The 144,179-nt window shown below is 47.0% G+C and overlaps 3 protein-coding genes and 1 pseudogene across 4 annotated transcripts; 3 read left to right on the top strand and 1 right to left on the bottom strand.

Annotated features, from left to right (window-relative positions):
* The first annotated feature begins 36,569 nt into the window (after window positions 1-36,569).
* Window positions 36,570-37,468, top strand: LOC120847948 (annotated as a pseudogene).
* Window positions 37,469-46,363: 8,895 nt separating this feature from the next.
* Window positions 46,364-121,063, top strand: LOC8051260 (protein FAN). The gene is made up of 31 exons (XM_042291944.1): window positions 46,364-46,837; window positions 47,239-47,337; window positions 49,253-49,331; window positions 49,412-49,467; window positions 53,524-53,617; window positions 53,682-53,750; window positions 55,152-55,196; window positions 55,273-55,325; window positions 57,301-57,433; window positions 58,157-58,228; window positions 60,783-60,891; window positions 62,906-62,999; window positions 67,418-67,500; window positions 68,521-68,600; window positions 71,373-71,463; window positions 72,606-72,669; window positions 81,837-81,945; window positions 82,423-82,492; window positions 84,922-85,053; window positions 86,953-86,995; window positions 88,890-89,165; window positions 93,414-93,472; window positions 93,839-93,906; window positions 96,432-96,496; window positions 100,009-100,070; window positions 100,133-100,194; window positions 106,226-106,406; window positions 111,390-111,428; window positions 113,607-113,709; window positions 116,530-116,639; window positions 119,647-121,063. Exons 1-31 carry the CDS (start codon window positions 46,806-46,808, stop codon window positions 119,742-119,744), a joined length of 2,730 nt encoding a protein of 909 aa, XP_042147878.1. The 5' UTR covers window positions 46,364-46,805; the 3' UTR covers window positions 119,745-121,063.
* Window positions 120,533-126,540, bottom strand: LOC8034858 (transcription and mRNA export factor ENY2). The gene is made up of 4 exons (XM_029972789.4): window positions 126,272-126,540; window positions 126,085-126,165; window positions 125,879-126,024; window positions 120,533-121,328 (listed from the first exon to the last, which is right to left on the bottom strand). The coding sequence occupies exons 1-4, from the start codon at window positions 126,277-126,279 to the stop codon at window positions 121,252-121,254; spliced, it is 312 nt and encodes a 103-aa protein (XP_029828649.1). The 5' UTR covers window positions 126,280-126,540; the 3' UTR covers window positions 120,533-121,251.
* A 93-nt stretch (window positions 126,541-126,633) lies between these two features.
* LOC8034859 (ras-related protein Rab-30) lies at window positions 126,634-131,766 on the top strand. Of its 2 annotated transcripts, none has more exons than XM_029972788.4 (3): window positions 126,634-126,947; window positions 127,534-127,735; window positions 130,044-131,766. In XM_029972788.4, exons 2-3 carry the CDS (start codon window positions 127,556-127,558, stop codon window positions 130,476-130,478), a joined length of 615 nt encoding a protein of 204 aa, XP_029828648.1. In that variant the 5' UTR covers window positions 126,634-126,947; window positions 127,534-127,555; the 3' UTR covers window positions 130,479-131,766. The 2 variants fall into 2 exon arrangements, with proteins under 2 accessions (XP_029828648.1, XP_002410675.1); XM_002410630.5 differs by having other exon boundaries at window positions 126,654-126,947; window positions 127,554-127,735.
* Window positions 131,767-144,179: the final 12,413 nt, after the last annotated feature.

Here is a 144,179-nt window from a genome sequence, read left to right as displayed (position 1 = left end):
TTACGCCGACGGCGACGGCGACGGCGACGCCGCTCAAGCCGGAAACGGGCGCCTCAGAGCTGCGCTCTAAAAAAAATAACGTCGCTGAACTAAATGGTATGGGATTCCATTTCTGACACCAGCTAACTCAGTAGTCACTTTCCACGAAATGCAAGGAGGATATGACTCGGGTAGCGTCCGCTTTCCGAGCTTCGCGTAACTGTTCTACATGAATTGCAGCCAGCTATTGATCCCGACCCGTTGATCTTTCGGAAACTTGTGCACTCTGCCGCGCACAGTGCCACTTTCAGATGCAGGATATGTGAGGCAGCTTTTCACGCAACAGCTTGTGAGTATTCTTTTCGGAGCCGATCACGATAATTCATCACGGGCACTCACTACTGATTGCCAACACTTAAAGGGGTACTCCGGCGATTTTTTGAGCTACCTCAACTAGCTATATTTTCTGACTCCTCGACCTTTACCCTTTCCGGTATGCTATTTAGTATCGCGAAATTCATAATATTTATTGCGAAATCGGCAAATGAAAATGATGCAAAATCCAACATTCAAATATACCCGCACTTTTCAGTGCCGTGACGTAAGTGGTGGGCAGGCTTGCCAGTCGAGCGATCAGTCTATAAAATAGGATATGCCAATCATTTGTTCCGTGATGGAACACTGTAGTGCTGGAGCGCGGGGACTGGTGCGAGCTTCCAAAGCATTCATTTGACACCATGAAGCTGCTTCGGATCAGTTGGGAACAAATTCTACAGTCCAAAGAGTGAATCCCTGGACTGCCACTGACGTCAATTTTTCGTCGTTGCCAGTAGAGACTTTCAGTTTGAAAAACACGGTGAGGATCAAAATTGTAAATTCAATAACTTCGTGAAAAAAACCTATTTTGACCTAATATTTGGGATACTATTTTGGCGATGTTGTTTGGCGAGTTTAGCAAAATTTCAAGCAAATCGGGGACCATGAAGAAATCGCCGGAGTACCCTTTTAAATGTACAAAACAGCTCATCTTGAAGTACAGAACAGCGAGCGGAACAAACATAACTGCAAAGGAATCACACGGCGAACGGATCCCGCAACGCTTTTCATCTGCTACGTGCGGAGAAAAAAAAAAAAACCGCATGGTCGGGTGTAGCCACGTGACTTCCGCCACTCACTCTATCCTCTCCACTTCTCCATGCGGTGCCGGAGTTTCGGTTTCGGTTTCGAGCAGTTGCGTTTTTTCGCTTTAAAAAAAATACGTGACTCTGTAACAAAATATTAATTGGATAGTATTCCGACACCACAATAAATCGCCTGACAAAAAAAAAAAAAGGAAAAAAAATATTTGGGGGGTGCAGTGTCTCTTAAAATCACGGTTGCCAGTTATTTGAAGTTTTCTCTGAAATTGCAGGAAACGATTTTTCGCCCTCCAGAAATGTCACAAAAGTTCACGAGAGGGCAAAACAATATCACCTGAGCTTCCTAACACCGTATCTAAAGCTGAGGAAGTCGCATTTTTAAATTGTGACGATCGAGAGTTGCGTATGCTTTGCACTAAGCTCCAAGATGGCGCCGCCTACTAGCAGATCGGGGAACGGAGTGCCGATACTCTAAGCGTAGCTCATTTGGTGGCTCTAGTTCCACGCTGGATGACCTGGTCACGTGGCTGGTGCCAATACGGGTCACGCGGTCACATGGCAAGTGCCCCTACGCCCGCCTCACGGGGTCACGTGGCTGGCGCAACTGCGAGTCACGGGGTTATATGTTCACAGCTTGGTTCCACCAACACCACCTAGACTGACAGGCCTCTCCAGCAGCTCCTTTCCAAATCGGCGTGACGTCAACCGATCTGTCCGGGATCTCCGGTCATCTCGACGTCTCGAAGAAGTCGAGACGAGCCGCCGTGCAAGTTTCAAATCAAATCCGATCAAATCAAAATTCTTTATCTTTCTCTGTTTGGAGAGGAAAAACAGAAGAAAAAAACAACAGAACAGTTGCTTGACAGCTCTCTATCTCCCCTCAGCAGCCGCAGAGACAAGGCATATAAAATAGTTAACACACTAAAATAAACGGTATATGTAATTATTCGTTTGAAATAAAAAAAGGCAATGAAAATGACCACACGTCATGCACCCACACTAACATTGGAGGCTCAACAAAAAATAAAAGCAATTATTTGTTTATTATAGACAAAATTTTTATGTTTAATTCACTCGAACGATTTAAGAGACGGGGAAGAGTATTTCGCAACATCTGATTTCCATAAATTGTCCTGGAGTGTGGCAGTAACCACGTATCTGCGCTGCGTGTATAATAAATCGTTTCTCTAATTGCAAGCTGGGAAATAGACAGAAATGCCTTTTTTTTTGTGATGAAAAGACTTTTTATAGGTGACGCCTGTGCGCTCACGCTGTTCTATACTGTGCGCCCACGCTGTTGGCTCGTCGTCGAATACGTCGTCAAATACGTCGTCAAATTGGTCGATTACGCAGTCGTCAAAGAAAGAAGGTATTTAATATGTACACAGAGCTCAGAGCCTCCAGATTGTTGCGTATTTTGCGGGGGTTTGTCGTCTTTCATTTAGTGAGCTGTCCTGCTCAGCAGGATTCAAACACTAGTCCTAAAACAGTCAAGGAATCGGTGAACAAGTGTGTGCCTTTGAGTAAAACTCTACGAGTTAGGATTACATAAATATTAAATAGAAATAAACATTAAAGTAGTTGTCGAAAATAATTACCGTTTGCAAGTCCGACAAAACGAGGCCTTACTGAAACCGTTTCGTACTTATCCTGATCTCAAATTCCTATCCGTGCAGGTATCCAGGGGCCCACGTTTCTTGCACGTTTCTTTCACATCACAGTACCATCACAGCCCACACCGTCACGCACGGATAATCCCTGGTTCAGTCAGAAATAACTTAACTGAAAAATGAATTCGACGAAATGCACTACGCCATAGTTCTCTGCCGCCATTGCCGAACTACTGAAAAATTTAGATGTCAGGCGGCCGGGCACATAGCGTGACGTCATAGAAAGAGCGAAGAGGCCTGTCAGTTTAGGTGGTGTTGGGTCTACTATGGGTGACCTGGCCAAGTGACTGGTGCCGGGTCACGGGGTCACGTGACGCGCTACAGGCCACGCCAGGTCACGTGATGTCAAGTCACGTGACTCACGGTGCATATTTGTGGTGTCAAGCGACGTTACGATGTCAACAACGTTCATTATGCAAAAGGCATTGTAACGGAGGCCAAGTAAGGGATTTGCGTCGCGTACTGGAACGTCAAATGAGTTTTGTTGCAACGCGTCTCCATTTCCCCTCTTGTACAAGAACAAAGTAATTGTTTTTCAGGGTAAAGAAGAAAAAACACACAAGATAATTTAAATCATGATTTAAAACACTATTTAAATCTTGATTCTGGTCATATGGACATATCTTTCTACCTTTGTTTCGATCAAACTTTACCTAACAAAATGAAAATATAAAAAGTAAGATTTTGTTGTCACGCTAGAGGGTTTAAATAAGGTGAATACAAATCAGTGTTGAGTTTACCTTTCCTCTTTGCTCTCAGTAGCCAATAGCAGAATCACGCCAACTTTTCAGGCCCGCGACCCCTAAAATACCTGAACGCCGTCCGGCGACCCCCCCCCCCCCCCCCCCCTCCTTTGCTTTCTTACGTCGCCGCAATTCCCATTTTGCGCACCTCTAGCCTATAGTGTTGAACTTGAGAACTACATATTGGCACGTAGGCGAAGGAGAAGTTGATGGTGATAGAACCCAAGAAGGGTTTAATGAGCAGACTGCAGAGCAGGATCCAAAACAGGCGGCGGGCCGGTCCGGTCCATCTGCTCGCAGTTCTTCAAAATTACGCGGCACACCAGTGAGCGCCAGGCGCGAGTCCCATTCAGACCCGAAGTCACCGAGGCGCGATGTCATGCCCGAACAGACAAAGCACTTGTTAGCTGCGGCATTATCCCCCCTGCGGACATTTCTCGCATGAGCTCTGGCTTTTCGCTCGATTCGCAGTTCAACGCTGAGTTTCATCGCGTGAGTGATAGCATTCGACCCAGCTTGACCAGCCAAATCCGTGGATACTAGTTTCAACCAAGTGAGTGGGCATTTTCACTGATTTGTTGAGCGTTTCGTGGCCGGCCACGTGAGAGCCGTTCCAAACCCAACGCTGACTTCGCCAGACGCCATGCATCCGGGCGCCCTCCCGTTGTTTCCGAGCGAATGGAACGCCACGGAGCCGTGCTACATAGACCAAGACCGCGGCTCGCAAGCCATGGATGGGACCGTGGATGCACCGGCGACAATCGAGGCGACCGAGACGGACCCCGAACACACCATCGTCAATGACCAGGAGCCTGCGTGGCACGTTGCGCACTACCGCAAAGGCAAGCTTCGGCTTTTCCGACCTACGTCGCTGACGTCACCATCGAGGCAGGTAAAACCAGACACTCGAGCGTTGGAAAGTCCCAGAAATTGCCGACGACGAAGACGACACCATCGAAAAAAATTTATTCAACTCGCCCACTGCTCGCCCCGCTTCCGAGTGGAGGGTTCAAGATCATCGTGTGTCCAAGACTAGGTCTCAACCAAAGTTCCTGGAAACCACATCAGGTCATAGCATATTCGGCTGAGGTCATGAGCACGCTTGTAACCACCGTAGGACGCAAAATCAGGATCTAGATCAGCCAGAGCCAAAATATCTTGGCCATTTACACGGAACACGAAGAGGTAGCCCGAAAACTCGTGGGATACACGGCCTCACCCTGGAAGGAAAAAGATCACCCTACGTTCACCTACGTAGCCTCACCGGACTACTCCATCAAGGGTGTAGTGCACGACATAATAGAAAAATCGACCACGAACGAGCTCCTCGAATCCCTCGAGATCGACGGAGCTTTCGAAATCATCACGGCACGGATGCTCGGGGAATCTACCTCGGCACTCCTCACCTACCACGGCGGGAAAATCCCACGCTACGTAGTTTACCAGAGCTCACCGCAAAGATGCTTCCCATACAGACCCCCCCAGACACTTCTGCATCAAGTGTTCTGGCTACGGTCACCGCGCGGATGTCTGCCCCAACTTGGGCGTTCATGTGTGCGCTATCTGCACGACGCCAAACCCTGAACCGGAACACGAATCCGTACCTTTCTGCATGCACTGTGAAGGACCGCACCTGACCCGCGGCAGGGACTGTCCCGAAATATATGCTAAACCGGAACGAACGGAAACGCGACGTGTCTGAGGTAGCAGCCAACGCCGTGGAGGAAGCAGACGACAACAACCGCAAGGAAAAGCTGGTCGGTCGAGGTCCCGCTCGATTAGGCGACCCTCTCCGCAACCTATAACACCGCTTGCTCCTCCAGGGCGGCAAGAGCAGCACCACCACCAACGTATCCCAGAACGTAACGGATCAACACTCTAAAAAAAGTCTGTGCGTCTACTTTCACGCACAACACTCGGAGAACCAATCAGCGCAACTTACGGGGGCAGCTCAGCGAATGACGATGCCGAAACATCTGTTTAGACCAAAAAACGCAGACTGAGTTGTGACATTAAGCAATGCAAGCGTTACGTTTTGCATTGCTTAATGTCACAACTCAGACTGCGTTTTTTGGTCTAAACATATGTTTCGGCATGGTCATTCGCTGAGCTGCCTCCATAAGTTGCGCTGATTGGCTCTCCAAGTGTTGTGCGTGCAAGTAGACGCACAGACTTTTTTTAGAGTGAAGGTCGGGCAGCAGGCCGCCTCCGCCAAAGCAGACGCAACAGCTATCGCCAGCAACCCGGACCACGGGAGGAGAGCACCAAAATCACAGGTGAGCTGGACAGCGAAACTGAAAGGGCCTCGCTCTCTCCGCCAGAAATCCTATCGCCAACCCTCACTAAAATTAAAACCCTCACACAAACCATGCATGCAACCAATACAGTATACAGGAACAACCGCCGGAATGGGCAAAGTATTTTATACAAGAAGTCAGAGGCGCGCGCTTAATCAATTGGCCGAAAGAGTGGCAGCTCTTGAAACCACGGATACACAGAGCGGAGTAGGGAAACCCGCAACACAAACCCAACAGACACAGCTCCCATATGAAGAGCTAGCAAGAATGATAGTCTCACTGCAGACAGAAATCCGCGCACTGAGGGCCGACAATCAGGCACTACAGAAAGAGCTTCAGGCGCTCAGGCTAGAATCTCGAGAAACAAGCCCACATCGAAAACTGAGGCGGGCAACACCCGTATCACAGCCAGACCCCAACACATTGCTTTAAAAACAGCATCACATGACGGTAATTACGGTATCTCACCCACAGCACACAAATACAGCCCATAATGGCTGACCGAAGGAAAAAAGAAGGCATCCGTGTCTGGCAATAGAAATGAAGGGGGTTCCGCAGGAAGCCGGGTTCTTTTGCACAACTCATTTCCATTAGAGTCTCCCTGCCAGATGTTATAGTCCTGCAAGAAACGAATATTGACGAATCATTTCTGCAAGGCTTCCAAACAATCACAGAGAAAATCCACGTAAAGCCACACAAGCAGCGATACACAACGTGATGAAACAACACTAGATCGAAAACACAAACATAGAGCACGTTATTCTGGAATTTCTACCGAAGAAGCGCAACTCGTCGAGCTTCTACGTTCTAAACATATACAGTTCGCCGAAACAAAGCAAAGACGTATTCGACAGATTTTTGCAAAAACCCTAAAAATGGCAAACCAAAACCTCCTCATCGTAGGAGACTTTAATGCACATCACCCAGCGCGGGGACACGCGCAACCCAGCTCCAAATGATCCAAGCTCCACGATGCGATAGACCACTATCAGCTCACCGTTCTTACAAATCCCGAGCACCCCACACGACTGGGCAATAGAGTGACAAGGGACACGTTCCTTGACCTACCTCTGATAAAATTCACGAACGCAGACTGGACTAACCCAAACGAAACTCTAGGCAGCGACCACTTCATCGCAGGGGTCGAGGTTGCAGTTACTCCTCAGGCTAAATTCGTAAAAAAGCAGGCCATAACGTATCTGAACGCCTTCAGAAAAACAAGACAAGCAACCAGCCATGAAAATGGGAAAAAAATGACCGCGTCTCCACGTGGTGAATGATGTTGATTGGGGCGAAGTTCTGGTGGTGCTGATGGTACTGATTTTATTGTTCATATGTAGTGCTGATGGTTGTGATTTTTTTTTATTGCCCATAGGTAGTGCTGAGTTCCGGGTTGCGTTTCGACTTCAATATTACTGCTTTGTGGTCGGTGAAATGCAGAGCCAGTGGTTCTTCTAGCGGATCAGCTTGGATCCGCTAGAAGCCGTGGGAACGCATCTCCACCGCTTAAGTCAACGGTCCATGTCAGAGAGAGAATGTGCGGTATAGATCGTGGTTATATACGGATTTGAGCATTTGACCGCAGCGCCCTCTCGTCTATAAACGTTGAGCCAGTGCATGCAAAGCTTAACGCGATTATATACGCATTTGACCGCAGCGCCCTCTCCTGTATAGACGTTGAGCGGCTACATGCAACGTTTCATCCATGACAGAAACCCCAGCTCTTGAGTTACAACCATATCTCAGAACCCCCTACTCGTCCCGCAGTCGTGGCCGAGTGGTTAAGGCGATGGACTAGAAATCCATTGGGGTCTCCCCGCACATGTTTGAATCCTGCCGACTGCGCAAACATTTTTTTCTTTTTTGTGTGAGCACGGACGCCGGCTGGACGGACGAACAGGGCTAGACCCTAAGAAGCTTCGCCCCTAAAAGACACATCCAACTTTTAGCTGGACAAGCTACAGGCCGATGTAGACAAACACACCACAGACATTAGCATCCCCACTGAAACGCCCGCGGTAGAAAACCAGCTATTCAAGCTGTGGAAAGCCCGGAGTAGCCTCCTAAAACGGTGGAGGCAAAAGCGTTTCAACCGGAAACTCAAGCAAAGAGTTGCGCGACTCACGGCAGAAGCGGAGCAGTATGCTACACAGCTAGTGAGATCCAACTGGCACCACACTTGCGACAAGTTTTCGGGAAAGCTCAGAATGGCGAGGACCTGGTCCCTCATTCGTCACCTCCTTGATCCAACAAAGAGCAAGAGCCACACGTCGCAAACTCTTCAGAAAATTGTACACGACTTTACAGAAACCAACGATGGAAATACTGACACACCTCAAAAACAAATACATTGGCTAAGATCCCACAACGGAGTACTCCAACTGTGGTGGAATAGCTAATGAAAATCTCGATAGACCGATAACGACACTGGAGGTCGTAAGAGCAACGAGGGCCCTCACGAACACGTCACCAGGATGAGACAAGATACAGAACGGACTCTCTCGTAACTTGGACCCAGAATTGTACGCGGACCTCACCCGCCATCTAAACGAAGTCTGGGCATCTGGCTAATTTCCAGCTGAGTGGAGAAGTGCGTAAATAGTCCTGATACCCAAACCGGGGAAGCCACCAAGTCTGGACAACCTGCGGCCCATTTCCCTTACTTCCTGCCTAGGGAAGCTGATGAAACACGTCATCCTGAAGACTCCAGCCCTATCTAGAAGCTACCGGAGCGTATACCAACACCATGCTCGGCTTCACACCACACCTCTTGACTCAAGACGTATTCCTCTAGTTACACGAAGACATCGTCGACCGAGTCTCGCGTACCACCAGCCACGCTGTAAGGCCCAAGATATCGAAGGAGCCTTCGATAATGTGAGCAACAAACTGGACCTCAAGAACCTCAAATCAACCAATTGCGGAGGGGAAACGTACAACTACGTCAAAGACTATCTCTGCAACCGCACGGCCACCATCGGGGTCGAACTGATCTGTGCCGACATCATTCAAGTTCCAGATAAGGGCACGCCACCAGGCTCGGTGCTGTCCCCCATTCTCTTTAACTTGGCAAGGAGGAAGCTTCCCGAGCGACTCGACGCCATCCCACTCATCAAGCATTCACACTACGCGGACAAGCTGATGATCTGGACGACCTCCGGGTCGGACGGAGAAGAGCAGGACGCCCTACAAGAAGCCATACGAGTGAGGCAAGGGTACTTAAAGGAGGGAGGACTCCAGTGCGCACCGGAGAAGTCCGAACTTCTCTTCATCAATTCACGCAGGAAAAGAAAATCTTCGACGGATATCCAGCTCCATTTCGAGGACGGCAACGAAGTTCCCGTTGTAGAAAAGGTTCGAATCCTCGGCCTCCACCTCCAACAAAATGGCCTATCGACCCACACGATGCGACTCCTGCGCGACTCCGCAGATAAGGTCATGCGCATGATAAACCGGCACAATAGTCGGAAACATGGACTTAAGGAGGTCGACCTCATCGCATGACCCAAGGCCCTCATCCTCAGCCGCATCACGTATGCTTCACCGTGCCTCAAGCTCGCGAAAAAAGACACGGAGCAACTTAATATCATCATCAGGAAAGCACAAGCTGGCGCTGGGACTTCCCGCTACACGTTGACTAAGAAACTGCTTAGCCTAGGGGTCCACATCACGTACATGGAACTCGCAGAGGCGCAAACCAGAAACCAGCGGATACGACTCTCCACCACGTCAACAGGCAGGCACGTGATGACAACCTTCGATTTCGCCATCCCGAGAGAGATGAAGAGAACGACGCAGATTCCTGAGGAAATCCGCGAGAGGATCGAGGTCTACCCTATCCCACGCAACATGAATCCGACATTGCAAGCCGGTAGGAGGGCGGCGAGAGCCAAATTCCTCTCAAAAGAATTAGCGGGAAGCAATGCGTCAGATACACAGACGCGGCAACGCACCACATCGAAGCCATAGCGGCGGCATGCGTCGGTTGACCGTGCGGCGGACCCCTGTACACGGCCTCGCTACGGACGAATCTCCCGGTCGTGGCGGAGGAGCTGGCCATCGCACTAGCTCTCACCACCGCCACCCCAGACTCACTGTCGCTCACGATCCTGAAAGACTCTAAGGCAGCCCTACGACGCTACCCCGTCGGAAGAATCTCCCCTCAAGTGTTCCACGTGCTTGGAACTGTTGGATCAAATCTCCCAAGGGCTACGCTCGTCTGGACGCACGGTAACGCAAATGTGGAGGGAAATCGGCGTGCGCACGCTGCGGCTCGAGCTGGTATTCATTGAGCCACCCCTCCTGCAGAGGCCAGAGGCCGCCGTTCAACGAGTCGAATCCTCGACCTACAAGAAGAGGAGGCACAGCTCCTTGCCACTCCCATGCACCCCACGGGCCTTCTAGCATTCTACAGTGAATACAGAAAAGAGTATCCACCGCCTTACAAGACGCTGACTCGAGAGGAGGCCACAGCTTGGCGACAACTTTAGCCAAACAGATACACACAGTTAGCTTTATTGTAAAATAATCTTTCCTCAACAATACCCAGCTCAATGTTACTTTTGTGGAGATCACCCATTAATCACGTTGCGCGGGTCTGTCCCCTTCTACCACGTTGCGCGGGTCTGTCCCCTTAAACCCTTCCTTTGGCCCTCCACCCATCCCTCCGAACGCGAGGCCTCGGAAGTTTCGCTCGCAGCTCCTTCCCCAACGACCAGCACGCCCTGATCCGGCGGGCAAGAGCTGCAGCAGAAAGCACTGGAGCCCTGGACTGACGGCTCCACACCAACTTTCGCGCTTTCTTAAAGTAGCTCAATAAAGTTTGTACCACCACCACCCCTGTGGTGTCCTGAGGACACGAAGAAAGGGCTGACCAGTCCGTTCGAACGTTGAAAGAAGAAGTGTTTTAATGCGAGTCATGAGTTGCCAGATGAGGTTATGGCATATACAGTGTTGCCAACATAAAAGCAGAACACAACATCACCCCCCCCCCCCCCCTGAAAAACGAAACAACTAAGCGAAAGATAGCTAATTCATATGAAAGTCCGGCAGACGGGAGGGACGCCGTCGTTCTCTTGTCGACGGTCCTCTGCGACGTGGACGGACGTCCGTCCACGTCGTTCCTTGAGCCTGTGTAGGCGCCGCAGAAGCTTCCAACCAATGTCTACCAACAGGACCTTCAACTTGCACTATTTGAGCACGTTGGTGCTTTTTAAATATTTAGAAAGTGGAGACACATAAGGGACGATAGAGACAGGACAATTTTTCAACTTCAACAATATTTAATTTTCGCCTTCAAGCCCAAAGCCCGCCCGCCTGGATGTGCGGGATAACGGAATGAAAGGAAAGGCCGCTTCTGCCGGTGACCTTGTCACCTCGCCTAGTCTGTCGGCGTTCGGCTTCCATTGTGGGCCTCAGAAAGATAATCGCCTTCCTTGAGAGCGAAATGGAAGGGGTTTGGCAACCCCCTCACTTCCTCCAGCTCCTCTCCTTCCACCAAGATTTCCCTTTCCCGCATTCCCAAGGAGCGGGCGGGCTTTGGGATTGAAGGCGAAAATTAAATGTTGTTGAAGTTGAAAGATTGTCCTGTCTGTATCGTCCCTTATGTGTCTCCACTTTCTAAATATTTAAGGACTTTCATGTTGTGACATTTGTACGGGCGACGTCGAAACTTCCTGACGTTGTTCTTCAACAAAAAAGGTCCAATCGTAATTTGCATTGGCGTCGCCGAAGCTTCTAGGCGATGTTCCTCAACACAGTCTGCGCCTCCTGAAACTTGACATGGCGTTTCCAGAGCCTTCGCGATTCTCCCCAGCGAAGCATTCGCCTTGGTTGCCCGAGACGGTTCTCTTGGCAGACTGTTCTTGATCTCCAGGAACGGGTAGCAAGTGTAGCAACCGTTTACCTCTTTCCGTGACGCATTCCTTAGGCACAGCCACCAGCTTGGAGGCATTCCAGCTGCGTCCGTCTTCCAGGCGGATAGTGCCTGGACCCAACTGTTTCCGTATTTTCAGTGGTCGGGAATATGAAAGCTCACCCTTACTGCCACTTGTGGGTTTACGGACCCGTACGTAATATCTCTCCTTGAATCTTGGAGTTTTGGCACTTCTTTTCGCGTATGTATACTCCTTCGTCGAGCGCTGCTTGATTTGGACACGAGCTCGTCACTGTTCCACTGCCGTGGCTGGCTCCTGGAAGAAGTTTTTGACGGAAGCCCCATGATGTCAAGTCAGGTACTTGGTTGGCGACCGTGGAGGAGCTGAGCAGGCGACACTTATGTGGTCGTGTGTGGGGTAGACCGGTACACACCCAAGTAGTCCACGACAGCTTCTTTAAGCGATCGTCCCTCCAGAACTGAAACTTGAATGAAGTCCTTCAGGCTCCTGTTGAATCGTTCGACCAACCCATTGGCCTGCGGGTAGTATACCGACGAGACACAGTGTTTGATTCCTCTTTGGTTCAGGAAGTCTTCAAAGAGCCTCGACTTGAACTGTGGCCCGTTGTCTGTCACGAGTTCTTCCAGATAGCCCTCCCGACTGAACACGCCTCGCAAGAAATCTATCACCGCTTCTGACGTAACTGTATTTGCAAAACAAACTTCCGGCCAATTGGAATGATGGTCCACAAGGCTGATGACAAACTTAGAACCTGCGGTGGTCAGGTTCAGCGGGCCCACGATGTCCACAGCCAGCTTCTGCCAGGGCTTGTCCGGGAGAGTAACCGGACGTAATGGTGCCATGACCGGTTTTGGCACACTTGTCGGCCGATTGGCACACATGACAGCTACGCACGGCACACTCCACCTGCCTGTCCATCCGAAGCCACCAGAACTTGTCTCGAAGTCTTTGTTTGGTTTTCACGATGCCAGGGTGTGCCTCGTGCGCAAAAGAAACCAAGTGCGAGGTCAGCGAATCCGGCACAACAACTTTGTCTTCCCCGAAGACTATGCTATCCACCATGGACAATTCCTCCCTAAGCTGGAAGAAAGGCATCATCTCCTGAGTGAGCATCCTTTTTGCTGGCCATCCCTTCTCCAGGTACTTGGTCCCTAGCTGTAGGGTAGGATCCTTGGCCGTTGTGACTTGCATTTGATCCTTGGTGATGCAAGATGACACCAAAGACACAACTTCTTCCTCCATCTCTGGCTCTGCTTCTGCCACCAAAGGTATGGGACAGCGCATCTGCGACAGCATTGTAGCTGCTTCTTTCATAGACGATGTCAAAATTGTAGTAAAGGAGTCTCGCTGACCACCTTTCAATTCGTAGTGGCCTCCTGCCGGAACCTCTGGACGATAACAGACTCACCAGCGCCTGGTGATCCGTTCTAAGTAGGAACCTTCGGCACCATGGGGTAGATGTGCCAATGTTCACAAGCAAACAAACACGCCAGAGCCTCCTTTTCCCCAGCAGAGTACCTCCGCTCGGTAGAAGTCAGTGACCTGGATGCAAAGGCCAGTGTGTAGCTCTTCGCAGCTCGTTGCTGAAGGACAGTTCCAAGGTCAGTATCTGATGCGTCGGTGGTCACATCTACTGGAGGGTTAGTGTCGAGCATCTTCGTGACGGGACATGACGACAGAACCTCTGTGATCTTCTCAAAGCTTCTCTGCGATGCGTCATCCCCAGTGAATGCTTGGCTCTGACGCAGCAGTTTCCTGAGAGGCTCGACCACATCGAAATAGTGTGGGACAAAACGGGAGCAGTAGCCTGCGAGTCCCAGGAATGACCTCAACGCCGAGACGTCCCTCGGTACTGGTGTTTGAACGATGGTCTCCACCTTCGCATGCAGAAGAGCGAGGCCCTCCTTGCCCACCGCATGTCCGAGGAAAGAAAGCTGGTCCACGTCGAACACGCCCTTGTCATTCAGTTGGAGTTCAGCCTCGGAAATGCGCCTCAGGACACGTCTCAGGTTCTTGGTGCTCGCTGGTCGTCCTCCCCCAAACGATGACATCATTGGTGTAACAGAGAACTCCACTGCATCCTTTCAGGATGAGCGAATCATCTTTTGGAAGGCAGCCGGCGCTGATGCAAGTCCGAAACAGGCGCGCTTGAACCTAAATAGACCATCGTGGGTGACGAAAGTTGTTAACTCACGGCTGTCGGGCGTCAGTTCAACCTGGTGCTACGCAGGTGCCAAGTCGAGCTTTGAAAACCTGGTAGCACCCACCATCTGGTGCAGCAGCTCCTCAGTATTGGGAAGTGGGAACCCATCCACGATGATGGCATGGTTCGGTTCCCTCAGGTCGACGGACAACCGGATTGTGCCGTCCTTCTTCCGAACCACGACAATGGGTGAGGCCCACTCCGCCGCATCCACCTGCTCGATGATGTCGAGACGTCCTAATCGTTGCAACTCTTCAGACGCCTGTTCGCGCAACGTAATGGGCAATCTGCGTAGCTTCGCAGCGACTCGCTTCACCGATGCACGCACCTTGACTTGATGAACGAAGCCCTTGGCCAGGCCAAGCTCGCCCGAAAAAAAGATGCGAGAATACACCGCGTAGATTCACAGGTAGCAATATCACTGAGTGCGCGACCGTTTGTAGACAGCTGAGCATGTCTCCGCGGAGGTTTAGTTGCAAGTTCTGGATGGCATTCAGTCCAAGGAGTGACTTCCCACGCTGTACAACATGAAACAAAACACACGTGCGTGTGTGTTTGTAGGCCACGCCAGCTAAAAAACAGCCTTTAGCTGGGATGCACTTTTTGGAGTAATCCAGCAGCGTCACCATTGCGTCAGTCAGCGAGCGGCCAGCGAAGTGCTTGTGGAAGATATCTCCACTTAGAAGTGAAACAGACGAGCCGGTGTCGACCAGAAACCGTAATGTCACGCTGTCAACGTCGATGTCGACGTAGATCCCTTTCTCTCGCATGTTGTCAAAGTCCAGGTTCAAAATCGTGACAAAGTTCGTGGCCGCCGGCGATTCTTTCGCGTCGTGATTTTCCTGCTTACCTTCTTGCCTCCGCTTCATCTTGCACACCGCAGCAAGGTGCCCCCGCTTGCTGCAGTTGCGACATGTCTTGTCTCTGGCCGGGCATTTCTTCGCATTCGCGCGGTGCGCAGTCGAACCGCAACGGAAGCACGACGCAGTCAACGCCTTTCCGGTGCTCCCACTCGTCGGCTTGTCGACAACTTACTGAACAACGGGGTCTCCAGCAAGCTTCTTCTGCTCTCGCTGAGTCTGTTCGATGTGCCTGCCGAGGTCGATCCCGCGGTTTAGTGTCAGACTCGTTCCTTCGCAGAGCAGGCGGTCGCGTATCTGCTGCGACGCTGTCCCCTCCAAGAGCTGATCGCGTTATAGACTTGTCAGCTGCCTCTCCTAAATTGCAGTCCGACGACAACTCACGAAGGGCGGCGGCGTAGGCTTCGAAGGCTTCACCCGGGATTTGACGGCGCTGACGAAAACAATGTATTTCCATCAGTTCGTTCGTCGCGCAGTCGAGAAGTGGTTGTCCAGCACGGCCAGTGCTACGTCGAATACGTTATTTTTGTCATACCCTTCGGTGACTCCTTCCTTTTCTTTTTCTTTGATGACCGATGCCGGAGTAGTCGGTGCTATACTATTGTAGATCTGCTGTCCTTCCAGGCCCAGCGCATTGAGCAGAATAGCCTTCCTGCGTTTTGGCGCGAAGTCATCACAGCCAACGGCTTCCAAGTAGTTCAGGAAAGCTAACTTCCACTGCCGCCATGGCACGCAGGCTGGTCCCGGCGTAGCGAGGGACGGGGGTGGTGACGGACTGTAATTGAACATGGCGTCCGCTCACCGGCAGCAGGCAGTAGCAGGCCCGGAAGGGTTCCTGAACGGTCTTCACTCGACGCCATTACGTGGTGTCCTAAGGACACGAAGAAAGGGCTGACCAGTCCATTCGAACGTTGAACGAAAAAGTGTTTGTAATGCGAGTCATTGGTTGCCAGATGACGTTATGGTATATACAGTGTTGCCAATATACAAGCAGAACACAACCCCCTTTAAAGAAAGCCTCGAACCGATGTTTCAAAAATAAAGGTACGCGAGAGTAGACAGGCAAATATTTCCTTTCAAAGTCAATTTGGCACAATATGGTTTGATGCGAACGACTTGAACCCCACCTGGGTGCAAACGGCGTCGCCGTGATGGCGAGTTTTCACGGGGCATGACCTCGTAGGTGAATTGTCCAAGACGGCGGACGACCCTGTACGTGCCGAAGTAGAGACAGAGGAGTTTCTCGATACGACCTCGTTGGCCAATGGGGGTTCATTGCCAAACTTGGTCGCAAGGTTCGTACTGTGCATCATTCCGTCGAAGGTTGTAGCATCGGGCGTCACGTTGCAGCTGGCCTTGGACTTCGGATTCTCGCTAATTGGCGGGCCTCTTCTGCGCGTTGGAGGAACGCATCCACGTCGTCGGTGGGGACGTCGTCTTTAACGTATGGTAACTTGGCATCTAGCGTACTTGTTGCCGCTTTTCCGTACGCGAGACTGAATGGCGTCATTTCTGTCGTCTTTTGCGTTGCCGTGTTGTACCCGAAAGTTACATAAGGTAAAATGTCGTCCCACAATATACCTTCGACGTCCACGTACATTGACAGCATGTCTGCGCAAGTCCTGTTAAGGCGCTTAGCGAAGCCACTTGTTTGTGGGTGGTTGGCACTTGTCCGGCGATGGGCGGTTTGGCTGAATTGGCGAATGGCTTCCATGAGCTCGGCCGTGAAGACCGTTCCTCGATATCTGATGACGACGTCGGGAGCACCATGTCGCAGGAGGATCGCACGACGAAGAATCGTGTTACCTCCACAGAGGTGCCGCTGGGAAGGGCCTGTGTTTCAACGAAGCGGGTGAGGTATAGTCGGTGGCCACGACAATCCACTTGCTATCACGAGCAGAAGTAGGGAAACGACCGAGCAAATACATTCCTACTTGTTGGATGGGCCGCATGGGCGGCTCAATGGGCTTCAACGGTCCTGACGATCTTGATGACGGCGGTTTTCGGCGTTGGCATTCTCGACAAATGCGTACGTAGTGAGCGCAAGGCGTGACCAGCAGTAGAGCTCATGGATCCTTCCGAGGGTATGCGTAAATCTCAGATGTCCCGATGTTGGCTCGTAGCGCGCCACTTGGAGGATTTGGTCGCGGAGGGCTGAGGGGACCACAAATAGGTACTGTGCCTTGTTAGGGACAAAATTCTTCTTTACGAGCATGTCGCTTCGCAGACAAAATGCGGATACGCCACGCTTGAAGATTCTTGGAACTGTGGTGGTTTTGCCGTCAAGGTAGTCAATAAAGTAGTTTAGGTCTGGATCAGCTCGTTGTTGCTGAGCGAAGGTACTAGCACTGATCGCACTTAGGAAAGCGTCTTCCTCGTCCATGTTTTCGGGCGGTGGATCGAAAGATGTACGCGAAAAACAGTCGGCGTCGGAGTGCTTCCGTACCTACTTGTGTATGATCATGAAGTCAAACTCCTGCAGCCTCAAGCTCCAGCGTGCGAGGCGTCCGGAGGGGTCCTTTAAACTGGCGAGCCACCACAAAGAGTGGTGATCAGTGATTACCTTGAAGGCTTGCCATATAGATAGGGGCGAAATTTGGAAATCGCCCATGGCGAGGCATTCTGTTTCGGTCGTGGATTAGTTTATATCGGCCTTGGACAAAGAACCGCTGGCGTAGGCGATAGCTTATTCACGTCCGTTCTGGTGTTGAACAACAAGGGCGCCGAGGCCTACAGAGCTGGCGTCGGTATTTAATGCTGTTTCCGCGCTCTCGTCGTAGTGAGCCGGTAACGGGGGCGACTGTATACGCGCTGCTGAAGCTCCCGGTATGCTTCTGCTTGCTTTGGCTCCTAAGAAAACGGGACGTCATCGTGCGTCAAGCGAATGAGGGGATCGGCGGGTTAAGAAAATCTTTTCGCAAAACGTCTGTAATAAGCGCCAATGCCTAGAAACCTAGGAACGGCTTTTTTGTCGGCTGGCTGCGGGGAGCGCGCACTAGCTGCAGTTTTCTGGGGATCAGGATGAACTCCGCTTCCACTAAAGATGTGTCCAATAAATTTTAGTTTTTCGTAAACGAATCGGCACTTCTCAGTCTTAAGCTTTAGTCCCGAAGAATTAATTGCTTTGAGTACCAATTCCTGTCTCCGTAAGAGCTCATCGAAGTGCGTCAAGAACACGACAACTTCGTCGAGATATACGAGTCAGGTCTGGCATTTCAGCTCTGCCAACACAGTGTCCATAACTCTTTGAAACGTTGCTGGCGCTGAGCACAGGCCGAAGGGCACAACCTTAAACTCATACAGTCCGTCTGGGGTTATGGAAGCTGTCTTCTCCCGATCCCTTCGTACTTTACTTCAAGTACTTTTTAGGTTTACTTTACGCAACATTCTTAACAAGCAAACATTGTCTGCAAAATCAAGCTCAGGCAGTGCTTAACCTTAAAGTAGAAATGATACATCAGCATGACATCATTCACTAGAAAAGAAAAAGTACAAAACAATTAATCACACAGAAGCGGAACCAGTTATTAAAGCATTTATGTGAAAACACTAACCGCTTTATATTTGGCTGCCAGAATTTCGGCAACGAATCAAAACATTTTTGTACTTTCTTGTTCCTATAAAAAAATATAAAAGTAACCTAAAAGCAATTTGCTACTCTGTTGCAGTAGTTAGTAAATGTAATTTACTGAATTACTTTCCATTTGAGTAATTTCTGCTCTACTCAAATAATTCTGAGACAAATACTTAGCAACTTAAGTAACTTGCACATTAACGAATTAAAGCGTCTCTCAAAGCCCAACAGTGCTGCATCAACTATTGAAAACAATACACGCCGAAAATAGGCTCTCGCTTCATCTGGAAAGTCACCGGTGCTCCCTTTCTCGTACCTGGCGGGGCGCCGTCTGGATCTCGGTGGTTCCACTGCATGTACACTGCCATCCTCGGCAGCTTTGGCGACCTGTTCAACATTTCTTCAGACCCCAGATGGCGCAACTCGCGCTTGGCAGACCACCTGGAGCATTCCCTGAACTGTCGACGAACATCGTTGTAAGTATGTGTGTAGGTCCTCAAGCACTGAGAACACCCTCAAAGCAATTTTCAACAGAAGGCGCGTGTTTCCCGATTCCATGCCGCGTAGGATACCACCAATCTTAGCAGACTGCTCGCTCGGTCAGTGCTTCTTTCATCATTTTTTCTATAAAGCAATTATGGCTTCTTGGTCGTCCAGCGCGGCAGATATCGCTGGTCTTCTGCATCAGAAGCGCGTTGGGCATAGAGGTTTGATGTTTTTACCCTGCTTTCTTTCGCAAAATATCTGCTTGAACTTCCCAGAACGTGCTAAGAGCGCGCTATTTCCCAAACGTCCATGAGCGCATCTCGAAGTTTTGGAGAGCAGTTTGAGACGTCAGCAGCTACAAGGTTGGAACTGTGGGCCCCGCAGTGAAAGTAAATAGCAAGTGGGTTTTGCGATTTTATAATCGCTCATGTTGGCAGCCCCGTGGCAGGTCTTCGCCCGGCAACCAGAGAGTGAAAGCCCAACCATAGTCAAAAAATCCACTACGGCTTCTGTAATCGGGTACAAAGCCATAGAAAAACTTCAACTGGTCTGAGGTTTTCGTCCACATAGCGCACGCATATGCTCTCCTGCTCAACACCAGCCATATCCCGCGTGCCATCTACGATGATGTTGTAGTTTGTTGTTGGAATGGCGCTGCTCAGTGTTTTATGGACAGTCTTCCCAAAGCGACCAGTTATTTCGTTTTGATGCGTACTTCGTGTTTCGCTTCATCCAGGTGGTGAACTCTTCATTGTCTTCTTCGCTTGACATGAGATACTGGTAGAAGTTTCCTTATTTGTCTGAATGACCTCGAAATCGCAAACCCTGGCGCAGGAGGTACAATTAAACGCTTGAAAAATAATCTTTAGACAGCGCCTTGCCACTTCCTGCTGCTTTCCAGTCTGTGTGCTGATTTGGTCACGGACCGACGTTGATTAAAGGCTGCTGCGCTGGTAAACGCCGTACTTATGCCCTTCTAAATTTTTATGTTTGGATAATTTGTCTTTTGCCTTTTTCCAGTTTGTGAACCCAGCAACAGTGAATGGGTCTGGAACTTTCTGTCTTGATGGCTTCAAGAATTCCTGTTGTCTAGCTGCTGCACAGTAGTAGCAAAGGACCCCTGAAACTTCGGTAGTGGTGCCACGAAAATGTGCCAAACCAGCTCTTTTGAAATGTGAGTCATTTCGTCTTGTTTGCTTTCTGTCCACCTCCAGGATGTGTGACTATTCGAGGAGGGATGAGTTGAACATCTGGATGAGAAGGTGCATCTGGAAGCTGAATTCGTACCCGAGATGTTGGCAGTGCGTCTTGGCTAGTTGCAGAAGTCTTGCCATCTTCAGTGACGTCGCAATCAGCGGGGAATTGTCTCTGGGGTCAGGAAGACTGTACAACGACGAGATCGTCTTGACGCTGGGATGCTCCTCCTTCACTGGATGCCAACGTTCCCAGAAACTGGAAACACTGTACCTGCAGTAAAAAAAAAAAAAAAAAAAAAAAAAATATATATATATATATATATATATATATATATATATATATATATATATATATATATATATATATATATATATATATATATATATATATATATATATATATATATATATATATATATATATATATATATATATATATATTAGAAATGGTGCGCTCTAGAGGAATGTGTAACCGGAATACTAGAAACACACTCAGGGCCGGTTGCACCAACGTCGCTTAGCCGGGAACTTAAGCTTAGTTTCGGTTTCGTTCGGTTGCACCAAACTCACTTATCGCTAAACCTAGCACTAAACTACGCTTAACTTAAGCGCTCAACATTGGGCGCTTTGCTTCTGGTTGTTTCTTAATCCCGGATTAAAAACATGGCGGCTGGTTTGTCACGGTCGACGCCACTGATCTCAATGACAATTGCTGGATCGCGCTTGCCGCTCCCGCAAGTGAAGCCACCGGACGCAACCCCGCTGGGATACGATTTCCCGTTTTGCTAGCCTTTTGCTGCGGTTTTCCAGCGTGCTGTAGACACGTTTTCTACTCGTTCGTCGTCATTCGCCGAAGAAGGTTTTTGAAGACTCTGTATTGTTGAGACTTACCGTTGTGAACACGTGGAAAATTTTACGAAAGTGCAGTGTCGCAGGAAAAAGGCACAACGCGTCGAAAGGAAGGGCTGGCGGCGTGTTCAAAGCTTCCTTGGCACGCCGAAGTGCCGTGTCTCTGTGCCTTCGCGCGCTTGGATACCGACCAAGAACCGACGCCGTGTGAATGTGTTTAGCGAGTGCAATCTGCGTGAAGCCGTATCAAAAGGTACAACTCGTCGAAAACGTGTCGCCGGTGTCGCGGCGTGATCAGAGCTTCCTTGGCACGCCGAGTGATGCATCTTTGTGCCTTCGCACGCTTGGATACCGGTCAAGAATTGACGCCGCGCCAAAGTTCTGAACGCGTGTCGCGCGTAGATGCCTTTAGATCATTTATATATATCGGCCACGGAGTTCTGGATCGTCCAGCTGTTCCGGTGAGTTGCTATCAATAAAAGGGGAGATCTGTACGTGTTCTTACGTACTATATTAACCATGGCTATGTCCCAAATCTACTCTAATAGATTCCGTGGGAACACGAATAGGGCAACGTTGTGGAGCCAGGAGGGTTTTCGAAAGCAAAAGTACAAAACGGCGAGAATGAAAATCTTTGAAGCGCGGCCGATATGGTCGTGTGCAATCTGTTGACCAATTACAATTAGGCCAGCCGCGCTCAAACGTCAAGTGCAATTAAGTAGGTTGATAATAAGCCAGCACTGATCAGTGATGAGGAGCTGTTGTGCACGGTATTGTGTAAATCGTCTAAGGACGAAAAAAAGACGTACCTTCCCCCCATCTTCCGTCGCTAGTGGACGCTGGATTAAGCTCGTTCCTAAACCGCGAGGGGAAAAGACGCTGATCCAGAGGCACGAACAGCTTCACGCACATTGCACTCGCTAAACACATACACACGGCGTCGGTTTTTGGTCGGTATCCAAGCGTGCGAAGGCACAGAGACACGGCACTTCGGCGTGCCAAGGAAGCTTTGAACACGCCGCCAGCCCTTCCTTTCGACGCGTTGTGCCTTTTTCCTGCGACACTGCACTTTCGTAAAATTTTCCACGTGTTCACAACGGCAAGTCTCAACAATACAGAGTCTTCAAAAACCTTCTTCGGCGAATGACGACGAACGAGTAGAAAACGTGTCTACAGCACGCTGGAAAACCGCAGCAAAGGCTAGCAAAAACGGCAAATCGTATCCCAAGCGAGTGAAGTCCGGTGGCTTCACTTGCGCTGCAGCGAACAAGCGGGGAAGCGCGATCCAGCAATTGTCATAGAGATCAGTGGTCGACGCGGTGGACGAAATTGGTTGTGCAAAGTGTTTTAGGCTACATCAGCGTGAAAGTCTCGACAAAATGACTTTCGATTGTGACAAGGATGCAAAATATTGTCGCGTGAAGTGTTTATCGACCCCTGTTTTCAAGTTGGCTCTCCACTTTCAGGGCGTGTTAGCCCTAACCGAGAAACGTACGGAGCTGTGGGGCTCACGTCTGTATTGCCGCTGGTTCTTCTGTCAACGAACTTATTCGTATGTACTTACTGATTTTCGCATAGCTGTAACGTATTGTTATTTACCACCTTGTTTATTTACACTTGCAGCGCGTATCCTTCAATCTGATCAGCGCGTTGAATAGTGGCAGTACATGATCTCGGCGATCAGCTGATTGTCGACACCTCTGCCGTTTGCATTAGATTGCGGCGCTTTTAAGTAATAAAACAGCGAAAATTCAATTTCTTTCGTTTTCTGAGTTTTGAGACAATCTTCAGTGAATTTTCCTTATCTCGCGAGTAGAATCTTGGCTTCAGAAAACTGTATCGTTCCATAACTGTAACTTTTTTGGTGATCGCATTTTTTTTTTTTTTTTTTTGTATACTTTGTTTTATATCTTTCATTCGTTTCCCGAGAACGAGATACTGTTGTTTCCGAGTTGTGCTCTGTGATGGTGTTTTCCCTTTACTTTTGTCGTTTGTTGTCATTGTGACGATGGTTGAGACTATATACCGGAACACGTTTTCAATAAAATTCAGTTGAAAGTTGCGCCTTGTTGTGTCCTCCGTAACTTTTTTTGGTGATCGCGATTTTTTAGGAATATTTTGCTTTATATCTTTCATTCGTGGTGACGACAAATCGTAACGACTACTATGTTAGATTCGTTCATTGCTGTATCGGGGCAGGCTGGGGCAGGTGATGCGAAGAGACGACCGTTCTTATCAGCACGATGTAATGTACTAGTGGGAGATTTTTTTTTTTTTTTCTGAGCTCGGCAGTGTGAAATTGAAGTCCGTTTGAGGCTGCAGCGGATGTTCAACGACGGTACAGTGAAGTTCTGTCACCTTGCTGATAGCAACGAGTACCGTCGATGCAAAGACTCTTGACCTGACCTCTCGACGACTTCTATTCGAAGATTTCCGGGCATTTTCGCAGCTGCCGTGGCGAGTTCGTCACTGTTTTGAACTTCATCGGTCTCAGGCTTGACTTGGTTTTAGTAGTCATCTTACCTGCCTACTTATATCCATGATGTTTTGTCTTCAGCGATGTAGCGAGTAGAGTGTCCTTCTCGCGTTCGGTGAGATTTGGGGCCCCCGATGGCTCCTTCGCCTCAAAATGTGAGCACGAAAACTACTACCACTGTCAAAATATCCTGTTATCAACCGATATTAAACACACAATCAAAGATGTAAAGATCATTCGTTAACCATGTTGAATATACCTGAGACTGGGGTAGAAAAACATAAAAGTCGAAGAAACAGAAGGGGACAGGACGACGTCGTCCTGTCCCCTTCTGTTTCTACGACTTTTATGTTTTTCTACCCCAGTCTCAGGTATATTCAACATGGTTAACATCCACCAGCTCGCCTGCACCCTTACTATTGTATCTCAGATCATTCGTGTTTATTTGAAGCTTTGACTTCTGTTATTGAAAGTTAAACGAAAAAATGATTGAATTTGGAGGCCTTTAATCTGTTACTCACCGAAGAAATACAGCGAAAAGCTGACGCCGACGACGACTACTACGGCAGTTTTTCTTTTTTTTTTTTTCTTTTTTTTTTTTACATCACGTGATTCCTCTCCGCCAATCGTATTCGTCGCTCTTAGCGTTCCCTAGTTTGCTCTGTTTGTCCCTAGATTCCGTACGCAAATCCAGCGTTTAGCTAGGGGCGCGTCTGTAAAGCCGGCTGAACGTTGGTGCAACCGGAATTTAAACCCGTGCTTACCTAAGCTCGGTTTAGGGCGCTAAGCCGGCTTAGGAAAGCGCCGCTTTGGGTTAAGGTAAGCGGCGTTGGTGCAACCGGCCCTCAGTAATCTTACACACCTACATTCTCCCCCCTCAAACTTCGCTCTGAACGGCCTTTGTTACGCACTGGGGCTTTCGTGGGGCTTCCCAGTCCCAGTCCCAGCTCGAGAACGGACATTCACCAGGGACTATCCATACAAACGGGTTGACCCCATTTCCTAAAACTCTGCAATTTTTTTTTTTTTAATTTCTTGTAAGATGCAAATTTTATTTTTTGTCTATTTAGAAGAAGAAAAAAAAGTGTGCCCGGAGGAAGGGGGGAGGGGGGGGGGCGACTTGTGGAAGAATAGTAATGGCTACAAGTAATTTTTATTACTTGAAGAAGTAATCAGATTACTTCCTAAAAAATGCATTCAAATGATTCCAAAATTACTTCAAAGAGTAATCGATTACAGTGATGTCTCGTTAATATGGACACATCCGTTTCCCCAAAAAATCATCCCTAATGTGAGTTGTCTATAATAGCGGGACAAAAATGCATGTATTTTCTAAGTTTGTCACCGAAAATGGTGTCCATATAGCGGGGTATTCATATTAACGGGGTCCATATTAATGGGACATGACTGTATAAGTAATTTGATTACTTGTGCGCTTCGAGGTACAGTCGGCCGTAAAAGCGATTGACACAAGGGAGCGATGGCCTGGCCGGCGATAAGGCGACACGGGGCGCATCGATAGCGTAAGCACGCTGGGGTCGCGATTGCCGGATTCGTCCACTCTTGGAGGCACGGGGGACGTCGACACACCGGAGCCGTTCCCAAAGCGCGCTTTCAAAACAACACAGCCTGACTGCGCACATGTGTTCTGTTTTTGCTCGCTCGGTAAGAACAGCGCTATCCTTTTTTTCATCACATCACATCACACTGTGATCAAGTTCAGACTTTTTTTACAGCTTTCTATACTTTCTCTTATTGATTGTGTCGCGATTTGAAAGATTCGCGTTTTTATAAGGAAAATACTCCCGTCTTCCACGCACAAATTTGAAACAGCAAATAAAATAAATATCACTGCGAAGACTTTGTTTATTACAACGAAAAAAAGCGTCGTCTTACGCGTGACTCGTCACCCTCGAAAGCAGGCCGCACGTTAAAAAAAAAAAACATTGCTACAAACGATAATTATATCTTTCTCGAAGCACCCCTGCGATTCAAAAGTGGGAACGTTCCGGCCACTCTCGTTCCCCGTGTTATAGCGAAATATAGCGCCGCGCGTGGTGGTTTCATCGCACCAGCCACGAATCACTTGTGTCAATCTTCTTACGGCCGACTGTACTTGTACGGTTTCAGTTCATCCCGTGTCAGGTAGCTTGCTGAGCGTTTGGAAACCGCTTGCTGTCACGAACTAACAATGAGAAAATACGAAGAGTCTTGCGTTGCGTTCGACGTAACCCTTGCTCGGCGCTCGAGAACAAGCACCCCCCCCCCCCCCCTCTCCTCTTCCTTTTTCCTTTTTTTTTCCTTTTTTTTTTTTACCAAGCCTGTTGTGGACGTGCTGAGTAGTGGCACGGCACCGCTTTACTGAATACATATAGCGCAAATAGCGATCACTCTTACGCCCAAAAAGTAGAGCCACACATTTACTTAGCCACATGAACACTGTATAGTCACCTTTTGAAGCAGGGCAAGCTGCGCGACACGTAGCGCACAGCTAGTCGAACTGGAGCGAAATACGCACGCTAACGACAAAACACATAAGAGAAGATGACCTCGCTCACTCTCAGAAAAAGAAGGGTGTATTCTTACACCCTTTGTCTCATGTAATACACACCAAAACTTCAGTTCGACGTACAGCAGGTTGACGTCAATCTGACGGTACTAACTTTCACGAGAGACTTGATAGCCGTGGGGTACAACTTATTGAAATAGCTAATGTATGTGTTACTAAATAATTTTTTTTTTTGGGGGGGGGGGGGGGGGTTATTGCAAAACCTGTTTTTTTTTTTCTTTTTGTGGCCTTTGACACGTACTTTAACTATTTAATAAGTTATATCGCACCGTTGTTAAGCCCCTCGTAAAATTTGGGGCCATCTGTTTGACTGGCGCTGTACGTCGAATTGAAATTTCGGGGTGCATTATATGGGAGAAAAGAGTGTGTGGTGACACCTTTTTTTTTTTTTTTTTTAGAGTGGTGTTAGAGCTGCAATCATGGCTCCCGCGGCGGCCGATGCTAGCGCCCCTTGCAAAATCTGCAAACTAAAAGTTAGTTTGCAGATTTCGTTAGCTTTTCATGATTAGCTAGCCATTATTCACCTATCTAATAAATTAATAAGTGCAAGCCGATTGGACTTGTAGATATTAAGAAACAGATAGCGAAGGCAGCATGCGCTTAAAGGGCAACTCCGCTCAATTCCGAAAAATTTAGGCTTCCATGTGATTCACATTCACAAAGCACTACTAAACAACTCTACGTCTTCGGATTCGCGAAATGTGGAATATTATTTGTGTAATCCTAATTTAATCGTCAGCAGATACCGAAACCGAAACTTCGGTTGCGTCAGGCAACATCGGTCTCGGGTCGTCAAAGGCATGCGCGTCACGTCGAACCACGTGGTCTTGTGACGTTCGGGAGGGAGCGAGAAACAGGACACGCGACGCGGGCAGGTTTTTTTTTTTTTTTTTTTTTTTTTTTTTTTTTTTTTTATTATTGGACGCGGGAAGGTCGCTTCGCGTGGCGTGGACGGTGATGGCCTGGGTGAGAGGGGGAAGGGAAAAGACGAAAGAGAAGTGGAGCGGAGAAACAGACCGATAAGCGCGCAGGGCAGCGCAAAGTAGCGCATCTGTGTTACGGTGATCACGTGAACGCCCGGTCAGCCAACACCGGGAGGAGAAACTCATGACGTCATCGTTGCATTTCGCTCTGAGAAATAAAAACAAGCAAAACGTGAGAATGACGTACATGCCTCTGACGTAGTGGCTCAACGTTGGCCGCTCCAACTCCGTGGCATTGACTGCGCTGATGATTGCGCCTCGCGCCGCACGCTAGAGTTGGCAGATTTCGGCGACTTGGCTCGCTTGAAGGTTCGCTGGCCAGTTTATTAAATAAATAAACGGAATTAGATCGTAATATTTGACGTGCGGTCTTCCTATATGATACTGAAGAGGGCTACATAGTTTTCTAAATATCAAAAATGAAGCGGAGTTGCCCTTTAACTGTCACTCCCCTTTTTTAATTAAGGTAAAAGCCCCTGTGTGTTGCACCGGTGTCACCCGAAAAACAAACCTTAATCACTGATAAATCACATATAAAGCTCACCTTAATAATGTCTTTTGTGGCATCTTCCGAAGCAGATTGCTTGAAGCTTGGCAGAAAGAAGGAGCTCAGTGAACTTAGTCGCTCTTGCGGCATCTTCAGAGTCCAGTTAAATGTCACAATAAGCCAAAAAGGTGGCTCGGCTGGTATAATATGCATTGTTGGCGGCACTTCCGTGGATGCGTGCGGGTGCCATACGATCGATGAGGGTGAAAGAAGTTGTTCAAGCAGGAGGATAGGCGTCTTCGTATGAACGTCCGTGCTCAGAAGTTCCTCACAAAGGTGTAAGTAAAAATAGGGCCAACTTGTTTGATATGACTTGACTAAAACGGTGCCGGAGACCGTAACTTGAAACAGCACGGATGAATCCAAAGGCAGGAAAAGACGATCATCCGTGCGCCTCTCTTTGCAGCGGAAGCAGACGGAAGGGTGAACTATTGAGTACCACACTGCGGGTCGTCCGCACAACTAAAATAAGACCAAAAAAAAATACGTGAGCGCCTATAGCCGCGTTTACATGAGTGCGACTTAGTCGCATCGAATCCAGTTGTCGCATTCAATGCGGTCATGTAAATGGCATAATGCGCAAAGAAAGCGCATCGCATTCAAGCCGCCAGACAGAGGTGGATCGAGATGGCCAATGCGCATTCATTCAGCCCATGTAAACGGAGGTCGTATCGCATTTTGGAACGGGGAGGATTATGGGAAGGCGCTCGCTGCGGGAGCGAGTGTACAGCTGAGAGCATGGCGGCGGCCAACCTCGTCGGCGGCGCGGAAAGCGGTCCCGTATGGTCGCCGGCAATTTTTTTCCCGAGAACAAACGCGAGCTTTTATTGCCATCATAAGTAAGCGGAATATAGCGGAGCTGCTCTGTGAGGGTCCAAGCCTTGCGAAGTACGACTTGCCCGTCCGAAGGGGTCCCAAAGGCTTCGGCGCAAACACGAACGACACCGAGAGCTCCGAGCACTGTAGAGCACTGCATGGTAGCGCAGAACGAGCAGCTCCTACCTCGGTGGAGTTCCTGGCTGCGCAGGAGCCTCTCGGACTCGGGGTCCGGTTGGTCCGGTCGCGATCGGCGAGGTCTGGCGCGGCGAAGCGCGGAGGCTTCCTCAAAGCGTGCGCACACACGTCGCCTCTGGTCCAGACCCGGCGCCCCGGCCTGGAGCCCTAAACGCTTGGGTTTTGATGTTTCTTCCGTCTCGTAACTTCTTCCACAGCACCGAAGACAGCGGACACGATCTTTACGTTCACTGAATGCGTCGAAAGGCCTCGAAGCCTCCACGTGCGATGCTCCGGAAAACGTGGTGCGGCTAGTTCCGGAAGTGCATAAAGCGCGATCCAAACCAACGCTTTTTTTTTTGCGCCTGTAGGTCGTGCGGCTGCGGATGTGACGCATTTCGTGGCGTTTTTGCTGTTTCCGGGCGCGCTTTCTGAGTCAGAACCGTGCGCTTTGGTTTGGACGGGCGAAACTTCGGGCGAGCGCGCACGCAGGCACGAGCGCACAAGCAAGGTGCAACTGCGACAGACTGGCCGGCCAGACGGCGAGAGAAAGAGAGAGAGAGAGAGATTGCGTTGTCATGTTGGAAGAGAATAAAAGGAGGGGAGGAGAGGGCAGCCAGACGGCGAGAAACGCGGAGCCGGAACTAGCTTGCCCTCCAGCGATTGGCGGGGACACAGGAGCGCCCTACTACGTCACCGCGCGTTTTTGTGCGAGTTGAGAAAGAAGTTGAAATCGACCAACTTTCTTGTGCGCGCCCGGAAGGAGCGAAGAAGCGGCGCGACGTCACGAAAATACGTCACATCCGCAGCCGCACGACCTGCAGGCGCAAAAAGAAGCGTTGGTTTGGATCGCGCTTAACTTCGAGCTTTGACACGCCGTGGCGCCACTTTCGTGTAGGGCTTAATGCGCATTCATGTAAACGTTGCCGCGTCGGCTTCGTTCGAAGAACGAGTGGAGTCGATGCGCTGAAGTCGCTTTCATGTAAACGAGGCTTATGAGCATTTGGAAAGAGCGAGGTGGAACATTTGGAAAGCCTGTCTGTAGGCCAACACCCGCCGCCGTGCAGACACCTGGGATAGGTGAATCCTCTTTTAGCGGCTTAAGTCGAAACCCAACAGACCCTGGGGCGCCTTCGTTTTAATGCGAACGTATTAAAGGGGAACTCCGCCGATTTTTTATAGTCTTCGATTTGGCTGAAAATTGTCAGACCGCATCAATTACCCTTCCTCAACTAATAGCCGAAATATTTAATAAAAATAAAATTTTTCCTTGAAGGTATTGAATTTTCAAGTTAAGCCGGCCGCGAGGTATTCAGGAGGTCACTTTCTACCGGCAGCAATGAAAAATCTCTACTTTTCCCTATCCGTGTACGTCACCGAGGGGGCGGGCGGACGAGCGACCCGGCAGGCACGAAGCGGCTTTCTGGGCGCTAGCGATCTAGATTATTTTTTCACAGCTTCAAGCTTGAGGCTTCCTTTGCAATGGGTAGCAATCTGTGCTCTGTGGCAGATTGTAAGAACAGTGAAGGGAAAAGCTTCTTTCTAACCCTTGCATTCGTGAAAAAAAAAAAAAAGCGCTCCGGGTGAGGAATTTAATGGGCAACTCCGGTCCATACTTTCGATTTTGGGGTTATGACTGTTTTTAGTGCAGTCAGCGTCCCTGAATTGCAAGGTGTAATTCTTTTCTCGTTATTGTGCGTAGTTTTAAAGATATTGACGCTTGAAAGTTTTGTTTGGGGCGCGGCCAACAAAACCGAAACTAGCCACTCGAGGCCCCGGCAACACTGGAAATCAGCCGCTATGTGAACGTGACGTCAGGGTCGTTCTCGTTCGACGAGTACGCAGGCCGAGCGCCACCTACCTCTGTTGCGCTAGCCGTCTAAAGGTAGGAGGTAAGCTGATTTTGTGTTAATTCTGTATACGTGGTAGTTATCGAGCATATGTAGCAAGAGTTAGTGCGTATACCCAAAAGCTAGCGACTGGAAAGCCCGTGAACTCGTACGGTGCCGTACTCAGCGGCCACCGCCGTGCGTGCGCTATGCCGTACTCGTCGCTTGTATACCCAAAAGCTAGCGACTGGAAAACGAGTGAACTCATTCGGTGCCGCACTCGGCGGCTGTCGCCGTGTGTGTGGTCTTCCGTACTCGTCCCTAGGCCTAAATTGTCATCTGGGCTCCGTGGATGGTGCGGCGTTGCTTTACGCCCCGTTGCCAGTGACGCACAGTACTGGGGGCCCTCTCGCTTTCGCGCTGCGGGTCAGTCCCAGGCACGAAGGTTTGAGGCTCTCCGGCGCGGGCCGCGGCGCCCGAACACACGTGTCCTGGGCTGTACACGATTGTTTTTTCGTTCTTTCTTTTATCGTAAAAGCCGAAGTCCAAAGTCCACTCGTCGAACAGCGTTCACCCACACCTTCTCCAATTTCCGGTCCGTCGGACACTTGTGAAAAAGCACCTCCGTGTTGCGCAGCGGGTTGTTTGAGCAGCCCGCAGCGCTACAAGTTGCACTCGGCATCTTTCGAAAAACAGCTGGGCAGTCTTGGGCGCACCGAGTTGCTCGCTAAAACGAGTCTTAAAGTCCTCACAATAAAATAAACAAAAGGCTATACCGAAGCTACACGGGCTACAGATAAAAGCAACGGCTAAACACGCCAATCACAAGCCGAAGTAGCGGTGGTAGCGGCTCAAAGAAGCGCACTCCGCGCAACGTCTGGACCGGAGGAAAAAAAAAGAGAACGATACTGACGTCACGGCCCAATGTTGCTTTAGCGATCGGCAACCCGCTGGCCGCCCGCTAAGGAGCAGCGGCTCGCGGCGGGTGGCATTTTTGTTATCGGCATTAGTTGAGAATGCGGCGTCCTACGGACGTAATATTTTGGCTGGGGTCGTATTTTGTGTCACTACAGCGATACCAGTAATTTATTTCATTTTGAGTTTTGGCCGGAGTTGCCCTTTAAAGGTGTTTTTGTGCGAATGTGTGCCGAGAAATCTAATGTCGCATGAAACATTCTCGATTATGCTCGGAATAGTTTATAGAGCTACGGGCTTGACTACGCGGCTACTTTATATAGCCGCGTGCTGCGAGTTGAGTATCCTTGTACCAGCTGGAGAACATCTTCAAGAGCGGCAAGCGCTGACTCAAGCCGGCTGTAACCACTACAACATCCATCGAAAGAGGAACTCCAATAATATCGAGAGAAATAGTGCACATTGTAGCATTATAGTCGACATTTGGCGCAGTCACAATTGCTTCGGTATTTTTTTATTTATTTATTTATTCATTCATTCATGTATAGTATATTTGTTTTGGACATCGATTCTAGCTCGGGCTACTCTCGGAGATCCACTCACGCGGTCGATTTGTAGAAGACGAGAAGTGAAGTGTCTAAACAAAGTTCAAGTCTGAGTATAGACGTGACTTTCGACACATTGCTATCCATGTCTGGTATTACAGAGGTTTATGGAACAGGTGTTGAGCTTCATGAATATACACCAACTCATGTTTACAAACAAACCGGAGCGCCCCTAGCGGACGCCACCGGCGCCGCGCATGCGCGGTGGATGGTGGGCAAGAAGCCCGCCGTCGCCCGTAAATAAACCATTGAATTCCGTTGTTGACGGCGTCAATGGGAGTCCCCGTGCTCTTTTTCGCGTTGGAATTGTTGATTCTACGTCCTCCTAACAATGTCTGACTATTTGAGCGGCTTCAGCAAAACTAACGAGGCAAAACTTTGCGTGAATAATGTGACGTGCGCCGATTCATTTCACGTGGACGCCGCAGAATGGGCGCTAAAGCCTGACTCCCACGATGAGATTCTGCTGGCTGTCTTCAGACGCGACGTTGCTCGGACTGCAAAAGCGTGGACCGTAGCTGAGATGGTGGACGTCGATACTGAAAACCGCAAGTAGAATCGGGCATTACAAGTCGGTAATGGCCACTGGTAACAATAATGATAAACATCTTCTTGTATCTGTTCACACTTAGCCTACTTACCCCAACCAACCTTCAAAAGTGTTTTGAGGCCTGCACTTAGTTCTTATCGCAATTACCGGGTCAACGTTTGGTTTCCGGGCCGCTGTCGTTTGAACGAGATGACGACAAAAAGCAGCCAAGTTTGAAATAGCAGACGACAGTTCGAACGGATGCGTAATGGGGTACGGGCAAGAAGCACCGCGTCCCGCGTCAACAAACCACTCGAATCTCACGTTGTCGGCGTCTGTGTGAGTCTGCCTGCTCTTTTTCGCGTTGGCATTGTCGATTCTACGTCCTCATCGCAATGTCTTACCACTTTAATCGCTTAAGCGAAATTATCAAGGCTCGTTACGCCGCTAAACTTTCCGTAAATAATTTGACGTGCGGCGATTCATTCGCATGAACGCCGCAGAATGGACGCCAAAACCATGATGAGATTCTTCCAGCTATTTTCGGTAGCGACGTCGCTCGTGTTGCAAAAGTGTAGAAGGTAGCGGCGATGATCGACGTCGATACTGAAAATCGGAAGCGGGAACAACCAAGCGTAACAGGTCGGTGATGACCACCGGTACCAATGATCAACATCTTGTATCTACTTTTTACACCGAGCCTACTTAAGTCTTTTGAGGCCTGCAATTACTTCTTATTGCAATCACCGGGTCAAAGTTTGGTCTACGGGCCGCTTTTGTTTGAACGAGCAGACGACAAAAAGCAGACGTTTGAAAGAGCAGACGAAAGTTCGAACGATCAGGCGGCCGTGTGAATTTGAAGACGCACTGAACCCGTGGGTGGTTCGGACAACTTGGCGGTTTTCTCTCGTTTATGTTGGAACAAAGCATATACATCTGGCGACCACAAAATGTTGCCCGCGCACGCAATCGTAGTTCGACAGCGTCCGGTTTGCCCTTTTCACGGCTGCTATCCACGTTCTCGGACGATCGGAGGGGGCAAAAACATATGAAAACTGATCTTCAAACCTTTCCAGACTCTCTTGGTACAACCCCCGTCGCAGCATTTTGACGAGAAAGCAGGTTTTTTGTCTCGTTTCTTCCGAAAGAACACAGGAATGCATGTCTGGCACGGCGACTTCTGCCCACCGCCACAGACCGGAAGTGCGTCCGGCGCGCCACTACCGCGGCGTGACGTAGGAGAGTTGAGTTGGTGTATACGGTAGAGCCATTGCCTGGTTTGTCACAGGGTTGGCATGCAGTTTTCTCTCACAGAAGAGCTGATGAAAACGACTTTATTTTATTCTATTTCAGAGAAATGTGAGATAGGTCTGAAAAGTTTAGAAGCATGAAAATATTAATGTCGTTCAGGAGAGAAATGCAAATATACAGCTGATGGAGGCTGTGCAAAACCAAAACTTAATTTTAAAAAATCATATATAGAATTACACTACTCCTTATGTACACTCATGGATGACTGTTTGATGAGCGTGTTGCAATCTTAATTTCGTGTCATACAATAAAAAAAATTGTACAAGCTTTTTTTTTTTTTTGGAGGGGAGTATTTTTTGTTACATTACTTTGAAGTAAAAATTTTATGATGCATTTTTGTACTTTACGCAATATTTGAAGCAAATGCTCTTTATTTAAAGAGGAATAGTGCATTTGTGTATTTTATACGCCTTTCACTGGACGCTGGTGTATTGCTTGGTCGTTGCGGAGTTCTTTTAATTTTCATTTTAGCGCGATCTTCATGAACAGAAACCTGCCATCTGATCTACACGAATACGGTTCATTTCATTCTATACATTTTATTGTCTAAGAAAATCACAGTCTACATGTGTTAGGTCACAGCCCAGCACGTGCATGTTCATCGCTTTGGAAGGCAAGAAAAGTAGGCACCACAAGCACGAACGCTGAAAAAGACACAGACCAGAAGCGCTTTTCTGGAATGGTCTATAGATATTTTGCTAAGCCACCTAAGCACCAAGGAGCATATGCATGCTACAAGGGCAGTTACACATGCTGGCGTCTGCAACAGTAACTTTTCTAAAGAAATTTTAAAACAAAAGGCACGTTCCGTCAGGTATAAGACGAGGGTGTGGGGCACCTGTGTCCACATTTCGAGCATTCTCCGTGGTGCTGGGGTAATTTGTCAAAAAAATGTATTGCTCGACTCGTCGACATTTCTTTGTCAGCGTAACTGCCAGCTTCTGACGGAAGGAGAACGGATTTACTAGCGATTTCACGAAACTAGCGAGCCACGGGCTGGAGCGTACCGAATTGCAAAAACGATTTTCTCAAAATTCCAATTGCTTCCATTTTTTTTTTTTTTGCTTTTTTATAGTTTAGCACGTAGGTCAAGGTCCTACTTCGTACAAAGAGAGATTATTGTCAACTTCAAATAACACGGACGCCCAGGTTTTCTCGCAGTTAGACGCGAGAATGGCGGGCGCAAACGTTCCCGGTTGCCGGCCGCGCTCCTCGCTGCCCGCCGGTGATGTCATGTTTCGGTGGCGGGGAAAACTGGGGAAAAACTAGGGACAACAATGTTTCAGTTTCGGCAGCGAACAAAATAACACTTTTTTTAATTAACTACGGTGAATCTGGGGGAACGAGATAGCATTTCAGAATCAGAAAGCCATCCGCATTCAGGTGATGCCTTTGGATTTGGTGGTTAAAAAAAATCGGCGGAGTTCCCCTTTAACTGTCCCATGGAGAGTGCCGACGTCATTAGATTTGAAGCCGCGCCAAACGGCACCTAAACACTTTTCTCCAAGTGAAGCCGCGATCCCCCAACTTTGAAACTACTATCCGATCGGTGATCGTGGATCCGATCCGATCCACGATCCGCAGGCCCCGCCGTAACTGAGGTAATCCATTGGTTGACCCAAGGAGCGGTCAGGCTCCCGCAAAATTCGGTTTCTTAACCTACGCGCTACGATTTTGTGCAGCGTTGCCCGCAGATGGGGCTTTTTCTTCTTTTTTTTGTAAAATTTGCAAAGAGCAAACTTTTCTGAGGAAAAAGAAAAGAAAAAGAAGGGCTTAGCTCCTATGGAAACGCAGCGAAGCCACCGGTCTTCAAACAATACGGCGCTGCTTCGCACGGGAGACAAGAGATGGCGCAAGCGGTCGCGATGCCAACTGCCACCAACGAACGAGCATACGGCGCCGAGAGCCGGTGTCTTTAGCAGACGATTGTTTCGACTCAAAAGCGGCGCGCGTTCCGCAGGCGGCGACAGTCGCAGAAACAAAAACAGGCGCTGTAACAACAACGAACAGCAAAGCAGACGACATCAGTACCCCGAAAAAAAACAGTCAAAATATCCCGACAAAACATTTTTTAATCGATCATCTGTCCATTCAATATGTTTCATTAGTAAGGATGATAAAATAATTGGCAACTGATATCAGAAAAGCTCGCGCCGCTTTTGAGTCGAAATTATCGTCTGCTAAAGACGCCGGCTCTCGGCGCCGTCTGCTCGTTCACCAACACCTCTTTCCAAAATGAAGAAAAAAACGCTATGTTTACTACGTAAAAGATGGTCTCAGTTCATGCAGCCGTAGGCAGGAAACGTTGCCCCAATTAATTCACACCGCATGATAAGCGCAACAAACTCACACGAGATTTACCAGAAAATATCGGTGGTGACTTAAGTTTCCCTGAAATTCTGTATGACCGGTCGTTTGCAGGACCGAATCATCTACTTGGGCGGTGTGCGTCGCTGTGCAAACGCCAACAACACGAAGCATAAAAGAGTAAAGCTATACGCACTCCGGAGTGCACTTCGGACGGAAATGGCTATACGCACTCCGCTTTTCTCGTATAAAAAGAGCGGACACAACGAGTGTCCTAAGCGGTGCCATGGCATAGGGCCTCTTCCGGCCGCCGAAGCGTACGGACGTACTATCATGAGCTCCGGTGGAGCGGTATCAGCGGCCCAGCAGGGCCGCGGGAACAGGATTGCTGACGCAGCATCGCAGGAGTACGAAGTTATCTTGCCTACGCTGCCTACTGGCCCGTCTGTCCAAAATACGCTTTTTTTACACGCCGACGTGCGCGCCCGGCCCTACCGTCTGGAGCACTTCCGTGATGCCCTGTCCCTCGCGGCACTTCTTCCCGAGGTGCTCGCCTTAGGGGCATACCAGTATAACCACGTCTGGGCCGTGACCTTCAAGAGCGCCGAGGGGAAGAGGAAGTTGCAGGCAGCTGAGGGCTTCAAAGTCAAGGACGGCCGTTGCGTTGTGGTGGACCCCAGCAACCAGGAGACCCGGCTCAAGCTCCACTGGCTGCTGCATCACGTCCAAGACGACGAGGTGCGTGCGGCCTTGGCGCCCTACGGGAAGGTCACAGGGGTCACCAGGGATAAGTGGCGCGTCCCGGGCTGCACCGACATGGGCTCGACGACGCGTTCGGTCTCCATTAACCCGGCGTCACAGTGGAGGACCTCCCTCACCAGCTGCGCATCGCCGGCGGATTGGTGCTAGCGGTGGTTCCCGGCAGGGCGCCGCTGTGCCTCCGGTGTAAGGGCAAAGGCCACATCCGAAGAGAGTGCAGAGTGCCACGCTGCACGCTCTGCAAGCGGTTCGGCCATGGAGAGAGTCAGTGTGTCCGGACGTATGCCAGTGTCGCAGGGCCCGTGGGGGGCGACGATACCTCGGAGCACCTCATGGACGTGGTCGACGCCGAGGAAGCCGCAAGCGGGGAAGAAAACCAGCCGCCAACTCAGGCAACAATCCCCAAGCCATTGGAGGCCTGCGACGGCGGTCACGGCAAAGGTGTCAAGGCCACGTTGCCTGAGGAGCCGCCAACTCGTGATGAGCCGGACTCTAAGAACGTCCACGAGGCAGTGTCTTTTGAGACGCTGACTGCTGGAGGGGCGACCACCAAGGCCGCGGAAATAGCACGCGCCACCCCTCTAGTGCCCAAGCGGGTCCGACAACCGAGCGACAACGACGGCCAGGACTCTGGAGCTGTCCCTCCAGACGAGCCGTCCCCAAAGACGACTCTGTCGCGCAGGGGTGGCGTAAGAACCAAACCCAACATTCCGCCAGACCGGAGGTCGCCGGCGACGCCGTCATCGCAGTAGGGAAGGCCCGCGCTCTGTAGGGCATGCGGGTTTTAGAGGGACCACGACCTGGCTCCGCCGAGATGGCGTCAACCTCTGGCGATATGGACACCTCGGCCAGTCAATCCGTCCGGCCGTTGTTTCGAGACAGTTTGTCGTGTGGCGTCTCTCGACGATCCGAGGTGAGCACCGTGTGGCCCCCTTGCTCTCGCGCTGAGAGGGGCGTAAATCTTGACACAGCCCTACGCGTAGCTACGCTGAACGTTCGGGGCCTGGCGGCCAGACGCAGGCAGTATCAGGTTAGCCGCCTTTTTCTGGAGAACGACCTCGACGTAGTGGCTGTGCAAGAGACAAAAATTGAAAGCGAAGAGCAAACTGGCCGAATGGTGCAGCCCTTCAGAGCCCGTTACCACGTATGCGTATGCCGCTCTGCGGCTAGATCCGGAGGCTGCGTATTATTTTTGAGAAATTCCTTAGGAATTGTAGTAGAATCAGTAGTGGTGTGCACGACCGGCCGGTTGATTGTGTGTGATTTTTCTTTTTCGGGAAGGGAATGGAGGGTAATCTGTGTCTACGCGCCAAACAAGGAAAACGAACGTCGGATGTTCTTTGAGCGCGTTGCGTCCTATTTAAATTCAATGAAATTAGTGATTTTGTTGGGTGATTTCAATTGTGTGTGCGCTGCAGAGGACAGGGTTAGCCAGTTGCCGGTGCGTGACCAAAGTGCGTTGTTTTTGAATAATTTAGTACAAGAATGTAATTTAGAGGATGTAGGGTGGTTTCTGCCTACCGCTAATGCGCCCCAGTTTACGCATTTCCAACGAGGAAGTCACGCGAGGTTGGATAGGATTTATGTTTCAGGGGAGCTTGTCCCACTGTGTCAGAATTTTGAAGTTCAGCATGTATCTTTTAGCGACCACAGCTTGGTATTTTTTACGCTGGGAAGAAAACAAAATAAAACGCGCTTTAACTGGGATACTTGGAAATTTAACGACAAGCTTCTACAGGATGAGGAATTCGTGAATGGTGTTAAAGAAAGAATAGGTAGGCTGATTGAGGCTGGATCCGGAAGTATTGGTTCACGGTGGGACCGTTTTAAGAAAGAAGTTAAAAGCAGTGCGATTGAAAGATCGTGCATTTTGAAAAGTCGTGAAAGGCAAAAAGAAAAAGATTTACAATGTCAGCTTCATTTTTTGTTGGCTATAGAGAGCGCTCAGCCTGGAAAGTATACCAAAGAAATTCGCGAAGAGCCAACTTGAACTTATCGACATAAATAACTACCGTGGAGCGGTGATAAGGGCGCGGGCTAACAATTTGTGGGCGGGAGAAACACCGACTAAGCGTTCTCTGAGCGATGAAAAAAGATACGCCGCACGAAATGAAATAAGTGCCATCCAGTACGGCAAGGAAGTTACTCGAGAGGAAAAAATAATTGAACGCGCCTTCACTGAATATTACCGTGGTCTTTTAGGACGCAAGATAAGCGTAGAGGAGGGTTTTAAAGCAGAGTTTTTAACACTAATGCCTAAATTAGATGACGAGGTTAAGGCAAGCCTTGAAGTACCGATTAGTCTGCAGGAAATTAAAAGAGCTATTGATGACCTAAGTTCAGGAAAGTCTCCTGGACCCGACGGGTTGGGAGCAGCTTTTTATAAGGCCTTTAAAGACGGTATGGCGGAAGCTCTGCACCGAGTGATATTGGCCGCGTACGAGGTAAAAGAGACCCCGCTATCTTTTCGGAGAACCCATACCGTTTTGATCCCTAAAAGTGACGATCCCGCACAACTTTTGTCGGTAAAGTCTTACCGCCCAATAAGTTTGGCCAATGTCGATTACAAGATTTTTATGAAAGTTTTGGCAAGACGATTGCAAAGTGTCATAACAACTATTGTTGGGCCTCATCAGACATGCGGCATCAAAGGGCGCACGATCTTCACCAACATTCACGTCGCCAGAAGTATTTTAGAGTGCTGCGATGCTTTCGGAAGTCATGTGGCTATGCTACAGCTCGATTTGGAAAAGGCATTTGATCGGGTAGCTCATGACATCCTTTTCTCTACCTTGGAACACGTGAATGTTGGTGCAGTCATTTTAGAAGGGGTAAAAATGTCGTACGCAAAGTGTTGCACGAGCCTTATCATCAATAAGAAAGTGAGCGAAAGTTTTGAAGTCAAATCCTCGGTCAGGCAAGGGTGCCCATTATCCCCTTTGTTATTTGCAATTTATCTCGAACCCTTTTGTTTAAAGCTTATTTGTAATCAAAGAATACGTGGTTTTAGGCTGGCCGCAAGTGAGGTCAAGATTCTCTCGTACGCAGACGATATCGCTGTTTTTTGCGACGACTCTGAAAGTGTTAGCGAGGTTGTCCGTGATGCATCTTTGTTTTGCAAGTTAGCGGGAAGTGCCATAAATTGGAGCAAATGTGTAGGCTTGTGGCACGGCAACTGGGAAGCCACACCAAACTTTTATCAAAACATCCAGTTTAATGTTTCGCCGCCCAAGTATCTAGGCGTGCCCCTTGAACAATACCGAGACACTACCGAGTATTGAAGGGGGGAGATAGAGCAATTGCGAGCTAAAACTACAAACTGGGGAGGCCGAGAATTTTCAATGTTTGCACGTTCAACAATTTGTAACTTGTTCTTGGTGGCAAAAATTTGGTACCTACTTCAAGTGCTGTGGATGTCGCGAGTGAATGTTCAGAAGTTGCATAGGGTTTTCGTCGTTTTTGTGTGGGGTTCGGGATGGGAGCGCACCAGTCGCACAAATTTATTTCGTTCGGTGCAAAGTGGTGGTTTGGGTCTGGTTCATCTGTTTCTTCGGCAGGTTGTTACTCGATTTATTTTTCTTAGAGATCAGAAGAATGTTTTCCTACGGACTGTGTTGCAAGTCAGACTGAGTGATGCCTTACCCGAATTTATCATTACCACTAGAAACATGCAGTGTGGGCGAGTACACGGGTTTTTGTATGAAGTGGCTAAGGCATTTGATTTTTTAAAAGTGTGTTTTTCTATGGAATATTTAAGCGTTGTCGCGGGGAAGCGTCTGTATAAAGATTTGGTTGATACGGTGTTGCCGACGCCATTGTACCGTTCCTTATATAGTGAGGGTCCAGGTAAGGATGTCCTTAAAAGACTTAAAAGATCGCCGGTACGGCCATCCGTAAAAACTTTTTTTTTCCAACTACACAGCGGAACGCTTCCAGTAAAGCCCTGGCTTCAGGAGAAAGGCATTTTCGTTCCCTGGTCTGTTGACTGCCTATTGTGCAGACAACCAGAAACTGTCGAACATATCTTCTTAGACTGTTGGGATGCTATTTTTTTATGGGACATTCTACAACGTACTTTAAAAAAGAGCCTGCCATTAACTGCGTACGGGATTCGCTTCCTTCCAATAGACAATGTGGGGGGACTGCCTTACGACATGTTGATGCTGTTGGGCCTCCACAGTCTATGGCGGAGTAGAATGGATGTACGAAATGCTGAAGTGAAACCTCGTCAAGCCAGGGACTATTTTATAGAAAGTGTCATTCATTTAAAAGAGTTGTTTGGAATGCTCAGTGAACAGCCTGAATGGCTGCCTGTTCTGGAAAGGCTGGTTGTTATGAAAGAATTTTAAATCACGTACGCCTGCCGGGGACTGGCCGGCGTTATTCTTTTACCTGTCAGGTTTGTAAATGTGTGTAAATATGTGGCAATAAAGAAAAAAAAAAAAGTGCCATGGCATAGGGGTTAGGGTGCCCGCTTCATAGACAAGTGGACGCGGGTTCGATCCGCGGTGGGCCTACTTTTTTTTTTTTTTTTTCTCAAACATTTTGTTTTGTCGAGGCATTTGGCGATATTTACGACATTTCCTTTTTTGCGATGAACCGTAAAAAAAAAAAAAAAAAAAAAATCGAATGTTGTCGAGAAACTTTGCAGAACTAAATGGTATCGGACTCCCTTTCCGGAGGTGCGATCGGGGACAGCGGGGCTTGGATTGCCGGCTGGACGCCGCGAAGCGGCGTGTACTGGTTACGCTTTTTAATTAGCAGCCGATACTGTCGCCGCGAAGCGGCGTGAACGCAGGCGGGGGGCTGTGTTAACGAGCGCCCCAGTGATTCACGCGCCGTTCGAAAAGGGTGGCCCGAGCGGCATGATCTCTGGGAGGAGTGCGTATAGCCATTTCCGCGCGAAGCGCACTCCGGAGTGCGTATAGCTTTACTCAGCATAAAAACAGCAGGTCTAGGACAAAAATCCGGAGTCCACTGTTCAAATAAAACGACGCAATTTTGTTGAAAACGCCCGCAGCTTTTTACTCACGGTATGCGTCGAGAATCTTTCACATTCTGAAACGGAACGAAGGAAGATTTACTTTTAAAAGCGCTCGCTGTGTCCTCCCGGACCAACTGGACCGGATCAGCTGATGACGACGGGGCTGAACCCGTTGAATTTCAACCCCACAATAACCAATTTGCGCTTCGTGTTAGTATGGGCTTTTACCTCCAAGCACCGCACCACACACCACGAACGTTTCAACTCTTTGTCGCATCGCCGTGTTGCACCAAACAGAACGAGATCGGCGAAGCCAGCGGAGCGCTGTCATGAACCTTGGCTTGTGGTTACGCAGTCGTGGACCCTCTGACTTTCTTCGCTTTCAAAGCACACACGACGATTACGAATGATACTTTCCGTCTTCCGGGAACATCACAGGGGCACTTCTCCGGTCACGTCGTCGCTACATGTGCTCGCAAACCGCGTCGCTACATGTGCTCGCAAACCGCGTCAAACCGGCAATGGCCAGGCGGCGGCCAGTTTGCCCGTCGGGCCGTTGCGAGCGGCGGCGACCCCGATTTCAGCAGTCCCCGTGTGCACCTGCGTGCCATGTCCCTGGTTCTTTTATGCTGTTTCTTAAGACTATCGGAAGCTTTGATAGGTCCAAGTGTTGAGAGAAAATTCTAGAGTCGTCATTTGGACACCAGTTTGAGTGGTCTTCACTACTTGTGGCCGCCCGATCGGTCTGTGCTTCGCTCGTCTCCCATAAAGTGACACAACACAACGAGAAGGCAGCGAATGGGTTTATTGTACATCCCGGTTGCCCGGCTTCGAGAGCCGGCAGTTCGGACCCGCCGACCCTAGTTGTCGCCCGTCGTTCAGAGCTCACAGTCGGAGCCCGTGTCCCAGGCCTGCGGATCGCCCTTCCCACGCCAGTGCTGCGTAGGCTAGCTGTTCCGGTCTATCACAACCAGTCTCGCTGCGGAACCACTCCGGGATCGTCATGAAGGCCAGTATGGTCAGGGTTCGCCGCTTCCGCCGGTCCTGATCCGAACTTCGCTAGTGGAATGCTCCCGGGAATCTCAATGGGCCAGACCAGCCAGAACGGCTCTATTGTTCCTGCCCGGCCCCAGCCTCGGGCAGCACGCTCATCCTCTTTCCTCGCCGGCTGGCCCCCGATCGCGCCTCGCTCGGCCGTCCTCTCCTCCCGACGCCCACACACACTAGAATAAAATTTGGGTAATTAGAACCAAACTCTGCATGCTACAGAACCGTACGCACATTGCAAAGCCTGGTGTAAAATGGCGACAGGCAACGAAGTGTACAGTGCGCCTCAAACTTAACGCCGCCACGAGATGGTCCGGTTTCTTCACTGGATGGATGGATGAATACGGCTGAGCCCTTTGGATCGGGCGGTAGCTTACGCCACCTAGCCATTTTGTTTTACCATTTAAGCTTAGAATATTTAAATGTGAAATCTATATTCACTCCGCAGTGCAAAGAAAGTGAGGCTATGAAACCCCCTTGCCATCAGTGATTAAGAAAATACCTAGTTTTCTCTCGATTTCTGCCACCATTCACTTAATCTTTGCTTGGTAATCTCTACAGTCTTGAAATCCACTCTCCCTTCGCTGTCTCTAAAACCCAATGACTTTATTAAATCTATGTTGTCTTCGGTAGGCATAGGGTGAAGCCCTTTACAGTAGAGTATCAAGTGCTCAGCCGTCTCGTCCTCCTCTCCACAAGCAGTGCACACTGTATCAATTTCCTGGTACTTCACTCTGTATGTTCTGGTTCGCAGAACACCCGTTCTTGCCTCAAACAGCAATGAGCTTCCCCTAGAATTGTCATAAATGCTTTCTTTGGCAATAACTCTTTTGTTTAATCTATAGCTTTCCAGAGCAGTCTTTGTCTGCATTCCCTCTAGCCACCGATCTCTTTCTGTGGCCTTAACTTTCTTCTTAACTGAGACTTGCTCTTCCGTATCTTCGCTATAGCCCAAAAACCTTCCTCTTAATTTCCTAGTGCGCTGTCTCCACTTTGTGTCTACACTCCTCATGTATAAATAGCTGAAAACCTTTCGTGCCCATTGCTCCCCATCCATTAGCCTCAACCTATCCTCAAATTCTACCTTGCTCACCGCTTCCCTGCTCTCAAATGATGCCCATCCCATGTCTCCTTGTACTCCCTGGTTTGGCGTTTTGATCACTTTTTGAGCTATTCCTAAACCTAGCGGTCGAAATAGTTGGTTAAGATTTGTGTCGCCGATGAAAACCCACCCAGAGGAAGGTAATCGAGCAGCTGCAGCGATCAATTTATCTTTTAGTAGCATGCAATAGATCAATATTCGCGAAACTGAGCGGCGGCGTTAAGTTTGAGGGGCACTGTACGTGTAAGAGGGATATATTTACCGCTTCGCACGAGATTTTTCTAAAGAAAAACTTTAGCATTCCGCTTTTTGCACGCCGTCACTTTTGTTACCAGACTCATAAATTTGGTTGCTGAAACAAACAAAACTTTGTACTGCGAAAATCCACCTTTTGAAAACTCTCAGGTTTAGAAGGTTTTGGTTGCAACCACGCGTGCCGAACGGCATTAGGAGTGCCGGAACTGGCCGACGGGCCTTTCGCTTGAAGACCTGATCGCCCGATTCTCGACGTCACAGCGAAGCAACAATCGGCCCGATTGTTCCTATCGTATTTCCCTATAATGTGGCTGTCAAAGCGACTCGTAATACAACTTGTATAAATATGTCATTTTGCCGAGTAGTCTGCAAAATGAGTTCGTCCGACCAGTTTCCAAGCCTGCACATATATTTTCGTTCACTTCCCCACCCCCAACAGTTTCTGTAAAATTCACTTAATTGTTGCGTCGCACTGCAGTAATCCACTTCTGTCGCCGTGTCGCTTCCCAAGATCTCGAAGGGAAGCTGGGAAGCTGAGGATGCGGTGAAGTTCGACGCTTGAGTCACCTTCGCGACTGTGGCCGTCTTTCATGCAGCAGTAGCAACGTTTATTTTTTGGGGGAACTCTAGGAGTAGGCGAGATGTCGCAGACGTGAAGTTGGGACTCACTTTTACAAAAAACGGTTCCAAAAAAAGCTCACGCCGATCCGAAATAAACGTTCACACGTGGTTTCTGCATGCGCCCGCCCGCAGCCCCGCGTAGTCCTGGCCTACCCAGTTTCATTATTTTGCAGCCGCTAGATGGCGTAACGTGTAGCGCCAATCTGTTGAACGTGCGTTGTTGCTAGATTTTCTCCGACCAAACAAAAACAACGATAGCAAACCGGCTCTAGCTTCCAGCGTACATCGGCGTTGCGCCGTGGCCAGATTTTCTCCGTCAGCTCTAACTTAAAGATGACCTACAGATGCAGCAACACTGGTATCAAGTTTTAACATGGCGGCCCCCTCGTAGCGCCGTAAATTCTGAGGAGGGTGCATTGGAAGCAACAAGGTTGGAAGCAGCGGCACCTTCCCCCCCCCCCCCCCCCCCCCCCCCCCCCCCCCCCCCCTGCCCCGCTTCGAGCCCATTGCGCGATTGACCATTTACCGGTTCCGCGGAAGCGTTGTCAAGGCGGCGGTTGTCTCTGTTGTCACATGACCTACACACGGTAACCATGGTAACTGTCTAGGCTTGACAGCGCTAGAGCATATCTCGTAAGATGGCCGACGGTGGCTTCATTTTCGGTGCGGGGAAGCGCGATCCAGCAATTGTCACAGAGATCAGTGTACCCAACCATCAAAGAGAATGCAGGGATTGGTGTTCCACGCGCCGCATGTGCTGGCCTCAGAAGTAGTAACTTTTCTAAAGAAAATACCCAAAACAAATGGCATCTTGCATGCGCGTTTGTCAACGCTTTATTTTTTGTTATTTACTTCTAATCTTTTACACGGGGAAGGCGTGCGCGTGTGGCGCGTGGAACACATATCCCTGCATTCTCCTTGATGCTTGGATAATACTGCAATAGGTCTATTATGAAGATGTTCTTGTCTTCTCAGTGTCGTATTGCAATGATGAAAGTCATTTCTGAAGTATATTACACTCCGTTTTGCTTTGGTAGCAGACGACACGATAGATTTGCTGACCCCTGTTGCAGCGAGCGTCTTCATTGAATTGCGTCGGTAAACGAGCGACAAAAACAAGTGCATCGCCTTGGCCGCAGAGGCCTCCGCAATGTGCGTTTTGTTTTTTCTGTGAAGAACCCAGCTTAGTTCAGAGGGGTGAAGGTGCCGTAAAATCGAACCACGTCATGCAAATCAGTTACGACGACGACCTGAAGTGCAGGCCAGCATGAGAAACAAATCGTACGCCGTCGAGGTAAGTCGTTTATTATTATTATTGCGGCTTGTACTAAATACTAAATTGAAAAGCTAGTTCGAAAAAATGAAAAGCACACACCGGATTGCGGATGGACACAGGCATACTTCTCAACGCTGTTTTGCCAGAGCGATATCCCATAGCAAGTCGCAGGAAAGGTAAGACAGACGCAGACACGTTGCGAGCAGACGACGTTGCAAAGGAGCAGACGACGTTGCAAAGGAGCAGACGACGCTCAGCTAAGGGGTCGCGATTAGCCAATCAGGGCTCGGCGTTCTGACGTCACCGCTACTTCCTCTCTCATGCGCTGAAGACGAAAATGAGCCAACTTGCGAGGCGTATTCGAAAGACGAAGCCGACGAAGCTATAAAAGGACATAGATATCATACTAAAAGGAGGTTCAAAAACACGCGATGAAAATAGTTTACACAGCCTAGCTTCACTAGAGAATAGCCATAGAGAGAACAGCACCAAACGGATCATAACAATTCTCTAGATCAAGAGAGTTCAGTTCAGAACTCTGGCAACGCTGTCCAAAACGTCGAACTTTTCAAACTGTTTCCTGTTTCGCCGACTCGCCGACCAGTCGTACTTCGAATTTCGACAAAGTTCGCGACATTACCAACATTACTGCTGACGCTGCCGCCGCTGCTTCCACCACTGCCACTGCTGCTGCCGCCAGCTGAGTGTGTTTTCGGTGATGTGCGGTCCGTGCCGGTGCGACCGCGAGAACTGACTAGCGCGGTTTAACAGCGAGTCAACGAGTCTGTTTTCTTTAGAAAAACGATGGCGTTCATGGACTCTCCGAGTTCGGAAAGGTGGGCTCGAAATGGGGTTCTGTTTCGTTTTTTTCCCAACTTTCGTAACAAGCTCGAGCCGGTAACAGTCGTTGAACGCGAGTAGGTCTTTACCGGCTGTGATTCAAACGCACTCGCCAAAAGCCGCAAGCGAAAGGCGCAGCTCGGCAGATAATGTTTAGGTGTTTTCAAAGTGCACGTTCACAACTACAACTTGCAGTCTCGGATATGAGCACCCAGTTGAGGAATGTCGAGAAAAAAACAACAAACGAAGGAAGATATGTCTGGCTCGCGTCATATCGAGCTAGCGGCGTTCATTTCGCATCCTTGCGCAACGCTCGAGCCATCGCGTGTAATCCCGGATGATGTCCGGCGATACCTGCCCGCACCTGTTGTAAGCGGAGGCACGAATGACTGCGCAGGTTTTCACTGCTGCTCCTAGAACCCGGGGAGATCTACTTCAAAGACTACAGCGTCTACCTTTACCCTGACAACGTGTCCGAGGCCGAAGCTCGCAGGCGGTAAGGGAACTTCGCTTGTTTCTTGCAGGGTACAGGAAAGCGTGGGCGGTCTCCTCCCACAAAACTCTTTGCTCTTTCTGCTTCAGCAGAGCGAACGCTGGAAAGGAGGAAACCACCAATCCCGGCGAGCAGAGAGCATTGTGGGAGGAACTTTTCTTAGCCTGCCACAGACTATTAGCACCTCAACGTTTTGGTGGTGCCCTTCTTGTGGTTCATCTTCGTGACGTCGCCACCAGGATTTGACCAACATTGTTACATTATTTCAGTTACGGAACTGCTCATAGACGCTGCTTGCACGAGCAGTACCCCTCCCCCGTCTCACCATGGCTCGCCTCTCAACGTTCCTGCAGTGTATTCTATGAAAGAAGGATGTTTCGAAGCACCGTTTCTAGATGGCGTTCCACCATACTGTATGAAACACGTAGTTTTGAAACGAAAATCTAGATGGCGCTTCAAATGACGGGAGGTGGACTGAAGAGAGTGAGTGGCGGTACCCCCCTCTGCAGGAGTTCCACAACTGAGGTAATCTAGCAACATTGGATTTGACTTACCGTGACTTCACGAGCAGTGATCCTTGCTACTTAAAAGGGTACTCCGGCGATTTTTTCATGGTCGCTGATTTGCCTCAAAATTGGCACAACACGCCGATAGACATGGCTCTACGAGTTCCCCATGTTTTGAGTGAAAAGAAAAAAAAATTTGCGAAGTTATTGAATTTTCGAATTTCGTTTTCATCGTGTTTCTTAAACTGGGATCCCCTACTGGCAACATTGAAGTGCGACGACAGAAATGGTACAAAGTGGGCAGTAAGCCATGTTCCCAACTGATTACAAGACATTTGATGGTGGGAAAAGAATGTTTGGTAACTGATTCACTGAGAAGCACGCAAAAAACACTCGACATACTCTGTTTAAGACTACATGCACGACCTGAAAGCCATGTGTGACGTCGCACCGCTGAAGAGCGCGCGAAAATTTGAATGCTGGTTTCGGCATCATCTTCATTTACGGTTTTCTCAATTGCTATCTTGAATTTCGAGAAAATAAATAGCATACCATGACGACTGAAGTCCAGGTAGTCAGAAAATGCAATTTGTATAGGTAGCTCAAAAAATGGCCGGAGTACCCCTTTAAATGGACACTGACAACACCCAAAACCTTTTTTTTTTTTTTTTTTTTTTGTTAGGCTATCTATTTATTATGGTGTCAGAAGACTACCCAATCAATATTTTGCTACAGTGTCACGTATATTTTTAATAAAGTAAAAAAAAATGCAACTGCTCAAAACTGAACTGGGGAGGAAGAAGAAATATAGAGGAGGAGAAAGATGCCAGAAGTCGCGTGTCTATAACTTTTTTTTTTATCAACATATTTGCTGTTTTTTTAGAAGCCACTATTTTTTGTCCATTTCTTACATTGAGTGTGTGCCTTCGATGGGCCCATGACTTTGATTATCTTCGGTGGTTGTGTCTAAGCCATAGAAAACGGCACGTGACCACAGAGAACAGAGGGAGCGCGACTCAAACTGGCCAGTTCTCGATAGGCGGTTTTCGGGCAAAAGAAAACTAATTTCGAACTGCAAATTTTGCTCTAGGTAGTTGAGCTTTCATATGTCATGTACAAAAAAAAACCTTGACAAGCATAAATACTCTGTCAGTGTCCCTCTAAGCATCAGTTACAAATGGCAAGTTCGATGGTGTGTGTGTAAAAAGAACAGTGGAAGCTTAGAGTCATTGCACTCTTAAACCATCAATGTCAATTGACAGTCTAGCTTTCTTTTTATTTCCCTCAATGAAAGCAAAACTATCCATTAAAGACGGTGTAGTCAGCGTTCGACTAATAGTGGAAAGCTGACCGCCGTGATGCTTTTGGTCGCACATGTCACCAACGGGGCTGACGCGTTTCTGTTCCTCTAGCTGCCAGAAAGGAAGGCTGAAGATATGCTCAAAGTCGCTGCTCTTTGTTCCCGAGGATGTTAACCAACCTATCCTCAAGGTATGTCGTACGAGCTGTCCTGTCTATGTGTATTGCAACAAAAACTTCCGACCGCTTAAAAAAAACGAAAAATCTTGCAGTTTCCCCTGAACGAGTCAAGCATCGTGGAAAGATGGACGGGCCCGCTGATGTCCAAGTGAGTGAGCGCTCGTGTCTACGGGGAAGTGCTAGAGTCACTAAATACTCTTAGAGTATCGGCACTTCATTCATTGTTTGTCTCGTGAGTGCCACCATTTGGTACTTTGCATACAGCAAGCACAATTGGCGAACGTTACGATTAGAATATGCGACTTCCTGAGCTCGGGTGACATCATCTTGCTTCGTTGCGGATCATTTTTACGTACTGGAGAACTGAGAAAGCATCTCTTGTGATTTGAGGTAAAGCTTCAGACAACTGGCAGAAGGCATTCTAAACACAGAGATGGCCGATGCGTCATTACTTTCGAGTATAGCTTATTAAGTTGCTCTTTTGAAAGTTCTATTTGATTTAGAAGAATTACAGTTTTGGTACATGTTTGCCTGTGCAACCCATTTCGTTTTACGGTAAAGTATAATTAGTCTAGGATGCTGTCTGAAGTTCTTGCATTGGGAGTGTGCCATATTAACCTTACGTTCTGTCACATTCACTGTCAAGCTCTTGATGACACGCTGGTGGCACTAGGATTTTCAACAATACTGAATGTTCCCAGAGCTTTGCGCTCTATAAACATTTGCAGGTACGGCCTCAGGGCGACACAATCTCGATCGGTTGGGGTGTGCTTGGGCACGTCAAATCCGATTACTACGCCTTGCGCCGTGATCAGATTATGACGCGCCCAAGCACACCCCAAGCTATCAAGATGCCGGCGTCCTGAGGCTGTGCTTGCAAACGCCTATAAGCCGGTTTCTCTGCCAGGTTTGCCCGCACCGGTTAGATTTAATTGCATAAGGCCACCATGTTAGGCCAATTTCAAAGTATGGTTCTGTAGTTTGGGGAGTTTATTTAAAAGAGGACATTCATCGACTTTATTCAGGCCAAAGCGGTTAGACTTATTTCCAGTAGATACGATCAACACTTTTCACCTTCATTCACTATGCCAACATTGAGGCTAGAGTCTCTGTCTTTTAGGCGAACTGTCAAGCAGTTGAAGATGCTACATAGAATTGTTAAAAATCCATGAAATGCATGAAATACATTTCTTTTTCAGACATCATGCGCACTAGGCGATCCCATCCTTTAAACATTGTACCTTTTCAGTCTCATATTAATTGTTTTAAAGATTCCTTCTTTCCGTGCACGGTTGAGTTGTGGAACGGTATTAATGGATCTATGTGTATGGTTCAGTACGACGACTTTGTTTTAAAAATTGTGAAACTTGGTTTTGTTTGATGTGTGACTGCCAAATCATTATTCTGTATATGTTCATGTTTATTGTTTGCACTACTCATCTGTCTTTCACCTGTGTATTCCACTCCTGCAATGACTTCAATTGAGGTCGCAGTATGTTTAAATAAACATGCTGCGATTGATTTTGGCATTGCAACATAATTTCGAAATGAAGCTTGGAAGTTTCGATACACTAGAAGCAGAACCAGTCGATTTGTATGAATTGTTAAAACTACAGGTGTCATATAATAAAAAGAAAGCCTCACGCCGTGTTCTTAATAAATAAATGCTTGATTTGCACAACCTTAGAACTGCCGAGGATTACTTGAGCATAAAACATTAGTTCGGTCATCCACACTGGAATATGCTAGACCGTTTGGGACTCGCATATTTGGCTGTTTGTGGACGGAAATTGGAAATGGTACATAGAAAATCTCTTCAATTTATTTCTAATAAATTTGGACGGCATGACTCGCCATCATCATTAATGGAGTGAGCAGATTTAACATCCCTTAGACATCGCACAAGAATTGATTGATGGAAAACCTGTTATCGACCTTCATATCAATGCTGACAACTTGTCTAGCTTCCCCACTCTAGAACCAACACTAGAGCTTCAAATTCAAAAAGCATAAAAAAGCTTTCAGTGTTGCATTGATTGTTTTAAAAATATGTTTTCTCCTCATACCATATCACGTTGAAATAACATATCTCCCTGTATCACCGTTACCAATTCTGTTGGCAGTTTCCTACACCAGCTGGTCGCCTCATAGCATGTGTTTATTTCTACCAATGTTATTTTACTGCCTCTACTCCTCTCCTACTATGCCCTCGTTATTGGAGTAGTCGTATTATCTAATCAACAAATAAAAAATAAAGCCTAAGAGGACTAGTAACCTATCAGTGGTTTTTTATTGTGCTGCACTCCAGAATTAAAAATAAACTTCTGCGGTTAGGGATGAGGTAACGATAAGGGTGTCTATGTAAACTTTTATGTAAGCCAGCGCAGTGTAGTTTGATTGGTTTGGTAATGGCCAGCTTCCATGGGTTCGTGAAGGAGTGACCATTCGCTGAAGTTTGTGTGTGAACTTAGCAATTTAAGATTGCATTTAAATAACAGCCAGTGAAGTTGGCAAAAACTACGACTTAAAAAGGTACTCTGGCGTTTCATTCATGAGCTGAAAATTTTCTAAGACACCGCCCCCGGTTTGCCTGAAAATTTGCCGAATTGGTAACCCAAATATTATGCAAAGAACTTTTTTCTTGCAAAGTTATTGAATCTACAATTTTGGTCCTCACCATGTTTTTCAAGGTGAACTTATTCAAAGTGAACCCAACTGATTGCAAGCAGTTCCATGGTGTCAAATTAGGGTGGCCATATTTTCCGTTTTGGCCGGGACAGTCCCATTTTAGATGTTTGTTTCTACCATGCTGTCATTTTGTCTCAATACAGCCAGATGTCCCGTTTTTGTTGAAACTTGATGGCGAAATCAGTACCAGGCGAGGGGAAGAAATAAATGATCACTCGTGATAGTGTAATAGAATAAACAGTATACAAATGCTATCTCCATTAGAGTATGGTTTTTAGCTTTTTCAGTTGCTCCACTTGCCAATAAGTTTTGTTCACATAGACATCTTTACAGGGTACCTTTTCTATATTACACTATATTTGCCACGCTTATGTTTTGCAAATGGGTAAAAAAGGTGCTTGTGTACTCAACTACTCAGCGAAAAGCCCCAGAAAAATGTGTTTTATTGGTGAATTGAATAGTTGAGGAGCTTTTTTCTTTCTTCATTTTGCCCCCCCCCCCCCCCCCCTTTCCTTTCCTAAAAAGCTCTATGATCAGATTGACATGCAATCAAAGATTGCGACACGCCCACTTGTTTGCGATCCGGCATAGAAACTAGAGGGCGCCATGAGACGTGCCGCAGCCAATCGCCAGCGATTGCTTCCCGCGTGGCAAGAGGCCCGGCTAACAATGAACTGATTTTCGAATGTTTGTGACTTGCGCGCGGAAAGCGATCACTCACGATTCGCTCTCACACGTCTGATGGCACCCTTTGGTTTCTGCCCCGAATCGCAGAAGAAAGGTCGTGTGACAATCTTTGATCCTGTCTTCAATAGGGAAACGAGTAGTGTATCAATCTAATTTTTGAATTTTTTAAAAATGCTTGGAGCCTATACTATATTGATTTACGACCATAAATAGACAATCCCAGAAACCACTTTAGTCCCCCTTTAAAAAACATATGCAAAGGAAAAATCTTTTTTTTTTTTAAACAGCCTGGATTGACAGTCAAAATAATTTTACAATGAAAAAAAAAATATTTTAGAGCTATATTTATGGGGCGAAACGAATTTGTAGTTGGCGCCTGCGGGAACATTTGGAAAAAGGGCAACTAGCTCTCACGTGACTGGCCACTAGTCATGTGGTGCTTGTGCGTTTTCGGGAGCTTCCTGCGGGCTTTAAAAGTTATTAATCTTTGTTTTTTGTTGCACTTAAAATGAAGATTAATAAGTAACTTTAGAGCCCATAGGAAGCTCCCGAAAGAGTGCAACCACCACGTGACTAGTGGCTAGTCACGTGACAGCTTGTTGCCACTTTTTCGCGGGCTCCCGCAGGCACCAACTGTGAATTCTTTTAACAACGTAAATATAGCTTTAAAAAAATTTTTTTTGTAGTAAATTTATTTAATGACATACTTTTCCAGGCTGTTTCAAGAGCTTTTTTGTTTCCTTTGCATACGTTTTTCTAAGTTTTAAATATTGACAAGGTTCTACTGCACTGGAGGTGTCTTTAAGCTCTTGGTCCCGTGTCTTTGCAGGCTGTACAGCAAGAACAGCGTCATGAGCCTCAAGAACGACCAGGTGGTGGAGATGCTGGAAGGGAACTTCATCCGGCCTTACGTCTTCAAGAGGGTTCGTCCCATGGCAGACTCGGCTGCAGTCGGCCGTCCCTGACAGTCCCGCTTCCTTCCAACAGAAACGGGTCGCCTACCTGTTCTCCCTGACCTACGGCAGCATCGAGGAGTGCTGCAGGCACATATCCCAGGTCGGTGGACGTCGAAGATACGGGCATCTTGCTCAACTTGCCGGAATACGTAGTGAGGCAGAGTGGATGTGCAGAAACACAGTCTCTTGTTTCTGTGTTTACAAGGGGGTGTTCCCAAGCTAATGTTCGCAAGAATAACGCCGACTTGCCAACAGAGAAAGCCAGAAACACGATCTGCTGTGGCAGAAGCAGCAGGTGCTAAACAATGTTGCGCGTTTATTATCGAGCTCTACAACCATACGCCGTACCGACACTCGTGCGTATACATTCCGCTACGCTGTCAGGACAAGCAAGCCATCGTCGGTTTGCTTTTTCCTCGGCGTTGAGGGGGCGGTCAACAAAACTAAGCTACTCTATACTCGTGTACTAGTTGCGTGCAGTACAGGCGAAGGCAAGGCCAGGCGGGGGAGAGAAAAAGCAAGCACTAGGAAGGCTGGGGAGAAGGAGAGAATCCTCCCCTCCTCTCTAACGTTCCTAGTGCTCTCCCTTTTTCCCATCGCCCTCCGTTGCCCTCCTCTCCCGTCCTGCCATCCTAGTGCTCGCCCTTTCTCTCTTCAGCTGGCGCTGCATTCGCCTGCACTGTACACCAACTAGTGACATGGAGCATAGGGGAGGAAAGTAGTCAGTTGGGATACTAAACACAGAGGTAGATTTTAACGCCTGCCAGTACCCTTTGAAAGTTGATGCAAAAAAGCGCCAAAGTCGTGTTCGCGCCGACAGTGCCGCGCAGTGTATGTGTGCCCTCTCGCAGACAGATGTTTGTTAAAAGGAAGCTGAAGAGATTTTTGAAAAAAACAAATTAGAGGTGAATTCGAGAGTATTTTTATCCTGTGAACTGGAATATCAGGTTTCTTTTCCCCGCAGAGGTTATAACACAAAATCTTTCCTACCAATCGTTAAGTCATAAAATTATCTTTCAGCCGGCAAGTGCGTGTCGCTCACGTGGGCAGCGCAAAAGCAAGTGCAAGCTCGTCATGTATATTCCCCGGCACTGACACCAAACGTGATGTCTTTTTCTGACCTTTTTGAAAATAGCAGGAGTGCACGGGCATAGCCTTAATAGGCGCTGGAGATGCGCGATGGTGGTGATTCCGAAAACTCCTTTTATGACGTAATGCTCTGGGAAGGGGGGCTTCAGTGGTACTTTGAAAATGTTTTTTCTGCAGCCTCCGTGCACCAAATAGAAAAATAATCTCGATATTTGTGATCCGGGAGGCCAAATGAAGACGATTGAAGTGTTTTTACTCAAATAGCAGGATCTTCAGCTTCCCTTTAAACTGCAGAGATTGCACAGAACAATTTGTCAGCAGTGATTTGGCTCGGCCTTTGGTGTAAAATTAGAGGAAGTTTTGCATCGTCTCCCATTGCTTTGCTGAAGAAGCAAACTCGCACCCTTTTCAGCTGACGAGGGCCTCTACGTTGTCTGCTGCCGAACATGACGTCATGGTGAGTGAGGACGGCCGAGGTGTGGCCCTTTCCGGATCAGTGCCCGCAGCTCTGCTTCAATTTCTGTCTTCCCCAGGTGGCAGCCATGGTCCTCTCCTGGCAGTCTAGAATCACCTTTGACAGAAGTTGGTGAGCGACTGCTTGATCTTGCACGTGACTGAAATCGGAAATCAAAGATTAGTTTAAATGCGTCGCATTTATAAGGAGCTTTTAGAGCTTTTGTGTCTGCATCTGGGTGTAGCCTCGACAATTGCACAGTGTCGCGTAACTTTCTGATGTTATGTAACATTACAATGTCACGTGACAATGACATCACGGTGTTATTAGACGCAACCTCATGTGACACTGTGACAGGTGCCACCATTATGTGTCGTAACGTCGCGTCATCAGATGATCTAATGTCACATTTCGACGTCACATGTTCAAGTGACATAATGTTACGTGTCACGTAAGGTCATACGCTTTCGTAATAGTCATATGACACAATGACATCACGTGACATGTGACAACAGTTGACATTGTGACATCAATGAAACTGTAATGCCAGGTGATACCATGGTGTCTGAGTACCTACAAATGCTATGCTTTTAGGGTGCTCTCGGGATATACCGTATTTACTCGCACAATGAACGCACTCGCGTAATGAACGCACCCCCCCAAGTCGGCTCAAAATTTCGACTTTTTTTTCCACTCGCGTAATAAACGCAGCCCCAACTCCGATGTCAAAATTTTGACCCCCTCCCCCCACGCGTGCGAAATGAACGCACTTTTCTATCCTTATGCAGCGAGGTCGCGAAGGCATGGGCAGCGTGGGCGAACAAAACGCCTTTCAAAAGGCGTTAAAAAATTCGAGAAGATCCGACGGAAGCAAGAAAAAAGAACATGGAGAGGAGTTTTTTTTTTTTTTTTTGCACAGCGCAGTTTGAACTTTGGGTTCCCGCGCCGCCGCGCGCAAGGAGGTAAGAAAGAGAAGCGCTCTAAGCCAACGAAACAGCTTGCGAAAGGCGGCAAAAAGAAAGAAAAAACCCGCAGAACTGAGAGAAAACAAAAACAGAGGAGCTTTTTTTTTTCTTTTTTTTTTTTGTTGCACAGCGCAGTTTGGTTACGGGGGGTCGCGCGCCGCGCGCAAGGAGGTAAGAAAGAGGAGCGGAGAAGCCCTCTAAGCAAACGAAACAGCTTGCGAAAGGCGGCAAAAAAAAAAAAAAAAAAGAGAAACACGGAACAGAAAAAAAGGAGCTTCTTTTTTTTTTTTTCTTTTTTTTTTGCACAACGCAGTTTGGTTACGGGGATCGCGCGCCGCGCGCAAGGAGATAAGAAAGATAAGCGGAGAACCCTCACCTAAGCAAACAAAACAGCTTGCCAAAGGCGGCAAAAAAAAAACAACAAGAAACTAAGAGAAAAACAAAACAAAGAGCAGCTCTTTTTTGTTTTGTTTTTTTGCACAGCTTAGTTTGGTTACCGGGTCGGGCGCCGCGCTCAGAGATAAGAAGTTACTTCGATTTTTAAGGATAAAAGGTCGGTTCATTATGCGAGTAAATACTGACGCAAAAATTTTACTTCCCGTAATGAACGCCCCCCCTAACTTTGCATCGATTTTTCGGAAAAAAAGTGCGTTCATTCTGCGAGTAAATACGGTAGTATTAGAAAGATGGACAATTTTTTCGTTATATGTTTTCTCAACGAAGAAGTGTGGAAAATTTGGGAACCTCGCACATGTGAAAGGTAATTTCATACACAGAACAGATGCAGTTGTTTGTGTTAGTACCGAGTACCAAGTAGTACCGAGCTGCGCCGATTCCATCCGTGAGCGGGAATTGGGTCCGATCGTGCGTTTCGAGGAAGGACCTGTGAGGTGCAACTAGCATTCAGTTTAAAATTGAGAAGCCTTAGCATTAATTAAATATTTCCTCAACTACAGCAGCCTTTCATTCCCTGTTCAACCATTTCTGGAAAGATTCGCAGTCATTAGATTTCATGATAAACAGCTGTGCCTCGGTGAATGTAAGCGCAACGCATATGTCGACAAGCGAATGCGTCGACGAGCGAGTAACCGTTGCCCGTGTAACCTCAGTTGTGTGCCTCGATGCACGTCCATTTGCGACAGCCTGGAGGACCTGACGGAGGAGATTGTGCTCGAGACGAAGGCGAGCAAGATCACGCCCCTGGTGACCAACCCGGGCCTGGTGCTGCTCACCTCCCTCAGGCTCTACTTCCAGCCGTTCAACAACGTCGAGCCGGTGAGAGGTCCGCTTGATCGTTGGACGTTTCCCCCTGCAGATGCCAGGTGCTCCGCGGCTCCAACCTCCGTGTGTCCAGCTTAGACGAACGAGCTCTGCCAGTGCCGTGTGATGCCCATGGTGTCGACGGCGCTGCCAACAGTGCCGTTATAACGCATAGTCCCTCGATGTCCGCTCCATGACATCATAAAAGTGCCCTGCCGTCGCAGCTTCACTGGCAGATGTGGCACACGCCTGTTCTGCTGCAGGTCGCGCTCCAGCTTGGCGATTCACGGAAGCTGCGGCAGCCGGGAGTTTAGGTGCTGCGATAACGGCGACACTTGCATTCGCTCGCGCTTTTTGCCGAGGCTTCTAGCACCAACTGGCAGGACTGCAACATCCCACAGAACACCCTGGCTTTTGCGACATCGTTTGTTGCCACTTCGGCACCACTTTTGGTGTACGGACAGGATGGGACGTTAAACACACCAGTCGAAGATGCATTCCCGGCGTTATAGTGTTGAGGGCTTTTTGTTTACTACCTCTACTCCTCTCACTTTATGTAATATGTTCGATGTAAATGTTATTAAGGCCATTGAACTTGGACTTCCTGTTTTACATTCTTTTGAGTAATTTAGAAGGAAGCTCAAATCTAAGCTTCTTTTGACTCTTGTTTCTTGCATGTGTGGGTGCGAATGTTTCAGGGAAGTGTTTTGTCATGCGAGTTCTTTGCCCAATGTGCAGTGGCCCCACCTGAAGATCAACCTGTGCGAGGTGCAGCGGGTGATCCGACGGAGGTTCCTGCTCAGGCCAGTGGTGAGTGGTTTGTCCGCTGCATCCGTAAACCCCAAGCTGACAAAACAGCGGAAGCCGCGTACTTGCTGCACAAATTGAGCATTGACCTCCCACTCGAGCAAAACCTCAAAATGAAAACGTATAAATGGCGACATTTCTTTTTCTTCAGAAATTATAACAACGGAACAAAGCGCCGAAACCAGAAAACTTGTTACGTACTGACGGATACTATTAGTGCAGTGCAAACCCCGAGGCAGGATCTTCAAGCGCCAATACGTTTGGTGGAGACGAGTTTTGTGGGCTCATATGAGTTAGTGGTGTTTGCCTGCTTCTCAGCTGTGTATGAACACGGCCCCTCGATACGAAACTCGCAAGTGCAGCCCACCAAATGTGCCGCAAACGGCAAGACGTGTCTAGTACCCCGGGCGACCACCACGGTGCCACCGGTCGATGACAGCAGCGTTCAATCTCTGGCACTAGTTAGTTTATTCCGTGGTATCTCTCCGCTGATAATTATCTCTCTGTTGCTGCTCAGCAATGTGCATCCCCGGAATTGCTTGAAGCGCCCACGACTTCTAACGCCCTGAGAGAAAAACACGGCCAGTAGTGTTAACTGTGCAGTCTCGCCTTTGCCTATGTGCGACAGTTCGACGAGGCAAGTCCTACTTTGTTTTTGATTGAGCGGCCGTGGCATGAGAGAGGGAGACATCTTGAATCTCAGATTAATGGCTAATCTAGTTTCAGCTCAAAAGCAGTTCAAATGAACAGCTGCACAATTAAACTGCAGCATCTCGGTTTAGCAAATGTGTTTTCTGTTTCTATACCTTGTGGCCTTGCTATTTGTTTTCTACTTGTATTTTACATTTTAAATTCCTTGCCTATGTATAATACCTACTTCCATAGGGAGGTCCTTGAGCTAAAAAAAGTGACATTATATTTCATTTTATAGCACGGAACAAGTACCAAGAATTAACAGTGATGAATTCCACGATTTATTTAATAGGGTTGTAACTCGTGATGTATTCAGCGAGTGGAGTAATTTTGCTTACAATTTTAGAAGCAGCACGTTTAGCTGCTCTGTAATACCCTCTAATTTCTGAGTTACGTTAATAGATAAAATATGGTACAGTTGTGGTGTACTTTTTAACGAGCAATACCAAAAGCTCGAAAGCAGTTCACATGAAAAGGTCCAAAAAGCTGCCAACTAGCAGATATTTTTTGAGCCCCCTCGTCAAAATCATACCTTTCATGCTAAAATAAAATCTCTCTAAAAAAAAAAAAATTTTTTTTTAATTTGGTTTTTTGGACTTGTTTAAATCGAAATGAACTTGGTTTTGTGGAATGGTAAACTGGAAACAAAATCTAAAAAAAACTAACCCCCCGAAAATCTTGAAACAAATCCAGCATCATAGTTTTTACGGTTCCCATAACCGCGACTGATGCGTCTTGGCTGGTTCGCACATTTGCAATTAAGTGGGACCTAGCGCGTTGCAATCGCGCGTCACTGTTCACGACGAGAGAATGCACCGACGTCACCTGTCGGGCAGTCCTGGAACGCTTCTGACCCGCATATGTGTTTTTAAAAAATCTTTTTACGCATCATGCTTTTACTGCTAGCTTGAAATAATTCCGGCAGCGTTACACGCAACCATTCCCCAAAGATGGTGCGTACATTCAATCTTGCAAGTGCCACAAAACCTTCAGACTAAGTCTACGAAGATCGAAAGTGTCCCAGATCCACCCGATAGATGGCACCACCATGTTTTCCCACCGCAAGCAGCGAGAAACGGCGGCGACGGATTTGCTCGTGCTCAGAAACAAATGTGGGATACGGCCTTCGCTGTTCTTTGTTTCATTGTAAATTCTAGCGCGGTTACAAGCTCAAACACCGACACACGCACTAAAAGCACGAATCGCTGGGCATTTGCCGCACTCGATTAACTCGGCAGACGATAGAAGACGTAGGCAAAAACGACAAACGTTATGACGTTACGCTTTTAACGTCATTCGGTCGGTCCCGTCAACTCATAGTGTCAACTGCACTCTGATGAAGCGAAGTACTATACCTAATAATGTATTTTTTTCGTTTTGTAAAATTTTTGGCTTTTGCATTGCTGTTGGGTTGAGGCTGCATGACGCTTGCAGTCCCCGAGACGGGTCTCCGAGCGGAGCGTTTACTGCATCCTCAAAAGCAGTTCCTCAATTTCCACCTGGTGACTTCGTAGAGGTGTCGTGCCCCGCGATTCTTGTGATGGCACGGCAGCGGAGTTGAACAAGGCAGACGCCCGCCCCGCTGTAGGTCGCTGTGCAGACATACGTTCCACGGAACCAATGAAACCGTCGCAGATAGGAGACTGAATGTAATGGGATGTCACGACGACTGCGACACTTTTTTCGCTGGCATTTCTACGACCGGTCGCCGGGACTGCGACATCCGACAGCAGGATGCACCGGCTCCTGCGGTGCAATTTGTTTCCGGGACCATTTTCGTTTGCGCAGTTGGGCTAGGATGGTGGACGCATTGGTCGAGGGCGCATTCTAGGCACCCTGGCGACGTTGTGTCTCCTCGTTGCAGGGTCTGGAGTTGTACTGTTCGGAGAGCGCCCTGCTCAAGCACCTGTTCCTCTCCTTCAAGACGAGGGAAGACAGGGACCGGGTGTACGACCTACTCATGAGGCAGCCAGGTGGGCATTCTGTTTGGGGAATTCGCTTGGATGAAAGGGAGCCTAAAAAAAAAAAAAACTAAACTTGGAAAAAAAAAAAAAAAGAAATTGTAAGTTTGTGTGTAGACAGCGTAAGGTCGGTCTGCCTTTGAGGTGTAGTGCACTGGCTTACACTGTGGATGACAAATTTAGCCATTGCAGTACCACTACTAACCTAGAATGTACATTTTGAAACCCCTGGAGGTTCGAAAAAAAAATGCTTTGGATAACGATTGCAGATAAGTACTTATTTTCTACCAAAAGTTAGCAAAAACAAAAAAAGAAACTTTCAGCCTTTCCACTCTGGTGAAGAAGGAAGACCAGCGAAGCTGTACTATGGTGGGAATGAAGTATGATGACCGGCTGCTAATCGGCAAGCCAGAGTGGAAAGGCTTGAAAGGTTGCCGCCATTGCTCATAGATGGCGGTAGCTGTCCAGAGTTTGGTGTCATCATTTGTTGCCAGGACGGACGCAATACTGGGGAAATTAGCCCTTAAAAGATGCGCTGGAAAAAAGAGATCACAATGTCGCATCTGTCAAAGCATCCGCCGGCTGGCTTCGACAAATTTGATGCACTCACATTTTGCAGCAGTCGTCCACATTGATTTACGTAGAACATAGAAGGGAGCAAATAATCCCTAAATTACGCGGTTTATGTGTACGAAATTGTAGCGCCTCCGGGTTTGTTCCGTTAGACCTACGAAGCTTCTCGGGGTAGCGCATAGAGCCGTCCACGCACAGACTTGCCCAATCGAGCGTATAACATCGTGTACACCAACACAAAAATACAGAGGCACCATACTGAGCGGCGAGAACAGCAAACGACTCATGGCAGATTCAAATCACAGAAATAAGCGTCGCACACACACTGCGACTTCCCGATGGGGTGCTTGTGCGGAGGCTAGCTGGGCAGCGCTCGATCAGCTCAACTCAACGCGCTAGCAGCGCTAGTGTGCATGCGCACCGGCTGGTTCCGCCGCTAGGAGGCAGGCATGTCTTGTTTTTACAGCAGAGCTGTCTATGGCTAGGTTCTAGCAGATCGTCTCCGGCGACAGACCGGGCGTAGACCAAAGCTTTTCAAACGCCCAGCTATATGCCCCATTTATACTCCTCTCCACCGCCGCCGCCTCTTTCCCGAGTCTTGTATCCTCCTCGCCACTCACGGCATCTCTCTCCCCCCTGACATTGCGCAATGCTGCAAGCTCTTCAGCAGTCACCTGTGCGGTGCACTATAAAGCCTGCGCCGTGATTGGCGTAGCCGCGCTATAATAAAAATGTCTCTTCAATCAGCCAATAATCAACTTATAATAATCAGATTCTACATAGCAAATCCCCAATATAGCTAAACCCCAACATAGCAGATCCCACCAGAGCGCCAGCTTTGCTGGAGTTCCATCTTCATGGGGTAAAAGGGTTTTCAATTTTTTTTTTTCTTTGTCTTTGTTTTGTTCATTTACAAATTTTTTTCCTATTTTCCATTTTTTTCGCTCAATAAAAATGTTTTTTTTTAAAGAATAATGATGGTTTACGGAGCGATACCTGTTATTTAGCCTGCATTCAAAAGAAATTTGACGGCTCTTGCCTATTGCCAATCGCAAAATGCTTACCGGCGATGTCACTGTCCGCACGTTTTCAACACGCTTTGTCGCCACCGGACCTTGAGCTGTTTTTGCCCGATCAAATAAAAAATATGATGCACTAATATTTCGTGGCTCCTGCTTGTTCCCCGAGTAGCCCGAACCACTAATGAGGTAATAACATAAATCTGCCAGAAGCTCAAATGTCATTAGGGCCCCTTTAAAATGGCCATCAAAACTTCCCGAATTGCTTGTTTAGAGTGATACTCATCCTTATAAAATCTGCTTGAAGTAGATTTCTGTGCCCCCTATAGCTTGTGATGCTGCAGTACTAATAGGCACACCTTGCTTCATGGCAACGTCTGGATCCAGGATGTGACAAAGTGGTCCTTTCGTAAACTATATGTTTCTTCCCGCAGCACTGCAGCTGGACGACAAGGGGCAGGAGAACATGACCCTGATGTGGCAGAATGGCCTCGTCTCCAACTATGATTACCTGCTCTACATCAACAGGTCTGCAGCTTTGTAACTATTATAGTGTCTGGCTTGCACCTTGTTTGTCACTAGAAGTGGCGGGTGAAAATACTATATGGACACACAAAACCACTAAGCTACCGTATTTATTTGAAAATATGTCTATCTTTTTAGGAACAATGCCTGCGGGTGTATTTCTCTGCAGTGCTCAAGAATAGCCAGTCGTTGCGATTTACGAAAGAAGCCCAGCGAATGGCGAGGCACCGATGATGTCGGAACGCAGAAATTAGGTCTGTGTGGATCACATCTCTTTCATTCAAAACGTTACCTCTACTAGCCATTCGCCGGCTCCTTCCGTAGGCCTTAAAGAGGCTTGGACACAAAAATTGAACTACGTCACCCTCGAAAGACTAGTCGCTCTCGCGACTAGTCTTTCGAGGGTGACGTAGGGCGCATTTTTCCGACTGTCGGCTGTGATGCACAGCATTACGGTCAACCTTTGCTTCTCATAGCCAGTCGTACGCATTTTTACTTCTCGGGCGCCTACTTTGTTCACGGTGCACATCCTTGGCATGTCGATGTACACAGGGGTCTCATCGACATTGCCGATCTGTCCGAGTCCGTGAAAAGATTCGCGACGCAGCTTCATCACATAACGTTAGAAGTTGACAAGCTTGTCCTTGAAATCCACCGGTAGCTTCTGGAAGATGGTGGTGCGGTGTCTCAAAAAGAAACCGTTCCTCTTCATCGATCGCTCCGCCCAGCCACGGCTTGCGCAGAACGCCGCATTCCGAACTGTTCAGCAGCGCCGTGATTTTCGTTGTCTTCCGCGTGATAAATAACCGTTGTCTTGAACTTCATTGTGTATGACGTTCTCTTCGCACTCATGATGGACGACTTCCGCAAACCACGTGCACACAGTGAACGGAATACGCCTCGCAAGTGGGCTCATTTTCGTCTTCTGCGCATGAGAAAGGAAGTAAGGGTGACGTCAGAACGCCGAGCCCTGATTGGCTGATCGAGACCCCCTATCTCAGCGTCGTCTGCTCCGTTGCAACGTCGTCTGCTCGCAACATTGTCTGCGTCTGTCTTACCTTTCCTGCAACTTTCGGAAGTGCAGGTCTTTACAAGCGAGCTCGACTTCGCCTTTCAGAGAGGGCAGACGACATTAATCGAGCGGTACATTGTTTTTGCCTAACAACTAGCAGACGCGTATCAAGGAGGGAATTGTTAAAGAACTCACTGGCGAGGTGTCCCGAGGCGCCGAGGTTTGTTTGCTAAGAACCGAGAGTGAGCGTGTTAGTGTCTGTAAGTTCCCTCCCAAATACTTTCTCCCTCCTTTCGTGTGCGGCGAGACCCCTCACTCTTTAACGGCGTCAGCGGGTTGGCGCAGTTAACGTCGTCTGCTTTACATTTGCTAGTCAAAGCGATGGCTGCTTTACCTTTCCTGCGTCTGTCGCAAATTCACCGCCTAACTGCCGAGCTCGCTTGGTCGCGTTTGGTGGAATCGTGGCCGTTGGAGCTTTTCCCGGGTGTTTGTGGATCCAGCGTTCTTGTTCGTCGTGGTCTGTTTCAAGTACTTTTTACTTTTTTCTTGCTGCTTGAAGTCGGGACGTGTGAGAAGCGCACATAGAAAAATCAAACGTCCGTGGGTCGTCGCGACCGCGACGCTGTCGGCCATGCTGATTTGGTCGTAAGAAGTGCGTAAGACAGCTTCGGAGCTGTCGTAGGATTTCGTCGTAACCTGCGCAAAGCTTACGAAAATTTCGTTTCGTGAATACGAACTTGTTCTTCAGTTTTGTCTTACCCACATTTTTGGCATAAGATTGTTTCGTGAACCTGGCCTCTGCACTTCTGAAAGTCGCAGGAAAGGTAAGACAGACGCAGACGATGTTACGAGCAGACGACGTTGCAAAGGAGCAGACGACGCTCAGATAGGGGGTCGCGATCAGCCAATCAGGGCTCGGCGTTCTGACGTCACCGCTACCCCCTGCGCAAGAAGCAGACGAACTTGCCCTCCGCATACGATTGCGAGGCCAATGCGGACGAATAGACTTAACAGACTAAACAACCGACTACCACAAGCACAAGGAGACCAAACAAACAAAACATCTTCGATAGAGGGTACGGCAAAAGCACCCTCTTTCGCAACCTGCACGGATGCAAAAGTGGAAAACGGCGGTACATGTGCTGCCATCTATTAACTGACGTTGAAACCAAGCGCCAACGGCCGTTCGCGACTCCGGCGCTCGGCGATACCGGTGTCTCCGGTCTCAAATTTGCTGTTGGGACGGGGGTACTTACATTCGCATGCAAACTTTTTTTCAGGTGTTTATGTTTCAAAGTGGGCGGAATGCTTAGAATCGCGAAAATATGGTAATTCTCAAATATGTCATACCAACTAGCCCAAGCTTCAACTTTAGCTGCACAGTATATACACCAAGCTTTCACGATTTTTAGATCTCTAGTACCGTATTCACTCACACATAAGTCGACCACGAATATAGGTCGATACCTTTAAATTAAACTCTCGGAGAATAAAAAAAAACCATAAATAGGCCATCTTTTTTTTTTTTTTTAAAGAACAGATGAAAGTTTGGACAAATGAAGAAACAAATTTTTATTTACAGCTCTCTCGGCTAAATAACAGCGCAATGCCAAAAACTTGATCATCAGAACTTCCGTACATTTCATTGTCGTCGGAAGCTTCGTCGACATCCTCACAAATTTGCAACAATACCTCACCGACGCAGTTATAAAAGGGCGACAATAAGAAACGAGAGAAGGTGGAGAAGGGCGAAGCGACGAAAAAGCAAAAAGAACACGAGAGCAACAAGAAGCGAATGTAACCTCCGTATGTTGTTTTGCTGCAGTTCTGTCCGTGAGGGGGAGAGGGGTGGAGGGGATAAAGTGCGCGATGGCGGTTGTGCGTTGCCTCCTTCTCTCTCCACTTCCCCCTTGCGTCGAAGACATGCGCGAGCGGCGGTGGTCGCGTACAGGCGAAAAACCACACGATTGAGGGATGTGTGCAAACTTCGGCCACAGCTTCGGTTGTTTTCGTACACCAAAAGCTTTCCGAAACAAAGAGCAGCGCGATACTACGGCGACGCCGGCTCGGTGACTCAAAAGCTCCATGCGCTTGGTAAGGTTGCAAAATTTGGTTACAAATGTAAGAAGGTTGACTCATATTTGAATGCATACAGTAATTGCAATATAATCAATATGCGAATTTTGATCATTTTTATTTGGTGACCCGGCAACACTGTCCAAGGTAGTCACACCACGGTGCCCATAAACCACGCGGTCATGAACGCTCTCTCATCTAGGTGCCTCCCCCCCCCCCCCTTTTGATCGCCCGAGCTCGCCACGGTACGATCGAAACCACTCGCTCACCTCGGTACCCCAGCACTGTTCTCACTCTCGCCCCTGACCCTTTGTTCTTCCACCCTACGTGCACATGCGAGATTGTCCCAGACGATGGCGACCGCTCAAGTTCATCCTTCACTCACCGTCGCTGCAACTGGTCGCCAGTGGGTTGCAATCAAAATGAGCAGCTTCCAATATCTCCCGATAACAATGACTCTCATCACTGCTGCGATCAGTGCCAAGGACTTCGACGAAGCTAGCGGTGCCGCTTCGTCGAAGCTCGAGGTGCCAAGAGAGCCAAGTCTTTGAGTGTGTGCAAGGGGATGCCGCGCGGTGGGCTGGCGACGTTACCAGCCCATCAGCACAGTGGCCTTTTTGAATGAGGCGGATCCGAAGGTCCCACATATGAGTCGATTTATCCACAAAACTATCGCACCATTTTCAAAACAAACTTAGCAGGATTATAGGAACATACTATGGGTCATAGCAGTCTAGTTATCTTGTATTTTATTTTGGGCATATCCTGACCCATTTAATGATTGGTCTCTGTGGGTTCTGCGGGCAATTAGAAGCGCAGCTTGTTACATAAAAAGGTCAACCTATTTATGCATAAATTTGGTAATGGCCTTTTTCGTCTTTAGAATGGTGGCTCTCAAATGGGGATCCGCAGACCCTATGGGGTCCCCAAAAGGCCTTCTTAGGGTCCCCAAAACCCTCACCCGAGCATTAAAATGTATTTTTTAAATTGATGCTTAGCATCTTGGATGTGTAGTTAGTGAGTAGAGTTGATTAGTCTATGTTCCAGAGCTTCAAAGTTGGCTTGCATGCATACAGTTTTCTTTATTTAGGTACCCTTTTGTCATCGTAATCATCTACTATTATTTCTCCCCCTTCCCGGTGGATGGGATTCCCCATTACTTTCGCCGATCCAGAAGGGGTCCCTGAGACATTGGTGGTTCATCTGTAAAACCACTGCTTTAGAACTTTACTTTGAGGCAGTGTGTTGAAGGGGTTGAATACGTTTCGGGTTCAGTGGTGCTCAGCTAGCAGTGTCTGCCGACACTAAAAGGAACTTTTTCATTTTGCTTTAGCTTGGCCGACCGAAGTTTCAACGATCTCACGCAGTACCCGGTATTCCCCTGGGTCATTGGGGACTACTCAAGTAATACGCTCGGTGAGGCCCTCTTTTTGTACTTCGAGAATGTCACATTGTATATTCGCGCGAGAGTCGCACACTTTGTTTCAACATTTCGGGCAAAGTTTTTAGAGGAAAATGCCACATACTAGTATGTGTGTCCGAACACCTTGGCACCACACGACCGCCACATTTCTCACGTGCACCTATGGCGAGAGATTTGTCTTTGGAGTGTCTGGTGACAAGACGTCAGCTGCTCCCCGCTTCGACGACCTTACTGCAATCTTTTTGCTGCGTCGACTCTAGCTCCCGAGACCCAAATACTACTGCCGGCATTGGCTTCAGCCAACGTGAACAGTTCACTTGGCAGCACACCTGCGTTGCTCTGTTCCGTTGGTGGGCTATGGATGTCTGCGAGCCTGGAAAACCTGAAATTGTCAGGAAATTTGAAAGCACCCGTAAAAGGTGGGGAACCGTCGAGGGAATCAACAAAAAGTTGGCAAAGTCTGAGAAAACGACCGACGAGAGTTGCCCAGTGATGCACAGAAACATTGGGAGGGTGGCGCGCAGTGGCGCAGATGGCCTTCACGCCGAGCAAGAGTTGCCTGAGGTATTGCTAGGCAGCGTAAGCCACCATTTCATCTGCCAGATAAAACAAATGAGGCTCTAAGAGCCACCGAAACCCCATCCTCTGCACTTTCTTCCCTTGTAAGCGTAGGGGAATTTTGTTAAAATGTTAAGAGAAAACCTGGAAAAGTTGGGGAACTTGAAAAAGAGCAATTGGGTAGACACCCTGGGACTGTTTTAACATTTCTGGAGGACAGAAAAGTGTTCCCCGTGATTTCAGATAAAGGTTCAGACAACCAGCAACAATGAGTTTAAGCACCAAGATGGCCAAGGCCTTATTACTTTGATGCATAGCTTATTTAGTGGCTGTTGTGGTTGCCACGGAAAGGGGGGACCAGACCTTGTTGAGCCAGGAGCTGCCGTCTCCATGTCCGGCCCCCACACTGTGTGCTTGTTTTGTATTGACACAAATAAACGATCGATCGATTCCAGACTTGACAAAGGATAGCAGCTACCGCGACCTGTCCCGCCCTCTGGGGGCGTTGAGCGAGCTGCGACTCAAGAAACTCAAGGTGAGGTCTTCCGACAAGCTTGTGACTGGGCTTGCACACTTTCGGTAAATACCAACAAACTCTGTAACCTGGCTTGCACACTTTCGGTAAATACCGACAAACTCTGTAAACGAACCGCCTAGCTGGGTTTGTTGAAATTTTGGAAAACCATAGATTCCGAATGGCAGAAACAGCCGAGCTTCACGGAAAGAAAACATTTTCTCTAAAGTTTTAGTTGAGGTTAACCTGGAAAACATCCCCTGGCGAACTTTCTCCGAGACAGCTTCTTTCTTTGGAAACCGCTCACCTTATCTCGTTTCCTCGTTCAATCGGTACCGGCATATTTCCAAAACGTTCGGTTTGCGCCCATGTTCCTCGGAGCTACTTCCCTGAAACCGTTTCGGTGTCCTGTTCTCTTCAATATTAGGCCCGATAAATGCTGATTTTGTGTTTGACACCAGAACTTGACAGCAAAAAACACAAAATCTGCAAGAAAATAAACTTTAAAAAATGTGCATGAATTCGAAAAAAAATAAACCCCGAAAACACGGAACCCTACTTATGGGTTCCATGTTCCCGTGCCTCGAATGTACAGTCGAGCCCTGTTATATCACCCTTCTGTATTTCAAATTACTGTTTATATCAAACGGTTCATACATCCCCTTGAAAATTTAATGTAATAGTAGTATAGCAGTGTTGTCTATTTGTATCGCCCACGTGCCTAATTTTGCACAGCAGAATGTAGGAATACAGCATTGTACAGTTAGTTCTTGAGTAGCATAATTGATGTTTTGCAAGCAATGTTGCACACTACAAAAGTATGCACTTGCAAGCGGATAACAGTGGCGCCGAGCCCCCAGTACGCTCGAGTGAGGATGAAGAACAGTGCTATCGGGAGCTGTGAGACTTCCAAGAACTAAAAGTACCAAACAAGCGAAACAGAAAGTTGCGCGCTGGGGGGGGGGGGGGGGGGGGGACGACTGACGCGGGTGAGCTGGTCGCCCATTATAGAGGAGATCGTGGCACTGGCCCACAGCGTGGTCGTTGCATGTGTAGAAAAACTTTAGAGTTTCCTCTAAGCATTGTGGCAGTGGTGACATAACAAACTGGCTGGTGAGGGGTCGGTCTACAGTAGTATATTTGACAATTGCAACTCAAATCAAGCATTTCTAGAATGGCTTGCTAGAGACTGTTCTGACAAGGTTTTATTTTCACTTGGTGTTTATATTTTCTAAAATTTTATCTTTCCTGATATTGGCAGTGTACTTACCTATTAATGTTTAAAGTATATCTTTAAATGAGTGCCCTGACAACAAGGTTTGATTTAAGAAACCTACTTTCATAGTTATAAAATATGGTATACCCAGACTATTGTAAAAACCTGAGACTAAGGAAGCAGAAGAGCAGGCACACCTGTGAAGACAGTGTTTGGTCTCTTCTTTTTTTCTCCTTCACCTCTAGTTTTCTAACTGTTAAATGTTCACCTATGTTTTCCATTGTACACTGTTGCAAGGTTTGAATGGCAGCTTCAATTACACTGTTCATTTCACTTTAAGAATGTATAACTGCAGTGAACCTGTCATTAAATTAAAGGTTCCTCTCACCAGCGAGCTAGTGAGAGCCGCTAATATCAAACCTTTGCCAAAATGAACTGTTCGGCTAGTTGGATAAGCAGTTGTGAATGCTCTACCTGGTTCCCAATGCCGAATAGAAGTGAAATTCCTATTCCTCTTCTTTTTTTTTTTATCTCCTGTTTTTTTTTTTTTTTTTTTAAATTTTACATACAATATATTTTTAAACTCCATCTTCAAATTTATTTTTCTTTATCCTTTCATTATTATTCATTTTATTTGTTCCTAAAGCTCTTTTATTTATTTACTTTTATCTTTTATTGCTGCACTACCAACTCACGTTCTTGTCTTTTTCTTGCACATTAAAATGACCGTTGTTAGTTTACACTTGTCCTCTTCACAACAGTCAAACCCGTTTATAACGAACAGCAGGAAACGCTACGATCAGTTCGATATAGAAAGTAGTTCGATATAGCGAAAAACATTTACAACGAACTTCCATGAGAGATTCTTTTTCATTTTCATCCCTTCAATTCCTCCTTGTAACAAAGTGCTAAAAAGTTGTTTTTTTTTGCATGTGTGCAGAGTTTGTTCTTTTAGGTTATCTCCCCTTCTGAATCGCATCTCTTTGTGAGCCAACGCTTTGGGATGAAAAGTTTTTTTTTTTCTGTGCATGCGTGCAGAGTATTTTTTTAGCTTTCTCTCCTTCTGAATCGCTTCTCTCCGCTCAATTTTGTTCACGGCTTGAGCTTCTGAAATTTTCTTTCTTTCTTACTTCTTTTTTGGGGAAAGGGACAGGCTAGAAGGCAATTGTTTGCGTGTTTTTGGAAGCCTTCCCGGGGGGAATAAGTTCGATATAGCCAATATGTTGTTCGTTATAAAACTTACTATTTACATGCGTACTAATTTAAATTTTCTGTGAGTTCGATATTGACAATAATTCGCTGTATGTGGGTTCGTTCTAAACGGGTTTCACTGTACTTGACCTTGTTCGCAGTGCTATTTGTGTTCCTGCTACGTATCATGAATGAAACGGCAGAAACAAACAGAAAGCACCACAGTCTATAGACACCTTGTTGGTTCTCTGGTTGTTCTCCTCTCATATTTCATGGCAATGTTGACAGTCCTTCTTTCGTGAGCTGATCTCATTCTTTGCTGGAACACCTCCGAATGACGGCCATGGGACTTTGACCGCAAGCCTGCGTTGCACTCCTTCTTGCAGGACCGGTATGCAGAGATGGGTGAACCCAAGTTCCTCTATGGGTCACACTACTCCACACCGGGCTTCGTCCTCTACTACCTTGTCCGCAAAAGTGAGCGTTTCCATCCAAATGCTTGACCAGTCACTCGCAATGCTGGGGTCACTTCCATATATAATGGAAATTGTCTCGGAAGCCTGAGACAGAAGTCCCGTGTCCAGGCGACGGTACAAGATGTTCTGAGAAAGTTAGTTTCTGTATCGGTTCAGATGCAAAGAAGAAAAGGTAGTAGCATTATACGCTAGTGGCAAGTTTGGGATGATTCTACCAGATCAGCCGTTTTACCAGATTCCAATGAAAGGGACCCACACTTTTGTTCACACTCCGTTCACCCTTAAGCTGACGGCCCAGTGGGAGCTCTACATGCTTGCCAGATCAACCAACTGCCTCTCTTTCATCATTTGACCCCGCTCTCCGTGCATGGGTGGGCCAAAGCGTATGATGTATGTACGTATATGTGTGACTGGCCCAAAGAGCCCATAGTTTCTACTGCCCTATCAGCTTGGCCTTAAACAGTATATTAATCACCATTTAACGAGCCAAGGTGAGGAATGCCAATACAATCGAATCTTGTCAATTCAATCTCTGAATTCAAACTTGCAGATAATTCAAATTAACATGCAGGTCCTATCCAATGCGTTTCTATGGGAGGAAACTCCCGTGCTTTATTCAAACAAATGTTCAGTCCCCCTCGAGTTTGAATTACAGTAAAACCTCGTTATAACAAAGTTGAAGGAGCGGTTGTAATTATTTTGTTATAACCATTAGTTTGTTATAGCCAATGTCTATTTCTTCCCACTATTAGCAAGCAAGGGGAATTATGATTGCTTTGTTATATCCATTAGTTTGTTATATCCCATTTTGTTATAACGAGGTTTTACTGTACAAGATTCAACTGTAGTTGTACTTCAGGAATATAGGCATTCCGAGTTTAGCTGTCAACCAAAGATGATTTCTGAAGCTTTGTACAATAGTGTTTGTACGGTTCTGCTCAAATGACTCACAGGATTATGACAATAAACCCTGAAGCTGGGAAAAGATTCATGCAGTAAGAGAGAGAGAGAGAAGAAAAAAAAGTGGGGAGGAGTGGAGACGGACAACCGTCCTGTTCAATATATACCAGCTCGTCTGCACGTTAAGCCTTTTCTTTTTTTTTGTTAATCATACAAGATCTTTTGCATTGCTCTGCTTTTCAGTGCCTCAGTACATGCTCTGCCTACAGAATGGACATTTTGATCGCCCGGACAGGATGTTCAACAGGTGAGCTTGCTGGTCGTTTCATTCGTAGCGGTCATTTTTCTAATCCTACTAGGCTTGAATGACTGTGCCAATACTTTTCGGGTAGCGTGTCACTGAGATGAGATAGTTGAGAACCAGGTTCTGCTCAAAACATATTTCTGGTTTATTATTATAGTATTCATGCTTTCGGCTGAAAGCTAACGCTTGAAACTGTGGAAGTTTCAAGATGCTGGATCTGCACCAGCTTGCTCCTGAATTTTCCATTTGCACTATGGAATCTAAAACAAGGAGTACATAATGATTTCCTGTTGCCGTAAACAAAAGCTCGAAAAGGGTCACTTCAAACTGTACTTATGAAATTTTAGAATTTTCTGTTGGAACGTGAAAGCTCTTACAGTTGATTATATTAATAGGGAATTTAAATATAACTAGAAATGTACACAGCATATTCAGAAATAAGTTAGTAGTTACTGTCACCATTTATCCTTAGTCACCATTTATGATTACCAACACTCGAGTAAACAGCAACAATGAAGCAGCAACAATTTGAACCCTTTTTCTCTCAAGATGGAAATGATTGATAGCGTAAAATGCTGCTAGAAGATGTGAGATGTTGCCCGGCCCCGGGCATTCTTCGCCTGTTGGATGCATTGATGTCAACAAACACACCGTCGTCTGTGGCCCGCTTTCGGACAGTGAAATCGTGAAAGTGGTTAGGCCTAATTTCATATACTCCAAGTAAATGCTTTTTTTTTTAATCCGCAAGAGAACGGCGCAGCGAGGTGCACACTGCGTCGTAGGTTTAGAGTGTCTGGTAGCCCCTGGTAACAGCAGTCTCCGTGAACGAAACTTGATCCGTGCAAGTGTGCCTCAGCGGTTGGCGATTGGACTTCGTACGAGTTCTTATACGCGTAGTCGCGACATATACCTGAGCACGCCGCCGGATACTAGCAATATATATCACCTAAGAATGGTCGCATTGCTCTCCGTGCTGAGTGAGCTTTGTAGAGCGCTTTTCCTCCAGCAAAAGGTATGCTGAAAGCAGCCTTAAAGGTTCCCAATTTATAAAGCAGGATTACTGCGGCGCACCCCCGACCAGCCGCGGGTACGCCTCCATCAGTAGAGACAAGCCCAGTACCTTGCCGTGTCATATTGGCACCTAATACGACATCTGCCCGAAGTGTGTAAATGCAAAAATTTTGCCCTGTGTAATAAACCCCCCCCCCCCCCCCCCCCCCCCCACCCACCCAAAAAAAAAATGGGTCAATTTTTTGGGGAAAAAAGTGTGCTCGTTATGCGAGTAAATATGGTATATAAGTATTACAGTTTAGTTTCAGATTCATGTGTGGATCATCCCCCTCTTTCGTTCCTCGGTCTCAGGTTTTTGGGATGCTGATCTAGCATCTCTTGATTAAAACAACTGGGTGATTTCATTAGAATTCGACCAAACTTGTCGGGGGGGGTCTTTAGATTTAATCGTAAAAAATATATATGATACCCGAATCCTTGTGATGAAAGAAACTGCCTTTGAAAAAAATTAGAATTGTATAGTTTGAGAGAAAAAAATTCTGAGGCGCTGCAGGGTAGAACACGTCAAATTCCCAATTTGATTTTATCTCGACTTTAGCCGCCATTTACAAAATATCGAATTCTTGCAGAATTATTATATTTATTACGCAATATTTACGCAGACTTGGCTATTTTTAGAGGTAAATTTCTGTCTTCTGTTATTTTAAATTAATGTTCTAAAAAATCTCAAACATGCAACCTAGAGCAAGTGTGACGCAACTTCGGACAGCTATATAAAACGAACGGTAGGGCGCAATGACGTGAGACAGATATCTGTGTGTAGCTATCAATGTAAGCTATCGATTGACATGTATTTTCTGGTTATTGTGTTTACCGTGTTGTTTTTATTCTGCCACAAATATAGACAAAAATGAAAAATATGCAAATTTTGAAGTCAATTTTCTCAAAAAAGCCATTTTTTATTTCGTTCATACTTTTTTAATTCATTGCCCAGATTCTGCTTAATAACCGGGTATAAATATTGCTTGACCTTTTTTTGTTGTAGTTTTAGGACAACCAGTTGAATAAGTCATTTTTATCGCGTAATACCAACCTCCGGCTCCGGTATGCGGGCTTCACCGCAACATTGATAATTGGCTCAGCAATATCAGATTTCACTGACAACCACTTTACCTCGTTGCATTCCTAGTAATATACTTTTTACAAAAAAAGAAATGTCACAAAAAAATGACAGAAGGCAAGTGGCGTAGGCAAATTTTTTTTTCTCTTTCAAACTTTTTTAATTGATTTCCCGTGTGTTGCTTACCAGCTGGGTATGCACGTTTTCTGGCACTTTTCTTTATGTTTGTTTTTACATCAAAAGAAAGAGCCATGTTCGTTACATCAGTTGCAACTGGTCCAGTTGTTAGGTGAAGTATAGGTTCAGTAACCTCTTCGCGAGCGCCAGCAAAAGGCTGCGATTCTTATCATGAAGATTACCATGCGACTCTTAGTTGACCTCGGCGTGCGCTGTTGCAAGAGGGTTATGCTAATCTTGTTAGAGCGGAACTCGCGTCGTCACAAGCTGTCGCAATGCATCACAGCGAAGTGGAACTGTGTGAAGCAGTCCTTGTCCTTCTCCCAATAAATTTATGGGCGGAAGCTTGAGACTCTTTGGTGCCCGAAGTTTCTGTAGCTCGGCTGGGTCAAGTTTGTCAAAAGGAGAAAACAAATGCAGTAAACACTAGACATTATCACGCCGGTCGATGGAGTCGTAACTGTATACATACAGCTTTTGCGGATACTTATTTGTTTCAAGGGTGGCAAGTTATCACCAGTACAAACATGGCCACAGTGTCGGCAAGAGCATCAGAACAAAAAGGAAGGTTTGGTTGGCTTATCATTTTGTGTCTTCGTTGCAGCGCTTTTCTCCGGAACTAATGTTTGTAGTCCTCTTTGAGCCCCTGGTGCTATGGTCTGTCTGTTTCTCTTATCCATTATTTATTTTTACTTGTAAGCGAATAACACGCACCATGACATTTCTGGCGTCCTTAGGTTGATTCGCTAATCAGTGTCTATATTTGCCAAACTCATCTAGTATAAGAGAATAAAAAAAATATAAGAAGAGGGCTTGCAGCAATGAATTTGTATAAGAGAACTGCGGAACTGCGTCGAAAGCAGAAAGCCGGAACCTCCCGAGGAATGAACGCGTTATTTTGAACTCAGTCATGGCTGCAGTTTTCAGCTTTAAAAGAAAGAGTTGCGCGGACTACTTCGAGAGACATAAGCGAAGGGTATACCGCAACCGACGTTTTCGTTATGTCACCGATCTCAACGTAGACGCCTTGAAGATGATCCTGCCTCCATCGAAAGCCGCGGCTCTTGCGTTGGATGACGTGCTCTGCCAGAACTGCTTCCAGTACACCGGTGAGAAGCTTTCATCATCTGTCAGTGATCCATGCTCGAGCTCTCCAGCAAGCTGCATCGAAGAGCACGAAGTAGTGGAAGGTCTTAACGAAGAGATTTCTGCTGCTGGGCTTGAAACAACTCCTTTGCGCATGCCTTCTACAGTAAACCCGAAAAGCCGTCAGGCATATGCTAAAAGAAAACAGCGGGAGATTGAAGGATCACACAGCCGACAGGTACGAAAAAAGTTGGCGACTGCATATACCTTGGAGCCAAGTGGGTCAAGTTCTCGCAGTGATCAACCATGCCTCGGCTGCGACGGGTGGTGGGCAAACATCAGAGAGGCCTTTGTGAAGGCGGCATCTTACCAGGAGAGATGTCAGCTCCTCACGCTTGTGCCCAAGGGCGTAGCCACTAGGGAGGTAGAACGGCTAATTCCTGAGGCATCGAAGTACCTTCTGAAGAAATCAAAGCAGCTTCGTGAACGGTTCGGCGTATGGGAGCGTCCGGAGCCTTATCACGGTGGAAGCATAAGCGAGGACACCATACAGGCAGCCACGCAATATTACACCGACGACGATCTCGACTGTTCTCGGCAGAGCCCAAACAAAAAAGATGCTGTTAAGCTTCTGAAGGATGGCGAAGAACATGTGGTCGTGAAGCGGTATATGACAAGGTCTGTCCGAGAGACGTACAGGCTGTTTAAGGAAGCAAACCCGGACTCAAAATTAGGTCTGACTAAATTTTACTCGCTGCGGCCAAAGTGGGTCAAGCTAAACCCTGAACAGACTGTCTGTGCATGTGTGTGCTGTACGAATTTCGATTTGTGCTTTTCCACCCTGAACAGCATGCGAGAAGAAAAAATAACAAAAGAGGAGATTCTCGCTTTGTGCCTCTGCCCTGAACCCTCGTCCGAATGTTTCAGAGGCGAATGCAAGGACTGCCCCTCGACTGACAGACTCTCCCTAGAATCATTGGAAATGGTGCCTGAAGAGGAAATTACATTTTTCACATGGGAGAATGGTAATTTGATAAGCAAGACTGCCGACTCCAGCGCCTTTTTGAAAGAGCTACAGAAATGGGCCACAAGGTTTTCCACGCACAATTTTATTCGTAGGACACAACGGGAAGCCATACGGATTGAGAAGTCTAGTGTGACCTCAAGACACATCGTCATGCACTTCGATTTTGCGGAGAACTGGACGGTAATTTTGCCACACGAGATACAGGAGTACCACTGGCACAAGCGTCAGCTCTCTGTGTTCACGTGTGTGGCATCCACGTCGCAAGGCTCAAAATGCTTCGGCGTTGTCTGTGAGGACTTATGTCATGACACTTCCCATGCGCTGCTGGCTCTGAGACTTATAGAAGACTGGCTGGAGGAGCACATCCCAGTTTATGCTTCACTAACGTACATATCCGACGGGGCACCTGCTCATTTTAAAAATAGATTTCAGCTGCATGAGTTCGAACGAGTGGGCCATACCCAATTGAAGTGGATATTTTCTGCCTCTGGGCATGGTAAAAACTCTTGTGACAGGGTTGGAGGGCTTCTCAAACACCACGCAACGGTGCACAACCTCCGTTTACCGGAGGAGCAGCTCGTCCGAACATCAGTAGATTTTGTGGACAAGGTTGGAAGGCGTGTCAAAAACGTAACTCTCATGAACTTAACCGAGAAGGAGGTGAGTGACTTCCGCAGAATCAAGAAAACAGAGTGGAGTTGCGTACCGACTCGGAAAGTCATCCGCGCTTCGCACGTGTGGCGACGCGGAAGGGGCGAAGTGCAGCTTGAGCGAACTGTTCTATCTTCGTCTTAATGCATGAACCTCTGTGGTGCACGTGCGGAACTCTCAGATGATCTACGGCTTTGTTTTGTTTTGTTGTTAAAGCCTCTTCTTGTACATTTGCACTTCTGTGAAAAATTATGTGTTTCTATAGGTGTGCCTTGTTAACCCAAATAAATTACTCAATAAATAGAGTGATTTTGTTAAACTGTTACCTATGAATGTTTTATTGCATACTGCCAACAAAAGAGTATGATTACTGTAAGCTGAAAAGCAACTTCCGATATGCTGTGCGTAGCCCAAAAAATTTAAACGTCTGCAACAAGTAGTCCAAAAGCCGAAGGATGAACAAAATGTAGTCAATTTTTTTTTCACGTACCTCGGAATACTAAGGGCCAATGAAGGATAGGCGAAAGAATGCCATGCGGTAAATTTAAAAAATTCGAGCCGATTTTCCGATAATGTTTGTATAAAATAAAGATTGTCCGAAACGCATAAACGGGGATATTGTTTTTCTGGACTGGATAGTGCCGTAGAATGCAACCCGACATGATCGAAACGGATGAAACGTCTTGGATCTCTCCACTCGCTTAGGCTAGTTAACATTGATGTTAACTAAATTTACTTTTGTTGTTGTTTATCACGGCACAATGTTCAAACAAATAATTTAAATATATAAGTTTCGTGCAACCTCAGTAGTAAAACGTTGTCGTGGCGACGTTCAAAAATGCAAGCTGTGACTTCGCAGACATCACTTCATCAATTCAGCCATCTCTCATTTCTTTATGACGTTACTGATTTTTTTTAAAATATATTTGTAAAAATTCAACGGGGTAAAGTAGTTTTCAGTGAAATCTGATATTGCTGAGCCAATTATCAATGTTGCGGTGAAGCCTGCATACCGGAGCCGGAGGTTGGTATTACGCGATAAAAATGACTTATTCAACTGGTTGTCCTAAAACTACAACAAAAAAAGGTCAAGCAATATTTATACCCGGTTATTAAGCAGAATCTGGGCAATAAATTAAAAAAGTATGAACGAAATAAAAAATGGCTTTTTTGAGAAAATTGACTTCAAAATTTGCATATTTTTCATTTTTGTCTATATTTGTGGCAGAATAAAAACAACACGGTAAACACAATAACCAGAAAATACATGTCAATCGATAGCTTACATTGATAGCTACGCACAGATATCTGTCTCACGTCATTGCGCCCTACCGTTCGTTTTATATAGCTGTCCGAAGTTGCGTCACACTTGCTCTAGGTTGCATGTTTGAGATTTTTTAGAAAATTAATTTAAAATAACAGAAGACAGAAATTTACCTCTAAAAATAGCCAAGTCTGCGTAAATATTGCGTAATAAATATAATAATTCTGCAAGAATTTGATATTTTGAAAATGGTGGCTAAAGACGAGATAAAATCAAATTGGGAATTTGACGTTTTCTACCCTGCAGCGCCTCAGAATTTTTTTCTCTCAAACTATACAATTCTAATTTTTTTCAAAGGCAGTTTCTTTCATCACAAGGATTCGGGTATCATATATATTTTTTACGATTAAATCTAAAGACCCCCCCCGACAAGTTTGGTCGAATTCAAATGAAATCACCCAACTAACTTGGAGTTCTCCTTTGTCTCCATTTTGCATGTAGTGTCTTTGTATACTGAAAGCATTTAAAGAGGGTGGGTTTCTTAAAATGGGGAAAAATCTACTACATCAGTATGTCAAATTTCTGCAGTACCAATATTATACGCATACTTCAACCTTGCTTCACCATATGCATATCTTCTCTTTACCAGTCTTTCTTTACTGTGGTAGGGTTCTACTGCGATTCTTTTGGAATGTTATCACCGTATGGCATGAGTGTAATGTTACAATCAATGGACTAACTACCTAAAATTTATGAGTTCACTGTTACATCTTCTTTGGTGGCACATGTCATTCAATAATAATAGGAATGAAGATTATTATTTTTTTATTTGCATCCTAAAGGGCAAAGCGGTGCTGTTAGGGGCTGTACGAATAAATGAGAACCCTTATGCAGAATGCCTGCCCACCCGCCACAACCTGCGGAAAAACAAAGCAATAACATAAGCAAACTAATTGCACGTAAAACAGGTAACTACTGTGAAAAGAAGCTGGGGTGGAGAATAGTGTTGATCACCAGGATGCCAATGAAGCCCCATACACCCTAGACGGCTCCTTCGAGTCACTTCTGTCAGTTGGCAGAGGGTTCCGCACATTCAGGGAGAGTCAAAAACTCTCCCGTGACTGCTGAGAGCGTCAAAGTACTGTGGCACGTCATCCTTCCCCGCTGCTCTTTGGGTTTGACGGCTCTCCTCCCAACTTATGTGACTGGGGAGGTACGAGCCAGTCGGAGATCCGTCCAGGACTCTGCCTGCCTGGCGCGTGCAGGACACTCGACACCTGCGTCGAAAGGGATGCCACCCAACTGCCTTCAGCCGTTCGTTGTAGGTCTTGTCCGGCCCGAAGGAATTACCGCTCAGCCTAGAGAAAATAGTCCGAGATGCCCTTTGCTGGACGCTCTTGATGCAGTCGACCAAGTGTTGCTGAGGTGAGAGCCACATGAAGCAGCACTGCTCAAGATAAGTAAGCACCATCGTCGTGTATAGAGTGCACGGTGCAGCTGGCTCGCAGGATTTCGTCACTCGTGCGACAAAGCTCAGCATATGCCGGGCCCTGGCAAGAGAACCAGCGACATGGGCCGCAAAATCCGGCGTTAGAGTGAACACCACTCCAAGGATGGTGAGCGTCTTGCAGGGCAGCAGGCTGGCACTCATGAGTCTGTATACAGGTGGAGCGATTTTTCTGCTGGTATTGAAATGCATCACACCACTCTTGTTGGGGCTCAGATGGAGGTGCTTGGCAAAGGGCCCAGTGCACTTCTTTGAGTAGCCCTGACCCTGGGTCAGAAACAGGCGACAGGACGAAAGTGCCGTTGGCATACTGGAACACCGCAGTCTCTCGCTCTGCAACACGTCGTTTACGCACTCATAAGGAACGAGATCGGTCCGAGAGCCGAGCTCTTGGGTACGCCCGACTCAACTTTTCACAAATCATAGCGCTGACTTCGGTCAGCAACAAAGCCACACAGCCACACCGGCAAAGGGCCACTTATTCCTGCACCAAACATTTTCTGCCTTGGGGTGCTCAGGTTGAGGGTGTCGAAAGCGCTTTTCAACTGTACGAGATCCATTGCCGCCCAGTTGTCCACGCTGTTACCGGTACACTGGGACACAGTCTCGCAACTCCCGTCTCGACGAGACCCAATCGACGGCGATATATACAAAGTGTTTTCGAGAAAGTCTAGGAGGCAAGAGTTGAATTTAGAAATGAATTAAAATAGACCGCATCAGTTGCTCTATTTTGTCGCGATTAGGGAGGCTGTAGTGAGGGTGGGTGCAACTCAAAACCTGGAGAGCGTTTGCAATTTAATGGCGGCGCCAGAGGGAGAGGGTTCGAGAAAGGATATGCGCCAGTGTTGCCTGCACGAGAGCAGGCGCCCGCGCTGTTGCAACTCTGTTGCTCCATGCGCCTTTCCTCCTCTCGCCTCCCATTGCAAGCAACGAGCGCCTTGGCGCAGCCTCTCTCGCTTCCTTCTCGCTCCGAGAATTGCAAACATCGAGCGGAGAAAGCAAAGTTGCCAGACAAGCAGCAACGTCCAAGATGGCGGAATTTACCATTTTTTGCGTTAAAAAAATACTTAACCTATCGCAACAAAACTGGTGGCTATGGAAAAGTGATCATTTATACCTTGTGTAAATTATTCAAGCACCTTAATGGGCTTTTATGACCCGAGTTAGGAAAGAAAACGACCCTTTGCCCCATAGACTCCCAGCAAAATTTAGCAATTAAATGGCGTCCATGTCCTGTGATCGCCGATCTAGCAGTTGCACCCACCCTCACTTGAGCCTCCCTAGTCGCGATGCCACGGCGACTCTAAATGGCTCGCATCACTCGCAGCATTCCGGACACGTGGAGGAACGTGACGACGGACGCGGCAGACTTCAAGGAGCTCATTCCGGAGTTCTACGACACGGCCTCCAAGGGCGACTTCCTGATCAACTTTCTGGTGAGCACCGCACTCTGCCGCCATGGCGCGGGGAATGCATCTCCGACTGGCATGTTTACCGCAGCTTCATTTACGCTCCTCAATGTTCGCCCCGACGACGTCGCGCTCGCGTTGTCTGCTTCCAAGATTCAGGCGGCGGCACGGTAACAGAGGTGAGTGCGAAGGATGGCCCTTACGCCGTAGGCCACTCTCCAGCTCTACCGCTCGCGGAAGCTTTGGCAACCATGAGTTGGGACGCCGCGACAATGGCAATGCCTGTGTTTGCTAGTCTTCTAACCGCCAAGATTGCGACGTCCGACGCGCAGCATGCTGGCTCCCACGACGTAATTTGTTGACACTTCGGAGCGGCTTCTGATGCGCGGGCGGTACGGAACGCTAGACACGCTGGTTGAGGACGCATTCCAGGCGCCGTAATATGCTGCCGGGAAAATCTGCCGATGTTCGTGCTGAACGGGGGGCTCATGTTCCGGATTGCAGAACCTGGACTTTGGACGGAAGCAAACGGGTGAGGCGGTGGGTGACGTGGAGCTGCCACCTTGGGCGAAGGGTCTGTTCACTCCCCACTCCTTTTTACTATGTTTGTTTGTATGTGGAAGTGAGTTTTCGGCAGCCTTTTGACCATGGCTTTTGTAATCATCATAACCATTTCATTTCATCATAGGGTGCAGTCCATTTATAACAATGCTACATAAAACAATACCTGCTCATAACAATCAGTTCCTAGACTAGAAACAATCAGTCTCTAGTTCAGATACAACGATAATCGGTTATAACGATTGAATTTTCGTGTTTTCTCAACATCGTTATAAGTACTAAACTGCTTTATAATCATTTCATGTGAAAGATTTTGGTGTGTGCATACATAGTGCCTTGACCTTTAAAAATTGTTTATTTTTTATCGTGGTTAGAACATTGAGAATATTGGGAGTTGTTTCATGCTTGTCTTTACATTTTAGAAACCCTTATAGTGGCTTGATTCATCTTTTCAACTCTTTGGTAAGGTTGCGACTTCAATTTTGCATCCGTGATATGGAATTTGCTATAAAAATATGAGCCATGAATATTGAACACATTCGGAAAATACTAATTTGTGTGATTTATGACGGGTATTTAGAACAGTGTATTTATTATGACTATGAATATCTGCATTAATATGGCAATTTGGGCCAGTTGGTACATGATCGTAGACAGGCGCTGAAAAATACAAGGACAAGAAGAAACGTAAACACTGGTGCACTCGCAACTAACATTTATTGAAAAAACTAATCCCTTACATAGCCGTGACAAAACCCTTTGTCACGACTAGGCACAACTAGGCACGTCCTCTCTGTCCTTCTGTCCTTAACACGACACGTGACATTTAGCGTCGTCCTAGAGGACGACGCTAAATTTAGTGGTAAGTTTCCCCTTCTAAATTTAGCCGCAAAAGTGACGTCACAACCTATGCACCAATTCAGTTTCCTCGCTAAATTTGGCAATGTGCAATGATAAATGCTATTGCATTCATAGATAGTGTGTTTTCTACAAATTTGCCTTGACCATGAATATGCTGCCTTGTAATTTTTTAAAAGAAACCGATAGAGACTGTGTCGTTCCTTTTGTGTTTTGTACTACCGTAATACCCCCCAGAAATGCCCCACCACTGAAAGATGACCCATACGTATATTTGGCTTGATTTGCTATTTCTTTTTTAAACATTGAAGGAGAGCCCACTTTTAGTAATCATAGTATTTGGATCAGTGATGGCCTTGAAATAAATGCAGCTAGTTGCCTATGATGGGAAGTACAGCCATCTTTGCTTCATTGCAAACATTGCTGACGGGGAAGTACAGTCATCTCTGCTTCGTTGCCTCTCGTTGTGGTAACAAGTTTAGCAGGAACGCATAATTTAAGTCATGGATGAAGAAAGAATAAAACAATTAAAACAGGGACAACACAACCACATCTTTCATGAAAGACGTGGTTGTGTTGTCCCTGTTTTAATTGTTTTATTCTTTCTTCATCTATGACTTAAACCAACATGCTCTTCTCCCAAGCATAGCATAACCTAAAAATAGCATTTTTTCAACTTTTATGGAATGTGTACCTAAAGTTAGCCCATGCCTTACTTTCACCCGACTTTCTCTTGATTTTAGGTGGGCCATCTCTCTGGATATCACGATACATTTGTATTAGTGTGTCTTGAGTGTAATCTTGTATATATTTGTTTTTTATGGTGTTTTTGTGGAAGAGCACCAATCTAAAGACCATTGTGGTTGTTTTGGGCACTTTAAATAATAATAATAATGATAATAATTATTATTATTATTATCATCATCATTCTCTTTCATCCCTGTATTTTTATTTCCTCTATCCTCTGAAGGCGAGTACAGAATTGTCAGCTAAGACCAAACCACTTCTAACACCTCCGACTTCTCTGCTGATTCAAATAAATGGTGCAAAAGCCTACTGACCCTTAACCCATTAATGCTATAACTAGGATATATTTGACTCATAGTTATGTGTGAGTGGGTGGCTCAGATTTTCTGGAATAGTGGTTTAACAGTAAAAACACTCTACTACTTACTGACAGGGACACTCAAAGAAGTTTAGGGGCTGCTTGGGGAGCCCAGGTGAGTACCTTGAACCCTGGGTTCGTGGGAACCCAGTTTAGGACCCAATTGTCTAGTCCAACCTCTCTGTCCTTCTGTCCCCAACACCAATCAGTCACTCTTCACAACATTGTGCAAGCTCTGGGGGTACGTGCAGGCACGCTAGGGTGTTGCGAAGATGCAAAACCGAGCAGCATAGAAACGGGACGACACGCAAAAGTCTGGGATGTCTGGTTGTAACGTTCCATTTCCAAGTTTTGCAATTTTTTTTACCAGATTTACCGGCTCGCAGGAGGCAAGCTGGGAAATCTTCGGCCCTTTTCAGGTTCTTCTGAAGTTAGTGTAAGAATGTACCAAGACATCCGTCTCATTTCTGCATCCTCAGACCCTGCGCATTTCATCCACACCTGCCGAGAGGCCCTGGAGTCTAATTTCGTCTCCGAAAACCTGCACAACTGGATTGACCTGGTGTTCGGCTACAAGCAGACCGGAGAAGAGGCCGTCAAGGCCGACAATGGTATGCGGCTCTCGTGCCCCCGCACTCTCGCGGGTCGAGCCTCAGCCTTGCTCGGTCCTAGAGCACTCCGATTTGCTCAGAGGGCAGGAAATTGTTTTCTACTGCATAGGTACCATTCTTGTTACGTGCCTTTGAGTGTCAAGCACCGTGAAATGGGCAGACATTGAGGCATTTTATTATCACAGACGGCAAAGAAACGCATTGTGGCGAATTATCGCTTCGCAGCCAACGACATTGCAGCATTATCTGATAAAAATGTGAAAGAACGGAGCGAGAAGTACGAGATCGTTCCTTTCAGAAAGTGGTTCCTATTTTTAATATTTGTGCTTTAAGTTGGTTTCGTGTTGAATTAGCAGACTTTACTGATTCCTTACCTGTTCATGTTTCACAGATGAGTTCTTCATTAATTAATACTAGGCCGTACCTGCTATAATGCTTTGGTACTGCAGGCTGTTTTTCTAATTAAAATAAAATAGCATAATGAACAGCGCCCCGCATTTCATTGGTCGTCAGTGACTATAGTGAACGCTGAGGGTGCCTCAAAGTTCGTGCATCTCATGTCGGTTAGAACCGTGCAAATAATGATTTTTTAATTTGATGCAAATGCGAAGCAAATAGTTCCTTCGTACGAATAGTTTCAAATCGAATCAATAAATTTCGAAGTGAAGCGCATAGCTTACGGCCATCAATACAGTCATGATAAAGAATCCTCGAACTAAGAAACAAAATAAAGGACAAACATGACGAGGTCTGAAGGCTTCTCTAATATGATCGTTTGCCAGCTCGCCTGCGCAAATACTCTTATTTGAATACAGATGGTTCTCAATAATAGGAACACTTTTGTTTCCCAGAAAATTTGTCCATAATGTGTCGTGCAGAGTAGTGAATCAAGGTCAAGACCACCATTAACAAGAAGCGGGGCCACAAAAGAAGTGGCTTATTTAGGGAAAATAAGACTCGTTTACACAGACACTTTGGTGTCGGCTATTAGAAACACTATCTGCAATAGATTAAAGAGAGTAGGCTTATTGCTTCCATTTTTATTGCTACTTGTGTTCCAGCCTTAGTTGGTGAATAAATTTAAAAATGTACTGCATGCTGTTTTCATTATTTTTTTTTTTGTCTGAATTAAGGTATTTATGTTCTGCAGCATTTCAAACTTTGAAGTACCTCTAAAATATTCGAAGTTATCAAATAGCCTTATGCGATTTGAACTTGAAATCAAATGGGCATTATTCTGTTCAATATTCTAAATTTTTTAATATTCTTAGAACACTAATGTAAGTCATTCTTGCAGTTGCAGCCACTGGAAGGCCGACAAATTATCGTACTGATGACTCTCAGAAATTCTTTTTTTGATGGTGGATTTGAACCTCAATTGGCTCTCTTGGCATAAATATTGAGCAACTTCAAAAAGTTTTCGTGAAAACATCACAACATGACAGCAGAGGAATCAACATCAAGGGTGCTCTTCACTGGCTCAGTTCTGGTTTAAAGCCATGTACATTGATGACATTTCTCGCCCCGTAGCACCCACGAAAAATTTTTTTATAAGAATATTACGTTACAGTTAGATTTCAATGAGCTCAGCGTCAATTGTACAGCTAAATTATCCCCTGAGAAATGAAAATTTGAAAACTTTTGTGAATCGGCTATCTTTAGAAAATTTCACCTTTTTCTAGTGGTCACCAACTTAGTCCCACAATTAAAGACCCTAATGCAAGATCCCCCCATTTTTTTAAAATTCTGATCCCACTAAAAAGAACAGCCCTTAAATCAATGTCATTTATTATGTCTGAACAGTATTTAAATAGAGAAAAAAAAGGTCTCAAAATCCCTCTTATAAATTCTGTTGTTCAATATCGTGTTTGACATAGCGAAACCACCTTTTTGTTCCAGTCTTCTTCCACCTGACATACGAAGGCAGCATTGACTTGGACCAGTAAGTGTTTGCCAACACTTACTTTAGTTAGCCGACAATTTTTTAGGAGCAGCAAATTTTCCGGTCTTTGTGGCATTCTGTGTAGAGTCTGCAAAAGAAACTTTAGAGTGAAATAATTAATATTTTTCTTAGTTCACATCTGGTTCACAGTCTGCAGACAGTGCATAGTCCTCACGTGGTGCCGAATCTGCACGTAAAAATTTTTTATACGCAGCATACGTTGACAAATGCCCACTTTATTATTTCACAGAGATGCATGTGTCATACAACATTGTCATTAGCCTACTACAGCAATGTATGGGCACCTCCATTCCCCCAGAAAAGCCTCCATAATGCGACTTGTCCATAATAATGAGTCAAAAATGCATCTTTTTACCCAGTTCCTCCCCAAAAGTGTTGTCTATATAGTAGGGTATCTATATTAACAAGTTACAAGTGTATGACATTCACAAAATCTGTCGCATCTCATCATAAATAATGGTGTAGAGAGAAGAGATCCTCGTATAGTTTGCACTTCTATATAGTCTGCACCACAAAAAGTTTCAATCTCGGTCAGGAAAGTCAGGAAAGTATGGTACTCTCTTTTCCCAGCGTGTAGCATTCGTAGCAGCAATCATAGCATCTCCTTGCAGGTTGCTTGCTTGCAGGGGTCCGTAAAGCATGACCATCTGTGAACAAGCAAAGCATGCTTGCCACTCTGTAATGAGCTCTTGATCAGTGTCTTTTGAACCAAAGATGCAAAGCATGCTCGTTTGTTTCATGTATGCATTTAGGCTAGCCTAAGCAACCGAAGAAGGATGCGTTGTGACAGTGTTCAGACTCGAACCTCGCATTGGCCTGTCTATTCAAAAAGAAGAGGTGAAGAGAGAGTTTGTAAGTGCTCTCTTTGTGTTTTGTGCACTTTGGTTATAAATAGGCCGTAGACTTTCCGGTTTTAACCAAAAAACATTGATAAAACTCTGCCGGTGTCAGAAAAAGACAGTCAGTTAAAACTGGAGACCACCGATAAATGTCCGTTGTTGTCAAAAATATAAAAGCAGTTAAAAACGAAAAACGCTTGTCTTTTGAAATTTTATGCTCCCACTAGGACTGTCTTTGTCTAAACGCTCCCCCTTAGACTTGAATTCTTAGTTTTTCATTAGGTGTTTTTTTCCACCCATTAACACCAGAAAATCTATGGCCTACTTATAAAGCTCCTTTTTCAGTAATTAAAGTGCTCCGATTCGCCAAAGTCCGACCGCGAAACTGGGGGAAAATGGGAGAGCATAACAGCCGGTCTAAAAAATAAAAAAAGATTTTTGTGTTTGCACTTTTTCATGTTTTGAAAATATACTGCAAAAGTCATTCGGTAAATTTCCCGAACGACGCGTCTACTAGAATCCGCTTGTCCCTAAAAAACGAGTCCTTCCCAGTGTCCCTCATATCACATAGGCATAATTCACATAGGAACTCTTGTCTAGGAAATGGGACAAAGCTGATTCATAAAAAGCAGTGTCTGCACAAATAGGCTAGGCTACATTTCAGCATAACTTGGCAAAGGAAGAAAGCTATGACCCTGGCAAACTAATCTGAGCATCGGAGCGAAATGTGTGACAGTGTGCCCTTGGAGCGCACTTCTTCAGTGGAGAGCTGTCATGTGCTTCACCCCGTCGCTCGGCAGCCTTTGCATAGCATGGTGGCAGTGCAACACTGACGCATAGCAGAACATAGGAGATCATAACATCTCATTTTAGCATTTTGTAGTAGCATTGCGTAGCAACATTGCTAAGCAGCATTTCATAACAGCATAACATAGTTTAACAGCATAGCATAGCGTAACAACATAGCGTAGCAAAGTGTATCATAGCAGCGCAACATAGCAGCAGTCAAGAACTTGATGCGGTCTCGTACGCAGCATCACGGACATCCACGAGCGCCACTCCCTGGAGGTGCAGATCATGGAGTTTGGCCAGACACCCCGCTGCATCTTCAGCAAGCCCCACCCGCAGAGGTTTTGCACCATCCTCCCGCGGTCGCTGAGCATGAACGACGACACCTCGGTTGAGGCGGCAGACGCGGAGAACGCTGTGACAGAGGGCGCCAGGCACCCGCGGTCCTCGAGCCTTGTCTTCACTTGGCAGAGGGACATGGCACAGTTGAGCAAGGTGGCGGAGCACAGCCTGCACAAGGAGTGAGCTGTTTGAGGAGTGCTATCACCCTTTACATTAACTGAAAGCTTGACAAGCTTGATAGTAACAGCTTGTACAGTAGACTTTCAATAATTCGATGCTCACGGAGACAGCGAAATGGCTCAAATTCAGCAAACTATTCAGAAAGCAATATCAAACCAGGTTTTTTTTATTTGGTACTCACTCATGAGAAGTTAATTGTTTCTTGCCTCCACTGATGGAGACGTGCCACAGTAACTATGCTTTACATATTTCAAACCTTTTCTGGGACATCTTAGACATTTTCTTTGCCTAAGAAAAAAATGTGTAGTAAACTGCTGGGAAATTATGTTACAGAAGAAACATTCTATTATCGCTCCAAAACGTTGCCAAGCCCAGTGCCTATAGGCTCGTGGCGTTCTTTTTCAGATAACTTGACGCATGGCATATAAACTTGATAAGAGTTCCTGAAACGAAGATACTGGCGCTGGTCGGGTTTTAAAGTCGGGGGGGGTTTTCTGGAACCTCCCATACTCACTAGAATCAGCCAATGATCATTGATCATGTGACCTTTCCACCAGCCAATTGGCATCGAGCTTCGCGGTCAATTTTTTGCGCTTCACTAAATCTGGAGACCCCCGCTGATGAGACAAAGAAGGTTCCACATTAAAAAGTCCCCTAGAATGCCCAATGTACTTGTTTCCTTGTTGGCGGCGCTTGGCCCAGAAAGCGACAAAGCGGTTTTCTGTCCCATGGCTTGCCACCTGCACAATATCACTTTCCTAGAGTGAACCACAAATTTGGCATGTTTGATAGCATCGATGCATTCGATGGACACAACATCTCCGAGGGGTGGATAATTCCTCGAGACCAGCTTTGTTGGCTGTGCACATCGCGTAGCTGTGCTGTCGACTTCTCCCGTAACTCTCATAGGGGCGGCGTTAGGATGTGTGTGCCCGTGGCCTTACTCGGCTTGGCAGGTTAGCCACATGCCACACTCATTGCCTTTATTTTGACCACACTTACGATAGATAAAAGTGATAAAGTGTGCATGGGTGTGGTTTAAGCTTGGTCAGCATAATCGTGAGGTTTTCTAACGCTCCCAGAGTTACCAGACTTCTGGAGCACACAAAATCCCTCAAATTACTGAGACCCAGAGAAAAAAAACTTTGAACTACCACATTCTTTTCCATAGACTCGTATGGCGGGACCACTCCCATGCTTCGAACTAACTGCATATTCAAATAGGGTGACTTTAAATTACTGAGAGTCGACTGCATTGTGAGTGGGCAACTCAAGGAACCCGCAGTAACTTTGAAGGATTGAAAATTTATAGTAATTTCTAGAGGCAGCGACGTCTCGTCCACTCTGCTAATTAGCCTGTTGAGCAAAACTATGTTAGCAGAATACTATTTGGGTCATCTTTGATTTTATAACTTTAAAAGCAATTCGCTCATGCTACGTCCATCATCAATCAGCATGTGTCATAAATAGGGCTCCGTGTTTTTGGATAAATCCGAAAAACTCGAAAAAACACCAGACGGTAAAATTTTGGTCAATTCGGATTTATCCGATAAACTCCGAATATTTATGTGTCAATGCCACCCCCTGGCAAAAGAAAAAAGTAAAAGACTTTTTTTTTTTACAGTTTGGTCAGTACAGAGCCAATAGTCCTGGGAAAATTCCACCCTAATTATCTTTCAAATCTCGGACGGTTGTCTAAAGGGGTCTTGCTGCTTGTCTCTTCAAGGTTGCTTCAGGGCAACAGGTCGTTCGTTGTACATTCGGGTCACAACAAAAGCCACTCTTTTGGTTTCCAGTTTGGGCTATGCGATTTGTGATTTAGAGAAAGGAAAGGGTATGTTTGAGTAACTGTGAAAGCTATGGACCATAGAGATTGTATAAAATAGGGAAGAGGGACAGTTCAAACTCTCTATTATCTCCTTAACCACTCCACCTCGCGTGGCCGCGGGCTAGAGTGACGTAATAGGATGAGATGGACTACGAGCTTCCTAGCGACTATCTCCGGGAGTTTATTAATTTTAAGGTATCGGCGTTTATTGATTTTAAGGTATCGGCGTTTATCGAAGCGCCACTTGTGGGTGACTTTTGTCATGGATAAATTAGTATTGCCAATGGCAATGGCACCAATGCCAAATTCAGCTGAAGATATTTCAATTGATACAAGCACGATTTATTTTTTATCTGGCATACATTTACATTTGGTTATTATCTATTTATTTTTAATAGGAAACACAGGGAAATTAAACTCTGAATATCAGAGAATTGGGAATAAAAAAAATATAAACTCCGAATCTTCAGCAAAAAATAAACTCCGAAAAATGCCCTCCGAATTTGACGAAAAGTAAACTCTGAAAACACAGAACCCTAGTCATAAAGGACTGCTATAAATGGTCCTGAAACCAAAGATGTGGCTCTTGTTTACAACATTTTTTTTTCCCTGCCTGGTGCTTTTATTAAGCTAAACTAGTAAATGGCTCATTTATCGTTCAGTGGAATTAAACTGTCCACTACTAAGAGTATTGAAATGCAGATAATTTTTTCCTTTTTTTTTTCTGGAGGGTAGCCATAAATCTTCCATTGTATTTGCAGGGGAATGAACAAGAACAACAAAGTTTATGCTTGTGCTAGGAAGTTCCTTATGCTGCTGCAAAAGGCACTCCTAAATGACTTGAGTGTGTTGGAATAGTGTGGTTCAGGTCAAATTGCACCCAGTCACTCATAGCCATTACCATGAAAAGGTAGACACTGATGCCTTGAAGCCTTCTGCGGTAGAAAGCCTAGGAATGGGAGTATACTGTGTGGTTTGAACCGCTAGCAGCACACGTTTGATATTTCATTTTGTCTAAGTGGACCAGAACTATTTAATCTACCTTAATGGCAATATGTTATAGATATTTTTTAGTAAGCTAGAATAATGTTTCATGACATGCACAGGCCCTAAAAAGCCATACACTCAATTGTTATCAGCAAAGGTTTTTGTTGTATTTATAAAGAAGACGCATCATCTTTTTCCAAAAGAATAGTAAAGTGGAAGCTGGCAGCTCTCAGAATCAATGGTTTCAGCTCATTTGGGTGGGAGTAACTTGCAAATGTCTGCCTTCTAAAAAGTCCTTTGTATACTTTTTAGCTCATTTCATTTTTTTGCTTAGTGGTATGTATCATAATTCTGAGACAAAACAGTGTATCTTACACCTGTTCCATAAAAGGATTAGGGTTCCTCTCCAGTCGAAGGCAAGCATTTTCAATTTAGTAGAAAAACCCTGAATATCCTCATCCAGGCAAGTTGTTGCATTTGCCACGAAATTGGAACTCCCCGTTTTAGTGGGTTAGTATTCAAGTTAAAGCAAACAATCATGTCGCTGATGTCATGTCGCAAACAATCATGTCGCCCACAGAAACACTCGAGAATGCTGATTGGTGTGAGGCTCCAGCTAACACTTACATGGCAGTTAAACTAGCTGCTTTTCATTTCTTTCTTGAGAAGCATTATCACTTAAAAAAAACATATTGTCATACATAATTTGATATACAGTTTATGGAAATTGAATTTTAGTGGAAGCTAATTTAGATTTTGAATTCTTCCGTGGCATGCGGTGGCACATTACGCGACTCGCTGTATGGAGTTGCGGTATCAGGATTAATTGATTTAGTGTCATTGGGTGTCAAGTTGTGAAGCATCACGTTACAGTGTCACGTGAGACTGTGCCATGCGACGGGACGTCACTTGACATCGTGACAGCTTGTGATTAATTGAAGTGTGCCAATAGAAACAATTTACGAATACAAACTTTGTACGTTGCAATCCTGCATGCGATGGTTGGATCAATAGATTAAGACACACCTGCCACTTTTTTTTGTTTGCATTGACTTCTAAACACTTGCATTGAATCCAGATATGAAAATTATATTTTTTTGTATCCTATAATTTGAGGTTGACACTTGCTCGCTAAATATATTCATTATAAAAAAAATAACAGGAATGTGCTGGGTAATCAATATTATTAACACAGTGTTTATGGACTGGATTTTGTGTAAAATGTGTTACGCATGAGTGTAACAAAAAGTTGTTGCATGCGTGCCAAGGCAACGTAAAGCCTACTTAGCAGCAGGCAATTGCATACAGATTCTGTGCTTCCCGGGACTGATTGAGACGAGTCTAGTAATCAAGAATGAAGAATTGTTATTGTTGCTATTAGAATTATATATGGCATTTCTTGTCAACTTCCTTTTCTTCCTTTTGTTTGCAGGACTGTCACAGATGTATGTTTTTCAAGGGACAAGAAGAGTGTCTTTTCTGTTTCACAAGGTGAGATTTTTTCACAGGCTTTTTAATGTTCAAATCTGAATGCTTCCCTCTTTTTATAAAGCTTTTGAATCAGTAAAAATGTCTGGTTTCTGGTTACAAGTCATAAGAGTACTTCATCTATGTTTTGCTGGGTATTGTCACCTTTCTTTTGCTGGAGTTCCATTAATTGTTTGTGCTACCCTACGAGACTTGTGTTGTCAGTAATTTGGCCACGTCAGTACAACCTCTCTTGCTGTACGTCCTCTCGTGAGTTGATGCCAGAGGGGAAAAGAGCCTTGTTTTTCATTCTTGCCAGGAACAGCGTGGTCCAATAGACTCTGTGCCACTTTTCTGAACAATTCCTTTTCTGTTGTCTTGTGTTTTCAGACAGACTGCTCAAGCTGTACTCTTTAGAGCTCAAGCAACAGATACGAAGCACGAGCATCTCTCAGATGGCAAGCATACCCTCTTCTGCATTTTTATTTTTGTTTACAAGAAACCGTTCTTAGGAAAAAGGATTCAACTGCCCTCAGTGTCCGAGCTACAAGTGGCATTAAGGATGCTGTCCCTCCTATTGCCATATATATAGAGAAAGGGCATGGGTAGCTAGAGTAGCAGGCTGGGTCTAGTTTGCCCGCTCTTTTTTGCACTCCTATCAGTTAGATGATTTAAACGTAAACCTAGTTGAGAAAATGTCTATCTAGTTGAGGTAAAATTATGATAAATGAAGTCACCACCAACCAGTCTCTAAGTGTGAGGGGGCCAAACGTGTCGAAACCAACTCGGTTTCTTTATCAAAGGCAACTGTGACCGTTGAGGAGCAGCTTCTTCTTCTCAGGGCGGGTATGGCCATTGAACCACTCTCGGAAGAACATTTAGGGGTTGATTGGTGGCGACTTTATTTATCACAGTTGGATGGTGCAAGCCACTGCATGATCTTAGTGCTGACAGTTATGGTTTCTTCTGTTGGCCCTTCTTCATAGTAAACCTGTAAGAATAAAGGTCAGTTCACACAGGGGCGCTTTCGTACATTACGTTATGTTACAACCATTTATGTCAGAAGTGCTTCGAATAAAGCGTGGCAACCAGTTCAAGGAGCAGCTTTGCACGCGACATGCGAAATACCAATGTCCCAGTGACTCCTCACGTAACGAGAGAAATCACAAGCAAACGTCTCTGTAAACAAACCTTAAAAAGCTCCTGAAAAAAAAAAAAAAATTTTTTTTTAAACAATTTGATTCAGACACGCATGTCAAAAAATTAATTATACATGAAAAAAAAAAATTGTTAGATCAATATTGATGATGTTTTTTTGTGACGTGTTGGTGCAAACAACCTTAGCATTGGACACTTCCTGCTTGCCCTAAACGTCTGGAAACCTAGAATTGTCAGGGAATCTTCCATATCAGTGGATGTACCGAATTGGGCACAAAGTTTTCCAAACTGGGGAAATGAAAAACAAATTAGCAGCCCCGCGTTAACCCACTGCACGGCCACGGCGATAGCTGCGACACACCACGGCGAAGTCGTTGGGCATCGCGTCTTGTTCACGCATCGGGGGTGCACAAAGAAAAGCGTTTTAAATAAAATAGACGTCTGACCATTTTGTTCCAAACGCTTTTATTCCTTTTTATGGCGATAGCTGTTATTGGCTTTCCCACCACTGAAAATGACGCCCATTGTTGACACAGTTACCTACTGTCCGTCATCGATGTTGCCGGATCCTCGAAAAAGACTGACCGCCACCCGCGAGAATTAAACCTGGTTCCGCCACATGCAAAGCGGAGGCATTGCCGCAGAGCTATGCCACAGCGTTAACGACCCGCTTCATACTTGGGGTTTTTGTAGTGCCCACTGCACGCACTCTCTGGGGAAAAACAATAGTCGATAACAAAATGCCGTTGTAGCGCCGTCAATGCCAAGAGCTCGTGGCGAGACTCGCGCTTTCATGCGCTCCGGAACAAAATCGTTGAATGTCAATTTTGTTCTAAACGCTTTTGTTCACGCACCCAACGGTGCAGGAACGCGACGCCAATACCCAACTACTTCACCATGACGTGTCGCAGCTATCCCTATGACTGTACTATGGATTAAAATGGGACTGCTATATTTTTTGTTCCAGAGAGGCACGAGCTCTTGGCATTGACGTTGCTACGGCAGCAGATCGTTTTGGGCTATTCCTTTATATTTTTTCAGGGAGTGTTCGCAGTGGACATTGCGTACTACAAAAAGTTAAACCCTACATATTAGAAGGGATGTTAACGCCCTGGTGTAGCTCTGTGGTAGCACCACCGCTTCGCACACGGCGGACCTAGGTTAGATTCCCGAGGGCGGCGAGCAATCTTTCACCAAGGATTTAGCAATTTCGGCGAAGAACGCCCTACGCCCCACCACACCAACTACAATATCAACAACTACAACATCAACAACGGATGTTCTTTCCAGTGGTGGAAAAAACCCATAGCAGCTATCACTGTAAAAAAAATATATATATATATACAGTAAAACCTCGTTATAACAAAGTTGAAGGAGCGGTCATAATTATTTCGTTATAACCATTAGTTTGTTATAGCCTAAAGCCAATGTCCATTTCTTCCCAATATTAGCAAGCAAGGGGAATTATGATTGCTTTGTTATATCCATTAGTTGGTTATATCCCCTTTTGTTATAACGAGGTTTTACTGTATTCTGTATTGCACTTTTTTTTCTTTTTTTGGCCCGTGTGTTTGCTAGATTTTTTTTCTTTTTCTGAAATTTAGTGAGGAAATTTTTTTGTGTTTCTGAAGATATAACTTACTTATCGAGGCATTCAGTTGATTCTCTTGACACATGTGAGATGGACGGATGGATGGATGATAGTGGCTGTAATCTTTTAAAGGGTTGGTTGCTCCTGGTTGTCAATCAGTGCAGCAAGCTGGTGGACGTTGGAAGAGTTTTGATTTGTGGTAGGCGTAACTTTGTGTGTGTTTCTCTGCCGCAGGCTCTTTCGTCATGCATCCTGATGAACGACCAGACCGTCGTGGTCTCCTCGTGGGATAACTATGTGTACGTTGTGACACGCTTGCAACAACATTGCACATGTCTCTCGTAGCAAGCAGTTTCCAGGGAATCTGAGTTTTGCATAGGGTCTATGTACGATAAAGCAAAACCACATACATCGACGAAATGTGTTGAGCATGTCGGATACGATTGATTCTGAGCTGCCTGCTAGGTATTTCATACAAAAATTGGACAAAAGATATGGAACTAAAATTAGAAAATGCTACTGAACGAACATACGGCTAACCTGCTTCAGACGGATTCCATGTAATTGCTGTGTGGCCTGAAAGTCGACCCTTATTGTCAGTATATTTTATTCTTAAAATGTGTACACAAATCTAAGATAGTATCATGTTGCTCTCCGCAGTTCCATTAGGGTTATTTATGGAGGTGTTCAAATGTAAAATTTTGGAATTCAGATTAAACACAAACCTTAAAAATTTACCACGAATCGAGCAGGATATTTTGAAACAGCTTAAAATGAATGGTAATTTAGCATAATGATTTAGTAAATTGCAACATTAGAGCTAGCAATATGCCAAAATATTTATTTTTATTAACATGTTACAGCATGCACGGTGAGTGCAAGTATTATGCAAAAGTTAGCAGGGCTCGGTGGGTCATAGCAAGTCTCTTTGGATGCCACTTAAAGTACCGAGTCACTTACACTACTAAATAGTTTTGAGTCATACTTTGGAGTTATTTTACGAACAAAGTATGATGCAGGTCATGCTTGTTAATTTTGGTCAGGTCCGGCGTTGAAACGACTCAACTGATGCATGGGGTGGATTCCCGTTGTCCACAACCGTACCCGCTTACTCTTGTTTACAGAAAAATAAATTAATATGGACTAATGCACGAATGCATAGTACAGGGGTTCTCAAGCTTTTTGGTCTCGCGGAACCCCAGGAAGCCTCAAAAACTGCCGTGGAACCCTCCCCCCCCCCCTCCATATTTGCCGGCCGAGAAGCAACAGATGCACAATTGTAGGCAATTTTGCTTGTGTTGCTTCCCATATATCCCCACCATATCAATCGCGATGTCAGTACAAAGTGAGATGAAGGCGCTTTGCATGGTCCTGCCACGCAGCCTGTGGCATGGGGGGGGGGGGGGGGTTGCAATTTGGGTGTTCGCGAAACCCATGAGACCAGCTCGTGGAACCCCTGTGTTCCCCGGAACCCAGTTTACCATCCCCTGGCATAGTAAAAAAGCAGATTGAGAACTTGGCTAACATGTGCTGAATCGCAAAGAACACGTGAAGTCAGAAGTTCATCGCTCCCTGTTTGATTTTCACACGCACCAATCTTTTGTGAACTTTAGAGACTGGAAATGTCTCCTATAGACCAACACGCTGTTTGCAAACAAGCTCTCACGAGATATGGGCAAATGCACAGTTTCCGCACAATATGCCAAATTCGCATCAAGTGGAGCTTGTGCTTGCATCCCGCCAATAGCAGTGCCACTGCAGCGGCATGACGTCAGCGCCGCGTGTTGGTTTTATAATAGAGCAGATGATCTATAAAAAGAAGTGATATTGTCTCGGGCCATTTTCTTTAAAGAAATTACGTACTCCAGATATATTTCAATAGTCCATCCGTCCCTGCAAAGTACTCATGAGCGGCATTTCACAAGGTCGTCATTAGAAAATAAACTATTTGTTCTATGAATGTTGGCTTACGAGGTACTCGGGATATGAGAGATAATTAACAGGTCTGTCAAGGGAAGCACGACGGTTGCTTTAAAAAGAAAACATTAAACCTAGAAAAAAAAAAAATGTTTTTTCTACCCAATTAGGACAGGCATGTTTCAAAAGTAATGCTCGTCGAAAAAAAAATTAGATTTTTTGTCCAATATTTATGTTACAATATGAATTTCTTTATTTGCGAGCAACTAGTCTGTGCTCCAGGTTTGCTGGGCCTCAGTGTTGCTCAGAGCACACACTAGTTGGGTACAAATGCTATCATCCCACAGAAATACAGTTTCAGTTTTGCTCACAAATAAAAAAATCTGTATTGTAACAAATATTGGCCAAAAACATTTTTTTTCTTTTCTACAAACATTTATTTTGATACGTGCCTGTCCTCCCCAGGTAGAAAGAAAATTTTGGTTTTCCTAGGTTCAGTTTTTCTTTAAGTAAAATTTGCCAAAGAAAATTAAGCGGCGCTAGAAAGGTGACTTTCGGCAAGTTTGGTTCAAGTCAAATGCTAGGCTTAACTTCATAAACATGTGTAAAGATCTGTATCCAAAACAGATAAGCATTGTAGATGGTACCACCAGCCACTCAAAGTAAATCGCTATCCGGCATCGAAAGCGCTGCACTCGGACAATTTCCATGCAGATGGCTTCTCTTCAGCATCACATATATATTGCAACACCCTCAAGCTGCCTGCGATAGTTTGTTCCAGCTTAGTTTCGACCGTTGTCTTGAAATAGTTGAAATAATTTAATTGAAGTGCATGTTTTAAGAAATGTTGTTAAAGTGCTTGAATGACTGCAGACATGGGATCGAGCATGTTGTGCAGTTCCCTTTAAATTCATAAATGAATGGATCGAGTGGATGTTTGTAACGTTAAAATCATTTAAGCGTGTAATATATATTGTAATATAGTGAGGAAAAAAATCGACCGATGTTGATGGTGCCATTAATTTTAAGGTCGGATGAAATGCAAGTTAAATGTTCATTACCTATGTGCATGAGTTCCCCCACGTAATCAAAAACATGTTTTTGATTTGTTATGAACTTCTAGTTGTTTCTTTTGCTGCCTGCAGTTTTAGTTGCTTAAAAGACGCAACTACAAGGAAACGTGTAGTTGCGATCATAGATATACAATGCACAATTTATCTCAATTGTTCCATCACTATCGCTGAGCAAAGTTGAGTTGCCGTAATTGTGCCGGGGCTAATGCTGATTCCTGTGCCCCTCCCCTCATGCACATCTGGTACACCGACAATAAAAATGGCCATAACGTCTTAGCAAAATTAACTGCAGAAGTTGTGCACATAATGATGGCATACAATAAGGTAGTAAATACGAGCATAAAACGACACATCACAAAATAGGTGAGAAATGCGACGAAAAACATGTATACAACGCCTTTACCAAGGCGCGGATGGGAGAGTGGAACGACAAGTTGAAGCCATCTTATGGCGGCCGAAGCACGCGATTCCAAGATGGCAGCGCGCGTGTAACGGAGGCTGAAAAGGTCTATAGCCACTGAGCTGCATAGCAGAGCTACTTTAAATGCATTGTGCTCTCAGCAAAACATGCCGCCGAGAGCGGTGCGATGTTGTACCATGTGACCACTCGCCTCATTGACGTCGTGCATTGCGTAAGAGTCGTATAGGGTAGCACCTGTGCTGCACTTGTTCGTATGACCTCTCCCTGGTTAACATCTGAGGTGCACGATGAAAAACCTAGTGCAAACCACATACTGGGAGCGGTGTTTTTGCAGGACACATTCTGTGCTCCGTGGTTTTCATCAGCATGATCAAGCTCTTGTAATGTTTATTTGTTCTAGCTATGTCTACAACATGGAATATGGGCGTGTCACTGAATCCATCATGGCTCACAATGATGCAGGCAAGTCGTCCTCGCATGCCACGTCTGTTGGCCCTTCTTGAAGTCTGCACAATCTCTTCCAGTGTCTCATCTATGTTGGAAGAATGGGGTGCTGGCAACCGCTTCCTGGGACTGTGTTGCGAAGGTACCTCCATCATTGCTTCTCTGCGCCTCTATTTTTACTTCATCGACAGACTAATGCCTCTACCGACATGACAAGCGTACTGCAAGTTATCCGTATTCATATTTATTGATGCAAAGGAGAAGCGAGACATCTCAGTGTGTTTTTAAACAAAGTGTTTTCTATAGCAGTATTTTTGTTGCACAAGTTCCTTGAGGAAATGTACCGGCGTGAAGAACTCGCAAAAACTTTTTTTAGAGTAAAATTGTGTTGACTTTTGAGGTTGTGCAGGACAGGTACACATAGTACCGTATTTAGTCGCATAATGAACACATTTTTTTTTTTTTCACCGAAAAATTGACATATGCGGGGTTAAATTTTTGCATTTACACATTTCGTGCAAATGTCATATTAGGTGCCAAAATTACATGGCAAGCTACTGTGGGCTGTCTCCACTGATAGAGGCACACCCATGGCTGATCGGGGTCACACCACAGTAACCATGATTTATTAATAGACCATTTGCTGTATTCCCAAGCGCCCCGGCCCGCACTCGAGGAATCATGGGAACGGTGTTCCTTCGGCTCTCTAGTGATCACTAATTTTCGATCAACTCCATGGTTACACAGTTTCTGAGCGTAATTCGGAGTTAACCTGAACAAGCGCCTGATATACCCTAAGGACCTGTAAATCACTTTAAAAATTGCTCGTCAATGTCAGCATTTTTGATCCTGCGCATGCGATCCACCTTTCAACCTGGCTGAGCTGCAGAAATCTCTTACAATATTATCATTTTTGTGATCGTTGTTTGAGCACAAATTGCTTAAAAAGCCGATAATTCACAACAACCAAAGCCAAAAATTAGCTCGGAGTCCGCGGGGCTGTTTATAGCACTTTTATTGTTTCTATCTTAATATCAGCATGATAATAATGTAAGAGATTTCTGCAGCCCATCCAGGTTGAAGGGTGGACAGCATGCACAGTATCAAAAACGCTGACATTGAGGAGAAATTTTAAAAGCGATATGACAGGTCATTGGGCATATCAGGCGCTTGTTCAGGTGACTCCGAATTATACTCCAAAGTTGTTTAACCTAGGATAGGCTCAAAATTACCGATCACTAAGGAGCTGAAGGAACACCGTTCCCATGATTTTTTTAGCGCGGGCCGGGGCACTTGGGGGATATAGCAAATGGTCTATTGCAAACCTTTTTAGGGCGTTTCGGCGTGCCGTTTGCCGAAGAAAAAACGCCCTACGAAACTCACTCAGCACAGAGAGCAATGCGACCATTGTTAGGCCTAACCACTTTCACGATTTCACTGTCTGAAAGTGGACAACAAACGACGGCGTGTTTGTTGACATGAGTGCATCTGATAGGCTTGTTGACATCAGTGCATCCAGAGCTGGGCGATTCCTCGACCCAAGCTTCGTCAAGTTTGCGCGCCGCTCAGTTTCACAATTGATCACTTCCGCAACTATGCACTTGCAGCCATTACGGAGCGGCTTGGCTTGGCTTGAGTTGGCCTGACCTCTTGGTGGCGAAAGAAAATTGGCTTGGTGGCTAGCTAAGTTAGACGCAATTCAAGACTCGTAGAGCCAAAAATTGGAAGTGCATTCATTTCGTGAGGGAAAATAAAAAGTCAAAATATTGGTACCCGTTGGGGGTGCGTTCATTATGCGAGTGCATTTATGATGTGTGTAAATACGGTAGTATATCTCTCAACATGGCTCTTCTCTCTTGCCATGTTTCGTGTGCCGTGTTTCTAATGCTCATAAACAAGAAAGCATACATGCACATGTGACGGCACAAACAGTGAAAGGACTTCTGGAGTATGTACCACGTGCCAGCAAGCATAATCCCACATTACATGCAACAGTGTGTGCCTTTTGAACACCTGATTGGATACATTCTATTTTGGTGCATTCATACGACAGATAGGATACACTGAAAGACAAAGAGATGGGCTTCAGTGGTTTGCATACCTGACCGGTGGCTAGGAAACTCGGAGCTGTAATCCAGGTGCCTCCCAAAGTTTTGTCTTTTGGCATCTTCGTAACATTTATTCCATTCAGTCAGTATGGTTCATTCATCTGCATATTTTCTGTTATGTCCTGCAGATATATACATATGTATCTGCAGGATGTGAAGTTCTAATAAAGTTGTTATAACAAAGTTTTGTAGTATTTCAAGTTTTGTGCAGTCCCAGCTGAGGTCCAAGTTTTTACCTGGATCAGGTATTCTTAGCAACTTTGTCGTCCCCTCTTTGATGAAACAAGAATCCTGGGGGGGGCATAACAGCAGATTGGGCAGGGAGATCATAGAGTCATTTGCCATGACCACAGCGAATAATGTGTCAAACCCTTCCCTCCTGCTGACGAAAACTGAGGTTGAATTTCTAAAATCCGAGATAAATCCACCTCTCTGACTTGCTCTTCGCGTTTTTTATCTTTTCTTCTCTCCCCTTCTCCCCCTTTTCCCTCCTAGGTTTAGTCGGCTGCTCGCTGTGGGAATTTTTAATCGTCTGTTGCTAGTTAAAAGATGTGGTTGTGTTGTCCCAGTGTTAAATGTTTATTCTTTCTTCATCCATCAAGCAATCTTGCAATCGTCATTGTGGGCAGGGCTTGCAACACTCTTTTGAAGCACAATTTTAAAATCGGCGAAGACTCGAAAATTGATAATTATATCTAAAATATCATGACATTTCCGTTATTAGCATTACCTTGCACTCAAATTCGCGTTTCATTGGTATAGAGAGCCTAGATTTAAGAGAGGAGGCAACTGCTCGATCGGGGTCACATGGTTTGTTAATTACGTGATCCCGATCACGAGTACCAGTGTTGCGGAGTTGCCACTCCGGAGTTGGAATGATTCCGCAATCATTCCGTATTTTCGCGACCCCGGAATGGAATGGGGAATGGAATGGCGGCAACGTTGAGGGGAATGGAATGGGAATGGAATTAGTTGCCTTTTGCCCGGAATGAAATGGAAATGGAATGAACCGGTTCTTCTTTTTTTTTTCTTTATTTTTCAGTGTTTACGGTCAGCTAAACCAAGCCAGTCAGCGAGTCTGTTGCTCAGAAATAAAATGAGCGGGAAACTGCTAGTGCGCGTGGAGCCCTAACAAACTTATACGCAAAAAAAAAAAAAAAAAAAAAAAAAAGCAATAAAAACAGCAAGCGTCAAAGCAAAGGATGTAAGGTGGGTAACGTGGCGCCTTTCACGGACGCGCAGGCGTCGGGCTCCGATGGCATTACACGAGAGCAAAACAAGAAACCAAGCACCAAGCAAAAGAAAAGGGAGCGGCAAAGAAAAAAATCGCCATGCACAAGTCCTCATCGTCCTTCTTGTCATGCTTTTTTGTTGTATTTGCGGCGGTTAGTAGAATGCGTGCATGCGCACAGACTGAGATCTGGGAGCGGAAGAGACTCATAACTCGCAGAGCTCTGAAAGTTGAAAGTTGTGCAACGAAGCTAAACACGGTGCAGTCGGCGTATATCATTGAACTTTATTAGCCATCTGAAGAGGAAACACGAGAATGAGTATGCGAAGGGTGGAAAAGGGCAGGCAAACCAGCCAAAAATTGAATTGAATATGATAAGAAATATCGAGATTCGTAAAGCAAGCGTGAACTTGTGCGTTTTAAAACAGGTTTCGTGACATCGATACGGTTCCTCGTGCTGCGCCGCAGAGGTTGCATTTTGTCAGAGGATGTGCTCTTGCCGCTGTGCATGGAGTCTCTTCCAGCAGTGTACTAGCAGTGTTGCTGTATTTGAAGAATACAGTAATATAGCTTATTCCTGCGCCACGCACGAACTGGTTATTTTAGAGCGCAGCTCTTAGGGGCCCGTTCCCGGCTTGAGCGGCGTCGGCGTAACCAAGGTCACGCGACCCCCAAGGTCATTTCAAGGTCACATGACACCCAAGGTCACCCCGAGGTCACGTGACCCCCCCCCCCCCCCCCCCCCCCGAGGTCACGTGACCACCCCCCCCGGGTCACGTGACCCCCCGCCGAGGTCACGTGACCTCTCCTATGACGTCATCGTCACTGATGACGTCACCGGCATCCGCATCGTCATCGTCATCATCACTGATGACCTCACCGGCATCCGCATTGTCATCATCACTGATGACGTCATCAGTGACGTCACCGGCATCCGCATCATCATCGTCATCATCACGGATGACTTCATCAGTGACGTCACTGACATCCGCATCGTCATCGTCATCATCGCTGATGACGTCATCGGAGTCCGCATCGTCGTCACTAATGATGTCATCAGTGACGTCACTGATGACATCATCGGCATCGTCACATGACCCCCAAGATCACGTGACCCCCAAGATCACGTGACCCCAACGTCACCCCAAGGTCACGTGAGCCCTCCCCCAGGTCACTTCACCCCCCCCCCCTCCAGTAGCCTTCCCTCCTCCTCCTCAAGAGCTGCGCTCTAATTCGGTGTTACAGGGAGTTGTAAACGGCTTTCACTTTTTATGGTATTATCAAACAAACACGCTGGCCGCGTATGTCCTAAAAGTAAAATGCAAAAAAAAAAGTTAAAAAAAGAAAAGAAAATGAGTGGATTTAAGTTTTGCTGTTTGTTGCGAGCCACGTGGTCGCGAGACCAATGTCTTAAACAAGCATCGACATATCAAGGCGCTTTCTCGATGTTTGCAGTACATTGTAAATAAACACTTTGTGCCACCAGTGGTCCGCTTAGTAAAAGCAGTGGTTTTTTGGGGAATTTAGCTTTTTTTTTTTGCAATTGTCTCTACATTTGCTAATGTCAGCTTTATGCTGCTTATGCCGGCAACACAATCTAGCTGTCAAGTGCCAATTTTTACATTTAGGAATTAAAGGAATGGAATGGAACGATCCAGCCATTCCAGGAGTGGGAATGGGCCCGGTGTCTCCATTCCTAGGAGTTGAAAGGAATTGAATTATCGAAAACTCCAATTCCCCGGAATGAAATTAGAATGGAATGGGGGTGCCCATTCCGCAACACTGACGAGTACAGGCCGCATTTGCAAAACGAGCTGTATCCTACAAAGAGTCAAAACTCAAACGCGTTCACCTTCTGCAAACATGTCCGCCTCTCCGCACAGTTTGCTCGCCAGGCTGGCCACACAACAGCCAAAAGCAGGAGCACTTGCGCGAATCTTTCCAGGAGGCATCTGCCGCTAAATTGGAAATACATAGTCTCAATGGTTGGAATTTCTCCCCTTCTTTAATCTAAGCTCTCTCTGTTGTCTCCGTTAGTATGTTGGCACTATGTCGCTAGCGCTTTGAATGCCCCTATTGGCATGCCACGACGGCTTCCCTGCAAGCGATGCGGAGAAGCCACTTCCCAGATAAGGAGCAGGGAGCAGACGATGTTGCAGAGGCTGCTTGGTTTGCAGCATCTTCTGCGGCCTGTTCTGGGTTGCTGCTCAGCCGCGGCAGCAAAGTGCGGCGGTCTGAGACTTAATAAACTTTCTGAATTTTATTATTTTTTTTAAATTATCGCAAGATTTCTTTTTATTATATCCACGGGAGCCACTCAATTTCCTTCCCTAAAAACCGACATAAATGCATAGAAAAAGTCCAAACGGGAATGGGAAATCGTGATCGCTTTGCTGTAGCTGCTATTTCGTTAATTCGACTTCGTTATAACCAGTTTCGACAGTACGTATTAAGTAAAAGTCGGCTGACGTGGGGTCACGTGACGTCAATTTTTTAGCGGAGAATCTACACGGGTATATAGTGCACGTGACGTCAGGTCATGTGACATCGAATTTCCAGTTAAATTTAGTGGGGAAATTGAATTCATGTATAGGTTATGACATTAATTTCCCCGCTAAATTTAGTGGGAAATGCACAGACGGGCAGACGAAATTTGGGGATTGGGGGCTAGTGTTAGAAAGCATTTCATGCTTTAACAAAGATTATACATGGTTACTACCTATATTAATGCGGGAAAGCACTCTGGTAACAAAAAAATATACTCAGGAATTTTTTGCTACTTTGAAGTGAAGGCGGTCCCAGCTGAATGCCGCATTGTCCCCGTGCTGTCCCAGGTGTGGGGCATGGGCAACGGTCGAGGCCACTCTCAGCTGCTGGCGGAGCTGGAGCACGAGGCGGGCGTGATGTGCGTGTCCCTGGACGAGGAGGCCAGCCGCCTGGCGTCGGGCACCGTCGAGGGCTGCGTCAGCGTCTGGCACCTGGGCGACCTGCCCGTCTGCCTGGGACAGTTCCAGGGTATGGGCACACACTTGGCCTCAGGAAAGCTACACTAACTAACCTAAGCCTTAAAGGGATGCTGAACCGAAATCTGGATTCTACAAAACACGGCGGCAGAAGCGTGCAATGGAATGCTACGAACCCCAAAACAACACTCATACAGCCATATCTCGAACGGATGGTCGTGTTTTTTAAAAATAAGGGGCATTTGACAGGTATGTTGACCTCTTGTTTAGTCGAGAAGGAGAGGGAACAGCTTCGCGTCTTCTTCGCCTCGCCGCCTTGAGGAGGCAAAGCGAAGAGAGGAGGAAACAAAATATGTTGACTTCACGCGCCTCGTCGGCCTTGTTCATTCTCGATCTCTTTTACCAAAAATATGGCCGTCCATTCGAGATATCGCCTTACGAGTAGTGTTGTAGGGATTGTAGCGTCCTGCCTACCGCTCCTGCAGTGCTTTCTGAAATCCAAATTTCAGTTCACCATCCTTTTAAGGGGGCAGTGAAATGATTTTATTGTTTAAAGGGACAATGAAGGCAATTTCGCACATCTTTTTGGCGATTGAACTGGGTTCCGGGCACGTCTCATGTCACGCTGCCCAAATTTCAGCCGAAACCGGCGCTTCTATGCCGCGCAAATCAATTAAAAAGTCGCGGTAATAATCGTACCGGGATCGACTGGGGCGACGCCCCGAGAGTTGCGGGAGAAGCCAAGAGAAGCGGAGCTCACATGACCATTGCGGGGCCAAGAAGCGCGACGTCACAAGAGACGCGTCAGCGATTGGTCGAAACGAAAAACGTGCCCTCGGTCACGTTTTGGTTCGCGATTTTTTAGGAATACTGTTCTAATTTCCGCTTGAATAACCATGAAAAGTATAAATCGGACCGAAAATGATTACTAAACCCTACCTCGTTGACTAAACCGTAAATAAAGCAGCATAATTGTTTTTTGCTTTGCTACGCTGGACGCGAAGCGGGCAACGAACAACTATGGGCAAACAAAATAAAATAAAAAAGAACACGGTACTGGAAGTATCCTGCAAGATGGTAGCTGTAGATGGCTATTCCAACGATGAACTGAAGACCAGTATTCGTTCGGGCGACGCTAGTTTTGTGTTCTTTGACGACGAAAAGAGGACGTCCGCGGAGAAACCGGATCCCGGAACGGCCGGATCGCTGCCGCTTTCCCCTCCGCATCTCCCCCGCGTCCGTCCTTCGGCATGCGGGCCGCTCGTTGCCGGCTGGGCGGTCTCCGTCGTGTGATGGCAGAGGCCGCCACGCACGTACTCCCGTTTTGTTGGTGTTCGGTCACTGAACGGAAGCTCGAACTCGCTCGCGAAAGCGGCATTGCCGTCGATGTTGACAGAGTCGGCAAAACGACCGCCCCACCGCGCTGCTATAACCCACCGCGGTAACCAGAGTCTCGATCTCCTAAATGCTACCGATACCGACTATTCACACTTGACGTCACTCCTTACGTCACCTCCGTTTTCGGAGGCCCAGAAACGAGAACGGAGATTGCTCAGTTTCGGTTTCTTTAGTTCTTTCGTAGGCACAAAAATATGCGTCACAAATGTCTACAAAAAATTGGGCAGCATGCTATGTTCCCAAGAAGCATAAAAACACCATTTAAAAAAATTAAATAAAATTGTCTTCATTGTCTCTTTAAAGGATTTGCAACTTATACTTTTTATGTAGTCCGTCTTGGCACAAGTGATAGATAACACACCATCTTTTCTCGGAATGCTGCGATTCCGCCTTGTAATCGGAAAGGAAAAAACATGTTTGTTTTTTTCGAAGACACACATACCTTACTCTGGTATGTGTGTCTTCTCTTCTGCTATATTCGAGAGAGTGAGACAAGGTAGTCGATCATTGGCACAGACGAAGGTAATTAATCGAACCGACTCGCGGTAATGTAGCCCTAAACGTCGTCTACATTGCCGCGGAGATGTGGGGACCGCGCTACTAGGTTTGACGTCTCCTTTGAGATCGCCGCCGCTGTTGAGATAACACTTTAGTTATACTATCGGTACCTCTGTTGGTAGCAAATCCCCACATAAAATGGCGCCCAGCGTGGGGCCACGGCTCGTTGGGTTCGTTTCCCAGCTGAGCGCCTTCCTGTCACCGTTGACAAACTGGCCACCTTTTTTTTGTGGTTTTTGTTTGTCGTTTGCTCCTGCCCGTTTCTGCCACCTTTGCGGCCCCGGGCAAGCGAGCGTCGGTTGCGCGTGCCCCCACGTTTGGAGGCTGCGGCACCCTTTCTTCCCTTTAGGGAGGTTTGTGGGCAGCTCTGGGCGTTTCGCATTATGACTTTGCAGGTCTACGATGTCGCACTTACGTTGTGCCGTTGGCACCACAATCCTGGCAGCGGCGGTGATGGCTTTGCGTTTGTCAATGAGGCTTTATGAACTTTTGCCGTCACGTCCCCAAAGATCACGCACCTTGTATTTTTTGCCGTTCATCTCGTCATTTTGGGCGGGCGTTCTTGCAAGACTCTGCCGTACGTTTCCATTTTTCGCATTAAAGTTTAGCCGTTATCGAAAGCATGCGACGAGATGGTGGCGCCACAGTGCGGCGCCCGGTTGGAGCATTTAGCCTCAACGTCATGCATGGTGGCCAACCTTGGTTTCTAATTGGTGTTGGCTTAGCCAAGCACGGTGCCATGCAAAATGTTTGGAGTGACGATCAGAGCTGACTTTTTTTTTAACGCGAGACCGAAAAATTCAGAATGCACGTTCCTCTCCATGTCTTGGTGAAAACAGCTCGGATCACATCGATCCCAGTGCCTCTCTCAATCTGCCGGTGAGCAGCTGATAAGAGGAGCGAAAAATATGTTTCACATGGGTTTTATCAATTACCGGTGAGCATCGTTCGATAGTGATTTCCAGAGCATCGAACACGTGAGTGCATTGTAGAAACATATTCCGGTGCAGAGGAACGAAAAACGTGGCGGCATTTTGCCATCGTTACTTATCACTGCGGGAGACTATTTAACCCGAGCTCCAGACAACTCCTGCGAATCTAATGATGTGAGAACGCGTACGGATCTGTGCCAGACATAAATATGTTTTCGAATGTCAAGGTGTTAAACCTTTACTCTGGAGTGAGATTGAGAAACGCGGCTGCGGGAAGGTGCAGAAGCAGCCAAGACGCTCTGGGCGCGTCAGAAGGAGCCGGAGCGGCCCCACTTTGGTGCAAGACATAACACGGACGCTGTCGTCGGTGGCGCTGCCGACCGGCTGCCAAGACGGAGTGGCACACCCCACAAGGCGTCTCATGCTCCCATAGTCACCGACGAGGTTAGGGCGGCGGGGCGCCTCCGTGGGACGCCCGGCCTCCCGCACGCGCCTGTTGCCTTTCGCCGTGCCCTTGCTGCATGTGCACTCTTGAGGCTCGCGAGACACATTATCAAAGATGGAAAGCTCACACAAGAGGTGGGACAACCGAAATTACTCCGTGCCATTCTCGATCTGTCGGGGACCGTCGCCGGCTCCTGCAACATCGTTCATTACCACATCGGAACCACTTTCGATGCGGGGCCGTATAGGACGCCGGCGCATCGCCATGAAATGAAGTTCAGCAGCGTGAACTTGGCGGTATGAAAAGCAAGATGTAAATTTTTCCTCAAGACTGCATACGGCTCGTATTAAACTTAACCGAAGCACTGGGCGGGAAAAATGTTACTTGATGAGTTCCCCACGTGTTTACTGTACGCTCAATCTTCTAAGAGTGTGAGAATAGCATCCGACTCAACTTGATTTGTAGCCAGCGCCGATGACGTTCTTGACGTGAAAGTTTTGTGTTGGCAAGTGTGACTAAAGGTTGAACTTGGGGCATCTTCGGGCGTTTCGGTTGCAAGAATTGCGTCTTCTCAAAATTAATGAACAAACTGACTTTTCACTGGCGTATGTTTCCTTTCCATCGGTAGAGAAACAGTAGGAAAATGAATGTAGCGTTTCTCGTCTTACGGTGCCGGAACTCTTCGCATTGTCTGAAGATGGAGATGTCGCATAGGTGCAATTTTAAGCTTGTCACAGGTAGCGAGGCGTTAAGAGTTTGAGGCGCAGAACACTACGATAAAAATGAATGACGTAATGGGTACCAACATGAAAAGAAAATGTGTGCTAATCATTGTGGGAGACGCCTGTGTTCTTTACATTGAATCTCTTAACCCAGTGGTTCTCAAATGGGGTTCCGCGTAACCTTTGGGGTCCGCGAGGGCATTCTAGGGGTCCGTGAAGCACAGCCTCATCAGTTAAGCCCGGCAATAAAAGTTCTGTTTTGCTCAGATTGAGAAGAAACGTCCCCATATTTGGATGAGTTTTCTCATGTATGTGTGAATAAGAGAAGTATATTTCACACTAACCCTTAGTTACATTCATTTATTAAATCTTTATCATTGTTAACCTATACATTTCCCTTCACCTCACCACAAACAGGGTCCTCCGTCATCTCCGCCGATCAACAAGGGGTCCGCGAAACAACAGCGGTTGAGAACCACTGCCTTAACCGACTGAAGACAGTTTTTTTATTGTTTGTATTAAACACACTACGAAATTTTATTTGAGATTGGCAATTTGTGCGATAATTATACAAAACAAATTTGGCCTCCAGGTGCTGTCTGTTGCACACTATTAATCTCTGGCTATCTAATGTGTTCATTCAGGCAGGAGCTCTTCACTGCTCGAATGGTAACGGGGGGCACGAGTGATACTCGTGATTAGTTGCCAAGGGGTTACAACGTTGAGAGCACCATATGATAAGGCCTAGCATTGTGGCCCAGTGTGACGGCACCATTCGTACCCGAGTGCATTTATTGGCGTTTCCAGGCAGCCTGTTTAGTTGGTCAGCCACAGGAAGCGCACCACCTTTATATTTCTTGGTGCAACTTGGTGCGTACAAGTAAATTGTCGCTTCGGATACAACTGGTGCACCAAACCATTCGGGTTGGTGTCACTGGTAGCACTTTGTGCGAGACTAATTGGCGACCTTATACTTTCAGTTCATGACGGCTCTGTGTCTGGAGTGTCCTTCAGTCCCGGTGAGCACCGCTTTTTACTTTCCTCCTTTGGCAGAGAAACAAAATGATGCTTGGAGTAATGGAACAAAGGCATTCCATAGCTGGCATGTTTCGGTGTTGCTTACTCCAGTAACATCGAGGCGCCGTGGCTATCGGCCAAAGCTGCCGGACTGCCTGCTTCTTGGATGCAGTTTCTGAAGGCCCTAGAGACAGCTGCAGCGAAGAAAAACTCTGTCGAAATGACGTAGTTACCTATTCATGAAAAGCACTTCGCCAAAGATCTCGACTCAATTTTCTACAAAAAAAAAGCATATTTTATGTTGGGCCGGCGAGCGAATATTGCCTCTGTTAGGCGCGACGACGGGGTTTCTTCCGTTTCGTTCGACTCGTGGCGACGAAACAAGAAACGTCCGCTCTGGGGTAAGCGCCCAACATGAAACTTGAGAATGTTGACGTCGACGACGGAAAAGGAAGCAGAGAAGGAGTGACAATTGGATGGAGCGTCTGCTACTCCCGGGTGTAGGTGACATGTGGTTGTCAAACAGAGGGATATGGGCAGCCTCGCACGCTGTACTCCTTTTCACTTTACAAGCGAGCGAAGCTGAAGCTAGGGGAGCATGTCGCTCCTAACGATGCTTGCGCTGCATGAGTGTGCATGCTTGGCAAGGATGCTAAAAGCTTAGAGCTTGCTCTTGTGGCCTCTGGTGCCAATACCACTTAAAAGACGAGGCCTTTCCCCCTCATACGTCGTCACTGTGAGTCCACGCGGTGCCGCCTGGTTAGCGCCAGCATCTCCGCGTGCACATCTCGCGGCAATTGCGACGCCGACACCCGGCGATGCCAAGACAGACGCACCTGCCGGTATGCGACGTCCCTTGTTGAGCTTCGTTGTCTTTGCCACCTGGGGTGGGTTGGAATCCACTGACGACGACGTCATGTTCAGGATAGGTGGCTTCTGGGCGGTAGTGTTGGTACGTTCGCGCTTGACGTGAAGCAGAGCATAGTCGGGAAAACACCAACTGTAAATATTTACCTTGTCTCCTTTTGCGGAGGCCTAAGTGAGTATAATTGTTTTTTAGGGGCGAAGCTCCTTAGGGTCTCGCCTTGTCCGGCGTCCGTGCTCACATCGATCTTGCTGGTACTCGTGCTCGTGAGCTCATGTGCTCACGTGCTCGTGTAGAACAAAAAAATTAAAAATGATGAAAAAAAAAAAATGTTTGGACAGTAGACAGGATTCGAACCTGTGCGCTGAGACCCCAATAGATTTCCAGTCCATCGCCTTAACCACTAGGCCATGACCGCAGGACGAGTAGGGGGCTCTGAGATGTGGTAGCGTAGTAACTCGAGCTGGGGATGTCGGGGATGAAACGTTTCATCTAGCCGCTCAACATCTATACAGGAGAGGGCGCTGCGGTCAAATGCGTATATAATCGCGTTAAACTTTGCATGCATTGGCTCAATGTTTATAGACGAGAGGGCGCTGCGGTCACATGCTCAAATGCGTATATAACCACGTTCCATACCACACATTCTCTTTCTGACATGGATGAAAACGAACGAAAGGCTCTGGATGCTGGGGCTCAGTGTCTACGCAGACAAGCACCACCAGAGCTTCGCGTCAATCAACATCATTCACCACATAAAGATGCAATCATTTTTTTTCTTTTTTCTTTTTTTAATTTCAAAACAGATATATGTACGGCGATCAAGTTAGTCCGCCGATCGTGTAGAGGGTTACAGTGACATCGTAGCACTGAGCACCAACTGGAGAACCGCTCCGGGCGCCTGCTGCAGCGGCACCGTGTGCTAATCGTGCCAATGGTTGCCTTGCCTTTTTTGTGTTTTTCCATTTTTTACAGTTGTTTACAAACCAGGACTCTGTATTTGAGAGAAAAAAGGAAACACCCAAAATAATACTTTTTTTTTTTTACTAGTAATTATAGCAGGGGCGCCCCAGTAAACAAAGAACTTGCGTCGAGAACCCAGTAAAGAAAGTGCCGTCTGCCGAGGTGGAGCTTGGTCATGCACATGATCAATCTCTTTCACTTTCATATACGGAGAGACGCGTTTTGGTTGATTCGCTTGGCGTACAGGTCTAATGCTGCGGCAAGTTTTCTGGTTCCTGTCACGCCCAGGATTGTAGCGGGTCCCTCTTTGACAACACGCACATGGCTAAGAGAGTGTCGACGGTCGGTGCAGATGGCAACAGGGTGGCGTCGTGCAGCGAGGACGAGACGCTCAAGGTGGTGGACGTCCGCACGGGGACGGTACTCTTCAGCAAGGGCGCCGGCGAGCCTCTCCGGTAAGGCCGGCGGCTGCCACCGCGGTTCCTCGACCGTATGTGCCGGCTTTCTTAATAGGCCATCCGGAACTCGGAGCGTGTCTCCGATCGGTGCGCTTATTGCATCCAAGTTTGTGGTCCCTCGATTTTTGGTTTCCACCCTACGACGTTACACTCGCGTCACGCCGTTGCTCGCTGCGACGCTGGCTGTGACACAGCGACGGAGGCGAAAATGCGGCACACGTCCGCTCCGCCGTAGGTAGCTACGATTCTGGATGTCGCAACAGCAGCGACACTTGCGTTTCCTTGTTTTTTTCGCTGGAATTTCTACAAACGGCTGCCGGGATTGCGACATCCGGCAGCTTGACACGCTGGCTCCTGTGGCGTGGTTTGCTACTGCTTCGGGACCACTTTTTCCGCACGGACAACACAGGACGTTAAACATGCCGATCATTAGATGCGTTCTGGGCATCGTAGTGGGCAGAGTCCACACTCGCGCTTCATTGCGGACGATGTCTGATCCCATCATTTGTTTACAATATACTGCAGCGGCCCATTGCAGGTCCAAGCAGGGTGGATCGGCACGTTCGTGAAATACTAGAAAAAACAAAAAACCGGGTCCACAGTGTGCCACATACGATGAGCATAGACAGATCTTTGTAATTGTTACGTCTAGATGGACAATATGCAAACGCACTACACAAACATCAGTTTGTGTAAAGTGTTTCAGATCACAATTGGTGCCCTGAAACACTTTACTTCAAATAATAGCCAATGACAGGGTTTCGTTTCTTCTTAAATAAATTCTTTATATGGCTGGCCCCTAGAAGTTTCCAGCGAAGGAGTCCCGTAATGAAACGGCATCGCACGAGCGCTGCATCGGCATCTTGCTGGAACTCACGTTCGCATTGACCGAACACGAATGCTACCAAAATTCTGACGCATCGTTCGTGCCGTCTGCTCTCTAAGTTGGCCTCTTGTGGGCGACGAAGAAAATCCGGCACTACGACATTTTTAAGGCCCATTTTTCACAGCAAGCAATGTTTGACTACGGGACATTCGTTGTAATACGACCTTGAGTCACGAGTGCGCCCATTCTTCGTACTCCGCATGCCGAATTATTTCTGTATTGGTTGCCTAGCTTTGTGCGGAGCACCGCGACGTCCCAGCGACTCGCGGTCGCAGCTTCGCACAAGTCCTTGAGAGAAAGTCAACTGTAGCAAGATGGTGGCGTGCAAGTGGGTTTTTGTCTAGGAAGTGTCGAGCCAGCACGCTCGTGCATTTGATGGGACAGTGCATGATGTGAGCTGGAGGGGGACACATGCTTCGGAGAAAATGGGGAGCCACCAAATAAGATGTTTCAAGCTAGGGTAGCAAAGACTGAAAAAGACATGAACTTCACATTTTACTCATACTGGAACGCTAGTTTCGGCAGGGCTTTTCTTCGGAGACGCCACACGCGACAATACTCTCATCGCCGCAATACGAAATGCACCCAAGTTCCTTGGTGCAATGCATTGTGAGGCAACACACAGTACATTCTGTGCTACCACTGCCTTTGCCGCAATGGTGTGGGAAAGGGGGCAAATTGTTTTCTGAACTTTCGTAAGCAAAATATATTTTGTAGCGTGAGCTACACTGGCCGAGGTTGAGCAGTTTCGCGTGGCTCGCATACTGAGCCGTGCTCCGTGCTGCGCAAGCGTGAGAAGCAGTGACATCGCATGGCGCACATCTGGTGCGCCTGAGACGCCGCCGCCGCGCGCGCCTCGCCGGTCTGCGCATGCGCGAGGAGCAGTGACTTCACACGGTGCACAGGTGGTGCACCGAAGCCGCCGCCGCCACGCGCTCCGCCGCTACGCGTTCCGCCACCACCGCGCGTGCCTTGCCGGTCTGCACATTCCGCGTGCCCAGCTGTGCGCCTCCGTTGCGCAGTAGCCAAGTTTGACGCTGCACCGGAGCCGCTTGATGGCGCCTCTCATTTTGTGCGCATAAGCTTACGCTACGTATATCCTGGCATAGCCGAACTAAGCCACCGCAATTTTTTTTTGCGGTTTGTTTGAATTTTTATGCGTGGTTTCGGGCAAAGCATGACACAGCGCAAACAAACGGTAGTTGGTTTTCGCCTTTCCAACTTATAATCGAAATGCTGTCGTCGAGATTTTAAAACGTGCATTTGGAGCACCAACCTAAGTTGTAAAATTAATTGGTCATGAATACTCGGCGGAAAAGTGATGTTGTTGCATTTGTGATAACTTTGTCACACAATGTACAGGGCCTTCTCCTGTCGCATCGAGAAGTAGTGGATACGTATTTTGCTACCGCATTGTTTCTAGCATGATGCTTCTGGCATTTTCAAGTTTGGGACTCTTCGTTTACTGCAGAATGTAGGTATAATGTTTGCTTTTGACCGAAATGCCACCACAATCGTTTTGGCCAATTAATTCCGTACGCACATCTTGAAGATTTATTTCCACTCTCATCCCGGCGTCAGCTGTCCGTGGGGCAAGCACAACAAGCGAACAGATCAGACGCCGCGCGAATTCAGATTCAGTTCTCACGGAAGGGTGGCCCCGTGTGTGTGCCATTACGTGGGGTCCCCGCCTGGTGCGTTTAAAAAACACTAAGGTTTATTGCGGAGAAAGTACCGCGTAACCGAGATTTCGGTTGCATGTCGAAGGATCCCCCAGTGGTTGAGATTAATCCTCGGTCCTTCATTCGGGCGTGTCCGACGTCTTTCGTTAATTTGGCGCAAAAAGAATTTTAAAATTTTATTTTATTTCATTTGTCGTTATGTCGTCTAATCGGAAGTTCGTCATCACACTGGGGCCGCTCTCTCCCCAGCTCCCTGTGCTGGGACGGTGCCACGGTGCTGACCGGGTGCAGGTCGGGTTGCCTGCTCGTCTGGGACCTGCTTGGAGGACACGCCCCCCGCAGGCACACCGCACACTCCGGTGGGTCCGCCGTCTCCCCCTCTCGTGGAGGGCCCCTCCGAAGTCACGACCCTATTCGTCACAGTCCTAAGAATTAGGGACACAATGACCAAGAGCATTGCTGACTCTCGTTCGGCCGTAGCCTGTTCTTGTGGCTGGCTACGGCCAAACGAGCACCGAGCACAACAATTCCTAAAACCGTCGGTTCAAGATGGTGCGCAATTTCAACGTCGCCAGGCGGAAATCGAGACACTTGCACGTTCTGACAACCGTGCCGACGCTTGCAATAGCCCTCAAACGTGATCAATAACGAGGCATCAGTCCTTGCCACAGGTTTTCTGGGCTTCCTCGTAAACTGACTGTTGTAGCTTCTTTTCTTTGTTTGTCTCGTGTTGGAGGTTTTCTCAACAAATGCCTTTCACACAATTGTAATTCTTATGCAGCCACAAAAACATGGTTATGCCTTTGTAGATTCACACGCACTAGCTTTTGTAACAAAAAAAGCGTTCATGGGGATGAAATTGCTCCTTCCTTCTTGACAACTTTACACTTCTCCTTAAACGGACTTATGTGTGTAGCAGTTCTGGTTCCGTTGAGGTAGTTGGCAAGAAAGGGAGGATTATCTTGGCAATGAATGGGGCGATTTGTCCAGTCGGGCTCGTTAGAGCCAGGGAAAGAAGACGTGCTCCTATGGGGTCACAGAGATTTCCAGCGGCAAAATAAAAGAGTCAGTTGGGCCCGAAAGTTGCAGTCACGTCATAAGGATGTAATCTCACGACGGAGACAACCACCACCAACCTGAGTTTTCTCCTCTCTACAGAGCAAGGGCTCAAACCAAGAAGGTTTAGATAACTGGACCAATTTTTATGTCAAGGTTAACCATGTCCTGTCGGCATAAATAGAGCAGTATTTATACTGTTATGGCATTTTTTTATAGCACTGATGCTAAAATTATAAGCATGGTTTTGTTGCACTGTTTTAAGAACACGCCGACATACTTTGTGCCATATTGTTTCATGGGGGTATTGTAAAAAAGGTAAGCGAAAACATTTTTTATATTTTATTTTTTTAAACTATAACAGATATACTTTTTCACTTTACATCCGAACGCAGTGGCCACTACGAGCTATCCTAGCCGATCCCGCTCTGTGAACGTAGTCCGTGATACTTTCCACGCGTCGCTGTGCCCCCTCGCTGTGCCCCCTCTCCAACGTCACGTGACGCTCGCACAGCCTTGGATTTGCTCCGACGGCTAGTAGCATCCGCTGCGCGTGGGCATAAAGGCCCGTTCACACTCTTGCAACCTCTTAAAACTGGGTTCCTTGAAACCTCTTACGAGAGGACACAGTGGCGCCATCTATTGGGTAGCAGTGTGAACTTGGCGGTCCGGCATATTTTCTATTTCTCTCCCGCATTATCCTTTCTTTCTTGGCTCGAAAAACTTTTGTCGACGTTATAAATGAGTCTTTCTTATAGGTATTACGCATATTTGACCTCGGAAATACCGCGAAACCTTCACTCTTGTGAAATGCAGTTCCAGAGTCAATGCATAGATTGTGCCAGCATGCCAGTGTGTTCTCGTCCTTAGAAATTTTAAGAAGTTTTAACAAGTCCCGTCTCTCGGTCGTACTCGGTTGCAAGAGTGTGAACGGAGTTTAGGAAAACAAAGAGCTTATGTTATGCTTAACACGCTTATAGTAGATGGGAAAATTTAATGTATATTAGATTAGAACTAACAGAAACATGTTCAAGACCAGGGTCTCTCTTTAAAGGGGCACTAAACCACTTTCTGAGATAGTCTGTTTATGGTCATACCTCAATCTATGCTCTAAGCATCCTAAACTAACAAACGTTCAGTTCACGTGTGGCCGATTTCTCTATTAAGATCAGTGTCAAAGATTGATTACTTTGGAACTATTGCCGACACCAGAGCGTGCCGCTTGACGAGGAGAAGTGGAGAAGCCCTTCTTTAGGCCCGCTTCGGACGGGGCAACTTTTCCAGCAATTTTGAGGTTGCCGGCGGGTTGTTCCCTAGCTTTCCCTAGATCGACGCGAATTGCTGAGATCGGGTCCGGCTCGAACAAGCGAGCAACTCGGAGCAATTCGAAGACGGTTGAAGCGGCCGCAGCCAATCAGAGACGCAATATTTTCACGTGACACCCCTGTGGTGGTGATGATGACAGCTAAAGACTTAGTTCTAGTTTGAAATGGAGTGTTTTTAGAAATGAACAGTTTCAGAAAAATGAATTAGTATTCTCAACGCCGTTTAAAGATGTAAGAACGCATTTTTAGCGCGTAGCTGGGCGTCTAAATAGTGAAAGAAAAATCAAATTTCATGATGATGATGGCAAGTCGGAGCAATTCGGTTGCTGCGTGTGAACGCGGGCGGCCCGTGTTGCTGGTGTTGCGACGTCAAGTTGCTGGGCGAAAGTGCTCTGTCTGAAGCGGGCCTTAGGGAGCCTAGATTGCAGGGGGGTCCATCTCGAACCATGGGGAATGTTTGCAATTTAGTGGCAGACGCCTCCTGCACCGATCGGTTGCAAGTGCGCAGTCGTCGCGTGGCGTGGAGGAAAACGTGCAGAAAGGCAGATGCGCTCACGGACGATCGGTACATTAGTCACCTTGCAGCTTGCGTTGCAAACGCAGGGCCCATAAACCACACGATCCCGATCGAGCGGTTGGGCACTCTCCGTAATGCAGGCTCTACCCTCCTCCTTGTCCGGCGGCGCCCTCCGGTGTCGGTGATAGTTCCGAGGTAATCAATCTTGGGTACCGATTTTAATAAAGAAATGGGCCACGTGCAAATGTAATATTTGGTTTTTCGGGATGCTTAGAGCACATAGATTGAGTTAAGACCATAAATAGACTATCCCAGAAAGTGGTTCAGTGCCCCTTTAAACTGGAAGAACACCTTACTTGGAAGCTAGGATGGTTGAATAAATTTGGAGGCTCAAGCAACCCCCTTAACAGCACACCTAGGAACCCGGCTGGAGAACCCACGGTTTACGTGGCCACGCCTTCCCCGCAGGAGCCTTGACCTGCGTCGCCACGATGGACGACGGAAGCCTCGTCGCCACGGGCGGAGAAGACGGGAAAGTGATGGTGTGGCACCCGCCGGAGGCGTGACGGATGCCCTCCCCACCGTGTCCGTCGCCGCTCGTGTCGTGCAAAGGGACCGTCGTGTACAGCCCTTGGGTACTTACCGTCCATGCGAGTTGCCAAGATCCCCCGTGCCAAACCAACCAAACTTTGTGGAAAACTTCACGACAGTGCTGGGTTTGGACGTATGCGACGACGGAGGTCCCGAAAGAAACGGTACTCCTCGAGGGAAGAACTTCACAGTTAATATGTGGCCAAGTTCGGATATTTCTTCCGGGAGAATTTTTTTTAGTATCTTATAATGCCCGAAGCGACACATTTTCACTCCCGCAAGTGGGCAGTCGGCAATTCTCGTCAACTATGCCGTGTACGCGAGACGGTTGTTTTAAAGGAAGAGTAACCTGGCATTGTGGTCGTGCAACATGAAGCAAGAGGCTCCAGCGTGCCCAGTTCTTTCTGCATTCCTCCCGAGATTTTTGAAGTCGACACTAATGTCGAGCATTCTTGATTCTAAAGTATGGTTAGGTAAAGGGGACAGGTACCGCGATTATTTGCTCGGAGAAAAAGTTTTAATAGAAAATAATCTACTTTTATATTTATTTTTTTAACTTTTAAGTGGGATAAGGAGTGCCTAATGGGAACCCCTAAGTGAGAATGAAACCTGCGCACATAGGCAGTCCGATTCCAGGTGTAACAAATTGTATGTTTGGAGGCTCACCACATTGTGCTCGGTCCTTCCGAAGAGCTTGGATCCAGATTCTGAAAGGTAGCATTTATTTGCTAGATCATGCAGAAGGTGGACAAATGCTCTGTTCTTTAGCGGTGTACCCTTTTTTTTATTTGTCTACCTTTAACACAAATCATTCCGGGAGGTACAAACGTGAAAGCAGACACTTCGGTGAGAGCTCTGACAATTCTCCCAATCAAAAGACAAAAGGAGAATTCATTTGTTTTGTGTTGCTGTTTGCAAGGTATTTTTCTCAATCAATCGTGCCACGACGTTTGTTTGCACCCGATTTGTCCTGTACTTTTCTCGCAACCGAGCAACAAACTTTTTTTTGTCGTCTTTGCACCACGCATCGACTACGTTCGGCGATGTTTTTGTTTATGCACGCGCCACAAACCAGCATGAATGGTGCAGAGCTTATGCCAGAGGTAGTAGAGCATTCCAGGAGCACCCCATCAATATTAAAGCCCGTTGAGTTTCATCACCACGGACTGCTTTCTAGCCCTCGAAATGCCAATACCTCTCGCTCAGCCACGTTGATTGAATACACGAGGAATGCAGTCAATACTTAGTTTAAAACTGTGTCGTACCATCCATAAAAGTGAATATGCAGCCCAAATGGCGTCTGTCTCAATTTCATTTGCACATTTCGTCGAAAGTGTTTTTGGACACGTCAAAAGTTGGCGAGTACAACCTGGGCAGACAATGCCACTTCCTCCATTTTCGTAGACTGTTGCCGCCGGCCGTATAAAATCTTTGCACGTGGGAAAACGTGTGCGTCTCATTCTTTCTAACTTCAAGCACGCATCAACTGCCGCCACGTTCCGCCAAGAAGTTGCGTATCTGGTGGAGTAGCTCTCGCTTGATGCTGTCCGGAACGGTGGCTGGAACGAGAATGACGTAATGGATTGTTAGGGGCCTATTCACATTTGTGAACATTCACTCTCCAAAAGCCAGTCTGGTTAGTGCGAGTGGCAAATGCTTTGTTGGGGTGTCAGTCTGGCAACTGTGGGCATACCTTGGCATTTGTCTGTCATTTGGGAATGTGGTATTGTGTACGAGGCCACAAATCCAGGCAGGATTAGAGATACAGCAAAGGAGTGTGGGTAGGTTGGCATTGGGGCGCATGGGAATACACCAAATGAAGGAGTGCAGGGGGATATGGGTTGGGCATCTTTCGAGAGTAGAGAAGCGATCAGTAAACTAAAATTTGAACAAAGACTAGCTGAAATTGAGGATACACGGTGGGCAGCAAAAGTGTACAAGTATCTATATATGAAAAGCCTAAACACTAAGTGGACAAACTGAACCTGCAAGCAATTGTGGGAAGAGAGAATGCAGGAGAAATAAGCTTTAGCAATACACAGGGCACAAAAACAAGAAATAAAGAAGGAACAGTTGTATAATAATTCATTGGGGAGCTCATTGCTGATTGAAGCTAACCCGGGGGTGCTAAGAACGAAAACGTGTAGGGCTAAATTCCAGGAAATAGACAGTTCATGTGACATGTGCAAATGCGAGAGGGAAACGATAAAACATGTAATTTTAAGGTGCTTGGAGCTTCGTCCCACCCTCTTGGGGGGAGGGGATGACTATGGATTTGGAGGGGGCACTGGGATTTGTAGACATGGATGGACAAATAGATAGGGAAAGAATTGCAGTAACTAAGAGGAGACTTGAAGGTTGGTGGAAAAGATCTAGGGAGGGGTAAAAATACAGATAAATATAAGCATTGGAAATGCTTTAAAAGAGGGTGGGGGGCAGTTGTGTTGGAACAAATTTTAAAATAGAAGGGATGACGAAACCTTAGGCTAGGTGGCGCAAGCTGCCGCCCGTTACAAGAGGTATAGCCATTACCATCCATCCATACTTGACTATAGAATGATCTACACAGAAGCGAGCGGAGAGGTGGCAATGCCTGGAGGCCGTAGCTTAAAATGTGCGTCGTTGTATGATTTCCGCTATATTCAGTACATAAAATGGACTCTGGGCCCGTTTGCTCGAAGCGCTAACCGCGGCTAAAGTTAGCCGCAGTACCTAGGAGAGGGATTTTGAGATCACGTGACTGGGCACGGTAGGAATGCAAGGTAACATGGCGGTGCCCCAGTGAGTGAGCGCCGCTCGCTTTGGAACTGATATGTCGTTGTAGCTGCAATATCGGGCGCGTTAGTCAGCAACGAATAATGCAGGAGGCTTTCTCTTTGCCTTACCTCACTTAAACCGCAAAGCATGGGCAACGAAATCGCCGCATTTTTTAGATAGTGTTTCGATTCTGGGCATCCCTGAGCCTAAATGAACGCGATAATTGTCGGCATGGCAACGTCTTTGGAAAACGGATTGTTGATAGCACACAAAAGCAGACAGCGTCCCGACAGAATTTTTTTCTAAATTATCCAAGCATCGCGAGGAGAACGCTGGAAGTGTAATTCTACGGTTCACGCGCGCTGGCCTTCCTCTTATAGAAGATTTGAAGTAAAAAATCATAATAAGACTTTAACGAACGCGCGTGCAGGGCAAATTTTGTTTTATACTTTTTGCTTTAGAACGGTTACTACTGCAAACGCCAGCACGCGCGACGCGTGCAACTACAGTCGTAGCATGCACCTCGGTGCTTGGATAATTTAGAAAAAAGGTCTGTTGGGACGCCGTCTGCTTTTGTGTGCTATCAACAATCCGCTTTCCAAAGACGTTGCTATGCCGACAACTATCGCGTTCATTTAGGCTTAGGAGTGCCAAGAATCGAAACACTATCTAAAAAATGCGGCGATGTCATTGCCTATGCTTTGCGGTTTAAGTGAGGCAAGGCAAAGCGAAAGTCTCCTGCAGCATTCGTTGCTGACTAACGCGCCCGATATTGCAACCACAACGACATATTAGTTCCAAAGCGAGCGGCGCTCACTCACTGGGGCACCGCCATGTTTCCCCGCATCCCTACCGAGCCAGTCACGTGATCTCAAAATCCCTTTCCTAGGTACTGCGGCTAACTTTAGCCGCGGTTAGTGCTTCGAGCAAACGGGCCCTGATGTCCGTTTCATTTAGTGGCCGAAGTAAAGAAGGTCTATCTACAGTGTTTCAGGGTGGCTAAGGGTGGCTAAGCGGACTTGAGGCCAGAGCTTCACCAGTACATCCAGAACTACGCTCGTCTTCGCTTTCTTTTTTTCCGAGCCCCCTCTTTTTGTTCTCTCTTTATTCGGGAGGGTTTCTTCAACGCAGCCTTTCAACATGTTCTTCGTGTCACTTCATAGTCCATGGGCGACATTCCAGTAAGAAAGGCTCTTTAGTCCATGGGCGACATTCCAGTGAGAAAGGCTCTTATCTTTTCATATATACTTTTGACCACATAATGAGACTGCTGAAGTTGTGTTTTGACTAATTGTTTACCACTCAAACAGCAGGAGGCCAAATTTAGTGATTGAGGTTGTCTTTAGGAAAGATGGCTGGCTGTCCGCTGCTGGCACGCATCCAGCAGACACTGTCAGGTCTGTTAAGACGAATACCAGCCACGAAGAAACGTTTGGAAATAAACAGACAAAAGGACAAGCGTAGTCGTTCGGTTACCCGTAAGCCCACCTTGCTCACACCGAGCGAAAACGGATAGCAGTATCATTGGACACAGCAAGCGGGGAATGAGCATTTGGTGATGCATAGAATATTTTTTTTTGGGGGGGGGGGCTCCCACTGTAGTTCCTTTGGCTCCAGCATCACCAGAGCATTGTTACACAGGACAAAATCCAGTCTTCACCTGAGCTACCAGCTGCTCCTGTTAAGGAGCATTCACACGGAAAAAATGTGCATTTTGGTTGACGTCGACAAACACGCTAACTTTTTTCTCTGTGAATGCGCCTTTAGACCATAAGGTTTGATGGAAGGAAGCATGCAATGGAGCCTGTGAATAGGGCATCTTCACTGACATAATTTCGTCCATCATTTTGTTGTCGTGAGCTGTCTGGCACGAGCTGAAGGCAAGTATTCCGAAGATTCACATGATGCCCTTAAATCGGTAGTGCACAAAAGCTGAAGTTTCAATGCACCTCCTATCTTTGTTTATTCTAATAAATAAAACATTTTCTCTCACTCGCTCACCCTAAGAACAAAATGGCAGATTGATGTTATGTGTGAACACCCTATTGATTGAACTTGTAACAGTGCTCACTGACCGACCGAAGGGCAATGCAAGTTAAGTGCGCCATTTCAAGTCGAGGATGTGCCTTGAAGAGACCACAAACTAAAGGACACTGTCTGGGCTTTGTCTTGCCACTGAATAGCATAATGTGCCAAATGGACCTTTCCAGATAAGATGTAGCACCCCCCCCATCCACTGGAGGCACTGTGACGTTCCGATGTACAGCACGTGAAATTATTCAGGAATCGAAGACAAAGTTGACGTCTGTTTAACACTGTGACTTCATAACTTGGAGGTGGGAGAAAAAAAGCAGAACAGGGTATGTGATCACCTTTTGTGTTCAACTTTATTTTTTTAGCATTCTGATTTCCTAATCATAAAAGGAGATGAATCGTGCCACTTCCAAGCTATATAAAGTGCTTGGGTCCGCACCGGGCGTACATCTAAACATCCCCACAATTCGCCTCTCTGCAATGTCTCCTGGAAAACTTGGATTGAGCGCGTTTCAGGGCCGTAACCAGGGGGTTAGGGGGTTCTGAACCCCCCCCCCCCAAAATTTTTTTCTGGGTATGGCCCTGGTCGGTGCACTTGCAGCCAGCCGATTTTAATCTCCACCTCTGCGCACGCGCAGTGGCGCCGGTCGGCTACCGGGTACCAAACCGGGACCGGTTCTCCAGTTTGCTGTAACTCTCCATTATATGCCACCGATGCACATGATTCATAGGCGAAAATAAGACAATAGACACTTTTAAAATGGCCGCCGTTGTCCCCGAAACCCCCTCCCTCCCCCCCCTCCCCCCCCCCCCCCCCCGAAATTTTTTTCTGGGTACGGCCCTGGCGCGTTGGTAATAGATTCAAGAATACGAAAGAGTTAGACAAAAAGGATGGACAGGACAAACATCTGTCCTGTCCGTCCTTTTTGTCTAACTCTTTTGTATTCTTGAATCTCCTGGAAGTTTCCAGAAAGGCATATTGCCCATCAACCCATCAATGATTATATCAGGAATCTACCCGTTTTTTTTAGGTTGTATGGCAAAGCATTGGTTATGCGTTACTCTACTAGACCTGCCTACGGAGGTTTCCCCAAATACTTTCGCAACCTCTACGAACATCGGTTGAAAGGTTATTCTAGGGTGAACAATTCCATCGCCGAGAGGTCGACACGCCAGGGGACCGCTGGTTCAGTTGCGACGCCGGCAGTTGTCTTGCCGAATTCGAAAGGCATGCTCCTCGCTTGCTGTCAGGGAAAAGCGCCCAGCGTCCGAAGCAACGTCCCCCTAGCCGCACGTGTCGACCAAACGATAAGCTCACCCCTGCCCTGCGGCGTCACCGCAGCAATCAGGTCGTCCACGGTTAGGTTCTCCACTCCCTTGTCCTTGATGATCTCTTTGCAGTGCGCCTTCAGCTGGTCCTTCCATCCGCACTCGATCAGCCTGGTCCGTAGAAGTTCTTTGAGCCTGCGGGGCGGCACAGAGCAGCTGAATGCGCGAACCCCTCCGGCGGCATCGGCCGCTTACCGATCGCGCTCCCCGCTCTCGACGAGCTTTTGGTTGATGGCGGCCTTGATCTGCTGCTCCTTCTGCCTGCGTTCGTGGGGCCTGCGAGGGGCAACAGAGGGCTCGCAGCGTAAGGTCTCAAGCTCGACTTCCTGGGCCCTGCAAAAGAGCAGGCTGCGGTCGGAGATGTTGCTCGTCTAGCACTCACTCGGCCATGTTTGTCGCGGTCTTTTTTCAGAAGTGTTGCTACAGCCGAGCAAAGGTCAGTATCATTTTCCGATACGTGGACAGGTTCATAAAAACATCGCAGCCTGCCTTAGCCAGACTTCAGCCTCGGGCCTCAGCCCACCATCAAAAACGTCGCGTGGGTCTACCGGTCTACCGTGGACCTGCTGCTGCTGCTGCTGTGGACGTAGCTGCCGTAGCCGTACCAGCCGTTGACTAGCCGCGCTGTCGCCACTTGCAGTTTGCTCAGCTGAGGATTTGGCACAGTGCTCCACATTCAATTCAGGTGGCGCGCATAGTTACCCAATTCGTACTTGTTGTTTAATGCGTGTGATCTATCTATATAATAGAAAAGCGAGCAAAACGGAAAAACTTTTCGCTTTTCCTTCTCGCATATGGCGCACGTCGTCCAAGTGAGACGGTTGTTAATTGTAATCGCTCTTTCAGAAAGGCGATTATTTTGGATTTCCTCGAGTCGACCGTAAAGATGCATCTGCGAATACCGTCGAACATCTTCACCTTTCGTGTTTCTCCGGCGGGCAATGCGGCCTGGGCACTGGGTCATCGATAGTGCGGGAAAGACCCTTATATAGGCTGCAGCCCGCTACCGGCACTGCCATGGGTTGTCCTCTTTAAAAACACACCTGGGACAGATCCAAGTACGTACCCGCATCCCGAGCTGTTTCCCTGTCGCTCGCTAGCCTCAACGCCCGACTTTTTCGAGGCCAATCTCGCAAAACTGCGTCACACGCTGAACGCGACTTCATTGCGTTGGAAAGAGCGAACCGATGGGTTTGGCCGAGAAACTTGGCAGTCTCTGAGTTCGGGTCCCCAGCACGTGGCTGTCGAGATCACCTTCACCTTTCCCAACGCTAATTTGGCGACGAGGATGGCCTTGGAACCCACGCGGTTGAAAGCCTCTCCTTCAGTTGACCCACCTCTAACGCGCGCGCGGGCCTACCTCCGATAACGCTTCCGCGTCTTTTGAGCCTCGAGCACACACGCGCGGTCGAAGCACGGCGGAAGGCGACGAGCTTGTGCTGGACGCCGGACACCCGAAATCCGCGCCCTCCCATTTTTATCCTGTGCACGACTAGCAACAGCGCATTTCGGACCATGGTAGTTGTAATAGATAGTGATGGCAAGATAGAGTAGAAATGGTACATCTGCATATGAAGGTTGCCCCTCAGGAGAGAAGTGCATATCTGTGTCACTTTAGAAGCCATTTCGATCTCTGTGTTATAGCCGGGCCCTACTGTCTTCAGGGATGGCCTCGACCAAGCTGCCGGAGCAGAAGGTGATCCTGTGCGGCGAGTATGGCGTGGGCAAGAGCTCTCTCTTCCGGAGGTTCACCACAAACTCCTTTGTGGCGAGCAGCGACCGCAGCTCCACGCTGGGCCTCGACCATTACGACAAGGTTTACAAGGTGGCCGGCAGGGACCTCAAGGTAGCCCCCCCCGGAGTAAATTCAGAGTCTGTTTTGTGGTTGCAACGCAAAAACTGTAAATGGACTTAACCCTTGAGTGAGTGAGCAGTCTTTGCCAACTTCCAGTTCGTTAGAACATTTTGCTTCACAACTGAAAGACGATGGCGATGAGACGCAGATGCGAGCGCGGCAAGAGTTGCAAACTTCTATCCTACACTTGCTGGAGCACATGCCCAGCAAGAGTGCCATTTTTGAACGGCGTAGCAGAAGGAACCAAAAGAGCAAAATGGTGGCAGATTCGCCAAACGCTGCTCACCTTTTGCCTGGGAGAAATGGTGTTGCAATGCCAAGCAATGCGAACAGAAAATATTTCTGACCTTGGTCAGCGCACTCTTTGTTTCAACGTGTTAGCCCATCAAACAAAGAAAAAGCGCCTAATATCCAATATGCCCCGGTGCTTCGAGCATTTAGTGGGGCTGTGCTTTCATGACCAACAGCTCTTTTGTAGTTCTCGCGTTGCAACAGCCTACAGCAGCAGAGAATTCCACCTGCCACCTGGCATAGCAGCAGAGTTATGCGCCAAGAAACTGAGGGAGACAAGGAGGCAAGAGTGCGCGGGGACGTCGGAACGCCGAGCTCCGGTTGGAATGATTAGTGGGTAGACCTAAAGCTAGCTGTTTTTGCCTCCACTGCACTCGTTCACCGAGTTAGAACGCCATCGTTCGGCGTTTGGTTTTTGCATTCGAATATGTGTAGTGTAGACAAAGGCGGCTAGCTTTAGGTCTACCTACTCATCATTCCAACCAGAGCTTGGTGTTAAAATCAACTAGTGGGCTAGTTGATTAAACATGGTGTGAAAAAGCACGAATGACTAGGAAGCGCTCTGTCCTTCTCTTCCTAATCATTTGCACTTTTTCACACAAGAGCTTGGCATTCCAACGTCCTTGCGCTCTGTCGTCTCCTCCTCTCAGTTTCTCGGCACATAGAAGTGCTATATTATTTAGATGCTTCCCGTCTAGAAACCCCACAAATTTCTACCGTAGCTGTCATTGATGTCTGGGGAAGGGGGTGGAGGGGTGGATTGGAATGGAATCAAAACATTAAAGAAAACCAACTTGTAGATTTTTTTTTTTTATGACTTGTAACAGTTTAGGCGCATATTCTGTATGTGGCCAGAAAGCATTCCGGTACAATTAGTAGTTATATACAAAATTAGACATTTTTCAATTTTTTTTTTATTGATTCTGTTTTTTGATGTTGGACAAAATAAATTAGAATTTATCGGGGTTTATGTTGGAGAAAATAGGACATGGGGATGGGATTCCCCAAGCTTCAGGGAATATGTGCACGACCTTAATACTTGGAAAACTTCTTGGTACCAATAAGAGAAGGAAACGAGATTGGAGGTGCGGTTCGAAAGAAACAGCCTCGCAGTCAGTTTGGTGTTCTGGGTTTATAAAGATTTCCTCCCTCCGAAGCTTGTGTTTTGTTTATTCAAGGACAGCTCCAATCTAACAATTTTTGGTTTTCTCGAATTTAAGGAAAAAAAACGTATTGGGGGTTATTGTACAGGGTTTATCAATATCTACCAAAAACACAGAACCCTAGTTACAGGCTACTGCGATAGGTAACGCCACCACCCCGCAGCATCACCAGTTGTCGCTATCGGTGTGTGCTTGCATAGTCTCGGAGTGTGGCTCTCTGTACGTGGCTTTGCTATCATACTGGCAAGTACTACAAGGTCGGTCACTGTGCAGAATATAGGGTGTTAACTATACTGGAGCTCGCTTGAAGTTTATCCGGAAAAATTGTCACCTGCACGTAACTCAAACTTTCGTCGCAGGTGGTAGTGTTCTTCCTTTAAAAATTGAGATGAAAACACCCCTGACACGGTCAATGGCAGATGCCAACACAAATGACAGAGTTCACCGAGGGTTTTGCTCCTCGCACAATATCCCGATAAATGCAGCGAGCAGACGATGGCATTGTTTACTTTCAACAAAGTGTGTCGTCTGCTTGCAGCACATTTTAGAAGGTGGCGCCACAGGCACACGCCTTGCTGACTCGGTCATCTGTGTCAACATCCACGGTTGGTTGTATCGGGAGTGTTGGTCTTATTTTTCGCAGGAAGGCAGCTGCTCTTCCGAATTCCACGAGGTAATGTCTACCACTAAAATACACCTCCAATTAAAATTTCAGATTGCTGTGTGTAGGTGCAGATTTTTCTGGCCGGTTTGAGAGCGAGCTCCAGTATTGATAACACCGTGTACTTGATGGACACACCAGCGATCTTGGCAGTGGTTTGCAAAGAGCGGCGCTCTGGTTGCAGCTGCAGCTGTGGGACACGGGGGGCATGGAGCGGGTGGCCTCCATCACGTCCAGCTACTACAAGTTTGCTGAAGCGGCCGTGCTGGTGTTCAGCTTCGACAATCCAGACTCCTTCAACATCCTCTCTCAGCACCTGCTGGACATTGTGAGCTATGCCGAGAACGCAAAGATCTTCCTGTGCGGCAACAAGGTGGACCTGGCCGGCCGCATCTACGTCTCGGAGCAGGACATCGAGGCCTTCTGCGAGCAGTGCCACAACCTCATCAGTGGCGTCTACCGCACCTCCTGCAAGACGGGGCAGGGTGTCGAGGAGATGTTCACAGACATTGCCCGCCAGCTGGTCATGTCCTGCCGTGTCAAGGACATGGATGACGTGGCTAAGGACTCCTTCAAGGTCACCCAGCAGGAGGACGTCCAGGAGTCGTGTAGTTGCTAGGCCTGAAGGGGTTGCCCCCGCTCGAAGCATCGTGGCAGGCGGGTGTCCGTGTCGTTGCAGATGGGTATCTTGAGCCCGTTGCAGACTGAAGTCTCCATGCCATTGCAGGCGAAGTCTGTAATTGCAGACGGGTGTCTGCGCCATTGGAGACGAGTGTTTATGCCGACCGAGCATTGCACGTTTGTAACCTTAAAAAGGTGTTGCTTTTTTCTTCTTTTTTTTTTTAAGAAAACATTAAGACCACTATTAATCTCACATAGTTAAATGACGTAGTTGCATTTAAGGGTTAAATCCTAGAAAATAATTTTTTTTTAATAACAATTTGAAAGTAATTATAACGAGGACTGTGTGTAATCCTCGATATACTTACGAGGGCTCCTGCTTTTTTCTAAAGAAAACATTTAGAGAAGTTGTTACCAATTTTACATATAGGTAGTTCAATATTATAGTTCCCTCTGAGGATTAAAATAAAATGATTTTGGGAAGTTTATCAGTCAAGTAGAGAATTAGGAAGTGCAATTATAACGAGGACCACCGTATATGGTGCTCGGTATAATCGTAACAAGGGCTAATTTTTTTATGTTTTCAGTCTTTACATACTTTGTTTGTAACTGTTCCGAGCAGCGTTCCTCACTTGCACAGCTGTGGGCACGTGAGGAAGCAGCACAAGAACACAAATAATAAAGCAAGAAAACACTAGGCAATTTTTAAAGCTGCACATATTCTACTTAGTGATGCAGCTATAAGGCAGCATGTTGCCTCTAATGTGCCAGAGGTGTGGGAAGTGTGTCACTGCATCGTGCTTTCATTTCTTTGTATGTTTGCCATCTTATCATTGCTCTCCCTACAGCCTGCCTAGCCTTCCAACTACTGTGCAGCTCATAGTTTTATGGACTACTGCATAGAGCGGCGCAGTGAAATCTGCACGTGGCACAATTGCTGCGAACGGCCCTCCGAACTCTCTTCCCTTTTGCATTCATTCAACGTTGAGTGAGCTACGGGTCCAGCAACAGTGTGATGGTCACACTTGTGACCAGTGAGGAAGTTGTGATAGAAAGCGGAAGTGCCAAACTCGCCAGTGAAAGGCAGCACCTTTATTCGTTGCTTGGAAGACTGCCCCTCTCTGGAAGACTGCACAAAGACGATGTCTTGGCAGAACTGAGAGAACATTCGAGGCGTGCCTCTGAGGGCAGCTCTGTGACACATTGTGTGTTCTACAGCCTGGCTCATGGCCAAAGTAGTGTGTTGTTTTCATTTTGCTAATAAAGCTTTACAGAGCATCGCTGAATCCAGTCTTTTGCAAAATCCTTCGGAAACACTTGGTGGCTCTACTTATGTTGTTTGTGGACAACTGGTCATCATTGTAGGCTGCTTGTAGCTATGATGCATGCTTCGCAGCATAGCTACAAAAACGCGCAAATACAAATGGGACGCGTGTCCCCATAATCTCGCAAACGTAAATAGAGCCGCACATGCAGGTCTGGGTACGTGGCGAAGAATGTTGCCCTCCCAGAAGTTAGTGCGGTAAGAAATCGACCTGATTGAGACATTCCTTGATAACATTGTATATTCATATTGCAGTGCAAAAGCTGTTTGACAGTGTTCTCATACTGCAGCACAAAAGTTTGATGTTCAGGACCCTATGTACAATTTTCACATGTAGCTCCTTTCAAAAGCCAGAAAGAAGTGGCAATATTCCATGGGGCACAACGCGAGTCTAATATCCAGGAGGTGTCTTCTATGTGGCGAGCACTACACCCCTGGTGGCGATTTGCGGTACTGGTCGGCGAAATCCTTGACCTTGCGCCAGAGCTCTTGTGGTTCATCGACCCTTGGAACCTGGGGAGTGGAGACAGGGTATCACTCGTGTTGCACAGGCAAATTCTAACGGGCATCATAATTTCAGTCGAAAAATCTGCACCTGGTGAACTGAAATTCCTCTTGAAATTCTATTTCACTGATTGGTTTTAGTGTCTCGTCGAATTTCAAAGCCTGGCTTTGAAAGATTAGAATGAAACTTCAAATGGTCGGGCTTCGCAGATGGCCGGTGGAACCCAGGTGGACCATGCCTACCAAATCACTTCTTTCAAATTTTGATTAAATTCCACGACCATTACAAAAGGAGGGGAATCTGAATCTAGACATGAATCCAGGTTTGTCCAGCTTAGATTAAAGGAGCACTTCTTTAATGGCAACAGTGTCATTCGCATATTTTCGCTTTGAAAGTACAGCTGCAGAAAACTCTACATAAAAACAATCACACATGAATTTCCTGAAGGTTCGAAACCAGTGTTGGTCCGACAAACCAATATTCAGTAGGCGGGGAATGTGTATCGTGCTTGCTAGATAGAGGATAGAGTTACAATATCCCGAGTCATCGGGATATTACCCCAGATTCATAAAAAAAAAGTGGGGTGGGCTATGTCACGGTGGGTAAGCACAAAAAGAAAAGAAAAACAAAAAAAAGTGTCCTTTTTTTGTGCGTATCTAGCGCGGCTGCAGAGGAGATACATTAAACTCAAAACTCGAATTAGTTTTCTTGTTTTATATAAAAAATGCTCATGAAAAAATGTTTTACTATTGTGAAACTCAGTTGCTTGCATACGCGCCATGAAACCGTAGATCGGCATACAGCGCAAAAGTTTGTTCTGTGAAAGCACATTACACCGCTATGCTCTCCTCATTAGTTAAAAAAAAATGTCCACAAGAAATCAGAAAAACTAACCAGGCGCAACGAGCGAGCGAGCGGACCAAGGAAGCGACGAAGAGCGATGCTGGGAAAGCAGGAGATCAGGCGATCGCGTTGGCAAATACTTTGGCGTCGGGCAACTTGTCAATGCAAGCTCATGCGCAACTTCCTTGTTTGGTGCATACATACGTGCGTTCGTGCACGGCATGCTATCAACGACAAACTTTCATTCTGTTACATCCATCGTTCTCTTTTCGCACGGATACACTACGACTTCGAGGTTGCTCGCGGAGGAAATGCGTAAACAAAGAGAAGTGTCTTTCTCTTTTTCGTTTTACTTTGTCAGGACGGACGTCCTCCAACTGTAATGTCTGCGGCCGTGTCATTCAAGTAGAGTGAATGTTCGCGGAGTCAGTGTTGGGGTATTTGAAAGGGTGGGCGATGACTCAGTGCTTATTTTCAAAATCGATATTGGCCAAAAAGGGGGGTGGGTGATGACTCAGGATATTACGGTAATCAAATTACTGAAGATGCCCCATTTTAACTGGATCCGGATTTAGCGAATTTTACTAGGTGTGGGCTTTGGGAAAGTTTAGCAGGCACAAAATTTCACAACTGAAAGCGGCATGCCGTGCATTCGTTACCTTTGAGTAATATATTTGTGTCGTCTATCTTTAGCAATGTTTTTACAAAAGTACAGTAATAGCTTGCACCGCATAGCGACGTTTCAGACAAAAGTAACTCGGTGCGACAGAAATGTCTTGATTTGAAGATGTTTCCACCACCATCTAAGCCACTGCTCGCAACGCCCTCGTGCTTCATTGTGCATCAGTGCAACTTTCTTGTCTGTCATTCTCCCAAACTTGGTCAACTTTATGCCGTTTTCCCTGACAATTTCTTAATTTTCGAGACGCTTTGATATTTCCTGAGAATCCCAGGCTTTTCAGGTTGGTAGACAGTCTGCATCACATGTCGTCTCAATTGTTATTCACAAAAGCACTCTCGGAAAATAGCTCAGGCAATGTTGGCAAAGTCCAATCACGATGTTGGGTGCCACCTATGAGTATCTGGCGTCTGTCTTAAAAGTAAGATAATTATCATTATAGTAACGCTCAAACCAACAAACTTTGTCGGCACCATTCCGGCCAGATTTTGCAGATATCTTCTGCTCGGTACACCAACAAGACGAAGTTGTGCAGGTGGCCCATGCTGCAAATAACTGTTGCATGCACAGCCACCGTTCATCCTTGTCTTGGCCTGCAATCTAATAACTCTACAATTGAGTTTTGTTTTTAAATGGCACGTCATAAAATCATAGACTTTAGATGTCTCTTGTCCAGCATCTCTGCCGACTTCTGCCGTAGTAATCTTTTCCGTGACAGGTATTCACTCTCTCGAAACCCTGGACAAGCTGTAGACTTTTAGAATGTTTGTTGGCATTTCGAGGCAGGTATGGATACCTCTAGCTTTCGTGGATTCCTCGCCCAATAAGACTGGTTTCATGCTGGCTCCAGCAGCATGCCTCTTAGTCCAGTTTGCCTCTAGTTAAGGAAGGAAGTTAAGTCTAGTTGAAGAAAGGTTTATCTAACAAGGTGAAGGCACGCTTCCAGCCACTTGCTGTACAACTAGCTCATTAAGTTTACAATCAACAAACATTTCAACATGATATCTGGCTAGATATGTGTGCAAGCTTTCAGATGGGGCCGGCAGAACGGTTGGTTTTATTGACTTTTGTGGGGTTTTTCAGAATTGTACTGTACCTGGTAATTCTGTGAGATGTACACCCCTGCATAAACGCCTGCACCGAAGGAAACCTGAGGAAGACAAACAAATAGAGGATGCATTTACTGTTTCAGCAGCAAGTGCTGGCAAAGCTAGTACCAGCAGTATCCTCCCATAGCTACCAGTAGTACCATGAAATAAAAACCAAAAAATACAAATTAGGTGACTATTGCGATAGGACAGAACGACGGCACGGAGTTCACCCTCTACCAACCAAATGGCATTATGTAGTGAGTCTAGTCCTTTTGGTACAGCCCATAGTATATTGCTCACCAAACTTATTCGGAACATGTGAAGGGCATCTTATCTGACGGGAGCGCAATCCTGGCAGCAGCCAAGGAACTGCTCCATGGCATAGCGCTCAATAGAACAGTCCGATCAGGAGAGGTCACTCGCTGGACCACCGCAGCAATTTTGATGGCTGGCCAATCTATACTTGTCACCACCTTTTCACACAAATAAGCATAGAAGGTGACTGCCGAAAAAGTCAGTGATTGGATAATTCAATCAATAAGCATTTGATGTTTCTGCTGAATGAGTGAAAAGACAAACATCACCTCACAGGCAAAATTTCTGTGTTGTCCCTGGTCCAGCAGCGATTTCGGCCTTGAGCAAGCAGCCTCTCCTCCTCAGACTGTTCTAGTGAGTGTTGCGTCAAGAAACAGTTCTTTGACTGCCGCCAGGATAGTGCTCCCATCACGTAACACGCCGTTTTCGTGTTCTGGATAAGTTTGGTGAGCACTGTACATTGTGCTGGCTATGAACCAGTAACAATGGCTCCAGAAAATATGGTCCTATGTGCCACGTAAGAAGCAATGGTCCCGAAGAGACCTCCAACATGGTTGTTCCTATTCTGGTAGCCTTCATACTTCAGTTACCCTGACTCACGTCCTTCCTAGAAAGTCAGTCTGGCTTATTAAGTCTCCTGCATTTTTAAATGAAAGGAGAATAAAGTAAAGGATTTTTAGGTAAATCAGGAACCAGATGTCACTTAGTTGACGGAGTTTGTACCCTTTAGACAAGAGCATTTGTTTGCACCGTGCCTCTGTCGACAAGGTTAATACCCTTTAAACTGCAGTTATTGTTTGTATCAGAATACAGATACGGTTCCATGAGCTGGGCCGTTTTCTCGTCAAGTCAAGCAATAGAAGTTAACTTCCCTTTTAAGTTAATTGTTGCAAAATGTTAGTGTTTCATTATACCAATTTACAAAGCTTTTATTCGTTTACGATCAACGACTTTCAGCAATGATTTGCCCTGTATAGTTGATCTTATTGCTATTTGAAAGGCTGATATCAACAATGCCAACATATTTATTCACTGATACTTACAACAGCTGAATTTATATTTAGAAAAATAGATGCCTCAAAATGCAGCAAGGGAGGCTGAAAGTTGTACAAAGGTAGCTATTTGTGCACAAAAAAGAGCTGGCTTTGGATGTCGCTAGAACCGTGCCACATACAATCACGGCTCGAAAAGAGCTTTAATCGTCGACAGTGTGACGCAAGACTACAATCAAAGTGCTCTGCCTAACTATCACACAGACAACACTCCAATTAATCTGGGCAAGACGTAAACCACAACGAAAAAAATTGCCCTCGTTTCAAATTGCCAGCAGTTCAAAACTTGCAACATCTGTTGCCACACGTGCTGCAAAAAATTTCAGTGAAAAAAAAAAAAAAAAGTACATGTGTGATGAACAAGGAACAGAGCCTGGAGTGGTGCCTCCAACAACAGTGGGATTTAGCATGTCCCGCAAACCCTGTCCACCTCAGAGACCATGTCGTTGAGCCGCCCCAGACACTGACTATGGGCATGCCGAACAGACCACTTTCTCTGCTACGACAATAGACCAGAGACTGAAGACTGACTGCTTGTATATGCTAGTGCACCTCATTCGAAGTTACTATACTTTGGTGCAGGTTAAGGAAAGGCAGGACAAGTTTGGTTTTGGTGACACTGGAATTTGCAGCACCAGTATTGTGTTGTGCGTGATGGTAGGCTGCCGTACCAAGTCGCAGTCGATAAAAGAGGAGAGCAAGCTTGTGGACTCCCGTTTCTTCAAGACTCCGAGAGTCCGGACACACGAGTGCGAGAAAGCACAGTCGCCCTTTGTGAGAAGGCAATGCGAATGATTGCACGCATCAACCGGAAAGACGTCGACGAAGACGTCGACAAGTATCAAGTGTGTTCAAGGCACTTCGTCTGGGGCAAGTGTCGGCACCGCTTGCTTTTGTCAAACATCAGTGGTAACGTTTCCACAAAGCTTCGCCCACCGCTGCTGCTCATTGCGACGTGCATCGCTTACATGTGGTTTCGACGGACCGAGCCACAGCGGGTCCTGTCGCATCGCTTCGTCTGGAAGAATCGCTCATATGTGGCTCAGGTGCGGCGAAAGTTTAATCATGGCAAAGAAACATGCTCAAGAAATTCGAATCTGAGCTTATCGCAGGAGCGGTGGAAAACTAGCGTCGAAAGAAATCTCCATTCATGATTTTGTTTCCGTCACCCTTTAGTTGCCACTGTTCATGCAAAAAGAATCACAGTCTCATTGTGCTTTTCCTACGGCTCTTTTTTCATTGATTCCAAGCGACGCAACAGGACCCGCTGTCGCTCAGTCTGTCGAAACCACATGCAAGTGACGCACGTCGCAATGAGCAATAGCGACGGGCGACGAGCAAAGTTTTGTCGAAATCTTATTGCCGATGTTCGACAAAAGCAAACAGTGCCGACACTTACCCAAGACGAAGTGCCTTGAACACACTCAGTGCTTGTCAACGTCTTCGTCGAGGTTTTTCTTGTTTATGCGTGCAAGCCATTCGCGTTACCTTCCCACGAAGAGCGATTATGCTTTTTCGCACTACCGTGTTTGGACTTTGGGAATCTTGAAGAAACGGGAGTGTGCAAGCTTGCTCTCCTTTGTTTTCTTCTTCCACTGCGACTTGGAGCAGCAGCAGACACTCATGCACGACACCATATTGACACTGAAAATTCCGGTGTCACCCAAACCATAGAAAGATTCATGGCGTACTGCGGCTGTCTGCTGTCAAGGACCCAAAGATGGTGATGTTCCCTGAACAGACCACGCCTAAGGCCCAACCCACACATAAGCCGCAGATGAATACTCCCTATACATAGTTCTCAGCAGGCACGTAGCCAGGATTTTGTTTCAGAAGGGGCCTGCCCATGACAAAATTCTGTATGAGGGGGAGGGAGGAGAGGAGGTCCCAGCAAAATGGAATATTTCGGGGGGGGGGGGGGGGCCCCCCCTACGTGCCTGGTACTCACGTGACGTCACTTCCTCTACTCCCGCCCGCCGGCCACCAATGCCAGGTACTGAGAAGCAGACGCGGACGCTGCCGCCGCCGCACGTGCGCCGCTTGATTGCGACTTCACTACGGAATCTGAATCGCCCATACAGCGCGATGGCGAAAGCCATTCGTCACGAGTTCTGCCCTTTCTATTTTGAAGAGCTTGTGGGCCCCACACGGGCTCGGTATGATTAGTAAAAACGTGCGATGGCATCGATCCGCATAGGCTATGTGTTGGCGCAGACACCACTCCAGATGCCGACATGCTGCCAGCCACGACGCATGTGTACATCATTAACTACCTGGTTTTGTCAACAGATTATGTGTCGCTGCAACAGATGAAGGTCTTCAACACCCTGGATGCCCATAACTATTTCACGAGTGGATGGGTGAAGAGCCTGACAGCGGTGTGTATCTCATCGAAGCGTATCGTTGCGCTGAGCGAGGCAAGTTGACAGGCAATAAAACAAGCATTTTTATGAGTTGAAGGTTTGCCTGCTATAGAAGGGACGTGCCCGTACTTGCTGCATCAGAATTCGCAGCATTTTAGCTGGGAAAACTCGGCGCCACCACCGCAACACCATCGACACAAGTGTGCTACAAACACTACACAATTACAGAAATGCTGCGAGAAAGGTAAAGCACATCCCCGCAGCGTGACATTACCAGACACCAAATACGGCCTCGGCCACTATGGCAATGCGCACAGGGTGCGAACAGAAGCACTCAGGAATTCATGTACAGTTGAGCAACGTAGTTCACACCGGTAATGAAGTGACGACTACAGACACGGACATTGTCCAGGTTCTTAATATCCTTCCGATGTATGCGAGCAAGGAGAGGCTTCGGAATTTCTCGGACAGCGCCTTTGTACGCTCAAAATGTCACGTTATCACTTTTGGCAAACAGTGCAGCCCTACATTTGGCTCTGTGTTCCTCTGCTGTGCTGAGGACTTACTTCTGCTTCGGCAGCTGAACATTGCGCATATCGGCATGACTGCACCACTGCGACCATTACCGTACGCCAGAAGAAACGTGCACTGTGTGCACCGCAAACGCTGTAGCGATGCAGCCAACGTTGCCGGCGCCAATCCCTAAACCGAAACTATGTCAGTTCCTGGTAATGTCGCTGACATATCCCATAAGCCCCGGCTGTGACGTCCATGAGAACTAAGTATAGGATGAGAAAAAAATTGCTTAGCCTTCCATCGAGCTCCTGAAAATAGAAAGCCCGCTCACAGGAGTCACATGACCATGTGACCTTAAAGCTCTTTACAAACCCCCCCCAGGCAAACAATGGGGATTATTTCATGCCGGTGTACTTGCCCCGACCTCCTGCAAAACAAAACTATGATTTTAACCCCAACCTTCTTTTTTTCGTTACAGCAGTAACGAACAACCCTTACAACCCAGATGACATGCTTGTGCTTGGGGAAATTTTCTTAAACTATATTTAGCATAATTGCAGATTATCCCTCACACGACAGTTTTTATCTTCTTCTTTTTTAAGTGCTGACTGGCACGTAAGAAGCGCGAACATGCGGGATCTTTTATTTATACCCCCTTCTAAGAAATTATGTCAGGAAAGAGATCACTAGGCCGCACGTTGAATTAGTCAACGCGGATGCTCGAGTAGAAGTCCGACGTGCTCAGCTTCGCCAAACAGGTGACTCGGGTATGAGCAATCAGCGTCGCTCTGTGCACCACCTGTCGCAACTAAGAAACGCCAGCGAAGGCTTCCGTCTACCAGGCCAACCTCACCTCAGCAAAACACCGAGCTTCAAGAATCACGTCACGAAATAGAAATACAGGCAGAAACACTGCGTGTCACGGCGGCAGTGCACCAAGGCCGAGGAGCAGTTGGTTTCTCAGGGTCAATTAATTACGCAATGACACGCGCGCGCGGCAAGAACGGAAAGCGGCGATCCGCATGCGAAGCTCAGAGCGAAGCTCGGCGGCGGACCGACAGTCAACGGGCGTTGGGGCCTGCCCAAAACGAAGTAGGATACTCACGATGAATTTGATCATTTCTGTTATTGCAGCCTCGCCTAGCAAACGCACACAATCAGTCGAACCAGCTGATGACGCTCCTTTCACTATCACCCAGCGCCCAGAAAAAGAAGAACGGAAGAACTGAAAGCATTGGGCGCGTTAATAGCGAGTTCGTTTCACGGCACTCGTGCCCACGCGTGCCCACTCGCAGCGTGGAACGGGTTCGTTTCGGCCCGCACTCCACGAGTGGTTGCACTCTCCGAGTTCGTTTCAGCGCTGACACCCCACGCGTGCATGCACTCGCTGCACCGAGAAAATCGGGAGTGCGCCAAAATGCAATCCCGTCATGCCTCGCTCCGGCGGGGCCGGCGAGGAGCGGGAGCAGACGACGAGGGTTCGTCTGCTACGATGTGTCGCGGAACAGAACGGAAAAAAAGTAGATTTTCTGATAGAAATCGCGTCCCACGGGCCACGAAATCAAACGCGAGCTTGAATTGTGAGCGTCTGCTATTTCCCGAAGGAAGCAATTGACAGCCCGTGATTTATTTGCAGGTTTTAAATCGCTCTGTTGCCGCACAGACGCTGAAATATACCAATGTGTAAAGGAATGCTCAGAACAAACGTAAAAGCGGCCCCCGAGATATCTATCACCATCCGTGTGCGGGTGAAAAATTTAACATTTGTCGACAAAACTCTCTCAGCAGAAACCTCTGACTGCCCAATAAGCATCAGAGAAAGCTAAAGATGGTAACTTTACCCGAGGATTGGGCAACATCATCATGTTTAACATTTACCTACGTCAACTAACTTGCCCCGTCGTATTTTGTTCGAGAATACTCTCGTTCTCGACGCCCTCACCGAGGCATTTGATTCACCTATAATGACGATCCAAATCGAAAGTCCCAGTTTTGCTGGACATTCCAACAGGCTAGTTTTAAGCCGCACCCTTTCAGCGGTTCACGCATAATACCATGCTCAAGCGGATCATGCTTGTGCTCGGACAGCATCATCAGTTTTCTTCAGTGTAATCGGTTATAAGAATTGAAATATCGGAACCAGCTGCTTTGTAGACAGCTGGTTTCGGAAATTTACGCCGTCTGTAACTATCTCTACGGCAGCCGAGCTGCTTGAAGTCATCGCAACAATAAACTACAGGTTGCAGCGACCAACGTTTGTGGATAAACGTTGGTAGCGACTGCATTCTCGCATTCCCACGCATCACTCCGATCAGAAAGGCGCTAGTTTCGGTTTGAAGTCGGTACCTTTTCTACAACATAGATGGCGGCAGCATCAGTCTTCTGCACTCGGTGCATTTGGCGAGTTCGTTTGAGTCCAGTTTTCCGTGCAACACTCTGAGAGTGCGATGCATTCTGGGAGAGAACTCGAACGGTGCCAGTGCGTGTGAAACGAACTCGCTATAAGTTAACGCGCTCGAGCGCGCTCCGGCGGTCAGAGTGCACTCGAGCTCAACTAATAGCATCCTCGATCATCCGCACCGGTGCGCACCGGGGCACTGAGGTGCGCCCCTTCATCTTCGATCAAGTGCACCGGTGCGCACCGTACGTCCTCGATCAACGAAGCGCACCCTCCCGGTGCGGCTTTTCGTTGCCCCAACGTGCACCAAGAAAATCGGCGGTGCGCCGGGGTGCAGTCCCGTCAGGCATTGCGGCCGGGAGCGGGAATCGAGAAGATGGCGGGAGTAGCAGACGCGCAGACTATCGAGATGGCGATATTGCAAAAACGAACTCGCCTTGCAGCTGCACTAGATGATTTCCTCGGGTCTTCTGACGGCGAGACGACGAGCTTCTCACCATCGCCGCGATTACTGGCGATTGCTGCGGTGGCAAGGAGCGCCCGAAAAGCACGAACTTCGTGGAAAGCGGCGCGAGGCGTTTCGATGACAGCGAGGTACGGTATTATCTGGCGTTTCGTTTTCTTGAACCAATAATGACGGCCAACATATACATGTGGAATTGTCACCCGCTTCGTGACCCCATCGACAATCACGTCCACGATGTTTATTTCTGTGGGACCGTCAAATCCGCGAGTATAGAAAAAAAGAAATTGACAGCAGACGGGCACCGTGCGCTGACCTACGCAAGAAAAAACGAACAAAACGCGAAGTGACGCAAGGTGGAGCTCGCCGCGGTGCACCGGCGCGGCGCAGTTTGTCCTCGATGTTGCACCGACATCGCGCTGCACGACCGAGGAGCGCTGTGCACTGTGCTGGTTTCAGGGCGATTCCGGTGCGAGTTGATCGAAGATGTAAACGACAACTTCTCACTTCCGGTGCATGGTGGCGGAGCGCGCTCCGCGAGCTCCATCGTCGGAGATGGTGCGCGAGAGCTCGAACAGGTTGGTTTCCGGTGAGATGACGGCGTTTCCGCTCTCGCGGCCAGTCTCGCGGTTACTCGCGGTGGTTTTGCGCGGTGGTCGTGGTTTCACCGGTTTCAAACGGTGGTGCGGTGGTCTCGCTCGAGACGGAAGAATTATCAAAACCCAAGCTTTTTGGGCTGCGGATACTCCGGACCGGGCCGCCGGGCCACTCTGGACCAGAGGCGTCGGGTGTGCGCAATCCCTGGCGTGCGAGTTCGCCTCCGAACGCTCCGAGGATGCCACCACGCTCGCCTCGCCAAACTTCGCCGACCGCGACCGCACCAACCGAACCCCGCGGCCGAAAGGCTCCGGCCTAGCCAGGAACGGCACCGAGGTAGGCCGGTCGTGGGTAGGAGCTGCTCGTTCTGCGCTACGATGCAGTGCTCGGAGCTCTCGGCGTCGTTCGTACTTGCGCCGAAGTCTTTAGGGACTCCGTCGGACTCGCAAGTCGCGCCTGTTTGGATGCGTGGATACTTCGACGGCGATCGCTTGGCAGCTCGTGTAGTCGTTCCGTCATCGTGGAAAATAAAAAAAAAGCATGGTGCTGGTGTAGAAAGGTATGCACGGTATTGATGTCGCTGGCCTGTAATACCGGTATGCACACATCCTTCAAATGCTTGTCGAAGTTCTTCGTGTACCTTACCGCAATTTCAGAATAATTCGGCCATTCAGCCGTCATTCTTTAAGGCTTTTAAGAATTCAGAAGGCGTTCGGCGTACTTTTAATTGCCGTACCAACAGCGTGCAGCATAAATACATGCTCTCGCTGTTGCCGCCGTCTCTGCGCACTTATTTCATGGAAGTCGTCGTCGACCAAACACTTTTTCGATGTTTCGACGGGACGGGAGCCATGTTCAAGCGCGCGCCGGAAAGCCGGAACCGGAAACGTTAAAAAAACAGGCGTCAGATGGCGCCTCGTTACCAAAGTGCGCCGTTAAGCTACGCTCCGAACCCGCGCGCTCGAGCGCAGATGTCCGGAGTCTGGAGCTCACTAACTTAACGCGCCCACTGAAAGCTAGTTTATGCATCCATTCATCAGGCCTGTATATGAATGGGTAGACAAATGATTGTCACATTACTTTTTGGACGGTGACTTTAGTGGACGGTAGCGTGCGCCACCTACCTTTGAATGGCCTAAACCTTTTGTCTCTCGCGCTTCCTCGCTTCAGAGCCGCGGCTCTGCCCCGCTGGTTCGCTGCAGTGCGAGTGAAGCCATCGGACGGCCATGTTGCTCGTAGACGATTCGCGGTTTTGCTAGCCTTTTGCTGCGGTTTGCCAGCGTGCTATAAACAGGTTTTCTACTCGTTCGTCGTCATTCGCCGAAGAAGTTTTTTAAGACTTCGTGCGCCGTTGAGACTTCCCGTTCTGAACACGAGAAAAATTTTACGAAAGTGCAGTGCCGCAAAAATAAAAGGCACGACTCGTCGAAAGCAAGTTTCGCTGGTCTCATGGCGGGGTCAATGCTTCCTCGGCACGCCGAAGTGCTGCGTCTCTGTGCCTTCGCACGTTTGGATACCGATCAAGAATCGACGCCGTGTGGATGTGTTTTGCG

The sequence above is a fragment of the Ixodes scapularis genome, unplaced genomic scaffold (assembly GCF_016920785.2).
Source record: "Ixodes scapularis isolate PalLabHiFi unplaced genomic scaffold, ASM1692078v2 PGA_scaffold2__306_contigs__length_199485367, whole genome shotgun sequence".
In the NCBI taxonomy this organism is placed as follows: domain Eukaryota; kingdom Metazoa; phylum Arthropoda; class Arachnida; order Ixodida; family Ixodidae; genus Ixodes; species Ixodes scapularis.
This window is presented reverse-complemented; position numbering and strand designations above follow the sequence as displayed.

Bases quoted from the DNA above. Each gene is read 5' to 3' on its own strand.
- LOC8034859 (XM_029972788.4), top strand. From the start codon at position 127,556: ATGGCCTCGACCAAGCTGCCGGAGCAGAAGGTGATCCTGTGCGGCGAG. The intron at 127,736-130,043 runs GTAGCCCCCCCC...CTCTGGTTGCAG, and splicing joins TGGCCGGCAGGGACCTCAAG to CTGCAGCTGTGGGACACGGG.
- LOC8034858 (XM_029972789.4), bottom strand. The intron at 126,025-126,084 runs GTAAGCGGCCGA...GCCGCCCCGCAG, and splicing joins GAGAGCGGGGAGCGCGATCG to GCTCAAAGAACTTCTACGGA. The intron at 121,329-125,878 runs GTGAGCTTATCG...TTCTCGTTCCAG, and splicing joins GGTGACGCCGCAGGGCAGGG to CCACCGTTCCGGACAGCATC.
- LOC8051260 (XM_042291944.1), top strand. From the start codon at position 46,806: ATGGCGTTCATGGACTCTCCGAGTTCGGAAAG. The intron at 55,197-55,272 runs GTGAGTGAGGAC...TGTCTTCCCCAG, and splicing joins CTGCCGAACATGACGTCATG to GTGGCAGCCATGGTCCTCTC. The intron at 58,229-60,782 runs GTGAGTGGTTTG...TCCTCGTTGCAG, and splicing joins GGTTCCTGCTCAGGCCAGTG to GGTCTGGAGTTGTACTGTTC.